General features: G+C 35.7%; 6 protein-coding genes across 9 annotated transcripts in view; 4 read left to right on the top strand and 2 right to left on the bottom strand.

Annotated features, from left to right (window-relative positions):
• cacna1c (calcium channel, voltage-dependent, L type, alpha 1C subunit) overlaps positions 1-41,941 on the top strand; it is a 166,475-nt gene extending 124,534 nt beyond the window's left edge. Inside the window, exons 9-48 of one of the 3 annotated variants that reach the window (XM_056455596.1) lie at positions 1,496-1,668; positions 5,221-5,311; positions 7,025-7,051; positions 7,465-7,625; positions 8,045-8,270; positions 8,348-8,549; positions 8,639-8,759; positions 8,847-8,961; positions 9,226-9,346; positions 10,065-10,134; positions 10,463-10,598; positions 10,722-10,851; positions 10,953-11,012; positions 11,153-11,259; positions 12,387-12,474; positions 12,609-12,716; positions 12,876-12,928; positions 13,040-13,186; positions 14,397-14,598; positions 14,710-14,868; positions 16,213-16,323; positions 17,226-17,309; positions 22,268-22,315; positions 25,755-25,892; positions 26,016-26,081; positions 26,203-26,294; positions 26,373-26,529; positions 26,724-26,851; positions 26,962-27,058; positions 27,157-27,259; positions 27,363-27,464; positions 28,649-28,776; positions 28,870-29,010; positions 30,409-30,749; positions 30,885-30,911; positions 32,848-32,964; positions 33,052-33,173; positions 33,265-33,362; positions 33,451-33,786; positions 36,022-41,941. In XM_056455596.1, coding sequence (XP_056311571.1) covers positions 1,496-1,668; positions 5,221-5,311; positions 7,025-7,051; positions 7,465-7,625; positions 8,045-8,270; positions 8,348-8,549; positions 8,639-8,759; positions 8,847-8,961; positions 9,226-9,346; positions 10,065-10,134; positions 10,463-10,598; positions 10,722-10,851; positions 10,953-11,012; positions 11,153-11,259; positions 12,387-12,474; positions 12,609-12,716; positions 12,876-12,928; positions 13,040-13,186; positions 14,397-14,598; positions 14,710-14,868; positions 16,213-16,323; positions 17,226-17,309; positions 22,268-22,315; positions 25,755-25,892; positions 26,016-26,081; positions 26,203-26,294; positions 26,373-26,529; positions 26,724-26,851; positions 26,962-27,058; positions 27,157-27,259; positions 27,363-27,464; positions 28,649-28,776; positions 28,870-29,010; positions 30,409-30,749; positions 30,885-30,911; positions 32,848-32,964; positions 33,052-33,173; positions 33,265-33,362; positions 33,451-33,786; positions 36,022-36,372 — 5,284 coding nt within the window. In that variant the 3' untranslated portion in view covers positions 36,373-41,941. The remainder of the gene's footprint in view (positions 1-1,495; positions 1,669-5,220; positions 5,312-7,024; positions 7,052-7,464; positions 7,626-8,044; positions 8,271-8,347; positions 8,550-8,638; positions 8,760-8,846; positions 8,962-9,225; positions 9,347-10,064; positions 10,135-10,462; positions 10,599-10,721; positions 10,852-10,952; positions 11,013-11,152; positions 11,260-12,386; positions 12,475-12,608; positions 12,717-12,875; positions 12,929-13,039; positions 13,187-14,396; positions 14,599-14,709; positions 14,869-16,212; positions 16,324-17,225; positions 17,310-22,267; positions 22,316-25,754; positions 25,893-26,015; positions 26,082-26,202; positions 26,295-26,372; positions 26,530-26,723; positions 26,852-26,961; positions 27,059-27,156; positions 27,260-27,362; positions 27,465-28,648; positions 28,777-28,869; positions 29,011-30,408; positions 30,750-30,884; positions 30,912-32,847; positions 32,965-33,051; positions 33,174-33,264; positions 33,363-33,450; positions 33,787-36,021) is intronic. The other 2 variants (XM_056455598.1, XM_056455597.1) reach the window with 2 other exon arrangements.
• An 85-nt stretch (positions 41,942-42,026) lies between these two features.
• napepld (N-acyl phosphatidylethanolamine phospholipase D) lies at positions 42,027-47,579 on the bottom strand. Of its 2 annotated transcripts, none has more exons than XM_056455600.1 (6): positions 47,382-47,579; positions 47,102-47,233; positions 45,702-45,939; positions 44,301-44,947; positions 44,111-44,225; positions 42,027-42,398 (listed from the first exon to the last, which is right to left on the bottom strand). In XM_056455600.1, exons 2-6 carry the CDS (start codon positions 47,218-47,220, stop codon positions 42,267-42,269), a joined length of 1,251 nt encoding a protein of 416 aa, XP_056311575.1. In that variant the 5' UTR covers positions 47,221-47,233; positions 47,382-47,579; the 3' UTR covers positions 42,027-42,266. The 2 variants fall into 2 exon arrangements, with proteins under 2 accessions (XP_056311575.1, XP_056311576.1); XM_056455601.1 differs by having other exon boundaries at positions 45,702-45,936.
• A 4,808-nt stretch (positions 47,580-52,387) lies between these two features.
• Positions 52,388-65,761, top strand: ints13 (integrator complex subunit 13). The gene is made up of 17 exons (XM_056455595.1): positions 52,388-52,650; positions 53,101-53,346; positions 53,955-54,029; positions 54,117-54,319; positions 55,013-55,093; positions 55,170-55,260; positions 56,353-56,481; positions 59,047-59,131; positions 60,214-60,306; positions 60,381-60,470; positions 60,600-60,778; positions 61,668-61,832; positions 63,116-63,270; positions 63,654-63,884; positions 64,036-64,175; positions 65,280-65,415; positions 65,488-65,761. The coding sequence occupies exons 2-17, from the start codon at positions 53,122-53,124 to the stop codon at positions 65,522-65,524; spliced, it is 2,115 nt and encodes a 704-aa protein (XP_056311570.1). The 5' UTR covers positions 52,388-52,650; positions 53,101-53,121; the 3' UTR covers positions 65,525-65,761.
• Positions 65,762-73,249: 7,488 nt separating this feature from the next.
• On the bottom strand, positions 73,250-89,912 carry rassf8b (Ras association domain family member 8b). The gene is made up of 5 exons (XM_056455593.1): positions 89,626-89,912; positions 79,840-80,022; positions 77,090-77,988; positions 75,849-75,978; positions 73,250-75,737 (listed from the first exon to the last, which is right to left on the bottom strand). Exons 2-5 carry the CDS (start codon positions 79,949-79,951, stop codon positions 75,616-75,618), a joined length of 1,263 nt encoding a protein of 420 aa, XP_056311568.1. The 5' UTR covers positions 79,952-80,022; positions 89,626-89,912; the 3' UTR covers positions 73,250-75,615.
• An 8,338-nt stretch (positions 89,913-98,250) lies between these two features.
• Positions 98,251-138,873, top strand: LOC130223520 (uncharacterized). The gene is given in 32 exon segments (XM_056456362.1): positions 98,251-98,296; positions 98,768-99,118; positions 99,211-99,531; positions 99,619-99,915; positions 100,068-100,149; positions 100,603-100,657; positions 106,051-106,105; positions 106,454-106,812; positions 106,963-107,242; positions 107,325-107,591; positions 109,451-109,744; positions 109,857-109,941; positions 110,915-110,966; positions 111,092-111,389; positions 116,084-116,452; positions 116,719-117,039; positions 117,124-117,347; positions 119,396-119,608; positions 121,677-121,749; positions 122,185-122,551; positions 122,584-122,885; positions 122,968-123,234; positions 127,121-127,411; positions 129,559-129,646; positions 130,125-130,129; positions 133,975-134,022; positions 134,738-135,103; positions 135,320-135,640; positions 135,728-136,018; positions 137,944-138,037; positions 138,410-138,482; positions 138,622-138,873. Coding segments are annotated over 32 exon segments (6,807 nt in total).
• LOC130222956 (sialic acid-binding Ig-like lectin 12) lies at positions 115,859-119,800 on the top strand. Its single transcript, XM_056455592.1, has 7 exons — positions 115,859-115,910; positions 116,084-116,452; positions 116,719-117,039; positions 117,124-117,414; positions 117,492-117,573; positions 118,304-118,367; positions 119,396-119,800. Exons 1-7 carry the CDS (start codon positions 115,859-115,861, stop codon positions 119,693-119,695), a joined length of 1,479 nt encoding a protein of 492 aa, XP_056311567.1. The 3' UTR covers positions 119,696-119,800.
• Positions 138,874-144,179: the final 5,306 nt, after the last annotated feature.

Genomic DNA, 144,179 nt, shown 5'->3' with positions numbered 1-144,179 from the left:
AGAAGTGTGTGAGAGAGCATTGTTATCCTCTTGAGTCTTTTCTGTTTATACTGTACATTTAAGAATACAAGGCAATAGGGATGCAACGATTAACCGATTTCACTGTTAACCACGCTTTGATTCATCACGGTTAATTCATCGTAAAGGCTTCTCAAGACCTTGTTTCAGCACGGAACAAAACTGCTGCAAATAAACAAAGTTATGCCAACTGTGTGCTAGTTTAAATTTCCCAGCTTGTACGTCGAGAATAATAACCACACACACTAGATCAAATATAGCTCAGGCTATTAACTGAGGACCAATCACATATTGCATCTTTTGTGCACCCAAGGTCGTTATTTCCAATGGAGGCGCGCAGCTTGCACGCATATTGAGATCGATGGCATGCATGGCACGACATACTCGCGTATTCCAGGCGCACCTAGTTTAAATAATGCTGCGAGCGCACAGCAAGTCCGTGACTAGAACTGGATTGGTCAGCTTTATACTTTGTATGGAACATACACATTTCTACTCCAAAGAAAAAAAATACAACATGAAAATACCAAAAATTTTTGCAATATGGTTGATCAAAAGTGCCTTTTGGGCAGAGGTTCAGCAGACTTTGACTATTCATTTGTTTACTTTAAAAGGGAAATACTTAGCTTAATACTTATTATTTTTTTATTCATTGTTCATTCATTATCATTTATTTTCAGTGTAAAATAATTGCTTATGTTTAAATGCCAAAAAAAAAATTTCACTTATTTTTAAGTCCAAAGAGAAATGGATTATTGTTTGCTTTTGATATTATTTTGTGCTTTATTTTTGTTACTGAGCAGCAACAAGGTGTTTTCATGTAATTTTTCTAAACTAGTAGTGTTTTAAAATTAATGAAGGCATAATAATCGTGATAACCTTGAAACCGTGATTATTCTTTGGACTATAATCGTACAACCAAAATCTATAATCGTTGCATCCCTACAAGGGAAAGAGTTTTTTTCCTTTTCTCTTTTAATTAAAACAAAACATGTTCCTGATGAGACTGATAAATCTAATTGCATGTATGCATTTTATATCCAAAATTGCTCAGAAGTCAACATGAAAACGGCAATAGCCCTATTCATTTAAATGCACATTCATGATCTCATTGAGAGCAATTTTCATGTTCTGTTTTATGCTGTATTATATGTGGTCACACAGAGGTTAAATAGTGTGTAAAAATGCCATTTTATGTTGAACCCAATGTTAAACACTATAAACAGTCAAGCTGGATATTATTCAAACACCTGGCAAGTTCTGACTTAAAGTTAGTTTTATTCAACTAGCCATTTTTTGACTGATGTACAAGAAGCATCATTGTGGAAAATATTTATTTTAGTTACCTTTAAACAAAATGCCAGGGATATAAATAATTTTTAGGCTATGCATATACTTTTGTAAAATTTTTCATTTTTTTAATCTAAGTTTTATGGGATGGATATTCAGAGCAGATCTCTCTCTTTCCATTTCGCAGAGAGTTCTCTAAAGAGCGAGAAAAGGCCAAAGCTCGTGGTGATTTTCAGAAGCTCCGTGAGAAGCAGCAGCTGGAGGAGGATCTAAAGGGCTACCTGGACTGGATCACGCAAGCAGAGGATATTGACCCTGAGAATGATGACGAGGGACTAGATGACGACAAGCCTAGAAATCGTAAGTACAAAAATAGGGAAGCACCAGAATCGAGAATTTATCACAGTTTTTTTTTACGTCAGAGATGGTCCATGAAAGAGGACAGTGAAATATTGCCTTTTTTATGTGTTGCAATGTTTAAATTATTGCTGTATTACCAGGTGAAATTCTTTTTAGTTTGAAAATACTTGGAGATCTATGAATATTAACATGGGCTTATATATCTCTAATGCACAGCCTGTTGTTTTCTCTTTCTATATATGATGTTAAGAAAGCAATAATATACAGCAGCTCAACCATCATCATGCTTTGTTTGATCTGAATTCAAGTGGACAAAACTTTTTGATCAAGATTAACCTGCCTGCGGATGATAAATATAAATGAATAACTTATATTAGTGTTTTATTGATTATTTCAGTTGGAGATGAGAGCTTTTTTTTCCAAAATCTCACCAAACACAAACCATTAATCAAAGGAATGTATGGATGTGCTTGTGTTTATATGCAGGCAGGTTTTGCTCTCCATATTAGGCATTACATTTATGAAAGATGCAGACAGAAATGGACCAATAGTTCTTGTGAGAACAGGGCATTTAGTAAGGATTTGCTCTAGATAGTAATCTAGATCATGCAAATGCCAGATTTAGGCTCAGGGTTGATAACTATAATTTATCTACATTAAGAAAAATATGTAAACGGGAAGCCCCTGCAGAGATATACTATATACCCTTGTATGTATATGTGTATGTTTGTGTCTTTGAGCTTAATTTTGGCATTTCATAGCCTGAGATTGTGTATTGTCATTCAGTCGCTAACTGAAATCAGATGGGAAAGATTTTTTCAAACATGTCCAGTATACGTATACAGATATACTCTAATCTACAAGCTGACACACATCTAGTGGCACAAAATAGAACTGCACCTCAGTACAGATTGCTTGTATTAAGAGTGATGTTTTATGTTCAGTGTCTTGTGTCAAGTGTCTTAATTTTGGTGTCCTTAATGTGAATGTTAGGATAGAGAGTGTTGGTGGCGTCTCTCTCTTTCTTTCTGTCTGTCAGTGTGTCTGTCTTTGACTGTTTGAGTCTCGCTCTGTTGTTTTCAGGGAAGACTCATCGTTTACAGTACATCCGTGGAGCGGTGAAGAAAAAAGCAGCTCTGCTTCGTAAGGCGTGTGCGTTTCCAAAGCAACCACGGTTTACTTTTTGCGTTTGCATGGCAAAAGTGCAACAAGCCCCCTAGACCTTTATATACTGATCCCCACCTCATCTTTCCCTGCTCAGACATGTCAATCTGGGTAGGGATGATGATGGACTCTCCGTGGTTTCGATTTCTGAATGATGACAGGCATGAAGAGTTTTAAATGAGAGTTTTAAAATATGGGCTCTTTTGAGGCGGTAAAGTTTTTCTGTTTGAAATATCTGGACTTTTAGCATGTTTCTTTTTTTCTCCAGGTATTTGAATCAGAATCAGGTGCTTTGTATTAGATTTCAGTCACACATCAGGCTCCTGTTGCGATGTGATCTGCATGTGTTATCTAGAGAAAAACAGTTGCACATCACGGTTCAGATCTCAGACTCTGAGATTGTGTTTTCTCTTTGACAACCATGGTGAGATATTGCAGAGTATTCTGAGTGAACTTTCAGTATTCATCCATTTGAACACTGAAATATTTATTTTTTTTGAGACTCATGTTGCTTCACCCCCATCAGTCTTCAGCAGATTGGTTTGCTTTAGTGTTTATATAACACAAAATGTTTCAAGTTTCTTTCATAAAATAAGAAGTTAAAAAATTGTAAGACTAACAGTCATTTTCATCTTAAATACATTAATTTTCTAAAGACATTATCAGCACACTGATGATGTAATATCACTATTCGACATGTGTAAACCTTGTCTCAGAATATCCGATCAAACGTAATCCCATAATCCCATTTCCAAGGGTGGTGTAGTCCGCTTGATAATGTGTTTTCATTATTGTGAGAAATAGAATTAGGGGGAAAAGATCAGAGCCAATGCGAAAAGAGCATGGAATTTAGAGACACTGCTTGACCCCGCCCTCTGTGCATGTTAATGAGATGAAATTGTAGGCCTGCATGCTGATTAGTAGATTAGCAAGGTTTTGGTTGACAGCAATATCTTTTACATATCACACAGTTGAATTTTTTTTTTCCTGAATTTATCCGAATCATTATAAAGGTGTATATATTATTTGTTTTTGATGAATACTGCAATATGAATACAGTTTCACAAGATTGAATAGCACTATTTGACGGTTTTCTGATGAGTCTAATAGTATTTAGTTACAGAAATGGAATGATTACAAATGCTAAAAAGGCTTTTGTTACTTTGTTTGTCTCATTTCTAGTCCAAATATCAAAAAAGGGCAAGTAAAAATAGTTTTGTTTCACCTTCAGAAGAAAAAAGTCCAAATTAAAAGTAATTCCTTAAAACAAGCAATTATTATATACCAGTGGGGTAAGTGAAATCTGGTTTTTACTTTAAAATGTATTGAAATTCTTTTTTTTGCATAGATCGTATAAATGCCATATAAATACAGTAATGAAATACTACTCTGTAGCTCATGGTTAGCTATAATTAAGACTCAACATTGCATTACGATGTGACTATTGCAGATGCGCACACTGCAATATCGATGCTGAAACCTGAAAATCTGTTGTGCAGTCCTAATATTAACAGTATATTTATGCGCGCACTGATGAGGTGTACCGTTTTATTCTTTGCAAGCATTTTCTGGGGCCCTCATAGTCCATCTTAAAAACTTAAAGTTCACATTTGAGCATTGATATGGACAAAAGTTTTGCCTGGCTGTCATCAGGACTGTTTATTAAGTTTAAAAAAAGTCTCAGTAATTCTTTATATTTATATTGAAATTATCCTCTATACTTAATCTTCCCTCTATCTACCTGTCTAATTGGTCTGTGTTTTTTGTGATAAGATCTTATTGTAGTTAGGTGAGTATGATTATAGTATTTTTATTTGCACATTAGTAAGAAACAGCTTTGTGTTCATGCAAAATGACCTAAGCTCGGCTTCTCACTGGAACTGCACCTGTTGCAAATAAAGTGAAGAAAACAAATTAGGATTGGGTTCATTGTGTATGTTTTGGTGGCTCACTGTATAAAATATTCAACTTAATGTATGATCTGGAGGAAAAAAAGGCTACAAATGATGTTAAGGATATGCAATAATTGTAGCAAATGGTTTCTTAAATCTTGAAATCTATTGCCTGACCTCAGTAAGGTTCAGATTATAATTTTCACCATTAGACTTGTGTTAGCATTGTATTAGCAAATGCAGAAAAACTACATTTAATATGTTTGCCAAGTCTTATTTTTATGTGAAATTGACATTTAGCAAGTGTTCATTGTGGACCCTGGTCTAATCTCTGTCAGTGTGTCAGGCAAAAAGTGTAAGTAGGGGTTCTTTACAGGTTGGAAGTGAGTTGCTTGTTCGTGTGAGTATGTTAAACCAGCATTTGATGAGCAATGAGTATCATCTCTACTGGTAATTCATCTCCCTCTCTCCCCCTCTCTCTCTCTGTCTCGTGCAGTGAGTATGCCGGCCAGTGAAAATGAGTCAGTGAACACTGATAATGCTCCAGCTGGAGACATGGAAGGAGAGACCTGCTGTACCCGCATGGCGTAAGTCTCCACAGCATCCCGTTCCTCTTCTTTTCTTCTCCTGTTCTTCTTCTTGATATGCTTTCTTCTAGCTCCATTTTATTTATTTTTTTCTTCCATGTATAATTCTTCAGACTTTTTAGTATTCAGATATTTTCAGAGAAAAGGTTGAGTGTTAGTTTAAAAATGGCCTTAGGAGTGAAAGTTAATGCCAGTAAACTGGTAGGTGAAGGTCAGCAGGACCCAGTGGGCGGCTCCTGGCGCTCCCGTGATCTTCAGTGTCCTTTTTTTCTCTGTGCATCTGTTGCTGTTGTCTGTTTTCCAGCTGATCTGCCCTGTTAGTGATCAGTGTTTTATGTCACAAACACAGATTGGAACACAATAGCCTGTCTGTTTATATGTAGTATACAGAAAACCCTCTGACAGATTAGTCACAGAGTCTGTAAACAAGTGCCCCTATTATGCCATTTTAAAAGGGTTTTATGAAGGTCAAAAAAACACCTTAATTTTCTTATAATAAATAGTTCAGTGTCTCTTTTCTTTTTCACAGTGTCTGAAATGGTTTAAACATCCACTCTCTCTAAACTTTTGTTCGAGTGCCTGCTCTGATTGGTCAGATGATTGGTCTACCATTTGCAGTTTGTGTTAAAAAAGTAAAAGCAAAAAACACCCATTCTCTTACCTGAAATTCACCTCCATAAAACAGTAACAGTATCAGTTCTTATCATTTTGAAGTGCATACAAAGTGGGATGTAAAAGTTTTGGATCTGGAATAGGTCATTACCATTATTTCTTTTTAATAGGGGATGAGTTTGTGATGGAAAGTTGCCAAAGTCAGGACACTGTGGGAAGTCAAATACACTAAATGCAGCACAGTGTCATAAAAGTACAATCTGAAATGTTCCAGGCCTCAGCAACAGTGTCTGCAGGTCAAAGTGGATATTGTTCACAGCCTATGTAAACTGTAGACTGGGATCATACATTTCATACAAACCTGTTTCTATGTTTTCAAAGACAAATACTCAATTTATAATGCACTTTAAAAACTTTTACTTTCACCAACAGCTGTATTACACACTACTGTATACGAAAGGTACTATTTGAACAAGCTTAACAGGGGCACTTTGAATGAAGACTGTTCATTTACTTACAAATATTACTATAAAGTTGAACATAAAAATTCTTTACTGAAAGCAATGAGTGTGCATCACATCAAACAGAAACAGATCTGTTTGATAAGTTGTTTGTTTTATATGGCTATCTATCTATCTATCTATCTATCTATCTATCTATCTATCTATCTATCTATCTATCTATCTATCTATCTATCTATCTATCTATCTATCTATCTATCTATCTATCTATCTATCTATCTATCTATCTATCTATCTATCTATCTATCTATCTATCTATCTATCTATCTATCTATCTATCTATCTATCTATCTATCTATCTATCTATCTATCTATCTATCTATCTATCTATCTATCTATCTATCTATCTATCTATCTATCTATCTATCTATCTATCTATCATCCCTTCATATGTGAGTGGCACTCAGTTGCTCCTGCTCATTGTCTTTTGTTCCACATGGAGGCACTCCAACAGAGTGCTGATATACAGTATGAGCAGGTCCACCTGATTTCCCCTCAGTTCTGCTGTCTCTGTGGAGCACTGTCCTTCATGATGTCGTGTCTGTTCTGTATGTATAATACATTTTGTTTTCCATTCCAGAAATAGGATCTCCAAATCCAAATTCAGGTTAGTACATTGTACACCGCCTGAAGGCCGAGGCTGCCTTCCTTAATGCTCTTCATATATATGTGTTGTGTGTGTTTGTGTGTTTGTTGTGTTTTGATGCCAGTGTTGTGTTTTGATCATCACGGTGGCCCTCAAATCAGTGGCTAGATATCCATTAACGAGTTCAGACTGCCAGCGTTATTCAGATTAGATTTGTTTGCTATATATGCCAAAAGAATCAAGAGCAGCAGCATTTACAGTCACTGCCAGCTGAAACACACATACAGTTGTTTTTATTGTGCAGAGAGTGCATTTAGAGAACATTTAGTAAGAATAGCATCAGGATACACAGATTTAAAACTCTGAACTTTTCAGACAAATTTCCTCCCTCCTTCTCTCTCTGTCTCTCTATCTCTGTCTCTTTGTATTTACAGTCGATATTCACGCCGGTGGAATCGGTTATGTCGACGTAAGTGCCGTGCAGCAGTGAAATCAAACGTCTTCTACTGGCTGGTGATTTTTCTGGTATTTTTGAACACACTTACTATTGCCTCAGAGCACCACCAGCAGCCGGACTGGCTCACCAATGTACAAGGTACTCAACACTACAATACAATACATATATCAGTATACTAATACTGACACTTCATGAAATAACTCCGCTCTCAGGCCTAAGCCATATGCCGTAGCATTTTTATTACCATTTAAAATAAGAGATTTAATATATTTTATTGTGTATATTCTTGTAAATTTGTACGTAAATGTGAGTTTTCAGCTGTTCATTGGGAATATCACATGGTCCTTCATAAATTTATAAATAAACATTGAAACATTACAAATGTCTGTCACTTAATGGTCACTTTTGATTGATACATTTGTGCTGAATAAAATCATTAATTTATATTTAAAAATAATGAGAACAAGACTGTATTTCATAATGATTGTTATTTTAGGTGTTGTTATTGTGGTTTATAAATCTCACACTGAATAAATGTGTTGTTTATGTACTTACAGATATAGCCAATAAGGTGCTGCTGGCTCTCTTTACCGGTGAGATGCTGTTAAAGATGTACAGTCTGGGCCTACAGGCCTATTTTGTCTCCCTTTTCAACCGCTTTGACAGCTTTGTGGTGTGCGGTGGGATTCTGGAAACCATCCTGGTGGAGACCAAAATTATGTCACCCCTGGGCATCTCTGTGCTGCGCTGCGTACGTCTGCTTCGCATCTTCAAGATCACCAGGTGTGTATTAAAGATGTGTACTGTATGTTTAGGTCATTTATTTTGTGTTGATGCTAATGCGTACTGTCCACTTTCAGATACTGGAACTCTCTGAGTAATCTGGTGGCGTCTCTGTTGAACTCTGTGCGTTCGATCGCATCCCTGTTACTGCTGCTCTTCCTCTTCATTATCATCTTCAGTCTGCTTGGAATGCAGCTCTTTGGTGGAAAGTTCAACTTTGATGAGACACGACGCAGCACATTTGATAATTTCCCCCAGTCTCTCCTCACCGTCTTTCAGGTTCTGCCACAGTCACACTCACAGCACACACTTGCAATATGGCTTTAAACAGAACTCCTGTTTGATTTGAATCATGTTTGTTGTTACAGATTTTGACCGGAGAGGACTGGAACTCTGTGATGTACGATGGCATTATGGCATACGGAGGGCCGTCCTTTCCTGGCATGCTTGTCTGCATTTACTTCATCATCCTCTTCATCTGCGGAAACTGTATCCTAAAAGCACCAGTTTGACGTGACACTAAAAAGAAACAATCTGATTATAAAACTGATAGTTCTGTTCCTGAACTCTAAACAGACATCCTCCTGAATGTCTTCTTGGCCATTGCTGTGGACAACCTCGCAGACGCAGAGAGTCTAACATCAGCGCAGAAAGAGGAAGAGGAGGAGAAAGAGAGAAAGAAGCTGGCCAGGTTTAGTGACTCCGAGTTCACTTGAGTGCAGTGTTTTGAGATGGTCTAAGGGCCTATAAAACCTTCCTATGAGGATTTTCTGTCTCCTGCCTAATGAGCTCATTAAGACTGGATCAGTTATGACTTCATTAGTTTAACATTGAGGAAATTAAGTATCATTTTACAGAAGTGTTTTTGCCCCTCTGAAGAGCTGTAAATACAGGTGCTTAGCGGGACCGTAAAGCTGCATATGCGCACATTTATGACACTGTTTCTATCTTACAGAACGGCCAGTCCAGAGAAGCGCCAGAACTCTGAGAAGCCACCCCTAGAGGATGAAAAGAAAGAGGAAAAAATTGAACTCAAATCCATCACTTCAGATGGAGAGACGCCAACTGCCACCAAGGTCATTAGCTGCACAGAAACTGATTAAAGCAATAATAGGAATTGAGTTGTGACATTGGAAACAGAATATAAAAAGAAAGTGATAAAAATAAAGAAGAAAAACCCTAATTTTCAAATGACATGTCCCGACAAAGCCAAACTCTATTGGAAAATCAGCCTAGTATACAGTGTGCACCTTTATCATATAATAATGGCTTACATATATAACTTTTGTCTCTAAACATAAAGCTGGTAAATGAGATTGATACATATCACATACAAATAAGACATTTGCATTCAGATGCACAGATGCATCATCAAATTTGTACTGTGTGTGTGGCCTAAACTAGACTAGAGTGACTAGAGTGATCTAAATGGTGGTAACAACTACTCAAATCATTGCATATAATTGACATGATTGACTATGTTGACTTGAATAAGAATGACATGGCCACATTTATAATATAGTACTTGGTAATTCTTCATTTGTTTAATGTTTTTTCTCACAATTTATTTTATTCATTTTGCAGTAATTAATGTCCTAATTAAAATATTAATTATAATAATGCTAATTGATTGAAATTGAATTCAATTTGAATGTTTCAATAATTTATTCATTTTATAATAACAATAATAATAATGATGATGATGATGATGATAATAATAATAATAATTATGATGATGATTATTATTATTCCTCATATAAAATATTAAAAAAGAATGTGTTTGTCTGATTTTAGATCAACATAGATGAGTACACAGGGGAGGACAATGAAGAGAAGAATCCATATCCTGTCAACGATTTCCCAGGTGTGTTTAGAGAAAGTATGTCTGTGTTTTTTGTTTGTTTGTTTTTTTTCTTGAGGAAAGTACCATAAGTAATTTCCACAGAAGAGCCCAGGCTGTTGTATTCAGCTATGGGAGCACTCTACGTGAGTTGTTTTGCGGTTGAGCAAAGATGTCCTTTTCTTTACACTTGTTGATTTCCCCAAGTTCACCACACTCCCCAGCTCATGCCAACTGTATACTAGATGACATAAGTCATCATCAGTGATGCAAAGACCTAGAGTATGAGAAACTGTTGAGGGATGAAGCGTCTCATATACTCTGTGAATTGGTTTGTCGGTTGTTCTTTTAGCAGGGGAGGATGACGAGGAGGAGCCAGAGATGCCAGTAGGTCCTCGTCCACGTCCACTCTCTGACATTCAGCTGAAGGAAAAAGCCGTCCCCATGCCACAAGCCAAAGCCTTCTTTATTTTCAGCCCCAGTAACAAGTAAGAAAAGCACACACAAATCAGTAGACTTTGATTTTTACATAAATGGGCTATGCTGCCTAGTATTCAACACCCAAAAATATCTTCTCTATCTCATTTCTTTCCCCCTTTTCTCCTCTGTAGGTTCAGGGTTTTGTGTCATAAGATTGTAAACCACAACATCTTCACCAATTTAATCCTGTTCTTCATACTGCTGAGCAGTATTTCACTGGCAGCGGAGGACCCAGTGAAGAATGACTCATTCAGGAATCAGGTACACACAAACATGCACACACTGACATATACATCATGTTTGTAGCGCTGCCTTTATGAGGCTTTGATATCTGCATTTCTTTCTTTTTTTTTCTCTGCTAGATTCTAGGCTATGCAGATTATGTGTTTACAGGAATCTTCACCATAGAGATCATATTAAAGGTAAATATTCTTTTTAAAGGTAAATGTGTCCCAATTCATTTCATGCTAATAATATCTTTCCTACTATAACCTTCTCACGGTGTTTCTTTCACACTCATCTAATTCCTCGCTGTCTTCCATTGGTCTGCTCTGCCTCTCAGATGACAGCGTATGGAGCATTTCTTCATAAGGGTTCATTTTGTCGGAATTATTTTAATATTTTGGATCTGGTGGTGGTCAGTGTGTCTCTGATCTCCTCTGGAATTCAGTAAGTACCTTTTTCCAAACTAACCAGTACTACTGCTTCTCATGGCACAAATAATCGATCCAGCGTAACCTTTATTAATATCATTGCCTGATCAAATGCTATTCAGTTTATGTCTGGCCAAAACAGTTTTGTTATTGTCAAATAAGGATGTTTTCATACTATTAGGTTTGGTTTTATTAAAACAAAGTACAGTGTGTTTGCTTGTTAGCGCTGTTCATTAGAATGAACACTGCCATTTACACCGTGGTGTTCATCGTGGTGGAGCAATAAGTCTTGGACTGCTTTCAAATAGATCACGCCTTTGACAGAATTTGAAAGTTATACAGACCAATGACATCTAAATGAACAAAAATACAAGATATGACCAAAAAAGGACAGACTGCTTAGACATATCTGGGGGGTTTTTTTCGTGACTGCATTCGTCTTTTTTGATGCAGTGGGGTTTTTTTTTTTTGTATAGGTTAAAAGACTTAATGTCAGTGTGAATACCAGGATTAAATATATAATTTCTTTCCTGATATGGACATAATAACTAAGTGATCTGAACTGCAAATCTAAGCAAACTCTAAACAAAAACTAATTTTTTCTTTAAATGTAATTTTTAAATGTAATTTTTGTTAATTGAAAAAAGCTTTAATAATATTTGAATGTTAGATGAAGATATGTAAAGTATTTTTTTCTTAAACTTAAAATATTAATATTAATATTGAAATAAATTAAATTAAATTAAGACTAAAATGTCAAAGATTATTAAAATGTCAAATCAAACTTAAATTACTAAAGCTCAGTCTAGTCTAAGATCGATTTTGTAGATTGTCACATCTTTGATTTCAAAGTTATATATTTTTGTAAGAAGTGCAAATAAAATTGCAATGTAAAATGAGTAAAAATTTTAAACAAGTTATTAAAATGTAAATGCCATGTAAATATTTTAATTGCACTAGTACTTTTAATCATTTGAAATGTGGAAATGACTGCCATCTAGATTAATATTAAGCTGAAACATTGAGCAGAAATTACTTGCAGTCTGTGGGCCTCTGCCTCTCTCTATAGCGTTATTAGTACAGTCACATGATCGGTAATTAGTCGCTCTGATTGGTGATGCCAAACTGTGCTGTGATTCACAGGTCAAGTGCCATTAATGTAGTGAAGATTCTCAGAGTGCTGAGGGTGTTGAGGCCCCTGAGAGCAATCAACAGAGCCAAGGGCCTCAAAGTGAGTCTTTCTGTCTCATTCATAAAAATTGCACAAATCTCTTTTTAGAGGCTGGCTCTAACCCACAGTTTTCATACAGTATAATGGATGTTCTGAGCATTTGTTTTAATTGAGAGCCTTGTTTGCATTCGCAGCATGTGGTTCAGTGTGTATTTGTTGCCATCCGCACCATCGGGAATATCGTCATCGTCACCTCTTTGCTGCAGTTCATGTTTGCCTGTATTGGTGTTCAACTCTTCAAGGTAAGTTCTGCTGTTTCACTGTTTATAAATAATAATAAAAATATATTTGTCTACAGAGAAAATGATGAGTTTTTTCCTGGAACCCAGCAGTGTGCTGTTTGCACTTATCACAGTATTATTTGGTGTTAAATGCATGTAAACTGCTGTTTTTTTTGCTAGGGCAAATTCTTCTACTGCACAGACACTTCTAAACAGACGCAGGCTGAGTGCAGGTGAAATCTCTTTGTCTTTGCATACAAAGTTCAACATTTACAGAAAAGAAAAAAGCTAATTAATACGTGTATGTGTGTGTGTGTGTGTGTGTGTGTGTGTGTTTTTAACAGAGGGGCCTACATACTGTACAAGGATGGGAATGTTGGGAAGCCAGAGAAAGCTCAACGCTCTTGGGAGAACAGTGACTTCAACTTTGATGATGTCCTGCAGGGCATGATGGCTCTGTTTGCTGTATCCACTTTTGAGGGTTGGCCAGGGTGCGAGACACAAACACCACAAACACATACACTACCACTACTTTTTAATATATATTTAAAAATGTCATTTATACTTTTTTTGGCAAAGCTGTTCTTGACCGTTAATTGTATATACCTTACCAATAACTTCTAACTGTGAGAATACAAGGTGTGCCGTGTGAGCAGGTTCAAATGTATGCCTCATGCTAAAATGTGTGAGACTTAAAAGCCCTCTTTAAAATATGCATAGTCTAAATTAAGCTAATCTAAAGTAGCACCATTTAAATAATTACTACAGCTCGTAAGGTGATTGCGTAATGTGATGCCCTCGAGTCATAACTGAACAGATGCAGCACGACTGTCTTGAAGCTAGCAAACTGTTGAAACAAAAGCACTTATACTATACCATTTTACATGATAAAGAGACACAGTTTATGTTTAACATGCTGATGTTCGGCCATCCCTAACTAGGCCTGTCACGATAAGGAATTTTTGTTGTACAATATATTGTCACAGAAGTTGTTGCGATATTATTGTCATTTTGAGAGCATTTATGCCACAGATTAAATAACAGCATAATAATACAAATAGTCATAAACACTTTAACATGCTCATCATTCTTAAGGCTATTTCTTCTAGATTCTATGATTTGATGTTTAAAAGGTAACTGTCCTATTAAATATACTATTATATGTCCTATTAGGTTAATGTCCAAGTATAAGCTTTGACACCGGTAAAGAAGAATATATATGTCTTATTAAAATGGCTTTAACGTTATTTGTGAATTTGTAAATATATATTGCAATGCCAAAATAATATTGAGGTCATCTGTAGGTATTGCACGATAAATCGATATATTGATTATTGACAGGCCTATCTGTATCACAAACATGTTTTTATAGGACATGGGGTGCAGCCTTTTTCCTGCAACCAGTGTCAGGACACCTGTTCTGTAGCCTCCATTGCGCTGTGCAAACAGCTGTGACATATCATGAGCAGCCCAACTAATCGCTAATGACATTATCAACAATTATTGATTTTATTGATTCATTGTTGCAGCCCTAGATGAATTGAAAGTTCAGTGTTAATTTTAAATAAATATCAAAAAATACCAAGGAATGTTTAAATTAGGTAGAAATAGCTTTAAGATTTTCATGTATTCTTTCAAGTTAATCTTCAGTAATAAAGGCAGTGATTGAAAACAAACAGGAAGCTTTGTGTTGTCCCACAGGCTCCTCTACAGAGCCATTGACTCCCACGCAGAGGATGTTGGGCCGATCTACAACTACCGTGTGGTCATCTCCATATTCTTCATCATCTACATTATCATCATCGCCTTCTTCATGATGAACATATTCGTAGGTTTCGTCATTGTGACGTTTCAGGAGCAGGGAGAACAGGAGTACAAAAACTGTGAGCTGGACAAGAACCAGGTAGCCTGATGACAATAAGTCAAGTTTATATTATGAATTGGATTGACTTAAGTTGGTTTCTGATAATGATTGATTCCTTTGTAACTCCTGTTCATCTGTTTCTGTGTGTAGCGTCAGTGTGTGGAGTATGCCCTAAAGGCTCGTCCCCTACGCAGGTACATTCCCAAAAACCCATATCAGTACAAAGTCTGGTACGTGGTGAACTCCACCTACTTCGAGTACCTGATGTTCACCCTCATCCTTCTCAACACCATCTGCCTGGCCATGCAGGTCAGTGCACACAGAAACTCAACTAATACAAACAGCTACGGCTCGCTTTCTTGAGATTTACTGGTTGTTATGCAAGTTCAAATAAAAATATTGGTTAATACTTTATTTTAATGTATCCTTGTCCGTGCAGTATAACTATTAATTTAGCTACTGTGTAATATTAATAAATGACATGTATTTACTAAGGGGCGACACGGTGGCCTCACAGAAGAAGAAAGTTGCTGGTTCAAGTCCCGGCTGGGCCAGTTGGCATTTCTGTGTGGAGTTTTCATGTTCTCCCCATTCTTGTGTGGGTTTCCTCTGGGTGCTCCGGTTTCCCCACAGTCCAAAAGACATGTGCTATAAGTGAATTGGGTGAACTAAATTGGTCGTAGTGTATGAGTGTGTGTGTGTGTGTTAATGTGAGAGTGTATGGGTGTTTCCCAGTACTAGGTTGCATCTGCAAGGGCATATGCTGTGTAAAACATATGCCAGAATATTTGGTGAGTCATTCTGCTGTGGCAACCCTGGATAAATAAGTACTAAGCAGAAAGAAAATGAATAAATGAATGAATGTACTTTCTATATGGTTAGGGTTAGAATTTGGGTTAGGTTTGGGGATAGTTGCATGTAATTTTATTTAACATAATTAACTGTATTTACTATTTTAAGCACATGGAGCATGCGTAATGCGTAACAAGGACACCTTAATATAAAGTGTTACCATGGTCATTTAAGAACATAAAGACCTTTTTCTTGATAAAGACAATAATAACAAATCGTTTATTGATTGTGATTGAAAATCAGGGTTATTCCATCAAATATAATGCACTGCATAATGCTAACACATAGAGTGCTCAGCATAATTGAGTACACCCCATTTTAAAAAATTTATATTTATATCCATTTCTCAGTGAATATAGGTAATATATTTTGGAGCATTTTAACAAAACAGATTAATTAAAGAGATATATTTATTAAAATAATCTTTTGTTCACTGAACATCTATAGAAATAAAAAGAATATACATTTAAATTCATGCAAAATATTGCAAAAAAAATTCTAACAGCAAAATTTCAACAAAATCTCTTTTTTTTGTTTGAATCGCTCCATTTTTGCTTTTTTTTTTAAATAGTATTTCATATTTTTCCTAAAATCTAATGTATATGCACCAATATAATATTTTAACGCATCCTATAGAAAATATGAATTTAAATGAAAGATTTGTGGGGGGTTTACACATATATGCTAAGCCTTGTAACTATTATTCGCAAATCCAGAAAATCTTTTTTCCAGATAATTGTTCTATAGCTGTATTGTCAAATCAAATAAATTTATAACATTGTTTAATTCATGTGTTTGCAGCACCATGGTCAATCTCAGTCTTTCAACAAAGCCATGAATATCCTCAATATGTTGTTCACCGGCCTCTTCACTGTGGAAATGATCCTCAAACTCATCGCCTTCAAACCCAGGGTACGACCTGCATGTTTTTATGTGTTATCTGATTTTTAATCATCTATATTTATTATTACAATTCTGTATCATGAACTAATTAGGATGGAAAGATTAACATTTTTAAGATTTAATATTATCAAGTAATGAGCTATTCTTAATACAGATGTCCCAAAATGCATTGTATAGTACTTTATTAACAGTGCTTTGTTTTGTTTAATTGCTGTATGTTTTTTGCAGCTGTCTTCCAGGCTAGATGTTTTCTGTTCATTTTTTAATTTTGTTTTATTTTATTAAAATGCTTGTTTTCAGTGAACACTCTCCTACAGAATTATGCCACGTCACACGTATTTAACCTACATGATTCAAGTGCTTTACAATGATCGCTAGTTTTGGCCCAGATGAGAACAGAAATGAATGTAACATGAAACAATAGTCTCCCGCTCTTCCTCTGAAATGAGTTGCATCGCCAGCCTTAAAACACAGACAGCCAGTAATTCCATCAGTTAGTGTTTAAAGACTTCTCGCATAACTTGGCAGCCATTTCCAGTCCATTAAAGGTTTTCCTGCGCTATTAAGCACAAATCAGATATTGTAAAGATGGTGTCAGTAGAGATGCCATCCGCTCTGAATTACTCAAAGCAGACATGCTCTCAGGCGTCCTCTAGAGCCCTGAAAACCGTCTTTTCCCAATAATCATGAGCATCAAAGCACATTTTCTTGTGGAAATGGACATGTACAGTCAGTAATTTCCTGATTTTTTTGTTGTTTTTGTATTGCTGAATGGTGATTGGCTAACGAGCGTTTGGGATGTTGACTGTGCTCATGCATCATGGGTACGGGCAGCGCTAGTGATGGTCAATTCTTCCTCTCTAACTGCCCTCTCTCACCCCTCACCCCCACCCTCCCCTCGTCCTGTGTAGGGTTACTTTAGTGACCCCTGGAATGTTTTTGACTTCCTCATCGTAATTGGCAGCATTATAGACGTCATTCTGAGTGAGATCAACGTAAGTACATCGCCACCTCTCTCTCTCTCTCTTCCTCTTCTTCTCTCTTTTGCTCTCCTGTCCATCTCTGCTGTCTTTTACCCCCCCCCCCGTGTGCTTCTTGCCATTCTCTGCTCCTGCTGTCCCCTACAAATCCTCATTCCCCTGTTCTGATGGCAAGATGGCTGCTGTGGCAGGTTGCCCTCTGGTGGTGAGAGGTATATTTAGGGCACACGCGCAAGGATAAAAAGGGAGCGTTTTTCGATAGGCCCGAGAAAGACAGCGAACGAGCGTTTGTTTTCATCCCCCAGGCCGTGATGTATGTTGTTTTGCTGTAACTAACAGTCACACCCGAACTAACCTTGGAGTCCTGGCCGTTCCTCTCAGGGCGGTTTTGATGGATTAGCATGACAGGTCCCAGGTCATCATGGGATTCTTGTTTTTTTGATTTCCTCACACCCGTCATTTGATTTTATGATTTTTTTTTTTTTTTCCTCATGTCTTCTGTGAGTTAAATGTTCATGTGTAACTGTTTTCTTCCTTATTTTCTCCTCTCTCCTTTTCTTTTTCATTTTTCTTTTTCCGTCCAGCATTATTTTGTTGATGCATGGAACACGTTTGATGCCCTTATTGTAGTGGGTAGTGTTGTTGATATAGCCATCACAGAGGTTAACGTAAGTAATCTCTCTCTCTCAATCTGCCTGCCTGCACTCCCCTCCCCCCCACCCCCAATACTAACAAAGATGGAGTTGCTTTAACCCTCCACCCGCACACATAGGCATGAATGACCTTGTATAGCACTCAGGGTGATATATTCTGGCTTCACAATCAATGTGGACTGATACATTGTTTTGGAAAGCAGCTATATTAGGATGGATGGGCGATTTGATCGATGTTGCCTGTAATTCAGTAAATGCTGAAAAATGTTGCTTCACTGTTGAATCAATTCATAAACCTTCAAATTCATTTTGACAGAAGAGCCCAGACTCTCTTCAGAAAAACAAACTTGTTTGTTTAGTGTACACTTTTAAGCCTTGTTTAGCTTTTACCTGATCGAAATTGGTTAACAATGCCAATGTTAACAACTTTCAGATGTAGTATTTGATGTATATCAGGTATAAATTGGATGATTTTAACCTGAAATGATCACTATATATTATATTTTATGTTTAGTACCACTCAGAAGTATGGGATCAGTAAGTATTTTTAATGTTTTTGAAAGCAATCTCTCTAATGCTTTAATGTACTTGGTTAAGTACAGTACAGTACAGTAAATCAGTAATATTAGGATAGTTAATAGTTAAAATAACTGTTTTCTATTTTAATATGTTTTACAATTACATTTATTTCTGTAATGGCATAGCTGAATTTTCAGTACACTTAATCCAGTTCTTGGTATCACATGACCCTTCAGAAATCATTCTGATATGCTGATCTAGACATTTATTTCTTAAAATCTCTTACAATTGTGATGCTTACTATTTTTGCATCAAGATTTAATCTATTTGGATTATTTAACGAATAGAGATTATTGGAAATTTCTATGTTTTTATGTGAAACAGAAATATTTTGTAACATTGTAAATGTCACTGTTACATTTGATCAAATATTTGCATAAGGAAAAAAAAAACGTTACTGACCTCAAACCTTATTTTTGTTCTAAAACATAATGTCGCCCATCTCGGGGAATATGACTCTACACAACTGCTTGAAGGTAGATGAATAAACACAAGGTTACAGTAAGTAACAACAAAATATGGACTGTCTGCTCAAAAAGTGTTAATGAAGGTCCTTTATGATTGACAGCAGTTATGCCGGAGATATACCCCCTGTTTTGCTATACACATCCATTTCAGCACTGACTGGGTTTGATTTGGTTGGAGTTTTCTCCTCATCCAGCATCTGATTTGACATGAAGGCATGACCTTTGACCCAGCATTGTGTTTGGATTGTTTGTTTATTTATTTATTGATTTATTTTTGACTTTGAGAAAGCACTTTTTTCTCATGCTTCATTAACCTGTTAATTAATCTGATTCGTGATCTGAAATGAAAGTGATGAATCCGTGCTGATAGCCAGTCCCTCCTCTCAGTGCTTCAAGGAGATTAGAGTGAAACCGGACGACTCTGTTCTCCCTTAGAAAAGCGTTTATGTGACCCCTCCTCCCCCTGAGGCCGCTCTGCTCCTCTCAGTGATTTGTCCTCCCTGCCTGTTGGAGGCACTGTCTGATTCGTGCCGTCTGATTGGACAGAAGCGGGGGGTGGAGAGATGGGAGTGTTTGCCAGCTCTGTTTTGCTGACGATGCCACATTGCATCCCTCTCTATGAATGCCTCTTCTTTTCTGTCTCTCTGTTCTGCATTTTCCTCCCTTTTTTCAGTGTTTTTCCTCTGTCTCTTCTCTCTTTCTTCTATGGTACACTTGAACACCCACACAGCATTCTGGGTAGGCCTGCCCCCTATGCCATTAGCTGCTGGCTGACTGCTACAACCAGTTAATGAACATAATTGGCTAAAATGCAGTTAAAAACATATTTTGACCAAAGGGGTATATCTCATGAAATGTTTGTATCTTTACATCAAAGATAAAAAGTCTTTTATATGAGAAAAGTTAAACCTATAGAAAATTTAAAATGATAGCATAAATAGTGTCCAACTCTATTATTAGTTTTACTATTTATTAAAATATTTTTATATAGAAAAACATCTACATTTACATTAATTAAAATACTATTCAGTTCATTTTTACTCCCTTAATAAAAATACAAAACATTATTTGGTAAATAGAACATTTAAAATTTGATTGATTGCTTGATAATATATCACTATGGAGTCAATCTAGGACTAAATATACTTGCAAAATAAAAGAAAGTTTTGCAAACAAACAATAAAGTATTGAGCGAAAAATAAATAAATACAAATCTCTAAAAATTGCAATGCGAAAATAGATTTTTGAGAAATAAAAATGTATTTTACTGACAAAAAAAAAAGAAGTGCAAAGGGAAAATTAAGTTTTGAGAATCGCAAATAAAAAAAAAGAACTACAACTAAAAATCAAGCAGTGCAAAAAAATAAAATAAAATATTTGCAATAAAAAAAGAAAAACTATACATATTTGCCAAACATTTTTTATAACATTGTCTTTACAAAACCCTTCCAGTCAATGGCCTGGACCTGCCTCCATTTAAAGTGACGTTATCACCTGGAGACACAGTATCATCGAGGTAGTCTTACAGCCCAGTAGGTCCTGGCCTGCTCTAAACGCCCAAGTTGCCTTGACTCCACCCCCTTGTCAAATCAGGGCCACAAAGTGAAACGCACAGAAACGTGAAGTGCAAAGTGAAAACAGCATCGCAAACTCATGGTTGACTAAAAAGCAGATTTAAATGAGCAATGCAATTGACTGGATGGGTTTTGTAAAGGCAATGCTATAAAAAATGTTTTGCAAATATATATAGTTTTTTTTTTTATTGCAAATATTTAAGTTTTTTTTTTTTAGGTTTTCAAAACTTAATTTTCCCTTTGTAGTTATTTATTTTTGTTAGGAAGTTTATTTTTATTTCACAAAAATTTGTTTTCAGGAGACGCAGTGGCGCAGTAGGTAGTGTCGCCTCACAGCAAGAAGGTTGAGCCTCGGCTTGGTCAGTTGACGTTTCTGTGTGGAGTTTGCATGTTCTCCCTGCGTTCACGTGGGTTTCCTCTGGGTGCTCCAGACATGCGCTATAGGTGAATTGGGTAATCTAAATTGTCCGTAGTGTATGTGTGTGTGAAAAAGTGTGTATGTGTTTCCCAGTGATGGGTTGCAGCTGGATGGGCATCCGCTGCATAAAACAAAATGCTGGATAAGTTGGTGGTTCATTCCGCTGTGCCGACCCCAGATTAATAAAGTGACTAAGCCGAAAAGAAAATGAATGAATGAAAAATGTATTTTTGCTTTGTGATTTTTGGAGATTTGCATTTATTTATTTTGCTCAATATTTAAATTTTTGTTTGCAAAACTTTCTATTTTGCAAGTATATATGGCCCTAGATTGACTCCATATACCACACAATATTACATCTGTTCTATAGTATTGTCTTACTGGTTCTAAAATAGAAATTGTCTTATGTAAAATATTATTTTACAATAATTTTATCATTATTCACTATTCATTTATTATTACTTGTACTTTTTTCTTCATTTGTTTTAGGGTAAAATATGACCCAAACACTTATTTTCATGAGATTAACCTAACATTTGAACTGTGTCAGCCAGCCTATGGTCATGATTGTACCCTCCAGGGGGCAGCGTTTACCAGTGTGTGCCAAATCTCTGTATTTGTGCAATGTGAGATAACATCTGTGATATGGGGCAGTCCTCTGAAAGTGGTTCTGTATGGAGATTTTATCATGGTAACTGTCTCACAGATGCACATTTGGAACAAGTTACACTGCTGACCCAGTTCTGTAATGTGTGTGCTACATGCATGGTTGGGGTTGCCAGATCCTCTGCAGTTCTACCTAAAAAAAACATGATTGAACAATTCAGTCTGGACCACTAAAATCATTAAAATGTATAGTTTTTGAGCTTATTGTGGCACTGCAGAGGATTTAGACACCAGTCTATCTGCATGTAGAAAATCAGCACACACCTACATACAGTCACCCACTGCAACACACATACACACCATGAAAGACCTGCTGAGAGATTCTGGACTCGTTAGAGATGTCGAATCTGTGCATGTGTCTGCGTGTGTCACCAACCCATCCTCCAGTCTGCGGCTGCAGAAACAGCGTATGGCTCCTCCTCACACGGACCATGTGCTGTAGCGCCCTCAGCTGGCAGAAAGACAGACCTGCTATGAGGCGTCCCTGTAAAAGACCCAACAAATGTACCTCCAAGCACACTGATGAACACATTTCCCACGCACACACACAGAAACACAGGTGTACATTGGGTGGTCGGCGCTGCTATAGCTTTCATCTGTCTGCCTTTCTTTAAAGCCAGCTGACCCCTCCTCCTCTCCCCCCTCCTCTGTGGTAAGACCAATGGTACGGACCAACGGTAACCAAAACCACACCTCTCATTCCACCCGTCACCTTGTCGACCTGTCCATCACCACCTGTCATTCACCACGTGACTTCGGCATGAATGCACGTGTTCTCTCTCATCACTGTGGCATTGGGCAGGCACATGTTTATGCTGGTTTTGTGTCCATCGCCTCAACCTCTCCCCTCCCCTAGGCTGTGATGCCTGTCATTGGTGCGCTGTAGTCACATGGTCATCGCTCTCTATGTGTGTGGTCCAGTGTCAGCCTCTGCTGGTCTGCTCTGGTGTGACAGTTCACCACCAGTTTGGCAGAGCTCTAAAATCAGCTGGGGGCTTGTGAAAAGACGATTTCCTGTCTGATGTCCACATGCATGAAGCTTATTCGCAGTTTTGCTTGGTTTGTGTGATGTATTGTTACAGGGAATGTGTGTGCAGATTTTGTAGCTTTTTGAGATTTAAAGGTGCACTGAGATGTTTTTTTTTTTTTAGGTTACACATGTAGTGACACTTAGTGGTGTGGATGCAACATAAAACTAAAGATAAACTTATATTTTTGGTTTTCCCGGTCAGATCACACGATTTTTATTGTTGGTTATGAAAGTCACTATGGCAGATTATGCAATTTTGTCTGGATAAAATCATGACTTGTTATGGGTAACAAATGTGCCAGACTACACGTTCCTTCGTGATCAGTTATCCTGTGACATCTACGAGGAGCGTTATTTCCCAAAGCAGTCACAAGTGTTGCTATAACAACATCTATTATCTTCATTTTAATGTTTTTTTATCTTATGTCAATCTCAATAAACACTTATGCTTGCTGACAACTAGGCTACATTAAGGGCATTCGTTACGACATTTATAGGATCAAACATATATTTCCTTTTTAATATTATGTTATTTCCTTTTAAATCTAAATGTATATTTTCCAGCCATGAGTTGCTTACTAAACCCTTCCTCAGCTGAATTTGCCGCAAGTGAGATAGACAAAATTAAAGCACATCAACACCAAGGAAAAATCAGATGCTCAAGACAAAATAATGACATATTAACAAATAGCTAATATATGACAGAGGTTTGTGATACAACAATTACTGCGAAGCATCAATTAAATCCTTATTTACCAAAGAGTGAAAAAATCATCCACTGGCACTGTTGAGTCGTGGATGGCACAAACAAAAAAAATTTATATATTTTTCTTGGAAAAAAATATCTTTTCGAAACGAATTTCATTTGGTATAATTTGTATTTTAATTTTAATATATTTTTTGTTGGTCCATTATCTACTAGATAAAGAAGAATAACGAATAACATTTCAAGTGAAGTACTTCAAAACCAGTCTTCTATATGCTTCAGCGCCAAAGCACAAAGTGATTTGTTAAAGTAAAACCTGGCCTAAATAAAATGAAAGTGAAATATTCAGTTTTAGAGAAACTTATATTAAACTGTTTTCATTTTTAATGACAAAATCATCCATTGCGCCAGTCAGTTTCAGTTTAATTGGTTTAATCAAGTAATTTGAATAAGCAAAACAGCCTTTTACAATGTATTAGCAGCACCGAAGCGTTTCCAGATTGCCTCGGAAGAACGAACTCGGTCGGAAGGCTGAGAGAACTCAGAAACCACTTGTGAGAATGCAGATGTCGGCATATTTGTACCAGTCTGTCAAATAAAATTGCTTAAAACAAAAATATTTTAGAAAAAGTAGTTTTGGATTTGGATTGGTTTATCGAAGTTTGGATAAACATTGATTGATCTTATCCACCCGATACCCACCCATAAGTAAATATGCAGCCTATTTTTGATTACCTGACCGGTGCATTAATGGCAGCACCCGCTGATATAAGAGATTGTCCAGTGTCACCCATGTGACGGAACTCATGGTGAAGATTGGGGAAAAAATTAAACATGTTAGACTTTCTGCGTTGGTGCCGTGAGGTGTCACAGACATGGTAATGGTTGTCATGAATTATGCCACATTACACGAGAAGAAACGATTGAATCTTGTGTCATGATGGCCATTTGTCGTTTACAACTCCCCACGACACCCTTCGTCAAGGAAATTGTGTGATCTGACCAGGGCTTAAGTCATTGGGTATCATTAACCAGCATTCTTCAAAATAACTTAATAAAACTTGATTTACTCAGAGTAAATGGTAAGGTAATTTTCATTTTTGGGTGAACTATCCTCTTAGCTATGCTGATACTGTCAGGCCTACTGTATTATGCATTTAGTCTACAAGCAATAGTATCTGACAACACAGGGTCTTGCCAAATATTAAAAAAACAATAGCGATCATGAGATTTCAAAACATCAGCTCCTGTTAGATGAGCTTCCCAATGTAGATAAAATAGTTTATTTAGGCAACTGATTTGGCTTCTGATTTTATTTTATACCAGTGTTTATATAATTTAAATAACTTTTTTAAATGACAGTTAATCTCTATGTAGGAACTAATGAGTGCACTTTTTACTAGGGAGAGCAGTCCTTGTGTATTTAAATTTGGAGTATATCAAAGAAGTAAAGTTTGAAAAAGTTAATAAATATGTATGCCAATTTCTACCACACAAGCAACATAAATAATGCTTTAATTAATCATAACATAGGCATATTTATAAAAAATAAAATTATGTTAAAATTTAGGTAAAGTCAGAAAAAAATAACAACTACTTAAAGTAAAAACTGATGTTACAATTATTATTATAAAATAAAAAATAGAAATTGATAGTAGATTTTGAGATAAAGGTCATAATTACGTAAACTTATTGACTTAGTTCCATAATAGGCTTTTTATGTACAATATTATCATAATTTATAATAATTGACTTATTTTTTTCATAATTGACTTACTAACTTTTCTTACATCTTTTTGCCTCATATTATGACTTACTGTCTCATAAGTTTGACTTTTTATGTCATGATTTTCATTTATGTCATGAAGTGGCAGAAATTTATTATAGATTTGATAAAATCAGATTTTGTTTGTCTGCAGATTAGTGTCTGTGTTTGTGACAGTTCTAATATCACCTTTAAAATACAGTATTAATGCTTCTATGTCAAGTTAGTACTATAGGGTGTTTATAAATTATATGTGATTAGCTGAAAAAAAAAATACATTAGAGGCGTTTTGTATTGTGGTTGATGTCTGTAAATGCTTTGCATCCATTTGGAATATTGTCATTTATTTCATAAAGCCACCAGACATTGTCTGTGTCTCTGTAGTTTGCTATTAGTGGACGTGTCTAACATGCTGTATACATATTAACCTAACTATGTGTGTATGTGTGTGTCACCTTGAATTTCTACACCACATGTGTGTGTGTGTGTGTGTGTGTGTGTGTGTGTGTGTGTGTGTGTGTGTGCGTGTGTGTGTGTGTGTGTGTGTTTGTTTTTGCCTCTCCATAAACATGCAACTGTATGTGTCTGTCATGCTGAAAAAGGGCCTCCAAAACACTGAGGATAACGCCAGGATCTCAATCACGTTCTTTCGGCTGTTCCGCGTGATGAGGCTGGTGAAGCTCCTGTCTCGGGGAGAGGGTATTCGGACATTGCTCTGGACCTTCATTAAATCCTTTCAGGTGAGGAGAGTTAAATTAGACAGCGCCTTCTTGTGCAAATGTGCTGTGTTCCAGATTTCATGCCTAGAGTTGAGTTTTGAGAGTAATTAAACACCTTCGTCTTATCCTTTTCTTTGTTCACAGGCTCTTCCCTATGTTGCATTGCTGATCGTAATGCTGTTCTTCATTTATGCCGTCATTGGGATGCAGGTCAGATGAAGCTTCATTTGCTTCTTCAAGTTTCCTCCTCCTCTTTCCCACAGAGGCACATTGATGTCTGTCACAACTCCTGTACTTGTGCACAATTCATGATGTATTTTTGACACCACAGATGTTTGGCAAAATCGCCCTGAGGGACAACAGCCAGATCAACCGAAACAACAACTTTCAGACATTTCCTCAGGCTGTTCTGCTGCTCTTCAGGTCAGTTTCCATCTCAGTCTTTCTCTCCTTCACTCATTCGATGTCTCTTTCTCACTCTGAGCTTGTGTATTTGTGTAGGTGTGCGACAGGAGAGGCGTGGCAGGAAATCATGCTGGCCTGTTCTCCAAACCGCCCTTGTGAGAAGGGGTCAGAGATCAACCATTCCACTGAAGACTGTGGCAGTCACTTTGCCATCTTCTACTTTGTTAGCTTTTATATGCTTTGCGCCTTCCTGGTGAGTTGACATCGATATTCCTTTCAGCTTTGTTATTGTATTTCAGCTGTGAATGTTGCTGTCAAATCTTCTCTCCCAGCATGACATCTTTTACCCCCTCCGTACAGTGTTTACCGTATCCCTAATAATAGAAGCAGCGGGTGTGATACGGGGGTTTGTGAGGCACAGTGATTCAGATTCTTCCTCTCCCGCAGATCATTAACCTTTTTGTGGCTGTCATCATGGACAACTTTGACTATTTAACACGTGATTGGTCGATACTGGGGCCGCATCATCTGGATGAGTTCAAAAGAATATGGGCAGAATATGATCCTGAGGCTAAGTCAGTCACCTCCTGTTTTGCCAACTTTCTCACTTGCACTCTTTCCAATCATCTAATTTTTTAGATTAGATAAACTTAGATTATTCAAATTAAGATTATTATGATTGCAGGGGTCGGATAAAGCATCTGGATGTAGTGACGTTACTGCGCAGAATTCAGCCACCTCTTGGATTTGGAAAGCTTTGTCCACATAGAGTAGCATGCAAGGTAAAAACATCATATACTGTAGTTCTTAGATACTATAGTGCTTATTAATGTTTTGCACTGCATTGTATACATAACTTAATTTTTGTGTGCATTTGCAGCGGCTTGTGTCTATGAACATGCCTCTCAATAGTGATGGAACGGTGATGTTTAATGCAACTCTCTTTGCCCTGGTACGAACGGCTCTACGCATCAAAACCGAAGGTGTGTAAATGTCACTGACAGCCATGGAGTTCATATACACATGCATAAATACACTCGTCAAAATCTTTTACAAAAAGTCACTGTTTGCATGTGCTTGTTTCAGGTAACCTGGAGCAGGCGAATGAGGAGCTCAGGGCCATTGTGAAGAAGATTTGGAAGAGGACAAGCATGAAGCTGCTGGATCAAGTTGTTCCCCCTGCTGGAGGTTGGTGGTGTCAAAAGGCCATTGTTGTTACATTGAGCATTCAAAAGGTTGGGGTCAGTAATATTTTGGAATGCTTTGAAAAGCTTCAGATCTTTTTTATTAACCTTTTGCTCAATAAAACAACAATTTAAAAAAATATGAAAAACAGGGACAAATTATCTTTGCTCCAACAGAGCCCCCGCTCCACTGCACCATTTCTGTACAATATATTATGCACATTTTTATCCGTTTTATATCATGACATGATATATGCATACATACATATGTGAATACAAATAAATAAAAGTTCCCTTATATTTTCACTCATCTTTGTATATTTATACACAATAAAATAAAATGGAGATGAAGAGAAAATGTGAGAAACAAATAAATAATGGTCAAACTGCAGATATTATGTTTAGATATTATGTTATACAGTATATGTCAGCACTGGCTGCCAAGTAAGATATATTTTTTTGACTGCAACCTTTGGTGGAGTACTGAATCTTCTCCATTGTAAGATGGTGCATAAGATCCCTAATCCAATGATTAAAAGTTGGAGGAAATTTGTCCTTTCATTTAAGCAGTATAAGATGTCTAGCAATTAATGCTGAATACGAAATCATGCTTTTGTTAGTATTGTCTAAACTGGGATCTGTAATTAAACCAAATATTACTACAAAAGGGCAAGGGTCAATTGATACATACAAAATATTTGAAAAGAAATTGAATAATAATTGCCAGAACTTAGTAAGTTTAGAACATGACCAACACATGTGTGGAAGTATACAGTAGGTAATTTGATGGCATGTACCCAATATGTGCCCTAGAAAGATTTATTCTGGTCAAGTACCAGTAGTGTGGCATGGAAGATGACAGCTGGCTGGACCTAGGATGCCTCACAACTTCCCAACGGAGAGACTGTTTTTGGCTATTCATGATGGGTTCCATCAAATCTGTAATGTAAACTAATTCATTCTCAATGACATTCCATGTTTCATTACAGAGAAGAAGTGTGTTGTAGTGCCTGACTTGATTCCTGTTTATGACAAGAATCGAGGATTCAGAATTCTAAAATATTATGTTGTCGGAACATGCCGTAGATTATTTAGCAAAAAGAAAAATGCAGGAAGAAATGTAAAGTCCAAACAGCACAACAAACAAAAGCCTGCCATATATCTTATTGTGTTTTATCTTGGTCACAGATGATGAAGTCACAGTGGGGAAGTTCTATGCTACATTCCTAATTCAGGAATACTTCAGGAAATTCAAGAAGCGCAAGGAACAGGGCCTGGTGGCCAAAATACCCCCAAAGACTGCTCTTTCACTGCAGGTTTGTACAGTAGACCACGTACACACATTCATAATTACACTGACAAGTGTGTTTGTTTGCATATGAACGTGCACATTTGTGTGTTGTGACCAGGCTGGCCTGCGAACACTACATGATATGGGTCCAGAGATCAGAAGAGCGATATCAGGAGATTTGACCGTGGAGGAGGAGCTGGAAAGGGCCATGAAGGAAACCGTGTGTGCTGCTTCTGAGGATGATATCTTCAGGGTAAAGGTCTGATAATGTCTCTTATTTCCTCTCCTCGGCTCTGCTCACATCATCGCTTCTGCTGCTGGAGCTTTTACCCACCTGCATGGGACAATCAGCCAGATCTTCAAACCAGAGACCTTTCCTGGCTGTAGCAGAGCTGCTTGTTTTGATTCATTGCTCAGCATTATAGAGCCTTGGATTGCTTTTTCATTTGTTAATAAGACAACAAAATCATTACGTTCAATCATTAGAATCATAAAAATGTTGGATATTATGAGCAGTTCATCTAAAGTTAGCAGACTTCATTAAGGAGCAGCGCTTTGCCATCATCACACATATCAGATGGTTATAAACACTTTCCAAAGGAAAATCTAAATAGCTCTATTAAGAATCATGATTTATTGAATAATTCAAGTAAATTTTTAGGCAATTTAGAAAACTAAAGCATCACTGCTGTCTGAAAGTGAGTGCAGAGTGAACGGAGGAAGTGAAATTGTTTGTATTCTCACTGTGTGTCTGTATCCTGTTTAGCTGTGTTTACATGGTAATAACATTTGTTGAATGATCCAGTCATAAGCCAATAACACTAAATACAGCTAAAAATGTAATGCAGTGGATCCTGTAAGTATATGGTGGTAAATATATAAAAAGATTACAAGATTAAATGTAGTGAGGTAAGTGTGGATTAGTATAGACAACCAAAAAATTACATTTTGTAACTTGACAGATGTTTCATGACCTGACAAATGCTGACAGAACATGAAAATAAGCAACAACTAATTGCAATAAATTAGGGATGCACCATACAATTTTGACCGATAACTGTTGGAGTTGGAGGATGAAAGCTGATATATTAGATAGATGATATATATGTGTTTGCTGCCCTACTGATTTTTTTTTTTTGCATGTTTGTCACACTTTCATTTTTTAAATAATCAAACAAATGTAAATATTAGTCAAAGATAGCACAAGTAATTGTGTAATAAATAAAGCAACCAAATCTCTAAACATTAACCAAAATCAGAAGACCAGTAAAATAATAAAACTGTGGCAGGCAGGCGCATGTGAAGCAGAACAAATAAATAATTTACCGGCTTAAAGATATTGATGTAATTTTAATATCAAACTGATAACCTTAACATAAAAGTACCATTTATTGGCAGATATTGATGTGGCCGCAGAAATATCCTGCATCCCTACAATCAGAAAAAAACAATGTCTGTCAGTGTTTAATGTTTATCCTTCATATAAAAACTGTAAATATAAACATATAAATGATATATGCAGTCACAAAATCTGTATTTGATGTAAATTATTGACAGAATTGCAGACAATGTTAATACCAGATGTAAACATGGTCTTTTGAGCAGGGGGAGGGGGGGGTAAAAGTTACATAAAAGTGATGTATGTTTGTCTTTACAGCGGTCTGGTGGCCTCTTCGGTAACCATGTAAACTACTACCACCAGAGTGATGGCCACGCTTCCTTCCCACAGTCCTTCACAACACAGCGGCCATTGCACATAAGTAAATCCGGCAGTCCCGGCGAGGCTGAATCTCCCTCTCATCAGAAGCTAGTGGACTCCACCTTCACTCCCAGCAGTTACTCTTCCTCAGGATCCAACGCCAACATCAACAACGCCAACAACACCGCCATCGGACACCGCTATCCCAAACCTACTGTCAGCACGGTGGACGGACAAACAGGGCCTCCCCTCACCACCATCCCACTACCACGACCCACATGGTGCTTTCCTAACAAGAGGTATGATGACACACACTTTCTGGGTTTGTTTGCTGATGCACGGGATATTGGAGAGATAACTTTCAGATTCAGGTTTGTTAGAGTCTAGTTCCTGATTATGGTTTGTCTCATTCCTGATTGTTTCTTGTGAACCAGGAGCTGTTTCTATGACACTTTCATGCGGTACGTTCCTCTCACAGAAACCAAGAGAGACCTCATGATTTTGTAGGGCTGTTTTTGTATGCGCTGTCCATACTTTGGTGGATCTGAATCTCAGTGTGTTGAGAGATCCATTCTATACTTAACGTTAACGATCAGGACCTGTGAGCAGCTTTACTGATTGGCTGATACCTGAATGAGCATGTCTTAGGCCAGCGGATTTCAACTGGTTTTCTTTCAGAACATAAACTTTGGTTCATGTTTCTTGAAGATAAATGGATGTGACACAATGTTTATGCTGGTATCCACTGAATCTGAAGGGTTTTTACAAAGAACAAAGACATGCAGTCATCTTGTTATAAACTAAATATTTTCATTAATTAAAATGAAGCTGAACAAAAAAAAAATAGAATAATTGTATTTTATTGTAAAAGAATAATCCTCTTTTATTGTAAATACTGAATGAAAAACTTAAACAACACTAAAATCCATTATAGCACTACAATAACCCAAAATGACACTCAGTATTTAATCTTATGTAATTAAGTCATGCTACTTTTATATATAAGCTGCATGGACTACAAAGGTCAATTTTTAAGACCTTTTATATCTCAATCGATGTTGATTCAGGTCTTATTTTTCTTAATGCATGAAGGCTATGCCTTAAAGTTACTTTGTTTTTACAACTTATGATTAACTTATGCTATGCCCTGCAGGCCAGAATGGCAGGAGTTACTTCTGTTTGTTTACAGATTTGATGAGACATGCACAGCGTATAGCAAAAGAACAGAGTTTCCCACAAAATCTGTTCATGTTATACTTATTGTAGGCTAATGGTAGTGTTTTAAGGTTTGTAAATCACTGTTTTGGAAGATGGAGTCACAATTTACTTACTCATTATTACATTTTGGATATTTTGAGCATATAATTACATAATAAAAGTCATTTAAGTTGACGTTTGAAGTATTAAAACCACTAAATCATAAATAAACTTAAATACACTAAAAAGATTAAAACAAGTTTAATGAAACAAAAATGAAAAGTGAAAATATAAAAAGAAAAATGCTATATAATATATATTAATATAAAATATATGATATATTATATAAATGCTAAAGTTACTCTGATCACAGATATAGGATATAAGATACTATAAGATTTGATTAAATGCAGATGCTTTGACTTCAATTAATGAAATGGGTTAAGTCCTCATGTATTTACTTAAAATTTTATTACTTTTATTTACTGTAAAATTATACACTACAGTAGTTATTATAAATAGGCATGTACTATATGGTTAGCTGCGTTAGAAACCATTTACATTTTCACCTATTTTTCCTTGCTATTAGACCCACCAGTTGAGAACCGCTCTGCTAGGCAATATGGCAATTTAGATGCTCGTATGTGTGTGTGTGTGTGTGTGCGTGTGCGTGTGTGTGTGTGAAGTTCATCCTCATGGTCATTTCCAAGTTATTTTTTAAGGGGCTCTTCATTTAGACCAAAATACAATAGAATCATTTTAACAAGTCATTTTTGCAAATCCTTAAACATAGCTGGTATTAAGTTGCTTTGTTATTGTGTTGTTTTTTTGTGCTGCCAACAGATGCAAAACAATCATACAAATTATTTGTTTTTAAGGAGGGTCTTTATGTAGTACCCCTTGAACTACTTTTAAAAATCATAAGGTTTCCATGCAAAAAATTAAATTCGCGCTTCTATAATGTGACACAATCATTCAAAACTTCGTCATAAGGTTTGTTAGACATCAGCGCTTCAGACAAAACAAACCTTAAGCTGCTAAAATTGATTGTTCACATTGTAAACAGCCTTATGAGAGCTTCAAGAAAATTGCTGTTAAATGTAGGTGAGGTGAAGTTTCTCACTTTCTGAAACTGTGATGTTAAACATGTGCAGTTTTGCTTCTAGCTCATCTTTATATGTTTATGTGTGTTGTGTTTAGCTCTGATTCCAGTGATAGTCGTCTCCCTATAATACGGCGAGAGGAAGCATCTACAGATGAGACATATGATGAAACATTTCTAGATGAGAGAGATCAAGCCATGCTCTCCATGGACATGTAATCCTTCACTTCTGTTTTATTAGAGTCAGCTTCTTTGTATGAGTATTTTTTTTTATATTATCTGAATGTGTTTGTGGGGTACAGGCTGGAATTTCAGGATGAAGAAAGCAAGCAACTGGCTCCTATGGTGGAGGCAGAAGTAGGGGAAGAGAGGAGGCCGTGGCAGTCTCCACGGCGACGGGCCTTTCTCTGCCCCACTGCGCTGGGTAAATGTGCACATTTATTACTGTTAGGATGAATCTATACAATCAGTAGCTCCGTGACCATGAAGTCACATGTACTTCCTTCCTAACACAGGTCGACGGTCTTCCTTTCACTTGGAGTGTCTGAGAAAGCATAACAGACCTGACGTTTCTCAGAAGACAGCACTACCATTGCACCTAGTGCATCATCAGGTAAGTTCATGCACACATGCATAAACACTCATGAACGACAGGGTTATCTTCTGTCCTTTTCACTTTTTTCATCTTCTGGTTCTTAAAGGCTCTGGCCGTGGCAGGGTTAAGTCCCTTGCTGAGACGGAGTCACTCTCCGACACTGTTCACACGTCTGTGTTCCACACCTCCTGCGAGTCCCAGTGGCCGCAGTGGTGGAGGGCCATGCTATCAGCCTGTTCCCTCTCTGCGGCTGGAGGGCAGCGGATCTTACGAGAAGCTCAACAGCAGCATGCCGTCTGTGAACTGCAGCTCGTGGTACAGCGACAGTAACGGCAACCACAGCGGGAGGACGCAGCGACCCGTGTCCCTTACAGTTCCTCCGGTCACGCGCAGAGACTCTATATCCCTGGCACACGGGAGTGCCGGCAGTCTTGTGGAGGCGGTAAGCTGCAATTTATAAGATACTCTACAAGATATTAAACACTTTATCATGCACATCTCACACTGTCGAACGTGTACACTTATGAAAACTCCTCACTTGCACAAGTGTACACTTATGCAAACTCCTCATTTGGTGAAAGCAAGATTCTCAATGAGAAAATGTTTTTTTGAGGGATTTTTTTATATCTTCTCTCAAATGAAAGAGCCCATTCATCAGTGTAACTATTTAATAGTAAATGTGAGGCTAGATTTTTTCTCTGTTATAAAATTATGCTCCATTAAGATCATTTGTAGTGTAGTAGGGGCCCTAACAGATACTTAAACTATAAGTGTCTTTCTTTTTTTAATTTCATGTATTTGTGCTATTGCTTGTAATTTGTTTACTGCATTTGTCTTTGTTTACTAATAATGTGAACATAATTGCACCAAAAACTCCTTAGAGTTAATTTCGTTATTAGGGGTGTGAACCTACACTGGTCTCACGGTTCGGATTGGTTACAATTATCATGCCATCGATTCAGTTCAATTCGATATCGCGATGCATCATGGTGCATTGACAGTGCTTACCATAAACAATTTAATATTTTGGTTTCAATATTTTTATTATTAGAAATTTTCGCAGACATTCACTTGCAAATATAGTTTTTTTAAACATTTTAAACACTTTTTTAAAACATAAAAGAAAATAAATAAAAATAATAATTAAACAAAAAAAATATATAATAAACATGCATTCCCCAACCAATCACCCACCAGTGCTATCCAACAATAAACGTAGGTACTAAAGGCATAGTAAACATATTAATCACAAATTTGTAAAAGGAAATAAAAGGGGACCAAATTTTTTCAAAGAACAAAACCTATTAGGGTATATCTGATTTTTTCAGATGTAGTGTACCTGTTTACTCTGTCAGCCAAAATTTAAGAGTTGGAACTTATTTTTTCTTCCAAAACAAAAAGATAATTTTTTGGCCCATATGAAACAAACTGTTGTTGTACCTGTGTAGGTCTCAAATATTCTTCGGAAACTCCAAATATAATCAACATAAGATCTGGTTCAATCGGAATGTAACTGAAAAAACTTGAAATATTTTGTTCAGGAATCTCTGTAATTTGGGACACATAACATAGAAATGAGACAGGTTGGAATCTAAAAACTGACATTTGTGCAATTTGATATTTTACTTAGCAGCACAATAATTATTGTGTTAAAATGTATCATTTATAAATATATTCATATATTATTCGTAATACAATTTTGTCCTTTAATACAAACACTCTGATATATGTACTGTGACTCAAGTTAATGCACAGAGCAACATGAGCATTTATAGCAATTAAACAAATATCAATATTATCCCGCTTGCTTTTTGAGCATTGTTGAGCAAGTTCTTAAATGCCTATGATTGATCACATGCTCAACAGAAAAGGCTGTGAATGGCTCTAATGACTAGTGCAGCTCTGTTGCTGTTTAGCAAACAGTGACACAGACAGTGCACTGATGTTAAATGGCCACGGTGATCAGCTGATCTACTATAGACAGCAAAGTGGTGGAGAAAACTCACTCTGCAGACACACTCGTGTCTGGATCTACAAGTAACATTGCTGTAACAGCCGAGAGAGGAGATAAAACGTTACCTCATGAGCATGCCAGCAGGTCAAAGGGGCCACAGAGAGTGAGAGAGAGAGTTTGCAGATTTCATTTTTTCCTAGATGGGTCTTGATGTACTTCCCTGTCAGTGAAAGACTGTCCAACAAACTCACAAGCAGTAATTTGTGCAGTTATCTGCTTTTTAAGTAGTTGAAGTGTTTTAATTACTCATGGTCTCCTCCCTCGCCATAGTAAGCTAGTGCCATATAACACATATGTGATAAATGACGTCAGTACATAATAACCGGTTATGATTATTACTGAACCGATACCGAATTGTTTGCCTCTACATCAGGGTGCATTGAAGAAACAATTAATTTTGACAACTATTTATTATATATATAGAGGGTCTCTAAACAATAAATGAATAATTCAGCTAACAGTAATTTTACTTAATTCAAAAAACTCAAAAACTGCAGTTTTGGACATAAAAGTTAATAAAAACTGAATAAAATGTATACAAAAAGATGCCTACAAATGTAACTACAAATGAGCATGTAAAACAAATATGTTGTCACTTTTTCCCGTCTTACTTTTTTGCATCCACGAGTGTAGAAAAGCAAGACTCTTTCTTTTTCCACACAGGTGTTGATATCTGAGGGTTTGGGTCGCTATGCACATGATCCCTCCTTCATCCAGGTAGCGAAGCAGGAAATAGCGGAGGCCTGCGACATGACCATGGAGGAGATGGAGAACGCGGCAGACAACATTCTCAACGCTAACGCACCACCCAACGCCAACGGAAACCTGCTACCCTTCATACAGTGCAGAGACACTGGCTCGCAGGAGTCCCGTTGCAGCCTCTCACTGGGCCTTTCTCCCGCCACAGGCTCTGACGGGGCACTGGAGGCGGAGCTAGAGGGCTCAGAGGGGGCGGAGCAGCGGAACAGCACTCTGATGGATGACGAGGACATGGAGTGCGTCACGAGTTTGTAGGGGGAACAGCAGCAGCACGGAGGACGTCCTGTGTCTTAGCCAAGCTCTCTCTGAGGACACTGCTGTCCTGCAGTCTGACCTGTCTGTTGCGTGTACCTATAGGGGTATAAGGCCATTCTGCTTAGCTGAGACCGAGTTGGTTTTTAGTTTGTCTGTGTGTTTGCGAGAGCACGAGCGAGTAGGCGTGTGTACATGTTTGTGTGCGTGTTTCTAAAAGTGCCTCACAGTTCTCACAACCTTGATTGCAGTAAGAAAACGAAACCCTGACCGTGCAGGGAATGAAGGGAAAAGATGTGCTGTTGTTGCCCAAGCAGTAAGGTCTGTCCACCGGTGGGAGGACAGAATGAGTTTGCGCTGACCTGTGTGTGGCGGTTGGACTCATCGGCGTGGATGTATGGTGCCGAGCAGGTGGATCTTGAAGGCCAGATCAGGAATCTGCTGTCCAGGAGCCATTGCTGGTTCAAGGGATGCTCAGAGGGACACATTGGAGCGGCTCTGTCTTTCCTTTTAAGGAGCTGTCCTTCCATCCATCCATAAATTTGTTCTTCAGGAGATGTGTTGTCCGCAAACACCCTCATGTCATCTTTCTCCCTCTGCTTTTTACGTTTGAGTTCTGCCCATTCTTCTCTAGATAAGCCTGCACATAGCTTTTCTTTTTACGAGCAGAAGACTGAATTCCCTGAATTACTCTTTCTCGTGTACCGTTACGGCTTTCTGGAAGCTGTGCAAGGTATGGGTCATTGCATCAGTGGCCTTTTATTCCAGATCTGCTTCAGGTTTTATTTTCTGTTTTATTTTCCAGCATTGTAATGTTGTTGATTGCACACAGATGCTGTTTTATTTTCATTTTTCTTAAATTATTACTATTATTATTGAAGCCGTTTAAGGTGTTTATGCCAGATGCAGTGTTGTGAATCGAATGCCTCTTCTCCACAGACACACAAAAATTATTTATTTATTTATTCCTGTCAGAGGTGGAGGGTTTTCTTGGGGGGTTTGTTCTCTTTTTTTTGGGGGGGGGGGTAGCTCTCAAGCTGTAAATGAACAGTGTCACTCGCCTGGACGCAGGAAGCACTGACGGGTCTCATGGTTCCCCTTGCTGCTGCTGAATCGGACATTTGTTTGCTCTGAAACTACTGACGTTTCTTCACTGCTGATCTCCAGAGAAACATTCAGCTGACAGCTGCGATTCTGTCATGATCCCACCTGCTCGACACAGGAAACAGCAGATTTTCTGAAGGTCAGTAAAGGTGCACTTTGAGGAGAGGAAGGGTGGAGTATTCAGGGATGTCTGGGTAGCGCATCATTAAAAAAACTCTAATGTAGTTCACACAGGGCTAAATATATGACCATCATTATGAAAGTACCAACATCAGCAGCGTCATCATCATCATATAATGTTATTGATTGCTACTATTATTACTATTATTGTTAAGGATATTTTTCTGCTGGGTTTAGCACTGTTTCCATGCAGTTCGGCAGACACACAGAGAACTATTTATCGATCTATTATGCAAATAAGGTGTTGAAGCGTTAGCATTGTGTTGGTTAAATGTGTGAACGGGGTGGAAGATGTCCCCTAAACACATGCGCTGATGAGAAACCTGACCAATCCACTTCCAGGCGTCTCTGTTCGTGCCACACTAGACCGGGTTAGAAGTTCTGTCACCATTTTGCACATTATTTCAGATGATATAAATCTCTCTTTCCATATATGAAAAGATAATTGACTATTTTTGTCTAGCTGACTCTTCACTTTCTACACAGAGCGTCCTGGCGTTTGGTCCCAGGCCTCGAACATGGCATTTTATTTCCGTCTCCAGTCAAATCCTGTGCTGTTTTACTTTTCTGGGTTTTTTTTTTTAGTTGTGAATGAGTTCCTGAATGTTTACAGGAGGTCTCTGTTCTGAGGATGATGCAAAGCTTGTGAAAAAAAACGAGACAAACAAACGTGACAAATGTAGCCAGAACCCACCTGCTCTGTTCCAAAGCCGCCACCACACCCTCATATCTCCTACACACACGTGCCATATGTCATTGTGAGGCTGCCCCAGGCATATTTCGAGGCCTTGGTTGTGTACGTGTGCAAGTTTCTCCGTGTTTAGCATATGCAGTGCAGAAACGAGTGCATTTTGAGTGGTGTTTGTGTTAGTTTATGCAGAATGAGTGCGTGAGTGCATGCGTATGTGCTTGCATACCACAAGATATGCAAAAACAATGCAATAACTTTGACTGTACAACAGTTTCCTTCAGAACTACAGCTGTACAAAAATCTAAGATACAGAGAGAAATATATTCACTGTTGTGTATTAAGTTACAGAACTTTAAATTGAAGAAACCTGTCATACTTGAAATCGGGTGCATTTGAGTATTGAGTATTTTGAAATAATCTTGTGCGGGTCAGTTTGGTTCGATGTTTTTCTTCCGTTGGTTTCAATTATCTCTGCATGAGGATTCTTTTGGTGTGCCAAGCGTTTTGAGTAACTTCTTTTCTTGTTTTCATTTGAAACATTGAGGAAACACTGATGACGAGGAGCGAAGGTGTAAATACAGACGGAGGAGAGAAGCGTCTTGTTGGTGTGAAAATGATTTTGCATATCTTGTGCTCAGCTGAAAGGTGCATGATACGCAAGAGCAGCTCTCTCTCTTTCACTCTCGCTTTTTCCCCCTTATCTTTTCATTCACTCACCCTTCTTGTCCTTTCTTCAGCAGACATCACAGTGAAGGCGTTTTATTGCTACCCTCACGCCTTTCAAATGTTGGTCATGCACATTAATTCTCGCTCTTGTTTGAGGCTTTAAGCAAAAACATTAGAAACCTCCCCATCATTTCTAAAGTCTCATGGACAATCTGTGTTCAGTGAGGAGGTTTAGGTTGGAAACAATGAATTTGGATGCTAAGCTTGAATTTTAGGTTCTCGTTTTTGTTTTATTTGCATGAAGTCTGAAGAATCAGCCTAGCAGACAAAATCCTCCTCTCCCTTCATTAGCCGATGATTGTATATTTTTATAGACTTATAGAAGATAATGAACTCATATAAAGAGAAAATATAAACTCATCTATATCTGCTGAATGTCAGGGTTAAAATGGCTACACGCAAAACGTGTTTGAGAATGTATGTAGTGACTACGTATAGATAGAACATTTAAATTTATGATAGAGAAATATAGAGTTAATCATTCGTATTCACCGCAGTAGCTCCTTTTGAAACTCCGGCCTGTTTTTAAGCAGGATGTTTGGGCGTTTTTTGCTGAGGGAGGAGTGCAATGAGATTAATCATGGGATTTTTGAATCCGAGGGCTTTTTCACAGCTGCTTAATTCAGATCAACACATCACGTTCCCCTCCGAGCACCTGCACATGATAGAACAGTGTGGAAAAGCCACAAGCTTTCATGACACAAAAGCAGCCCCTGTGTTGAATAAAACCGCCAATGAATGAACACAGAGAGCTGTCCGCTCAGGCCTTGGGGAAATGTACCAAATATTTGACTGAATATTTTATTAGTTGCTCAGTGAGGTGTTTGCCCAAATGGTTGTAATGTAGCTTTTCTTCTCTCAGAGAATCTGAAGTTCATTTATATATTTTAATATATGAGAAATATTTATCAGATGGAAGTTTAGATATTTCGCACCGCTGGAGGGAATGGCTGAAGGAGAATGACATTTCAGCAGAGGAAGCGTAAGTCGCTCTCCTGATTGATTGTGCTTTATATTTCGGTTCGCCATTTGTAGCAGTAGTGTGCACACGATTTTCGACAATTTAAATCAGTAATGTATGCATTTGGAAACCTAATCCCCTTGGAAAACAGAAAATAATAGCCCTTGGTTATCAAAGTATCCATAAAAATTGAGCAGCATTGTTAAATTGTTCAAGTTACCGCAGTTCGACAGGTTGTGTTTTATCTTTAGGTTGTCTTTTGTTGTTTTTTGGATAAACCCAGTGACGCACAAACACAAAACGTTAGTGGATTTATTAAGGACATCTGCTGTCCAAGTACTCGTTCGGGTGTTTCTGGGTTCATTCGTGCTCGTGTGCCAATCGTGCATGTGTCAGACTGAAGAAGCGTGCCATTGGGGTTGACCTCTGACCCAGAGAAAGCCTGGACAGGTGCAATGTCTGCCCTCTGGTTTAACCTTTGTGTAGCACGTATCTCTAATGTCCTCCTTTATATGACTGTTAATTTGATATTATAAGTTAATGTAGTGCGTTAATGAGTTTTAATGATAAACTAAAAGCTAAGGTGGTGATGCAATAATCACAATTTGCACATTTAAACCACATTTAGTTTGACACATCGTACACATAATCCAAGTAAAGGATGAATTTATGCATAGATTTTAGCTTTCGTGTAAATATTAATTTCGCCCTAAGTTCTAAAAAACGTTGATCTCGCCATAGTTTCATTTCAACAGGTTGGTGGGATGATAACGAAAGCAGATTTATTGAGAGACAGGTCTTCGGTGCTGTTTGGTGCACTGAACGCATTTGCAGCCCAGTATTGTGGGTAGGACAGGGCCTAATGAATGCAGATTTATATGAACCACTCTGAGGATTTCAAGTGGCATTCCCCCACATCTAGTTCCACCCAGCGAATGTAGCACTAGAGACAGAAAGAAATGGGAGGAACACTAAAGACGAAGATGAAGAGCTCAAATAGTTAATATTGCACAAATGCCATGTATGAGTGAATATATTTTAAATTGTATTCTTTACAACATCCTGCTTTCTTTCTGCAGAGATGCAAGTAATACTCGATTTGATTGCATTGAGGCTTGATTTGTTGGCTCACAGGACTGGTGGAGTTTCTGTTTTAGAGGCGCAATTTTCCTGCGGTCCAACAGACTCACAAAACTAGGAATCTTCGAGTGGATTGTCTCAGTTGCTTTATTTGGTTACCACACGAGCAGATTCTGTAGTTTCGATTGACGATGCGGACGGGAAGTGTAGTCTCAAGGTCCTGAACTGTTTGTTAGTTTTGCGAGCTGAATTAAAATTAGATGCGTATCGTGCTTTTGGTAGAATTCGAAGGCATCAGTGCTGACCATTCAGGTCTCTCACGAAAAACACCATCAGAGGTCATTCACATTTTGGACAATTGAATCGAGTTTAGACCCCAGGTGTTATTGAGAACTCTGTGAGACGTCTGCATGGTCTGTCATTCCCTCCTCTACTTTTGCTGAGACTCTTTTGTTTCATTTCATCATTCTTTCATTTGTTCATTTAGATTTTAAAAAGAATACACTACGTAAATCTGAAGATTCAATCACTTTTTCTACTCCTATTTTCAAAAAAAAAAGTGAAAAGGAAAAAAAAAACAACTAAAAATTGGATTTGTAAATAAGTGATTGTACAGTTTGTATCTGTATCTGTCAGTCTGTCTTTGGTGACAGAGTGTGTCTTGCTTATAACGCACGCTACCAGTAAATAAAAACTAAAAAATATCTTTAGATTGTATGGTTCTTGACAGGAAGTTTTAAATTAATCTCTGCTGTATATTCCTGTAATATTGCATTTTTATCTGAGGAATGATGTTATTAAACAATTGCAAATAAAGTGAATTTCCTAAGGTTTGGTTCTTCTGCATCTTCTGAGCATTACCAATTCCCACAGAGTCTGAGGTAAGATCTCACCTTACAAATGTGCATACAGCCAGCAGATCAAGTTAATTTAATGTTGCTTTTTTATGGTCACACCATATTTGAAGTTTAAATGTACAAATTATATTAAACAAAATATAAATCTGATTTCTTTTTAAACATTCATTTGGCATTAAATCCAGAGTCCAGCTTCTGGATGAGCACAATCTTCAAGACAATTTCTAGATATACAGGCTATGTAAAGCATTATCATATAATATGTGTGTGTCAGCATACTTCATGAAGTTTTTTTTGTTTAGCTGGATGAGTGCTTGTCCTTGAGGTTGATCATGCGTGACTCTCCATGATGAAGTGTGAAGAAGTCTTCTGGATTAAGTCCGTGATTCACCATTGCATCACGCAAACGTGCTGGAGGTTCAAGATAATGCTGAGAGAAATAGAGATAGAAAATGCTTCATTAGATACACTACTCTTTAACAGTTTGGTAAGTTTCAGTACAATTTGTTCTCTTTTTAAAAGTCTTATACACCAGGTATTGAAACATGTTTTTGTCATACTGATCACAAGTAAGGCACACTATAAAATAAAGATATAAGATCTAGGTAGACAAAAATGCAGATTGCTTTTAAAATGCATATACTGTGGTAATTGACTATCCTACTGACCAAACATCTGCTCATTAAGGAACATGTTGTGAATAAGAAATACAAAGAAAGATATTCATACTTTATTATAGTGTTCTATCTAAATTTTCTATTCATGTCTTTTTATACGTTTGGATACTTTTAATAACACTCATGAGTCACACAGAGCACCCCTGTGAAATTAATGTAGACCATCAGGAAATAAGAGGAAAGGGTGTTGAGGGAATCTAAACACATATCTAATCACAAGAGGCGCATTTGAACAGATGTACAGATGTTCATACCATGTTGAAACAGTAATGCGTCTCAGTTTACCACCTGTGATCAGATGACTAAAAACATGTTAATACCAGATGGAACCAGGGCCTTATGCTCACAAAAATACAGTATTACTGTAAAATATTAAGAACTGCTTTCTAGTTTATTATTGTAAAATGTAACTTATTTCTGATTTTGTGCTTAGAAAAAGTTGTTACACCATTTTGATTTAATGTGCATCTATCTATCTATCTATCTATCTATCTATCTATCTATCTATCTATCTATCTATCTATCTATCTATCTATCTATCTATCTATCCATCGATCGTTATATCTATTGTTATATATATATATATATCCATCCATCCATCCATCCACCGTTCCATCCATCAACCGTTCCATCCATCCATCCATCCATCCATCCATCCATCCATCCATCCATAATTATATCTATCTATCTATCTATCTATCTATCTATCTATCTATCTATCTATCTATCTATCTATCTATCTATCTATCTACCTGTCTATCTGTCTATCTATCTATCTGTCTATCTATCTATCTATCTATCTATCTATCTATCTATCTATCTATCTATCTATCTATCTATCTATCTATCTATCTATCTACCTGTCTATCTATCTATCTGTCTATCTATCTATCTATCTATCTATCTATCTATCTATCTATCTATCTATCTATCTATCTATCTATCTATCTATCTATCTATCTATCTATCTATCTATCCATCTATCAAAAAATAATATCAAACATATTGTAAATAATAAATTATCTACCTCAACTGCCATAATAAAGCAATTATATCCCTAATCCTTAATACTTAACAGTTATTTTACCAGATGGGGGGCTGAATGGCTAAATCAAAATAAAAAAAGTTTTTCCTCCCCTTGTTAATCCTCAAAATGATACAAATAAAATAACATTCACAACCTAAGCCTGGCACAATCAAATGCATGTCCTCTAAGCTGACTTAATCCATTAACTGTCCTCTGAAAAACCTTCTCAAAAATGTCTAAATGCCTCTCTGAGGAATTGTGGAGACTGAATGTGTAGGCGCAGCAGTGAAGCCTGACGCAATACAGCAACAAAGCCTGGACTCCCCAACCGCAGCTGGACAACAATTACACACAATCAGAGCAGTGACAGCTGGCCAGCTCAGTGGAGGCCATTCACGCTGAGAGAATGAACAGAGAGGCAGACAGACAGCCTCGTACCTCATAGGATAAAGGAAACGTCCCCCAGTGAATGGCCAGCGATGCTTTTGCTTGAACGTCGATGTGAATTTGAACAGCCTCTTCAGGGTCAACATGCTGAGACTTCATGATGCCTCTAAGTAATACAAGACACGCCATTATAACATGTTAAAAGCCCATTCAAAAAACACTGATGATTTTACAGTCGTACCTGGGCACATATGCTCCAATTGGGATTGCAGCCAAGTCAAATGGTCCAAAGTGTTTTCCTATTTCCTTAAATGATGCACAGTATCCTGTATCTCCAGCAAAAAAGAAGTGTGAATGGGGCCCTATGATGCTCCAGCTTCCCCATAATATTTTGTTGTCATCCACAGGTGTGCGTTTGCACCAGTGCTGTGCTGGCGTGCAAAAAAAGCTCACATTATCGTGCCCAGGAATACGGCTTCCAACCCACCAGTCCAGCTCTGTGACATTCTCACAGCCTGCCTTCTGCATCCATTCTGCAAGCCCGAGCGGCACAAACCAGTGCAGAGCAGACCCAAAGCGTGCATTCAGAGCACTCACAGAGTCTGCATCCAGGTGATCATAGTGTGTGTGACTGATCACCACTGCGTCCAGGCGAGGAAGCTGTTCCATGGTGCATGGCGGGTCACGGTAACGCTTAGGGCCCATAAACGCCACTGGTGAAGCTCTTTGGCTGAATATGGGATCAGTGAGAATCAGCAGTCCTTCCATCTCCACCAGTACAGTAGCGTGACCAAGCCACGTTGCTCGCACTGATGTGCCTGTTTGACCACATTGATCTGGATTCTGGATGAAGTATGGCTGCACAATTGGCAACTCACGGTCCAGAGCCTGATAATAAAAGACAAATAAATATGTAATTATTTTTTTTACTAATTTTTCCAAATAATATTGTGTAATATTGAAAAAGTATATATTAATTTTCTATTTAAAAAGTATATATATCTACAATTGCATTTATTATTTGTAATATATAAAGCTATATTCATTTTAAATATTAATGAATAATGAATATACAATTGCTTTTAATTTAGTACATTAGTACATCACATGTTGTTCATATACAAATTATAAATATAATTTTATTTAATATAAATATTAAATTCAATTATAAAAATATATAAATATAAGCATGGTTAAAAATAAATACATTAAACAGTTCTAAAATATAGATGTATTAATAAATATCCCATTTCATGTTTATTTATAGATTTCTAATTGTTATAACAGATGTAAATGTCTCTAACAACATCTCAATGTCCTGTTTACTCAAATTGTTTTCCCAATGAAAATATTTTAAGAGCTTGGCATATTTAGAAAGATGTATATTCATAAAAAAAAAACATTTGATTATTATTATTATGCTATTTTAAACTATTTAAGTCACAAAAAACATTAAGTCTTGAGGCCCCCTAGTGGGCTATAGCCCCTGGTTGAGAACCACTGCTCATCATCTCAGACTTCTAGAGATAGTCAGAATAATTAAATCTACACTTTAGAGAACCTATAATCTTTACAGTGTGCTGTAATATTACTTCTAAAACATTTGAAATTCAATGCTTGATTAATAATAATCTGCATTCACCTCTTTGGCACTGGGAACATTACTGTTGTTCTTCTCTGTGAGGAACAGGCGAGCAACAGTAGTGTACGAGGGAAAATGCCATGTTGACCAAGGGTTCACAAAGCGCCCGTGGGAGTCCCGTCTGGAACAGGTAACATCTGCCTCTTGTCTGTAATCCAGCGGGATGCTGCTACTTGCACTGACTAAAGGTTGTTCTGCCATGGACACCCCACCTGCAGCTGAACTGCACAAACACCTGCTAAAAAACATATTTGAGATAATTTAGAATAAAACAGCCCACGTAGTATGAGACAGTGTTTCCCAACCCTGTACACGGAGGCACACCAACCGTACATATTTTGGATGTCTCCCTTATTCTGTCCCATTAACTTAAGATTTCCGGGTCTCTTCTAATATTCTGATGAGTTAATTCAGGTGTGTTTGATTAGGAAGAGGTTGAAAATGTGTAATATTGGTGTGCCTTCAGGAACAGGGTTGGGAAACACTGCTATAAGAGACGTTGAAGGAAAAGTTTACAATAAATAAAAACATACTCAAGTGCTTCAAAACTTGTGCTCCCTGTACAGTCCATACAGTGCATGTACAGCCTGTTTAAGTCTCTTCTGTTGAACACTAAAGAAGATATTTTGAAGAAAGCTGGAAACCTGTAACCATTTACTTCCACATTAGGAAAAACAAATACTACAGAATGTTGCCAGCTTTCTTCAAAATATATTGTTTTGTGTTCAACAAAAGAAAGAAACTCAAACAGGTTTGGAAAAAAGTTCAGGGTAAATAAATGATGACAAAAATACAATTTTGGGGTGAACTATGCCTTTAAATAACATAATTGTCCAGCAAAAGATACACCTTTGCTCATGGGTGACCATCATGGATAATTTTCATTTATTCTAATTTATCACTGCGCACATTTGCATTGATGATAGTTAACTCGGCTCTCTGTACAGCCGATACAGAGCATGTGCTGCCTATTTAGCTTTTTACACAGCGTTTTATCTCCTGCGATTCAGGAAAGTCATCACTGGACAATGAAACTTCCGTATAACAGCAGTTTGGCAGTGCTTTTTTAAATCTGGCGACCCTTCATAATAATCAAGAGAATTTAAACAATGTACAGGTGCTCCGTTTATAAAAAGGTAAACTATATTTTCTAGCCAGATTGTCAATTAATATCACATGTGTTGAAGTGAGCATTGCACCTTCTTAAAATACATCATAAATCAAAATCACCCTGAGGCGAAAACATTAAATAACAACTAAAAAGAGACATTGGAATGGATTATTAAATACAAAACTGACGCTCGCGGTATTTATGAGCAGTCAGACATTAGCGTGTGTGTGTTTCCAAGCAGATAAAAGTAATGCAATTATTATAACTCGTTAATTACGCAGGTACGTACCGATGTGTCAACTCTGCAAGCCTCAAGCTCGCGCCCGTCTGTTTTGGGAGTGTCGCGAGCGCACGAGCGCGCCTCTGATGTAAGCGACCCAGCAGAAGACCCGAGGTATGAGCTGCCATATGGGACAAAAACCTACAAACGAAATGCGTTCAAGTATAGCGTGTTTAACACAACGAGCTGTAACTCTTTTAAATCACATAACACAAAAAACAAGATTTATGTCTCTCCTTTCTAATGTCATAAACGTTCAATTCTCGCTTTTAGGGCATCCTAAACTCACCGTAACGTGTTGCCGTAGTAGTTAAAAATACCATAACAAACAAGCGAAAACTGTTTAAAAACACGTCTTAAACTGTATTTGTTACGCTGTTTGAAGTGCCATCAAAGACCAGTTTTGCTTTTACAAAACTTCCCGTCCACAAAACCTCCTAGTAATAAACAGTGTACTGACTTTCACAGACGGTAGAGTTCCATAAGTATGGAACAAAATCAATGCCAAATGTATTGAATTAAAAAGCTTGTTGAATAGCACAAACTGAAAAAAATAATACACCGTATTAACAAGTTCTTGCATTTTAATGACTTGAATTGCAGGGTTTGTATTTTTAGGTCCTGAAATTTAACATAGCTGTTTATTTCAGCTGTGAATAGTTCAACTAAAAATATTTCAAACATGTTTTCGTACTTATAAATCCAATAATTCATTTTCAATTTCCAGGATTCACTTACAAAATATTCAATACCCTTTAAAAATACGATGTATAATATTCAAAAGGTAATTTTCAGTTCATTTTATTTCAGTTCAAATATTCGCTTCCATAAATTCAGTGGCTCAAATTCGACTGTCAAAATTCAACATTACATCCGGGAACTGCAGGAAAAGCAATAGATTGCAGATTAAAGATCGCCAGCTGCTCTTCCACCAGCAGGTGGAGATGGAATAATTTAAGATTTTTTACCCAGTAAATAGACGAGAAAAAAGCTAATAAAGGCACAAAAGTAGCATTTCATATTAATATCAGTGTCTTGGACATTATAAGTAATAAAATGAGTATGAATAAAATAAGTAAATGATCTTTTGGTCATTTATATTTGCCCTTATGTAACAGAAGCCAGTTGGTGATCGCGTAAACCTCACTCCTCGGATTCAGCGACAGACGTTGTTCTGCAGTGCCATTCACAGACTCTTAAATGGGCAGGTGCTCAGATATCATCTGAAACTTCAGAGGTGTTCCCATCAAATATTGGCAGCCATCTAGCATCTCTCAACCAGTATTTGACGTGCGGTGCTGGCTCTGACCGTGACCGGCCACCAGAGCTCGCGGCCACTCGTTTGCGTTTGCCGCGTACAAGCCGCACAGGTATAAAAAAAAACGCCAAATATTTTATTCATTCATCAATTCATTCATTCTCCTTCGGCTTAGTCTATATTTTAGAGGTCGCCAATCATTTTAAATAATAAAGTAAAAAAAAAATATATATATATATATATATAATATATATATATTTTTTTTCGTTCATATAAAAATAAAGGCGTGCCGTAAGCCTATAGCTAGTACATAACAATAAAAACAATTAATCTGGACAAACGCATGGCACCATGGCAGAACCCCAAAAATTAGAAAAATGAAAGGCAGGCAGAGTGTTAAAAAGTAATACTAATTTAGAACCACGGATGACTTATTCAAGCGCAGTAGCCTAAATAAATGTTATAAAATAATAATAATAACAACAATAATAATAAAATAATAACAACAACAATAATAATTTAAATAATGAAACTATAGCCTACCCCAATCCTGAAAAAAAGCTGCGTTTAAACAGCGCAAACACTTCTAGTAACCCCTTAATGCTTATGCCATATATTAGACGGCTCTGTATTAATAACTGAAGACGCTCTTTTAATGCATTAGCTCGCTATGTTAAATTATTTTAAATTACACGTCCCATCCATACCCAACCTTAAATCGTACCTGAACACTGTCTTTATCTAACACTATCTGTCCAACAGTTGCAAGTAAACTGTTTTGTGTGACATTCTCAAAAAATCTCTCTGGTTTTGAATTTTGTATGATTATTTTATTTCCTTTCTCTTACGTTTATATTCTTTAGCAGCCAGTCAATATTATACTTTACATCTATGGAAGAATGAGTTAATAAAGATAGAGAATGTAACATCATATTCATCAAAAGACGGTTTATGTGCATTAGAAATGCGCGGTTGGCAGTTTCAGCCGCGGACTCCGCGGATAAACCGCGGATCGGGCGGATGACGTGACGAAAAATAATATTTTAATTAAATTCGGGCGGGTGGCGGGCGGTTGTACCAATCAAATAAAAAAAATATATGTATAAATTGGTAAATATGATCTGACCATACCTACATCCAAAAAATCGAGCACACTTTGAAATAGTCAAATTTTCATCAGGTAGTATGTCTAGTCGAGTCTATGAGCAACAAGTGCTGTGAGCCAGCGCTCCTTCAGTGCAGCAGGGCGCGTTATAGAGGCCAGGCGCTCTCGTCTGAATCCGGACACAGTAGATGCTATTTTATTCCTGCATAGTGCCAAGAAAATTCAAACTAGACCTAAGGTCAGGCATATTAAACCAATTAGCCAATATCTAGACTACACATAGCCCATGTTTAATATAAACATTTAAGTTCGGTCAGCTGATAATTTTACGTTCATATTGGTTTAGCCTGTTCTATTCTAGACATGTTGTGTATTAGTTATTTGGCCTCGCTTTTACGTTCTGAGGCTTAAGGTTATTTTGCCAGAATTTCTTTGTCGCAAGCGTAGTATTTCATTATGCTTCAAGTTTGTGGGGATGATCGTAAGTTCATGGATTATTGGGGCATAGACTTGTCATACAGGCAATTTAGCCTGGTCAGACTTCATGTTCGCTCAAAGAGGGATAGTATATATATATATATATATATATATATATATATATATATATATATATATATATATATATATATATATATATTTGTTAATTGAATTTCTTGTGGGGGTGACTGAGCCTATAAGGCTTAACTACGATAGGACGTTTTTATTATTATTATTTTTTTTTTTCAAATGTTTGCCAAAGCATGCGACTATAGCCTATGCCTACATTAAGATGTTTATTTTAATATTTTTTTACTGCCTGTTGTTTCTTTTGGCATATAAAATAGACATTGTCTGATAGAGATATCAATAGAGGTTCATCTGTGTCGCAGAATTGGTGTTGTTTCCGATTTCTACAAGCTCAATAACTTCCACAGCAAAAAAAAAAAAAAAAAAAAAAAAAAAAATAGTCGAAAAACTGTGCCCATTAATTAGATGTGCAAGACAAGCAGATAAGTTTTTGGGGTTGCTATGGACAACTACAAATGTGAACATTATTAGGCTATAATGTAAATGACTTATTATTCTATCTATTTGCTAAAATATAAAGTGAAATAGGCATTTAGTAGTAGGCTAAATAGCAGCATGTTGAAATGATGTGTCAAAATGCGTTTTCTATTAGGCTACTATAAAAAAATGTACAGTACAGTGCGTTTAATTTAGATTATTTATTTTTGTCCCTGTGTGCCGATCGGAGACGGAGTTTACTGCTGATATTCGTGTTGGATATTTTGAGAGCTTTATAGGGTGCTTCTCATTTCTCATTTGTGCATCCTCGTTTCCTTTCCTTGCTTTCTTTCCTCGTGTCTTAGCTCCACCCCTCCGGGATGCGAGGGAAGGACGCAAGGAAAAGACCCGAGGACCAAAGACACGTCCTCGTATCGTTTAGCGTCACTTCAAAGCGTCGTCAATTAATGCTGGATTTGGCTTGCACGTTTGGATTAACTACATGTCTACATTAAAGTCATTTTCTATTCTCTAATAATCAATAAAGAAACATTCATTTAATAATATAAATGAATAAGCCATTCAAATAAAGAGCCCAATCAGCAGATGGCGGGCGGGTGCGGTTTTAAAAATTGGTCAGAAATATTGGTGCGGATGGATGGCGGACGGATGATGAGTTTTGTGATGCGGTTGCGGATGAAATAAAAGCCCATCCGCGCATCTCTAATGTGCATGTAACGCCACTGGTCCGAGCAGGGCGCGAGCTGGCGATACCGGTATGGGAGACAAATGCTGTGAGGAGATTAAAGATGGTAAAGTCTAGCTCAGATATGTTGCCAGCCGGAAGTGCGATATGCACATTAATAAAGCAGCATTTTTTAATGAAACTGTGTAACAATAATTAATATTTTTACAGTACTGTGATGGTTGGGTTTAGAGTTGGGGTGGGAGTAGTTAAAAATACAATTTATTGGGAAATTTAACAGTTAACATAAATAATACTCTGTACAACAACTGTTTTTACGGTACTGTGATGGTTGGGTTTAGGGTTGGGGTGGAGGTAGAGTTAATAAAATACAATAAATGGGAAATTTTATAAATAATAGAAATAATTGTCATTAACTTCCGGCTGCAAACGTATCCGATCTAGCAACAACCGGCTAAATATTGCAGAACAACATCTGTCGCTGAATCCGAGGAGTGTATAATATAAATGACCAAAAGATCATTTACTTATTTTACTCATACTCATTTTATTACTTATAATGTCCAAGACACTGATATTAATATGAAATGCTACTTTTGTGCCTTTATTAGCTTTTTTCTCGTCTATTTACTGGGTAAAAAATCTTAAATTATTCCATCTCCACCTGCTGGTGAAAGAGCAGCTGGCGATCTTCAATCTGCAATCTATTGCTTTTCCTGCAGTTCCCGGATGTAATGTTGAATTTTAACAGTCGAATTTGAGCCACTGAATTTATGGAAGCGAATATTTGAACTGAAATAAAATGAACTGAAAATTACCTTTTGAATATTATACATCGTATTTTTAAAGGGTATTGAATATTTTGTAAGTGAATCCTGGAAATTGAAAATGAATTATTGAATTTATAAGTACGAAAACATGTTTGAAATATTTTTAGTTGAACTATTCACAGCTTAAATAAACAGCTATGTTAAATTTCAGGACCTAAAAATACAAACCCTGCAATTCAAGTCATTAAAATGCAAGAACTTGTTAATACGGTGTATTATTTTTTTCAGTTTGTGCTATTCAACAAGCTTTTTAATTCAATACATTTGGCATTGATTTTGTTCCATACATAAGTGTGCAATGTTACATGTATTTAGTATTGTTTTCACTATTTGACAGAACTGAACATGTCAGTCCTGTGCTCGAAATGTCACTTTTCAGCACGGCCGTTTTATTTGAGCTCGCAGGGCGGAATTTCACTGACGGACGCGTTTGAGTAACAGTGTTTTATGTCCCTTGCGCTTTTGTTTGGCCTCGGTCAGTTTATCAATAAATCCGTCTTGTTTTGTTTTATCTTTAATTTTTTGACTTTGTCTTTGTATCCGTTTTCTCTTCAGTACAACTACGTGGCAACATTTTCTATGCGAGTGATTTTATTGAACGCGGATTCTACATCGATGGAAAATTAGCAGGCTATGCTAGCAAGCTAACGCTAGCTGCATTTCTGTGATACACAGGTGATAAAATACAACTAATTATTGTTCTCAACATTATTTTAATTAATTGTTTAATAAGCCTACGTCTATTATTACTTATTTTTTGTATCATGTCTGATGCATCTTAACTGGTTGTTTACGTTCCAGTCAGATATTAACAGTTAGTAAGTTAGTACTAGTAGTACTCTACATAACACTCATATAACACTCAACAAACCTCCTTTTTTTCATTTCCCAAATCTTTCCTTTTGTATTGTCTTTGTTTTCAGACATATGTTTAACTAAGTTAACTGTTTACGTTGTTGACACCTTTGTATATATTAGTATATTTCTAACAAACTGGATAGGAATAGAAAATTTAGTAATACTTCTGGTAATACAAATATGTAGCTTCTCTACTGCAGGTAATTCTTGTTGGCTGACCATGTCAATGTATCTACATGTGACAAATTGCTGTTTTATGTTTTAAAGTGCCTGTGCTGCAGGATCAGGATGAGGATGTTCTCAGTTTCACATAAGACGGCCTTTGTGGTCGATCACTGCCCATACATGGCAGAGTCCAGTCGGCAGCTGATTGAATGTGACATGCTGACCAAAAGCCGCTCACAGGGTGTGATTCCTCTGGCTCCAGTCGCCAAATCTCTCTGGACGTGTGCAGTTGAATGCTCCATGGAGTACTGCAGGATCCTGTATGACATTTACCCCACCAAGAAACTAGTAAGAGTTTGGAAACTGATGCTGAATATAGGTGTCTTCGCTGAAATGTTACACAGACTCTTGATTTGATTAGCTTCAGTATTTATACATTTGATTATAATGTTTAATGTGGGTTAATTTATAAATGCAGTAAACTTTACAGAGCACAATAGATTAAAAGCAGTAGAATATCAAAATAAATCACTGTTTCCATTGAATGTGTTCAAGAGCACAAACTGTCATTTTTGAGAAACTGTAGCAAATTAGCCGTAATAAAATGGGAAGTTGCTGCAACCAGAGAAACTAATAGAGCTTTTATCTTTTGTCACATAGAAAACATATATTTAGCAAAATACTTTTCTTGTTGTTGTTGTTAAAATGGTCTCCAGAGATAATATAATGTTACAGCATAATAATTTGTACTGTTTGTTTTAACATAACAATCATAAAACAGGATTCCATCCATGTTTATTCCACATCCATGCTTTAATAAAATAATTTTAAAATGGTTTCCTTTCATGATCCATCAAGGAAAGTAAAAGCAGCACATAGAATAAAGCTTATATACTGTTGAGTAAATGATAACAGAACAAAATTTCTTGGTAAACAATTAATTTAATGTTATTCAGGTGAACTACATTGTGAGCGATTCTGAGGTTCACATCCTGAACAGCTGGAAGCAGGAGGATCAAAATACACATGATGTAAGATGCACATTTGATCACAATAATTTACTTGTTTCAGAATAATCTGAGTGGCTAGAACTGAGTGTATGTCTGTGGTGTGTTTAGCTCATGTCTGCCTTGGCTGCGGTTGGGCCTCCAAACCCTCGTCAGGATCCTGAATGCTGCAGTGTTCTGCATGGGCTGGTGGCGGCTGTGGAGTCTCTGTGTAAGATCACAGAATATCAGCACGAGTCTCGTACTACTCTGATGGACGTGGCCGACAGAGTGGCCAATAGAGGGCGCATTATCTGTCTTACCAATGCCAAAAGGTGATAAATATAATATGTACTGTATTTTTTATATGTGTCAGTGACAAAAAACAGTCATACATTAGAATGCATTGTATTTAATGAATTGTTTTTTTTGTGCAAGCAAAATAATGATCATCATAAACGTTTTGCCCTGATTTATAAAAGAAGCTAAACTGTCATTCAGAGAAACCGTAGTTTATGTACCATGAAGAAATATTGTCAGCAATATTTAGAACAGAAATGATTTAATTCAATTTTAAAAGACCATATTTAAGGATCATAACAGAGGCCTATAATTCTCATTAATTGTTTTAGATCTTTATACTTTGCCACTATACTTTAGATCACAAGATTTTACCCAATAGTCATAATGAATTAAAAAAAAAAATATTGTGTGATCACTTATGTGTTAAAATAAGCATATTGCTCTTTTCACATAAAAATGTTTTTTTTTATACTTAATGAGGTTGGAACATTATTTCTATCGTATTTAGCTTTTTTTCTTCAGAAAAGTTACTTGAAACAAAGTATATACTTTCATATAATGTTTGTAATTTAACATTTTTCTTTAAAATAAATGTCGTTCTACTAAACTTTGTTTAATGCCACAAAAAGAACTTGGTAGCAAAACGGTTTTCAGTGTAAATAATAAGAAATGTAACATGATTTCAGATAACCATTTAAGTAACGCCTGCTCTGTGACTCTGTTAGTGACACTCATGTCAGGATGCTGGAGGACTGTGTGCTGGAAACCATTCAAGAACAGAACAAGCTGGCAGCAGGATCTGACAGGTAACTTCTGATATCTCTGTGCAGGAGTCACTTTCATTCTCACACATTCTTAATGTTATATGTTTCTGCTGTGCAGACTGATGCCCATTCAGCAGTGTGAGCTTGTGCTGGTCCACATCTACCCACAGGGGGATGACACTCTGGTCTCAGACCGGCAAAAGAAAGAGGTAGCAACTTTTTCTTAATTTTTGCTAAATGCAATTTAAATTCCATTGAGATATCTACAAGGATATTTTTTTTAAACCCAGTTTTAGAATGTAATCTAAAATGTTTATCGAAGCAAAGAACTGTTTGAAAAATATCAGACAAGACAAACAAGTACCAGATATTGATTTAAAACCCTTTTTTTAAATACATGAAAGCGGTAATAAACAGCTAATTACACATGCCTTCATTGTACATTGTTAAATATATATCAGTAACACTTTACAGTAGAGTTTCATTAGTTAATGTTAGCTAATGTATTTACTGAACACGAATAAACAATGGACAATGCACATCTCACAGTATTTATTCATCTTTGTTAATGTTAGTTAATAAAAATAATGTGATGATCACATTTTATATGGTCACACTTTACCACAAGGTTTGTTAGTTAGGATTAGGATTTAGGTTTTACTAACAAACATAAGAATGAACAACATTTGTTAATAATTAATCAAACTTTTACTAATGCATTATTAAAATCCAAATTCATTCATTAACTTAAACTACAATGAACAAGTAGGTTGTCATTATCTAATGTTAACAAAGATGGATACGTAGGGTATAAATGTGTTGTTCATTTATTATTAGTAAATACATTAACCAATACTTCATTATTATAAAGTGTTACATTTTATTTTAAGGTGCAAATCTTGCTATTAATAAATTATTAGCAAAGAGTTTTAGCTCAATAAAGTACTAATTTGCTGCTTATTAATTGTTAGTAAAGGAGTAGTTGAATAATAAAAAGCAAATATCTTTAAAATAAGCAGGTAATAAGCCTGTAGTTAATAAAGGGAATAAATGCTTTAAAGTCATTCATTGCCTTTTAACTTAAAGTGCATTAACTAATGTTAACAAGCACAACTTTAGATTTTAATAATGTGTTAGTAAATGTTGAACTATAATTAATAAATGCTGCACAAATACAATACTGTTCATGTCGCAAATGCAATAACTAATAGAACCTTATTGTAAAGTGTGACAAAAATATTTAGATACATTTGTCTCACTATTACTCTGTAATGTGTGTGTGTTTTTTCTGCTCTGTGTAGCTTTCTTCAGTGTTAAGCAGTGAGGTTCACAGTGTGCGAGCTGGACGGCATCTAGCCTGTAAACTGAATGTGCTGGTTCAGCAGCACTTTGATTTGGCCTCCACCACCATCACAAACATCCCCATGAAGGTCAGACTGACTGTCAAACATCTTCCTCACTGCCTGTCTCCCTCTCTTCTTCACTTGTTTGCACTGTATCAGTTGCTTACACAGCTGCTGTTTTCATGGTTTATTGTTTGTTTTGCTAGCCTACATTAAATGTCTGTGAGCAGGTCAGTACTTTACAAGAGCTACTATTACTTATCCAGATCAAAACCCCACCCCTCATCCAGCTCTTGCTAATCTCTAATCATTAACTGGAGCTTTAAAGAGCCTTCATTTAATTAGGCTCTACTGCTTATAAAAGCTTTTTCTTTTTCCTAATACTGGGGGACTGTATATTTTGTAGTGTGTGTCACCTTATAATTTAAGAAATTGAACAGAAATTTGAGGTATATTTAATATTTTTCTTGAAAGGGAAAACGAAAAAAAAAATGGTGACTCTATTTTGATTAATTCATAATTTTTTTTTTTTATATTCCCCAAAAAAGCTCTGACTCATTTGGATCACACTGATTGTTATACACTTTTAATGTTGAATAAAAACTCCTGTTTTATAGGGTACAGTGCCTTTCGCTAATAGTGTTGCTCTTGGTAAATATGAACAAAGAAGGTTATGAAAAAACTTTTAATTGTTTAACACTTTTGATCCTCTTTTGCTCAAAATATTAACAACAGCAAAGCTTGGCTCTCATTGAGAATTAGCAATTGAAAACAAAATGTATTCCCATATGTTTTTACCTTGTTAGTACAGCGGGGTTATGAGAAACAGGACATTGTTAAACCATGAACTCCTGTTTCTCAGGGCTGTACATACAGTCAAACTCGCTCCGTCATTCATCTCAGTGTGCTTCACAAAATGGATAATGGTTATAAGAAAAAAGCAAAACCACAGACAACGCCCATTTCCACCATCATGAGTGTCACAGCATACTGTCTGAATTGCCAAAAAATCTTCAAGAATGACAGCTGGAGAACTACAGAGGTTAGTTAGGTCTTGGGGTCAGAAAGACTGGTTTCAAGCAAAAGTCATCTACTCTCAGTCTCATCCAAAAACAATAAACAATTTATTTAAGCAGGTAAGTCAATTGAGAACCAGTTCCTAATTTAAATGATGACCTGGCCAAGAGGCAGGATGAAAAGAGGTATGAAAGCACACTGTGCTATTACAAATAACACAGATGCAAATAATAACAACATATAAAACAAGAGAAAAAAAAAAAAAAAGTGCAGTTATCGTGCACTATAAACTGAATTGAACTTTTTAAAGGATGAAAATTGAATAAAAAATAACTAAACTTTACAGACTACTGCTCAGTAGAAAATGATCAAAGTGGTGAGCAATAAAGTACAGGCTTTGGGTATACAGTGACGAGTAAATCTGCTAGAATTTCAGCATATTTTATGAAGAAGCGACTGTAAATATACTTTAAATATTCTCAATAAAAGCTTTATAAAATAACAGAAACCAGTGAATTAGTTGATGAGAATGAAGAGAAGGCCAGTTCAATAAAGAATACTTTTGATAATGATGAGTATTAAATGAAAGGCTAGTTGCAAATTGAATTGCTGCATGGTGAAAAAAAAAACATTTACCAAGAATTTTTGAAGCTGACCTGTAAACTAAATTACTGTAATCCAAAAAAAAAAAGTTACCACAAAAATTACAAAATGCTGTTTTGAAGTGTGTGTATAAAGAAAGATTTTTTGTTGTTAAATAAAAAAACAATATGGGCTTTAACTTTTGTAAGTTTCAAGTGACTAAATAGTAAATGACTATCTATCTAGTAAATAGTTTACTATCTATCTAGATTCCACGATATTTGTAGCAGTCATTGTAATCTCAGAGCAGTTCACTGAAAAATTTTAGGGGCAAACTTAATGTGATAAATCTCTATTAAAAACTATACGTTTTGAATTATTTGTTAAACGTCTTCAGTGTTCTTGTTAATATGTTGTGCAAAAGATCAAACATTGCAAGGACAATGAACAATAAAGACTTTTACTTTTTATATTTACCAAGAGTGCCAATATTAGTGGAGGACACGGTATATGTGTGATTAGCACTCAGCTGGATGCACAGTTGACCCTCTTAGAAACCCTTTCAGCTCTCAGATCTTTTCTCTGTCGGGGTGATTTCTCTTGTTCTTTTGCTCTCTTTCTTTTTCCTGGGTGATGTGGCCAGATGTGAAGTGTGTTTTCTTGTTCTTGTCACTTGTGTAAAAAACGCAGGTCCCTGCAGAAACACACAGTAGTTGTAGGATGTGTGTTTGAGGCCAGTGACCCCAGGGATGAAACATCCTGCTCCGTAGTATTATCCCCCATCTGTGTTTTCCTTGCCGTTCTCCTCTCTTTTCTTGTTCTTGATGTGTGTAAGCTCTGTTTGTAGCTTACAACCTCTGATCTCCTCTGATCTGAAGCAGCTGGGAGACTCAGAGGTCTTCACGGACATCAGATCTGTGAGGGCACAGTTATTTTATAACCCGTGCTCTTCAAACATGAAAGCAGCAGTAGATTGGGCTGTGTTTGTAGTGTAGAGGTCCAGCTGCTGATGTATGCGTGTGTTTGTGTATGTGTCTCTGTGTGTGTGAGAAGGAGGAGCAGCATGCTAACACTTCAGCAAATTACGACGTTGAGCTTCTGCACCATCGTGATGCACATATGGAGTTTATTAAGAGTGGTGAGTGATATCGATAATGCAATACAGCCTTCATTTTGCTGCATAATGCACTTGGACATTAGAGCTTAGCAAACTGTTCTCAACTCTTGTAAAAATTACAAACTGTTTTTGCATTGTCAGTTTTAGAGTCTGTTTTTTATTTTAATAACAAAAATATTGGTTGAATAGCTTATCAGTAATTAGTCAGTAATCAGTAAGCATATCAGTAAAATATAAGTAAAAAAGCATTTCAGATCTTCAAATATTTTGACAAGTTAAATAATAAATTATGAATATTATTTTATAAATATGAATAATTTGAATATAATTATAAATCTGTTAAAAAAAATGAAAAACTTCTCAAAAGTAAATATACAGGCGTTTTAAATCTAATAAGTATTTTAATAAAAACTTGTGATGAATAACTTCTCAGTAATAAATTGCAAACATTTAAATAGTTTTAAAATAGTCATAATTCATATTTTTGTAATAAAACATTGTATATGATGAATAACTATTTTGAAGATGATAGCTGTAGTGAAGTTAATATTTCAATTAAAAAAACTTGTCTAATAAATGAATATGAAAACATTTTAAAACTTCTAAAATAGTCATAAGTTATTCTAAATAGTGCTTGGCAAAATTAATTTATGTAAATGTAATATGAATATGATTCAAATTATACATACATTTAAATGTCTGTATTTCAAAATTGTATTATTGTTTCTATGTATGTGTGCGTATCACACATCACAAATGTATAGAATACATAAAAATGTATTATGTTAAAACAGACTTTTATTTTGGATGCTATTAATCTTTTGCCAGCACAATTTAAAAAAAAATTAAACACACATGATAAATTATGTCTCAGTAAATATGCAAAAATTTCAATTTCATGTTATGATGATATTACTACTTACTACTTTATTAATACATTTTTCAGAAACTTAAACTCTTTCATAGTTATATTAAAACATGAAGGTACAAAATGACAATTCCTTTACTCCATGCATTTGTAAATCTGACATTTTCTGTGGAATACACATGAAAAAGTTGAGTGAAATTTCACGGATGTTTCAGTATTTCTTTTTACTGTGTAGGCGATCTCCACATGGCCGGCAGTACAAGCAGAGACAGTGGGTTAAAGGAAACGATCACACTCAAATGGTGCACTCCACGCACCAACAGTGTAGGTGAGTGGAACTCTGATGTGAGTTTTTCTCTTTACAACCCATGTCAGAAGTATGATTTAATTTCTTGTTTGCAGAGCTGCATTACTGCACAGGCGCCTATCGCATTTCTCCAGTAGACGTTAACAGCCGCCCATCGTCTTGCCTCACCAACTTCCTGCTGAATGGTATGGATTATAATAAGTCCTGCATTTCTCATTATTACCTTCAGTAAAAAGAGAGAGGCTTTGATATGAATTTATTAATGTAAATATCATAGGTTTATGTACTTTTTCTTTTGTCTGTTGTCTTCCCAGGTCGCTCTGTGCTACTAGAACAGCCTCGCAAGTCTGGGTCAAAGGTCATAAGTCACATGTTAAGCAGCCATGGAGGAGAAATCTTTCTGCATGTTCTTAACAGCACGCGCTCTACATTGGAGGATCCTCCATCCATCAGTGAGGGTTGTGGGGGACGAGTGACTGACTACCGCATCACTGTGAGCTAACAAAATATTATCGCATTCCCATTATTCTGAGATTACATAATTGACAATACAATTCAATCTATGTACACATTTGAACTAATAACCAACATTTTAGGTGCATAAACATAGTTATAGAAGTTACCACACTGAGATTCTGCACCACCACAATGTGCATATGGTTTTTGTTAAGAGTGCTGAGTGATATCAATAATTCACTTCAGCTTTCATTGCAGTAGCTGCATAAAGGATTTAGACATTACATCAAAGCAACTTTTCTTAATGCTTTTAAAACCTGGTAAAATTTCTACATTCAGGGACAGTTTTGTTTTATGAAACATAATCTTCAAAAACAGTCTATTTTATTTTTATCAGTCGATAAACATTTAATAACATTAGTAATAATATGTAAAATATTTATTTGAAAAATCATTTCTTAGTAATTCTTCATAATTATTGACATTTTAAAACTCTTGTTACATGATATTACCACACTTGCTATTCAATTAATGAATATTTTAGAAATTATATTGTAAAATGTATTGCATTCTCATTATGGTTTCATAATTATCATAATTTCAATCTTTTAAAACCACATGTGTCTTTGCTAAACTCTAATTACAAACTTTTTTATAAACTAGCAAACAAAATGGCTAGAAAAGATAGAAGTACATTAATAGTGATACAAAAAGTTTGTCTACAGATGGGTTCAGTTTGAAACTGTGAGTGTTAACAACAAATGTAAAAAATATTAGAAAGTTAGTAGATATTAGAGAGTATTAGATCTAAATACAAGTTAATAAGTAAAATATTAGACAGTTAATTTCAGTAGAGAGTTGTCACATCATAATTGTTTTGGGATACAGTATATTTCCTGCGTGTAAATCTTGTTATCTGACTGCAGGACTTTGGTGAGTTTATGCGGGAGAATCGACTGACTCCATTCCCAGACTCCATGGTAGATGCAGCAGGCAGAGCTCCAATCGAGAGGGCCAAATCTCAACTAGAACGACACACACGGTACTGGCCAATGATCATCTCCCAGACCACCATCTTCAACATGCAGGCGGTAAGAGCCACTGTCTTAATCAGAGCTACTCAACCAGGTGGGCAGGGACTCTCACTGGTGAATATAATAACACATAAGTAGTATAATATAACCATGAGACAGTTATTTACATTATAATTAACAATGATTTTAAAGAGAACCACAGATCTAAACAATGGTTAATTAAAGCCTTTATCCTGTGTTCTGCAATAAGTTTCTATTTTGACAGCTTTTTTAGTCAGTGTTTGCTTGCTTGATTACATTTTTTTAATGCCATTTTTTGGGACGCTCCAGAAATAAAAATTCTGGCCTGAAACTTAAAATTCAGGATGCATTACGCCTTTCTTTTTATTTCATGAGGTTTAATAAAGAATGTAATGTAGCACAATTCATTATTTATCACAATTTATGAAGAACTATGTACATATGTTAATAATAATAAAAATATTATCCTCCTAATTATCCTCCTTTATTCAGTTCTTTTCATCAGAATATTTTAACTAATATCCAAATAATAATATGTATTATTATTATTATTATTATTATAGTTATTATATTCAATACAGGCACACTATGATCTCTTTCACGTGCAGATTGGATAAAAAACGAATAATGCATCGTAAGATTTATTGCTAATTTACTGTTTTTTTTTTCAGCCAAAGTTTATTTACATGCATTTCTTGCGTATGCATAATATACAGTTGAAGTCAGAATTATTAGCCCCCCTGAATTATTAGCCCTCCTGTTTATTTTTTCCCTCAATTTCTGTTTAACGAAGAGAAGATTTTTTTCAGTACATTTCTAAACATAATAGTTTTAATAACTCATTTCTGTTAACTGATTTATTTTATCTTTGCCATGATAACAGTACATAATATTATATTAGATATTTTTCAAGACACTTATATACTGCTTAAAGTGACATTTAAAGGCTTAACTAGGTTAATTAGATTAACTATGCAGGTTAGGGTAATTAGGCAAGTTATTGTATAACGATAGTTTGTTCTGTAGGCTATGGAAAAAATATATAGCTTAAAGGGGAAAATAATTTTGACCTTAAATTGATGTTTAAAAAATTAAAAACTGCTTTTATTCTAGTCGAAATAAAACAAATATAACTTTCTCCAGAAGAAAAAATATTATCAAACATACAGTGAAAATGTCCTTGCTCTGTTAAACATAATTTGTGAAAAATATAAAAAAGAAAAAAAAAATTCAAAGGGGGGCTAATAATTCTGACTTTAACTGTATGTGTATGTGTGTCCTGGGGTATTGTGGTCATCTTTTTGCATTTTTTATTTCAGGTGGTACCATTAGCTAACCTCATAGTGAAGGACACTCTAACAGATGAAGATGTGCTGACCTGTCAGAAAACTGTCTATAATCTTGTTGATATGGAAAGGAAGAGTGATCCTCTGCCAATCTCAACCGTCGGCTCCAGGGGAAAAGGACCCAAGCGGTGAGAATATCACATCAGCTTGTACATCTACAAGTTTCAGATTGGCTTGTTGGGCGACTTTGTTACAAATCCAAGTCACACAGCCTAGTGTACGAAAGCAGAAAGCAGTACTTTCATAGCACAAAGAATACAGTCTACACAGCATTGCAAGGTGTATGTACATGTGTTTCTTTTGTGTTTATTGTTGCACAGGCACAATTGTGTACTAGAAAATTGGAGATTTGGCATAGCAGATAATAGTACTTTTTCTCGTAACAAAGTATAGACTTAAAAATTCACATATAATTTGAATTTTGCTTATATTTAAGAAACAAATTTGAATTTAGGTTTTCAGCCATATTGACAGCCGTGGTTTGAAGATGCTAATGTTTTTCTGTATATAGTGATGAGCAGTATCGGATCATGTGGAATGAGCTAGAGACGTTGGTAAAGACTCATGTGGGCACCAGTGAGAGACACCAACGTGTGCTGGAGTGCATCAGCGCTTGCCGGAGCAAACCACCCGAGGAGGAGGAGAGGAAAAAAAGAGGAAGGAAAAGAGAGGACAAGGAGGACAAAACCGAGAAAAATGGCAAGGACACAGAGGAGAAAAGCTGGACTGCAGACACTGAGAGGTGAGCATTAGTGGAAGAGATGCTGACTTGTGCGTTTACATATGTCAGGTGGCAGCTGTTTGTAGATGGATGGCTGTGGATTTAGCTTTCTTCATTAATCTCTTGATCTGTGGGTGTTTCTGATGTTTATTATGTCCTTTTTCTCCTACAGGCTGAAAGGGGTAATGGACCGAGAGAAGGACGAACAAAGCGAGTGTGAGATCATCAAAGATTCGCCAGACTCACCGGAGCCGCTGAACAAGAAACCACGCTTGGCTACAGAGGAACAGCAGCCTCCAGAAAAATCCAAAGGTCCACATTTATGTTTTTGTTATTTTATTAATTATTTTTTGCGACACCAAGTCACTCAGTCTGTTGTGATGTGGTTTTATTAATAATAATAATAATAATAATAATAATAATAATAATAATAATAACAACAACAACAACAATTATATGTAGAACAAGTTAAGTAAATTCAATATAACATATTTTATATTTTTCAAGGCTTTGAGTCTGTTGTGATTAGTTTTAATGATAATAATAAAATAATAATAGTATTTATAAATGAAATGTAAAATATTTTATAATATTTAAATCAAGTCTCTGAAAGTGTTCTGATGTAGTAATATTTAATTTATTTTTGAAAAACTTATTTATTTTAAAACTAATGTCACTATCATAAAATATTTTACATTTTATTGTGGATTTGTTATTATTATTATCATTATTATTATTATTAACAATAATAATAATAATAATAATAATAATAATAATGATGATAATAATAACAAATCCACAATGAAATGTAAAATATTTTATGATAGTGACATTAGTTTTTTTGTGAAATCAAGCCTCTGAGTCTGTTGTGATGTAGTGTTTAGTATTAATATTAATAACTGCAAATAAATAATGAAAAACATTTATATAAGTGTAATATTTGATGGGTAATATTTTTTTAATCATTAGTTATTGTTAATATTAAAGTGTATGCAGTTATTAATATTATAGTGCATACAATTATTAATATTATAGTGCATACAATAATTCACATTGTACAGATTTTCCTTTTGAGAATTTTTGAGAATTAATCAGAGAATTAATGTTGGAAACCGAAGAATGCACAAAGCATTTCTAGATTCTCCTGCCAGTTTTTTGCTAATAAAATATGCAGCACATATACATCTTGAAGGAATTTGTGTAGACCTTCAGGAAACTTGTGAAAGACATGGCAGATGCATCAGCACATCCAACACTTGTGCAGAACGCCATCATTTTTTGCTCAAAATTAGCACCTGCAAGCCGAGTCAGAAAGATCATCATCTGAACTGAATGAAAAGGCAAGTCAGAAAGTTACGTGGTACCACAGCCAATCAGTTGTGTGATGAGTTGAAATAGCTGTCTCTTGTTTTGCAGGTCCTGTGTCTCTACTCGCCCTTTGGACCAACAGAATAACTCAAGCGAACTCCAGGAAGCATCAGGAATTTGCAGGAAGATTGAGTTCAGTGAACAACAAGGCCGAGCTTTATCAGCATCTGAAGGAGGAAAATGGGTGTGTTGACTGCATCGTGTTTCTTCCATCAGTCAGTCAAATTCTGTTTACTCACTGTGTTTTCTTTATTAGGATGGATGTTCATGAGAATGGAAAAGCAACAAGATGATGTGTGGAAAACGCCTCTTCTCATCACTGCAGGATCATTGATTTGTTGAGAGGATGTGATGTGACCTTTGGCATGATATCAAATGATGCTTTTGCCAGGATGCTGATTTTGTGCCAGACATAGAAGAGCAAGGCAATGTTTTATAAGGACACACTTTTTTATATGCTTTAGTTTGTACAAAGTGTCTGAAAGTTTGTGAGGCAGAATAAAGAAAATTGTAAATTGTGTTGTACTGTCCGTGTTTGTGTTTTCTTTGTGCACATCTGTTTGTTTAATGCTATTTTCTTTATTCAGATTCCTTTACATGGAGCAAGCATAATACTTGGATGTTAAGAAAGCATCAGTGTGCTTTTCTGGTAAGTGACATAAGAACGCAAGGAAAAGCGAATCACTGAATTCAGAACCATGTGTTTCATCAGGGCAATTCTTTTCCCAAATGGCACCATCTGTCCCTGCGGTCCTCATCCATGTAAACATTTTGATATTGTCAAGGGATAGTTCACCCAGAAATTGTACTATCGCTTACTCACTTTACTTGTTTCAAACAACTTTGAGGGTTTTATTTTCTGAAGATAATGAAGAACACTGAAACCATTAACTTTCATGGTAGGAAAAAATACAATGAAAGTCAATGCTTGCTAGTTTCCAGCCTTTTCCAAAATTTCATCTTTTGTGTTTAACAGATGAAAGAAAACTCAAACTTGTTTGACACAAGTCAAGAGTGAGTAAATGATGAAAGAGTAATTTTTGGAAGAACTATTCCCTTATGCCAAAAGTCTTCTGTGGCCACATGGAGGCACTCTTAAGCACATTTTGACAGCTAAAATGACAGTTGGCCACCTACTGATCTGTGAACTACTCTAAATGACACACTTAAGTGACCTTGCAGACTCAGTGTCTTCTGAGCATGTGTCTGTTATGTCAACAAGGCCCTTGGGCAGGCTTTTTTAATATTTGACCCTTAAGAGTCACTGGCCTGCGGAGTTTAACCTCCAATCAAACTCATTTACCTGTGATTTTCTAGTAACCCTGAAAATCGTTTGGTTTGTTTTTTTAATAGGTTTGGACCTCTTTTATATGCTTGGACCATGGACTTTTAAGCCTAGATCTGAGGAACACTACATATTTTCTAACTCTAATAAAGCACACTTGATTCAGCTCCTTCTCTAGCTTGTAGAAACACAAAAGCCAGAAACATACAGCTCCGAAAAGAGCGAGATCAAACATATGCACTGCTGGATTTGCCTTGAGGAATGCGAAACATCATCTTATGCTCAAATTATACTTCTATCTGCAGTCTACGATAGTCTGTGCCCTGTCCTTGTGATGCTATTTTCAGCATCTGGAGTGTCCACAGATATCTGTTCACGCCAAAATAAAAAAATGTAAACCTAATTTTCAGATTTAACAGCGCAGGCACATGGTAAATATTCTAAGAGAACAAGCTCACTAGTGAGTGCAGTGCATTTTTTTGAAGTCATCTGCTGCACACTGTGTTAGGACATCTGAGAGTATTATTGGTGTGCACCTGCCCAGCCTCCTTGACTTGTACATCTCCAGAATGAGGAAACGGGCAGGTAACCACATTCAAGAGTCCTCTCACCCAGGCCACAAACTGTTCACACTTTTACTCTCAGGCAGACCGTACAGATCTCTATGTACTAAAACATGTAGGCAACAAAAACATTTTTCCCTCCTCAGGCTATATCTGACTTACATCGGTTGCTACCTGTTATGGCCATAAACATTACAGTATCATTATTGTGTTTATGGTTTCATGCCTATGGCACGTCTTGCTGGTGCATCTGTGACCAAGGCAGCAAGTCTTTGTGATGTATCAAGAGCTACGGTATCCAGGGTAGTGTCAGCATACCACCAAGAAGGACAAATTACAATCAAGAGGAGGAACTCTGGACGCAAGAGGAAGCTGTATGAAAGAGATGTCCAGGTGCTAATCTGGATTGTATCCAAAAAACATAAAATCACAGCTGCTCAACTCACTGCACAATTATATGTGCACCTCAACTCCTCTGTTTCCACCGGGTCAATGTGGCCGGGCTGCTATAGCCAAACCTTTGCTTAATCGTTACAATGACAAACGTCAGTTACAACAGTGCCAGCAATGAAAATCTTGGCCTGTGGACAGTGTGAAACGTATTATTCTCTGATGAGTCCACGTTCAATGTCTTTCCCACATCCTGGAGAGTTGCGATGTGGTGAAAACCCAAAGAAGCTTACCACTCAGACTGTCACATGCCCAGAGTGAAGGGTGGATCAGAGATTTGGGCTACAATGTCATGGAATTCCCTAGGCCCAATACTTGTGCTGGATGGGTGCTTTACTACCGAGGACTACCAAACCATTCTGGAGAACCATGTGCACCCAATGGTTCAAACATTGTACCTTTTGTATGTCATGGTTCAAATATTGTAACCAGTGTTGGGAGTAATGCGTTACAAAAGTAATGTATTACAGTAATGTATTACATTTTCCAGTAACGCAGTAGTGTAAGGCATTACTTATACATTTTCAGTAATATTTTACTCGGTACATGTTCAGTAACGCGTGCGTTACAACAAACTTTACGCCCGCAAGACATTACCAAATAAAAAATACCGCAAGTAAGTTCTATTTTCTGTTCGTGGTTAGTGAATATATGCGCGTGTTGTCATCAATATCCCTCTGGCTATTGGAACTTTTTTACTTTGAACGCGGAATGATTTCAGCCTCTGAGCTCGAGGTCCGAGGCTATTGGCTCAGCCCGGTTCACAGTAAGGTCAAGCCCTGACGTGCAGCGGAAGAGCGGCAAAATAGATATAGAAGACAGTACATTCGCGAGATGGACGTATGTGCATATGGCGTTATTTCACTGACAACAGTCGTAAGCGCAGTTTTACAAGAGCGCATTCACGTAATTCTCTGTTCGTGGACAACTCGACCGCAATTTTTTTTTTTCGCAGTAGCATGCACTCAAAACACGGCTGCTCACGTGCGAATGATCTGCTCTGGCTCCGTCAGATGATGCAGACTCACATTTTGTGCCTCATGTTCCCTCTTCTTTTCGTGCTTTTGCTCTCCAGAGATCCTCCTGTTCAATTGGTTATCCCAAGAATGTTGATATGGTTTATATATTGCTACAGTATTTATTAGCAATACACGAAACACTAAAAGGTTATGATAAATTCTATAATAAATACTTGTGTTTTTTGAGTGTTAGATATACTGCCTATGTTTTAGGCTAGTATTATTTACAATTTGTTAATGAATGCTTCAGCATACTGTAGTATTAAGAATAGTCAACTGATAAAATGAAATACAAAGTGTAGTTTTACTACAGTAAAGTGTGGTGAATTGTAGTATAGTATACCCTATATTGTAAAAAAAAAACTACAGCACTGGGTAATTTGTTTATATTACGCTTGTGTTACCATAGCAACTAGTATTAGCACAACTGATTAATTGAAGTACTTTACTGTAGAACTGTTCAAAACACTGTACATGACAGGAAAAAATGTCCTCCACAATCTCATCAGCAATGTGGAAGACAACAGAGACGTGTTCAATTTATTTTAGTTGCCATGATAAAATGGGATTGATAGTGAGATTTATTTGAGGAGTGAATAGTTCAGTAGGCTATAATACCTCATCAAGTTTTCCCCTATTTTTATCGGTTACATTTCTGCTTGCATTCTTTATATTTTTGTTTAAATGTTGTTTTATTTGATTAGTATGGTGCACCTTTTGGATGTTTAATAAATGTTTTTTAAAAATGTATTCTTTGCATTCAACTTCTTTTCTCTGTGTCTTAAGTGTTTGAAATTGGAAATATTTCATCATATAACAAACAACAAAAAAGGTTATAGTGGATTAGATTAAAAAATTTATATGTAAGTCTATTTTAGTATTTTGGTTATTGTTAATAAATAGTGTACAAATATAAATTATATCAAAAAGCATGAAAGGAAGAGGGAACACAAGACACAAATTGTGAGTCTGCATATAATCTCACTGAGCGAGTAGTGTACTGTGAGCGCACAAGAAATTGTGTGCGTGAGCAGTGCATATTTGAGAGAGCATGAGAAAATTTGCACGCGAGCAGCGTATATTTGAGAGCTCACAAGCAGTTTTGTCCACAGAGGAAATCGGTGCATGAGCATTATATTGAGAAAGCAATGTTCATCATGCTCACTTTGTGCATGACAGTTTTGTGTTGTGAACCTGAATTTAAAGTGAATAGAATAATGGCAAGATTAAGAAAAAAATGCATCTGGTCATGGCATTGGAGTTTACATATAGGCCTGTTGTGTCTAATATGAAAATAGCCAAGCTATTCACAGATATTGCCAGATAATCACTTTACCTTTACCATACTTTCAACAGACTTTGATCATTTGTGATTCTGGCTCTTATCCTTTCTTGCATTGTCTTGAGCCTTCACGTTGCCAAATATATACTATATTGTTAGTAGCCTGGATAGGTCACCGTCATTCTGCTACATCATATCGCTTTCTACTGGATGTAAAATGCTCTGCAGTACATTTAGTCATTTTAGAATGTTAAGTTCTAATTCTGTAGTTATTTTGGTGAAAGTAACTAAAAAGTAATATAAGAGTAATGTAACATATTACAATTTTGAGACAGTAATATTGTAAGGTAAGGGATTACTTTTAAATCACAGTAATAAGTAATCTGTAATGTATTACAGTTTGGAAGTAACTTGCACAACACTGATTGTAACTTTGTATTGAATGCCGTGTATCAGGATGATAATGCACAAATACACACAGCAAGACTGGTGACAAGCTGCCATGACCAGCACAGTCATCAGATCCAAATATTATTGAGCCAGTTTGGGGTGTTTTGGAGGAGCGAGTCAGGAAACATTTTTATCCACCAGCATCATGACGTGACCTGGCTACTGTTCTGCAAGAAGAATTGTTCAAAATGCCTCTGATCAATGTGCAGGACTTGTATCTGTTATTCCTAAGACAAACTGATGCTGTCTTAGCCCCAAATGGAGGTCCTAAAACCAAGTGTTTTAGTTTCATTGTTTAACCTCTGTGTTGTATATTTATACCTCTGTATATTTAATAATAAATATCGTTTGCCTACTTTGTTTTCTTCCTTGTTACAAGTCATTTGTGTTCTCTTGTTGATATGTGTGTATGTGCCCAGAGCTCCTGTAAACCACAAAAAGATTCCATGTATGTCTGCACCCAATTGTCAAATAAAGCTTATTCTGATTCTGAAGTGGCCATTTGGGAAAGTGTCCTTTTCACACCTGTTTTGTTTGGTTCAGTTGAATCGAATCTTAAGTTAATTTCCATTTCATTTGGTGTGGATCACACTTCAATGCGTACTAAACAAATGGGCCGAGACCTGGCTGAAGAGGTGGTCTTGGTCTGCTTCCAAATGAATTCTGGTGTAGGGTTCAACACATTGCCCTGCAAATTCTATCAGTGGCCTGTTGATTGAGTTGAGAAAAAACCTACTGCACCACATAAAAAAAAAAGTCAACATTGTGAACGGACAGACTTCCCTGATATGAAAACTCCCTAAATGTAACTTTAAGCTTCAGCCCAGACCACTCAGGCAATTTCCTTTGGCTTATCAGGAGTCGCCACAGAGGAATGAACTGCCAATTACTTTGTTATTATGCGGCGGATGCCCATCCAGCAGCAACCCAGCACTTGAGAGTACACTAACTTGTGAACCCCCAATGCTGGGAAACACCCATACACTCTCTCATTCACACACAAACTCATATGGCCAGTATAGTTTATCCAGTTCAATATATAGTGTCTTTGTACCCAATAAAACTCACGCGATCACAGGGACAGCATGCAAATTCCACACAGAAATGCCACCTGGCCCAGCTGGACTCGAACCAGCAACCTTCTTGCTATGAGGCGACAGTGCTTACCACTAAGCCATCGGGACACGCCCCCACCACAACCAATTGGTCCATATTGTTCACACCAGTGGCTAGAAAGACTATAAATAGATTACATTTTTTTATTTTGTCAGAAATTAGTTTGGGTAAGAGGTAAGTTTGAGAATAACTTCGTTTGCCATTATGTCAAACACTGTTCTTTTGCATAAATGAACATTTTAGCTACGTTATGTGTTATAAATGTTAAGTATATAATCAACACATTAGTATTTCGCTATTAAGTTATTAATATATTAAAGTCTAGAGCTTATGTAAGACTTAGAACAGGCTGCTAAAGTGTGTTTACTGGATGATTCAGGCTGGATATGTTTTGTCTCCATAATGGACAGAAAGAGAGGAACCTAGCCAAGGACAGAGGAAGTTATTATTGAATTTTTGGACTCTGGTTAAGATGAGGGATTAACTGTTGATATATACGGTCCTAGAGCTTACTGTCAGGCTCTGTGCACATATTGAGCAGAGGTGAAAGTGATTGTTTGTGTTGGGTTTGATTCCTGATATGCAGTGCAAACCTCTCCACCTCTGCACTGAAGAAAAAGGCAATCATTGGTTTGAGTACATTACATACAACAGGGTAAAACAACTGTCCCAGGCTACTTTCTGCATTGTCAGTGCCTGCAGCTCAGAGCTCTGTTGGGAAGGAGCCATAAGGAAAATCAAGGTGTTTGGTCTTCAACCAGCTGGACACCCTCATTAAGCAGAGTCTGATACTTTTAGCAGCCACTTTGTGGACACTATTTGTGACTTTTGCTAGACCAAATAAATATACAGCCTTGATGTTTAGTGTTGCAGTGTCATTTAAATTTTTGTTGTTCTTGTTAAAACCTTTAGAGAAGGGGCTTTAATCCTCCTCCTGCACACTAGCCGATAATAATGTAACTCTGTCTGAGCACAGGTGTTTTTAATTAGAGCTGGAGCTGAAATCTGCTGGACTGTAGCTTTCCAGGAGCAGACTTGGAGATGCCTCATCAGATGTTCATCAAATACTAAAGGTAAGTCTACATGACATAAATGAGCTAAGAACTCTTTTTGTTGTTGTTGTTTCCAGGGTTCCCACACTTTTTGACAGTACTTGAATTACAGACATATGGATTCAAGGCCTGGAAAGTACTTTAAAACAAACATAGGTCCTTGAAGGTGCTTGAATTCGATTTGAAATTATATTTGTTTATGGTTTTATTTCAGCAATTGTACTTACTTAAAAAAAATCAGGATGAAAAAATTGAGAAATTCTTAAATTTAAAAATCTTACATTTAAATCTGGTACAATAACACTAATATTTGATCAATACTAAAGAAACTGCATTTGAATATCATCAGTATTGAATGATTACAAATTGAACGTAATATTATGGTGCTACATACGCTGGGGTATGAATTACAAAGGTGCTTTATTATTGATTATTGATGTCATGTTGAAAGAAACGACTTTGAAGAGATGTTTGTTGGTTGAAGATTGTCCTGTATATGCAGTTTATGGCATTTGTACTTTTTATTATGATATTTATATGTCATTTCCAATGATTTTGTCCACTTAAACCTCTTCTTAGCTTGCTTTCAGATCTGCTGCCACCCATTCATTCATTTCCAGATGTTTACTTTTCTGATAAACCTATTCATTCAGATCCACAATACGGAAGATATAAATAAGTTAGCATACAAAATCGTAATCGTATCATTCTGTGATTGACTAGTTGTAAAATAATTGTACAAAACACACACATTCTAGGTTGCTGACTGTAACGGCCAAAAATAAAGACAGTAAACAGCAGTGCTCTATTCTAAATTTATTTAGTATTTTACAATGTTACTGTACCTTTTCCACTGATGGCAGAAATAGTTTATGCTGCTCAATAAACAAGTCAGAATAAATCATTTCAATTTGTTTTCCAGGCATTTGACTTCTCAAGAAGAAAGTAGTATAATTAACATAATTTGTTAAAAAATAGAGCTAAATAGAAGTTTGTTGCCCAAAGGGATTTTGGTACTGCATTAAAGGTCAAAGCTTGAGAAATCAAATCATGATGCCATTTGATCTGAACAACTTTCAGTTTAAAGTTCTTTTAGTCACATCCATGTGCGTAGCAGCAGGTGATAGAATACACACTGTTCATTTTAATGCACACACATCAGTCCCAAACCTCAAGCCTGTTACAATTGCACAGATATTAACACAGGCATTCAGCGCAGTCCGTTTACATCTTAATACAGCCCTGTTGAGTTACACCTGCATTAAGTGCCATAGGTGGATCCTCAGGCCTCTCACACAAGCTTAAAACAGAAAGTCAGTGCATGCTGCCTAACAGTGCTAAGAAATAAAAAAAACATTTAGTTTATTTTAGCTGTGCATTTTTTTCATCTATGTTAAAAATAGTCCTCTTTGCTACTTACTGATATGTTGCTATATGCTATTTACACTTTATTTTTTATTTTAGTAAGGCATGCTTCTCATTCGTTCTCCTTGTCGTTACACAAAGTTGACTTAGTTCTTCAAGTCATGCGCTATTCAGACAGCCAAATGCTCTTTTGTAGATCATCCGAGCACCAGTTCTGTGAAATCAACACATGACTGCTCCAAAAAATACAAATATTGAAACAAAGAAGCCGACGGATTTTTTTTTAATGTATAGATAACGTAACATGATGTATTGCGGTTAAAACCAAGCTTGTCTTTTGTTTGTAAAAAAATTATTCAGTCATGCACGAGTCACCATAAAATGCTGTCTTTTGGCAAAATAGTAATACAAAATAATAATATATATGTGTAATTAGTCAGTGAGCTTAGTATTTAGTTTACAAAAATATGAATGCAAATCTAGAAGCTACTACAGCAAATCTAAATGAACACCTCCTTATACACGCTTGCAAAAGATCTTGATTTTGTCTATAATTAATGTAAAAATAAAGTCATTCGGCATCTGTGTAAATGGGACTTTGAGAGAAGCTGCTACATTTCATAAAAAAAAACATTCAAAAACATATCAACATAGTATTTTGGAGCTCCTTCCCTTTGCACACACAAATCTCGACATTCATGAAGAAATTGATGACTTCCAGAACACTTTGGTTTGATTGGAAATAAAATATAGTTCTGAAAACTAGTAAAACACTAATGTTTAGCTTAAAATATATTCAACTCATTTAATTTTGAATAAGATGTGACCTAAAAAAAAACCCCCCAAAAAACCCTAAATATTCAGTGTCAAATGCATTTATTGGCCAAAAACGTTCACTACAAGCCTCAGCAGAACACGCTGATCTTAACCAGTTGTGTATGACTACATTGTTCTGTATTTGCATATTTAAAAGGTTGCTTTAAAAAAGAAAAATCTGTTTCACACCAAATCATGTTCCTTAGCTTCATTTTAAAAGGTAACAAATTTCACTTGCCAGCGTTCATGCAAAAACACCTCTCTTTTTTACTCTTGCAGCATTTTAAAATATCACATGCACCTGTTTTCCTGATTAGCGCGATCAAACGCAGAAAATGATTCTTCAGCTTTTTAGATTTCAGTTCCACAGCAGATGTTTTGGCCAATAAAGTGCAAACTAAGGCGAACCCCACCACCTTCTATGAGCTTTCATCACAACTATGAGCCATAAAATATAAACTGCATAATTCATCATCCTCAACAGTCTCTTTGCACCTCCCTAAAATTCCTGCTGCTTGCATAATCGCATTGAGTGTGAGGTTTACCTGGAGTTTCAGAAACATTCTAGAAATGAAAGACATCATGATGCTGCAATTTCTTACTTGCACCAGAAGATTGATGGGTTAAATGTAGGCTGAGGCAGGATGTGTTCTGTCTCTTTTCTGGATGAGTTCAGTAGTTCAGTAGCCATGTTCATTTTCAAAGCCACCTTTGGGTCCAATGAAAGTGAGCATACATTCAGCTGAAGATGGTAGGATTTAGAGAAAGCACTGATTGGATTGGATTAGTCAGACATCCATAAAGAAGGTATTTTCACCAGGAACACACTCACTGCTTGTTGATGATTTTCTTTTTCTTTTTTTTTTGTAGAGCAAAACCAATAGCTCTACAGTTCCAGAGTGTGTGATCTCTCGAAAGAAAATATTCATGATTTGAGAGTGATAAAGGGTCTTGTAGGAAATCAGAAATCAATGCCCAGTGCAAACTCAGACGTAGATGCCTTCAGGGTTAAAGGTTGTGTTGAGGGGGCTCTGCAGAGCTCTGAGGTCAGCAGGAAGTTGTCTGGCTGATCCAAGCCGCTTCAGAGATCCAGACTCATTTTCTGCCTCTACAGAGATGAAACAAAATGACACTTGCATGCAGAGTACAGTAGACAGTTTGATTTATACACTGTAGATTGTCTACATTTCAAAAATGAAGAACAAATGCATGTCTGTACCTGTGTTGGATTCATCCTCACCAGGGTCTGCTGGTAGAACTGTTACTTTGGTGCCAGTTTGTTGGATAAACTGCTGAAGATTTACCTGTCTCAGCTCCTTAGTTAACTGTTCCAGCTCTAGCTCTTTCTCCTGAATCAAACAATTAAAAAGTAACCTCTATTATACTCACTTAACCTCCATCAACACAGGACGGCAAACAATATGCTCTGACAGAAACATTCAACTCATTTGTTACCAAGATAGTCCTGAGAGAATTTAGTGTTCTAAATGCATCTGCTCTAAAGTGTATCTGTCTTATGTAACATTCCTGGGGAATGCAAACTGTACTGGGACATAGCCGGCTCCTTCACTTCATCTGTAAGCTCTGGCAAAGATCTTTTACATAACATCTGTGAGTGACCACTACCCTCCACCCCCATTCTGCTCTCGAACATGCTGCAAAGCCGATTAGTCGCTTTGTTGAAACTTAAGCCCAAAGTGTCCAAAAAAAGGCAGCAGCAGTTCACAAAGTTTGAGCAAGGATTGTACTGTGTTAGTACTTTGCTTCAAGAGCTGCTTTCATACTTAAATGAGTACTTTAGATTTACAAACAAGACTTTACATACAGAGAATAGCAACGCAAAAGATGCAAAGATCCAAACTTTTAGCAGATAAAACACCAATGACTAATGTTTACCAATCCTGCTTCCTGATGGACACTTAAAGAAACTCTGCAATGCACTGCAGAGTTTAGTTCCAACCTGCCCCAGCACACTTGCCTGTACATTTCAGGTAATCCTGTAGATCTTGATTCACTAGTTAAAAGGTGTGTTTAATTAGGATTTGAGGATTATTATTCTGCATGATAGCTGTCTTCTGGAGAGAAGTGGACAGCCTTGAGCTATGAGAAATATGTCTTTGAGAAGTTAACAATAAGCGGCTTTCACCTCAGGAACTCAGTTATATGACTTAGCTGCCAGGTTTCTAGGAGTTGTGAAAAGGTTTCTTCTATGTGAATTTATTAATCCACTCTTTTTTTGGACTAGCTGCTTTCATAACAACTGCGAACCATGTCTGCATAATTGAATTTTTAGCTTGCAGTTATGTGCCTGAGTTTGGACAACAACTTTCACACCAATTAAATTAACCTCAATGTCAAATGGACTTAGTCCACACCAAAAAACTGAAAGCAATCTAAGTCAAGTCATCTGTTTGAACTGTTAGTGTAGGTAAATTGTGTTCTTTCTTCAGGTGAACTCACCTGTAGCCTAATGTTTGAATGCCCAAGCGACAGCTCCACAGCTCTGCAGGTGCTTTCTAGTCTCAGAGCCTGCTGCACCTGTATGTCCAGCTCAGTGCGTGCCTTGTCCAGTCGCAACCGAACCTCCATTTCATCTGCCAGTCGAGTCTCCATCAGCTCTTGTTGCAGGCGCTCTGCCTCCAGCCCTGCCTCCATGCACTGAATACGTGCTAGGTACTCTCCCAGCTGCTCCTCGCACTCTTGTACACGGCTGCGCAGTTCCTGCAGTTGCTCACGCAGTTGCCTTTCTTTGTCCTGCTCAATCTGCAGCTCATTCTCCCAGAATTCATGCTCCTTCATCTCTGCCTCATTCCTGCGGACCTGCTGCTCTAGTTCAACCAGTTCCTCTTCTTCTTCCTCAGTTAATTGCTGCTGCAGCTCAGTCTCACAGCGTTGCAGTTTCTGCTCTAGGATGTGCAGCTTTTCCTTCTGCAGCTGCACCAGGCGAGACAACTCCTGTGTAGGTGCTGGTGTGCTGCAACGATTTGTGTTGACTGCTCTCTGCTTTGTGTCACCTTCACGACTCTTTCCGAAGATGTCACGCAACCCTTTGGCACCACCAGTGAAAGTGAGGGACTTGCGTTTTGGTTCACGGCGTTTGAGGGAACGATCATTGGCTGTGGGGCGGAGCTTTGCCATGGGAGGGAGACTTTGGCGATATAGGGTACGCTCAGGGGCTCTTGCTGAGGTCTCTGAAGTGGGGCGCTCGCTCAAAGAAGGGCCAGTACGTTGAAGCACTAACTGCACATCACTAGCGTACTGACCCCATTTATTCAGAGAGACCACAGGATTCTCATGGGGTGCCAAATGCCTCTCTGTCTCACGCCATTTTTCAATCAATGTGTAGCGACCAGTCCGTCCTGCAACACAGCACATTTACATTATCATAAAAGTCTGGAATTTCCTTTGTAATGACAACAGGAACTTCTGGTTTCAGATCAATTTGGAGGGTGTAATATCTCAACCAGTAGCATTTTAATTGCAAAAATCATTACTGGTACAGCCAAATCACCTTGCTGCCCAAGACTGGTTACTCACTGAAGCTAAGCAGGGCTAAGCCTGGTTAGTACCTGGATGGAAGACCACATGGGAAAACCACATGGGAAAGCAAGGCCTGCATGGGGAACTCAACCTGTGGTCTGTGTGGTTCCTGATGCCTCAGTATAGTGAAGGGGACACTATACTATAAATGAGCACCGTCTTTCGGATGAGACAATAAACCAAGGTCCTGACTCTCTGTGGTCATTAAAAATCTTATGGCACTTATTATAAAGAGCAGGAGTATAACCCCGGTGTTCTGGCCAAATTCCCCCCATCAGCACTTACCGGTCATGCCCTCCCAATTATCCCCATCCACTGGATTAGTTCTTACCAATACCTTATCTCGCCACTCCCCCTATACCTGGTGTGTGTTGAGTGCACTGGCACTATTGTCCTGTGACTGCTGTGGCATCATCCAAATGGACGCTGCACACTGGTGGTGAGAAGAGACCCCGCTCATGATTGTAAAGTGCTTTGGGTGTATGGTCAAGCACGTGTAATGCGGTATATAAATGCACATTACTTGATTACTTATTCAAACAAGTTTCCTAAACACTAATTTGTCATTATTCAGCTGAACAGGTAGTCCAGTTCTAAAAAAAATCAGGCTACTGGTCAAGCCCATGTTGCAGTGTAAAGGCTGATTTATACTTGTTTGCTTGGATGCACACGGCAAATATGATGTTGGTTGTTTGCTTTAGATGCGCGTAACTTAATTTCATGAAGTTTTTCATTCTTTTGTAACTTCTGCTAAGCTCTGCACCCAAAGATGCACAATTGCATGAATGTCGATGTGCCTCATTATTAGTAGTCTAAAACGGCTTAGCTTGGAAAAATAAGTAGCTTAAATTACTAAAAATCATTTACATAATAAAATGTACCTATTCAGCAAGTTTTTGTGCAAACTTCGTCACCTTTGTTTTGTCATGACAGTTAGTTAGAGTTGTTACCTTGTTGTTACAAGTAAAAGTACAATGGCAAGAGCATCAAGTATAAACGGCTCCATGACTTTCGACTGTGTGCAAGCGCAGAATAAATCCAGCTTAAGACTTGGACAGGACGTTCAAACAAGCATAGCATTGTTTGTTAGCAGAGGCACAGCCTTTACTCTCTGGGGAAATCAACCTATGAATGGCTTGCATATAGTTATCGTCGCATATTAAGCCGGAGACAGTATTTTAACAAAACCAAACTGTGTATAGTCAAGAAGCTCTAAAAACATGCTGAAAAACAGTGCAAGGAAATTCATCTGACATTAACCAGAGACCAGGCGCCTCTGTGGAACAGAGATTGCACTTCTTCATGAATTAATAGAATAAGACACAGTCAGATTTTTTTCCAGTATGGGGTGATAGGGTCGAACTCTGTGACTAGAAGAGACAATACTGCATTTCACTGTTCCGATCTCTGATCTCAAAGAGAGCTTGTTGTCAAGGAGACAACCATAGTGAGAGTTATGTTGTGTAAGAAACAGAGAAAAGAAGGAACAAAGGAGAATGGGGCTTGGAAAGGAGCATACAAAAAATGAAAAAGGGGGTTCTGTAAAAATGCTCTTACAAGTTACTCCACAATCAATCTGTGTTCTGTGCACCTACGGGTGAATGCTTTTATGATATAAACTGGCCATTTTTTTGTAAACAAGGAGTTTGTCGTGAAATTTAGTGTCTTACCTATTGCTTGGGCCAATGCAATCACAACCTCTTGACACGTGGTGACCTCTGTGACCCCGCAGACGATGCGCTGCACTCCATCCACCCATACCTTCAGCTCCATGCCTCTCATCTGGATGATGTCATTCCTCACCTCTGCATGCCCCCCTTACAGGCTCTCTGGTCTGCATGCTGCTCTTATCACTGTGTGGAAGACCAAAGAACTGTTTGTTCAAGTTCTGTATTTAAGCACAGATATTTCCTTTCTGCAATTTATAGTTATCTTCAATAACATTGACATCACTAGCACTTAGCTGCGCATGACGCTCTGCAGTTTCAATTTAGTAGAAGGCTTAAGTTTTTAGATGGGGAGGGTTTGGTTGCTGCAGTGCTAAACTTAAATTAGCTTGCTTACACAAGCCCTGATCTGTTATTATCCTCAAATCCGGCTCGCAAATCAATTTTCACTTACTGCATTGTGGTTTGGCCTGTTGTCCTCTTTTTCTCTTTAAGATTGTTATGCTGGAGAGATCTACATTAGAAGAGTTAGTTAGAAGATGTTGGACATCCTGGTTATTTCATTCATTACAAAGCTACTACAACCACATTTTTTTGTCCATCCAACTTATGCAAATTTTTGGGGAAATTTATGACATCACAGTACTTACTAAAATCAGAAAATGTTGAGTTTTTTTAAAAGAATGATGACTACATTTGTTAAAAGATGCTTATGCAAATAGCAACACTAGCTTATACCATTGTCACTTTTTAATGCAATATAACATGCCAGCACAAATTAGGAAAGTGTGCTCACACTGCAATATCCCTGCACGCACATGATGTCATTGTTTACACAAAAACGCATTTTTATACAGTTAAACAGAAAAGTGTATCATTTTCAGAAACTTGCATTATGAAACCTACGTTCAAAGATTTGCATTTTCATTCTACTGTCAATGAATGACTAAAACGCATAAGAGTGAACTGATTAATACTGATTTCAATCCTTGCCCCTAATCGAGAACACGTGTAAATGCATCATTTGAGTAGTCCAACATAAACATTAATGGGTTAGTTCACTCAAAAATAAAAATTCTGACATTAATAACTCACTATCATATATGGCCACAGCCATATCTCCCTGCAGTCCATGACTGGTTCTCAATGAAGCTAAGCAGGGCTGAGCCTGGTCGGTTCCTGAATGGGAGACCACAAGGGAAAACAAGGTTGCTGTTGGAGTGGTGTTAGTGGGACCCGCAGGGGGCACTCAACCCGAGTCCTAATGCCCCAGTATATTTATAGGGACTGTATACTGCTCAGTGAGCACCGTCTTTCAGATGAGACGTTAAACCGAGGTCCTGACTCTCTGTGAGAGTGGGGATGTTACCCCGGTGTCCTGGCCAAAAAAACTGCAAAAACAACTTTGATTGCCAATGTCTTCGACATTAGATCAGGTTGTGTGTTTACTATCAGCTATATTTAAATACAATATGTAGAAATAGAGTGCTTGTTTGTTGTGCTGCTGACTCTAATGGAAGCATGTCTGCTGCCCATAGTAAACGCACACCCAAGGAATACTAAGAAAGAGCAAACAAAGTCATTTTTATTGGTTTTTAGTAGATAAAAGTGTCATTGAAGCTTCATATGATTACAGTTGAACCACTGAAGATGGAATGGAATGTTTTGATTGATTATTGATGAATTGATTAATGCTTTATTTTTGCTTCCTTTTCTAGAACTTTTTGACTCATCATCTAAAATATCTTAAATCGTGTTCTGAAGATGAACAAAGGTCTCAGGAGATTGGAATGACATGAGGGTGAGTAATTAACAACAGAATGTTCATTTTTGGGGGCAGCACAGTGGCGCACTGGGTAGCACAATCGCCTCACAGCAAGAAGGTTGCTGGTTTGAGCCCCGGCTGGGTCAGTTGGCATTTCTGTGTGGAGTTTGCGTGGTCTCCCCATGTTCGGGTGGGTTTCCTCCGGGTGCTTCGGTTTCCCCCACTAGCCCAAAGACATGCTCTATAGGTGGATTGGGTAGTCTAAATTGTCCGTGGTGTATGTGTGTGAATGAGTGTGTATGGATGTTTCCCAATGATGGGTTTCAGCTGGAAGTGGTTTCAGCTGAAACCCATCCCAATAATGGGTTTCAGCATCTGCTGCATAAAACGTATGCTGGATAAGTTGGCGTTTCATTCCGCTGTGGTGACCCCAGATTAATAAAGGGACTAAGCTGAATGAAATAGCCCATTAAAATATTATTCAGTGCATGTCAATACAAATTCCCTATAGAATGTCTAAAATTCTAATGCATTCCCTTTTTTCTTTATAAAAACTTGTTGTTGTTGTTTTGGCAAGTTTCGTTGTCTGCAAATCAATTGTAAGGAAAGCCCTGGTCTAGACCAATGCATGTCCTCTTCGGAGGCGGTGTAGTGATAGATGAGAGTGATTTATGTAGCTATGAAGCACTCAAGCTGAAGAACTGGTCCAAACAGGCCTTGTGAATGCTATAGATGGTGCCCACTCCCATGAGACGCACTCATAAAGGATGAGTGAGATGAGCTGTATATGCTCGACAGGTAATAAGTCTTCAGTGTGTGTGTTGTGAAGAGAGAAAGTCACTGTTGTCTCATGTTCTGTCTCTGAGTATTTGGCCTGCTCAGATCTACAGAGTGCAATATCTTTATATGCCAATTCACACCCAGCTGATATCCATGATGAATATCTTTGACTGCATAGTGGCACAATTTAATTCTGTCACGTAAATTGTTCCTATGTCTGTGCCATGGTCATCAAAATACCTCATATTATACAGGCTTTCAAGGAGAGATGAGCTATTATTATTTTTGTCAATAAATGTAAAGTAGTGACAGAGCTCTTCCATATAGTGCTGTGCATCAAAGTGGAAAAGATAGTTAAAAAAGAAAAATGTAGGGCTAGGACTTGTGGCATTGATTGTTGACTGAATGGAGACAAACCTGAACATGAGCTTGCAGCTTTTGTGAAAAATTGTGTTTCAGTGAACTAAATGATTGGAGCCTAGAAACAAACTGACAGAATTGGCATTGTTTTTCTGTTTGAGAATAATTAAACTGCAATTGCACAAAAGCTGAAGAGAATAGCAGTACTTGATTGAACCATGTGCTGCACAGACAATTCAGTTCATTTCAAAAACCAAACTTTTACTTCTCTTCACCATTTGTGATCTTACAAATGGGTAGTGCTGTTTTGTTCCACTTCTAGTACATTTGCCGTTTAATATTTCTCAATAACTAAATGGAGCAGTGAGATTAGGTGAGAAGTGTGCCATTTTAGCAACCACAAATGTCTCAACTAGAACTAATTTAAAGCCAAATACCGGTTTCCCCCACAGTCCAAAGACATGCGGTACAGGTGAATTGGGTAGGCTAAATTGTCCGTAGTGTATGAGTATGAATGAGTGTGTGTGGATGTTTCCCAGAGATGGGTCGCGGCTGGGAGGGCATCCCCTGCGTAAAACAAATGCTGGATAAATTGGCGGTTCATTCGCTGTGGCGACCCCAGATTAATAAAGGGACTAAGCCGACAAGAAAATGAAATAAAATGATAGCTGTCTTTCTCAGCAGCAGAAATTTAGAAAATAGCAGAAATATGTTTAACATGCCACAACAAATCCAGCTAGGAGGTTTATTTATACATTATGATTTATTTAACTCTACTGTTACCTTATTATTGTGTCAGAAATGTGGTATTTTCATACTGAATTTTAGTATAGGCTTCTGTTCATTTATTAGGTGTATTAAAGTAGTAATTGATCATAGTTATGGTATTGTTACATCATGTCAGATTTGTTCGTGTATTTATACTCACAGTTTCTATTTTTCATAACAAATATCAAGACCATATTGACCTTATTCTTCAATGCGGAAGTGCGCTCATTTTTGCAATTGTTTTAGAACTTCCGATTCAGCTGCCTATGGGAGAAATGACTAGGAATAATAAACGGCAGAAAACGGTCAAACTACTTACTCTACAAACAAGTGTTTGCTTGACTATACAGACCAAGTAGAATATTATAAGAAAATATCAGTTTGCAACACCAAGCAGCAAAACGAGCTGTTTTTAACGTCTAAAAATGAATGGAAGTGAATGAGACCGGAAGTCTCGCGCCAAAATGATTCAAATGGCTGCGCCCACTCATACACGGAGAATAAGGTGAATAGTTTGGATATTTTAGTGATGCTTTAGTTTGACTAATATCTGCCTAATACCTGCCAAATATTAGGATAATTGCTGTTTATTTGTATTCAAAAGCACATATTTTGCTTGATCTTATACTAAATATTAATAAGGAGCAAATTATGAGGGAAAAGTCATAGTTAATGGTTTTGCAGTAGTGAGAATTGTACCTTATAAGGAGCCACAGTTTAAAACATGGAGTCATTGGAGATTTTTACCATAATGGAGCAAATGTTTATCATTTGCATGTTTTTAAGGCTTGTGACTGTATGAGCATATCAAGAGAGTTTAAAGCATTCAGGCACAAGGAATTGTACCATTTGAAACTTCAATAAAAAATATTTTTATTTAATTATTTATACAATTAAGTTGCTATATAGTGATATTTTACATTTGATTATCCACTTTCTGTACCTGAATTCTTACCAAATAGAGCTATTTAAGTCATCTGGTAAAATTGTATTTATATTGCAGTATATATTGCAGAAAAAAAGACATTGCAATGTCAGATTTTTCCAATGTTGTGTAGCCCTATTACATGGGCTACCAAATCAGGTGCCAGTGCCACCAAATATAGAACTTGTTGGCAACTGCCTGCCCTGTGCTCTTAAATTTTATAAAGCAAAAACCTATAGCAACCACAAGGAACTATAGCAAACACTAGTCACACTCTAAATATGTTATTTTAATTCCTGTCTTGGTGTGTGTTTTGACACTCTGACATCATGTTTTAACCAGTCTCTCGTGGGCAGAGACATTGGGCCGGGAGAGTATGTAATCATTCACTTCTGCTCCACAAATCTCTCATGAGCATGTTAATGCACAGTTCATTCTCACCCGTTTAGCGAAGCAGCATACAGTTATGCCAAAACTAAACGCCTAAAAAGCCCCTACATGCAGCAGTATTACATGTCAGCAGCACAGAATTTGTGTTTAACTGTATATACAAGAATAATGCAGGCATCTGCTTCAGACCAGCTATGGCTCCACAACCTGGAGCTAAATTTAACAAACTCAAGGCTTTGGCAGCCCGTCACTGTAAGGTACAGCCAAGACAGCTGCTAAAGGAGACGTAATGCATCTGAACTCACATTCCAGTCGACTCGCATGTCTGACGTTCATAAACACAGATCAGCACAGCACATATGGCTGGACAGTAACTCTTATTGGGTGTAGAGGTTCCAGCAGGCTGCAGTGCTCTCACATGTTCTGTCAGGTCAATGTTAATCATCTGTTCTTGTTTTAATAACTCAGGAATGTGAATTTAATGGTCAAGTTGATATAAACGAAAGCTATGGGTGTGAGGCTTGCCAAAGCAGTTGCTTTATATAATCAAAATATTTTATCACTGAAATTCCTTATAAAATTCCTAATTTTAGTGATATTTTCCACACTAGAATGCACCTGATATCCTGGTTCAATATGTTTTCTACCAATATTATGACCCACAACAATTCCAGATGGCTCAGATGGTCTGCTATTTCACAGACAAATTTTGAGATGAAAGCGTGTTTCCTATGTCCCTTGAATTTTGGACTTTTATCTCTAGCACTTGAAAACCTCCTCAGGTCCCTAACGGTGTCTGTGGACTGTAGTGGGGGGCTTTTCTAACAAGGGTCCGGACAAACACAAAGGTCTGCTGGAGAGACGCCCACCCCTGCAGGCCTCACAGCATGACTGGACACAAACAATCCATCTCCATGGTAATGCTTTAGCAGCTTTGTAAATCTCTCACATGGCCGGCTGTGACCGGCCTGGGAACTAACAAACACCAGCAATTAAGGAACAATCTCTTTATTTGAACTTTTGTGTGTGTCCCACTGTATAACTTTGTCCTGTCAGGGATTCAGAGCTGAACACTGCACCAATGAGTCATGAAGTGACACTGAATTGAAACCATTTCAAATAAAAGTGTTTGTCAGTACAGCCTCTGACGGGCACAGGGAACTCTCGGAGCAATTCATTAACTCAAAGTAAGTTTAGTCTGAGGTGAATGTGTCACAGTGAGTGGCTTTGTCGCACGGGGGAAGGGAAACATTCTCCAGGAAACACTCTCCAGGTCAACACAGTTTAATTAGGGATGTATTAATAAAACAAACATTTTAGAGAACTGTTTTGTTTCTTTTATAATGGATTGTTGACAGTGTTGAACAATGTGAGAACTAGTCTAAATATGTTTTCTTTCTAGATTTTGAGAGACTCTGAAGTTTGCAGTTGCTACCAATAGCAACAATATAGACAGTTTTACTTTATGAATTGTTCACCATGATGTCAGGGTGTTACAGTTGTTGTCAGTACACAGTTAAAGGGTTGCTTAGGTGTTCAAGTTGTTTTAAAATGTTTTTCTCTGGTTGCTTGGATGTTTTGGTTTGTTGAAGTGTGGTTGCTTAATGGCCAAAGTCAACCGGGTCTACATCTACAGTAAATCTACAGTATTGTTTAAAACAATAGCCCCAGGACTTTGTGGTATCAAATTTTGCAAGCCCTGGTAAATGATACTCTGGCCCCCAAATACGACTTCCCTTCAGTTCAGGCCTGTCGTTATTTTTCACCCTTTTTGTGTTATATTTTTTAGATATGTAATAACACAGCTCTCAATTTGAGAAGTCACTTTGACATTTTGTAAGTGCTTTTAGGGATATTTCACTCAAAAAGTAAATAATCTCATCATTTATTATTGGTTTTGAATAAGTGAAGGGTGAGTAAACTATGTCAGCATTTTCACTTTTGTGTGAACTATCCCTTTAAGCATAAAAGCTGGTATAAATGTGGCTGAATTCAAATAGCTCATAAAGATCACATTCTCTCTCCCTAATAACCAAACACATCCAGTATTCTTTATGGGATTGTGTTGTGAGAAAGTACAACAAAAACAAGTACTGTACCAAAACACATGGATTGCCATTCACATTCTTTTCTTTCACTTGGTTTCCTAAAGAACGTGTGTTAGTTTATTCAATAGTACTTGTGCACCAAGCACTCCCACAAGTGTTTTGAACCCATGCTAATGCAGTTGGGCTGAACACTTGTGATAGGATCATCCCTTTTATCGTTTTTCTCCTGCACAACAGACAAATCCCTTCATTTCCTTGAACTGGCCCAAATGGGTTCAAAAGTGGGAAGTGAACTGTCTGTGAACTAAGACTTTCGCTTTTATTATAAACCAGTTGAAATGGTGATTTTAATTATCTGAAGCTCCTGCTGTGAAATCAGATAGGGTGCAGTGTTGTTAACTACATACTGTATGAACAGACCAAACATTTCCGTAATATAAATGTGAAGCTACTGAAGGTGGAAAACTTGCAATCTGCGGGTGTAGATATCTTCTGCCTACAAGTAGTGTCCCATTAAAAGACTAGAATAGCTTTCTGCAGCTTGCTCAGATCCTGATCTGCATTGCAATCATGCATTTATGCATGATATTACATGTACATCTCTCAGCATGGTTCTATCTCACTACCTCAGTACAGTTGTCTACCCCGCCTTCACTCTGCTCTTCTGCTCTCCTCAGCTTTCCTAGCTTTCTTCTCTCTTCCTTCTCTCTCAGGTTTTGCACTGGAGTTATTTAGCACACTCACTGATCAGCAGATCTGATCAGTGGGTGTTTGATGAGCCAGCTGTTGTCATACAAACTCGTGTGTAATGAGAGACTGAGGCATGTGTAATTGGTTGTGAGTCAGTTCTATGAATGAGACATGTGTAAACAGATCTACAAGAAGTAGAGTAAGGTGGTGTCTGAAAGCTGAAAAATTGCATGCAAATCCAGTGTTTGCACAGTATCCTGTCTACTAAAATGACTCCAATTTGGCCTATTTTTAATGGATCTCGTGTCCCCTCTGCATATAAAGGAGTGGTTCAAAGTCGATATGGGCAACATAATCGCATGTATTTTTGGGCTAAATTGAAATAAACTATTTGTCTTGGGTTTTGTCCATGTTTGGATGAAAAAAAGTATATTTGTTATACATTTTTACATCCTGCTCAGTGTCGTCCATTGAAACAGTGGTAATATTAAAGCCAAAATATGTAATGCTGGGTACACCCCTTAAAATCGTAATTAAGAATTTTCCCCAGGTGGAGTGAATAACATGGAAAGTGTTGTACATTTGCCCTAAGTGTCTACCAGTTGTGTCAAAAAATTAGCTTGAGATGAAAAAAATCCCACAAGTAGACTTAAGTAAAATGTTGATATCCGGATTGTGGTAGAGGGTTGGTTTCCCTATATAACAAACTCGAGTTTTTTATAAAGGAATCATTTTTTGCACACAGAAAATAAAAGAATTTATCTGTATTCCATTAACCCTTGTGTACTGTTCAAATTGACTACCCATTCATTATGTTCATGGTTGTTTTTGTCCCATTGACTTCCATTATAACCACATTTTTTGATTCCAAAGTCATAACTACCCATTCATTATGTTCATGGTTATTTTTGTCCCATTAACTTCCATTATAACAAAAATTTTTGGATTCCAAAGCCTTGACACCAAAAAATCATGCATTCTTGATTGTTGGTGGTTTTCCCTGTTGGAAAGGGGTAAGATTTTTACTGTTGATCATTAGTTGGCACCATAAAAAAACGTTTCTGGCTTTTATATGGAGTTCTATGGAGTAAAACAGCAAATTATTGTGTGTGTGTGTGTGTGTGTGTGTGTGTGTGTGTGTGTGTGTGTGTGTGTGTGTGTGTGTGTGTGTGTGCTTAAATACACCTATGTTTACTACGTTCTGAGAGCTGAGCTGCTTATTTTGATTTTCTCAGATGTATCAAGGTAAGCGCACAAAGGTCACACACACACTATACTCCATATACAACTACAAAGCCAGAAATGAATCTTTTTTGCACTGCAACTGATGATCAACAGAACAAATTACAAATTTGACTTCTTATTAACAGGGACAACCATCCCACAATAAATAATACATAATAAAAATAAGGTGGCGTGGCTTTGCAATCAAAAATTGTGTTTTTAATGCTAAAAAAGCCAATAACATTACAAAGTCTGAAAGCTTTTTTCATTTCATTTTTTTACATTATTACTACATATTTCAAAGTACAGTAATTACTGCTGTGATAAATTAATACACATTACATCTTATGGTAGTTATCACACTAACATGAGATAAGTGATGACAAACTCTGCCATTAAAACAGTTTAACACATCTGACTAAAAAGATGCTCAACATCAACAAGCTCCAGTCTCCATTATAACGTCTAATAATGACTCATTGATGGAAGTTAATGTAAAGCCTCTGCTGTTTATGAGACGCACTGCTGTGTGTTTTTAATTTTAGGAGGGGCCGCAGGCCTGCTGCTGTTCTAACGGAAAACACTGACCATCATACTATCATTTAACCAGATAAAACGCTTATCAGTAGAAACAAACTGATGATAAAAGCCCTGACATTGCTCTCATGTCATGCGTCTGTTCTCCTGCGCGTTCATGTAGCGCGTCCCGTCACAACTATTTAAAGGTGCCCCATGAAAAAACAAGCAATACATGTCGCCCTTCTCTCGCGATTCCCCGACGGTCCAAAACACGGTGCGGAGACATTTAACGCCAACGTGATCTAAAATCAATTCCGTACCTGCGTGTGTCTGCAGTCCCGGACCGCCACAATCCTCAGTCCGGGTCCACTTCTCTCCGTCAGAACAGAACCAAGAGATGCTGTGTTTTTCCCTTTAGCGCCTTGTAAACACTCTCTTCGTGTGATGTCCGTGAATTCGGTCCGGTTGAGGTCCGTTATGTTGCTCCGCTCGCTGAAGTTGAGTGTGGCCCGTTACATCAGCGGCGGCTCTGCTCTCACGCGAGTAAATACAGGGAGCGCGCGAGAGAGCGGGACAGCGCAAGGCATCATGGAGCGAGAGAGCGAGCGCTTTAAAGCTGCACAGCCTGACCGAACAAGTGGACTCACACACACAACCACACTCACACACTGCGTCGATCTGCTGGTGTTTCGTATCTTTTATCAAGTCTGTAAGCTGTTGATTTAATGTTAATTTATTAGTGCTTTATTACATTAGATTGTGTGTTTTCTATTTATATAATGTTTTAACAAATTAATACATTAAAGTTTTCTGAGACATAAAACTAGTAAAGCTTTATTAGATAATAATAATAATAATAATAATAATAATAATAATAATAATAATGATAATAATAGTAAAGTGTATTTATTTTATCTCATTTTTATTTTTATAATTCACTATATATAGAGAGTCAATCTAGGGCCATAAATACTTGCAAAATAAAAGAAATTTGGCAAAAGTTTCGCAAACAAAAGTATTGAGCAAAAATAAATAAATAAATGCGAATCTCTAAAAATCGCAAAGCAAAAATAATTTTGTGAAATTAAAAGTTGATTTTGCTAACAAAAAAAGAACTGCAAATAAAAATCAAGCAGTGGCAAAAATGAAAAAAAACTAAAATATTTGCAATAAAATAAAAAAACTATAAAAATTTGCAAAACATTTTTCATAGCATTGCCTTTACAAAACATTGCTCATTTAGTTTTGCTTGTTAGTCAACCGTGAGTTTGCGATGCTGTTTTCACTTCACGTTTCTGTCCGTTTCACTTTGTGGCCCTGATTTTACAAGGGGGTGGAGTCACGGGAACTTGGCCGTTTACGGCAGGCTCGGACCTACTGGGCTGTAATGGCCCGTTTCCACAGAGGTATAGTACGGTACAAGTCGGTACAGGTCACCTTATTCAGGCTTGCATTTCCACTGCCAAAAGGGTACCCTTTTAGTTGGCGTGGTGTACGACAGAAAGTTTCAGACAATGTCTTTTTTACTCGAGAAAATGTCTACAGTAAAGCTGTACGGGTCTTTTACACAGTATCATAAGAGAAGCACTTCTCAGAAAACAGATGCTTTATAGACATAAAAACTTCTGTATAAATGTTCATTACTAACCTTTCTATAAACAGGATTTGATCATAACTGCAGAACAATGATAATGTGAAATAGCCTACTGTAACGTCTGCGATTATATAAAATACATTAATAACTGCAACATATATGAACACATACAGACCTTTACAGTCTTCGATATGTTACCAATTACAGAAAAACTACACACAGTATACATTTAGTCCTTATTTGCGCTCAAAAACAACACGAAATATAGCCCACAGTCAAAGCAAACCTCTCATCTATGTCTGTAATCTTCAGCAGCAAGTGTAGCCTCTGTTAGAATGTAATTCCATCATTCTGAGTTCATAATAGTCCAAAAGCTGATGATAATAGTTAAACATGGCAGTTTGTTCATGTTTTAGGTTGCAGAAAGCATCATTTGCTGCTGTTTTTTCCAGCTTTTTCTTTGTTTTTTCGCACTTCACTTTCGCATTTGTCCCTTTCTGAATGGATCAGATATTAGAAATGCTTCAATGATCACGCACACCTTATTAATTTGAGCTCAAGAAGTTATTTCAAATATAGACACTAGGCGAGCTTTCTGGAGAAAGTGAAACCACTCGCACTTTTAGACGGGGTCGTAAAACAACAACAGGACATCGCAGATTTTGTTCTTCTTGGCTTCGTGGCTGTTCATTCAAGAGGACAACAAGGTTTTTTTGAGCTCAGGTCGACCATGGCTTCTTATCCTATGTATATATTACTATGGTGTAATGTCTCGGCTGTGTTTTTAAAAATGGCGGTTCCTTTTATTTTTATTCTCCTGCTTCTGCAAGTGACGTACCTCTGTAAAGCAATAGCGTTCAGCTAGTTACTCTTTGCAAGTACCCTTCGCTTTTAGGTACCTTTTGATAGTGGTAATGGCCATAAAAGTGTACAGAACCGAACTGTACCGTACTGTACCATACCACTCTATGCAAATGGCCATATGACTCAGTGATACTGTGTCTCCAGGTGATGATGTCGCTTAGATGGAGGCAGGTCCGGGCCATTGACTGAATGGGTTTTGTAAATGCTATAAAAAATGTTTTGCAAATATGAACAGTGTTTTTTTTTCATTGCAAATTTTTATTTTATTTATTTATTTTTTGCGCTGCTTGATTTTTATTTGGGCGACGCGGTGGCGCAATATGGAGTGCTGTCACCTCACTGCAAGAAGGTCACTGGTTCGAGCCTCGCCTGGGTCAGTTGGCGTTTCTGTGTGGAGTTTGCATGGTCTCCCCATGTTCGCGTGGGTTTCCTCTGGGTGCTCCGGTTTCCCCCACAGTCCAAAGACATGCGCTATAGGTGAATTGGGTCAGCTAAACTGTCTGTAGCGTATGTGTGTGAATGAGTGTGTATGGGTGTTTCCCAGAGATGGGTTGCAGCTGGAAGGGCATCTGCTGCATAAAACAAGTGCTGGAGAAGTTGGCGGTTCATTCCGCTGTGGCAACCCCAGATTAATAAAAGAAAATGAATAAATGAATGAATGAATAAAAATAGATATGATTGTGGAAAAAGATATTTCTCAGCTTTTGCATTTGAACCAAAAAAGTGACATGTACAAAAATCATTCATACCCTTTGCAAACTGTCACAGTCTGTGGGAAAATCCTATTGTTTAAGAAATCAATTTTTGGGGAAACATTTGAAACTACTTTTGAATTTGATCATATAAATAACTTTTTTGAATTATATTTTTATTTTATATTTTTAGTTTGAGTCTTTAAAGTATCTTTCTTATGCACTTGTTTGAGTTCTTTTAGTTAAGCTAATTGAAAGTGGCAAATGTTTTTTTTAGTATTAATAAAATGTTTGCTTGTAATGTTTATCAAATGCATTATTATTATTATTTTAAGTGACCTAAATAATCTTAGATTTATGGTTTTTGTTTATTTATTGTAGCTATTTATCATAGCCCTGTATAATGTAATACACAGCACACATTGGTAATGTTAAATTTCAGAAAGAGAGACAAACATTTTGACCTCCCTGAGTACAAACGTGTCCACACAGAGAGATTGTCATAAAGCTCAAAACAGTGGATTAGTGTGAGCACTAAATGCCTGGCTGAGGTCTATTTATCTGCTGTACGGCATGTGAAATCTGTCCAGCCTATGATGGGATTATCCACCTAGAAATCTGTTATCTATTACACCGTGTTATGTGGGATAACAAGGCCTGCAATCTGTTTCTCATATAGACCTGCTGACCTGTTCTCCTCCTTTTACACACCCTAACTTTGAAACTTCTTTTCAACTCATTTTAACAGCAAATATCCAAGGACTCACAACACTACAGATGTGAGCAATTCAACCATATTGCCCTTGGTTTGTGACTGCAACTATAAAAATAATTTATTTGGTCTACCGTTAATGCTTTTCTTAATTTAAGATCTTCTGTAATCTTTAAAATAATTCCAAGGATCTTCATTTGTAAGAGATATGTAATCATTTAGGATTGCAGTTTCACCATCTGTCCCACTAGGGGCATGAGTGGCCTTAATTTTCACCAAGACACCTATGGTCCTTCAGTGTCTCAACATCTTTTATGAGATTTTACAACTCAAAACGAAGTAACATTTCATATAAGTCTCTTTCTGCATAAGCATGTATCTCAAGAATGCATTCAACAAGCTATTGACCAGCAGTTTGTTAAAAGAGTAGTTTTTAAGGAAGCTCTGATGTTTGCTCTTTCCCTTGCAAGCTATGTTGTCATTTAATCCATACACTGTATTTTTTCATACAACTAATATCAGTTCAGAGACCCAGGCAGTCACATTTAAATCACATTAAGGGTCACAAATTAAAATTCACACAATAAGACTTTTAAGATAATCCTAGCAGTTTTACTGATCCACTCATACGATTACCAAAACACACTTTGATCAATATGTTTACAAAATTAGACTGTTTATTTTACTGATTAAAGAACTTAGTTCTGTGAGCTTGTTTACAAAAGATTGTCTTTCTATTACCTGTCTAATCTTCTTATATATTTTTGACTCATTAATATGCAATATACTGTAAGCATAATGTGCAGAAATGCAAGTTTGAAAATTATTAGTATCTACTAAGATCTGGTTATCTCTAATCTAAAACTGTAACTTAAAGAATGTCTACTAGTTCAAAAATGTTCTTACAATTAAATATGATAAATTACCTGCCAGTACTGCTATATATAATATATAAGAACTTGTATCTAATGAATAAGTACTAGTAACTAAACAATAAGCTTGGTTACCTGAAGAATAAGCACTAGTAGCAAAGTCCCAGTGAAATCAATATTAAAGTGTTTTTTACTAATATTAAAATGAATCTATAAGATAGTGGGCTGTAAAACTGTGACAACATTCCTGTTTAGAAGATATAAACATTCAAATCTTCAGGTTTGTCCCGTCCATCTAATTGAATCAATGTTTTTTTAAATCACTCCATACTTTTTTTTAATCAAATCTTCTGACCAATCAAATGCTTTCTAGTACTTGATACGTCCCGCTCCCTACAAGGTGCTATTGCTCCATGCTGAAATTGATAGTTTATTCATGTGAAAGAGTATTTAGACTGAGTGTTTGCCCAAACACCTGCACATATAAGAAACTAATAGCCAAGCTATGTTGATCTGAACTCCATATTCAATTTAAAGTGTGCTGTGCACAGCACCTATGTGTATACAGGGAATGAGGAGTTTCAAAATTAAATCAGTAACACACAATGTCCAGTTTTACTTGCAAATTTTTTTTTTAGATTCATGGTGATCATGGTTTATAGATTAAATCTTAAATTGGCTTGCAGCAACTGCTTCTTCCAGATTTTTATACTTCTAGTTAAATAGTGTAAGATGTTTGATCATAGATGTATTCATGTAATTTTGAGCTGTAAAACGATGTAATAGAGGACATATGCCTTACTAAATTCCATATGCTGACTAAACTAAACTCTGTCACAGACTTTGCTTGTCGCATGTTTTCTGCTGGGCACTTGTTTTCATCCTAGGATGTTTTTGAATCTTCTCTAACTTCGCAGTGTTTTTAATCAATGCCCTCCACACTTTAAAAACGTTTTATTTTTAGACAAACGGATAGAAAGATACTGTGGCAGTGCCCATTTTGGACTCTAGAGGGTAGTGCACACCTTACCTTTTGTTTTGTGTGTGAACTACATTTCCTGTAGTCTATTTGTTATCTTGTGTATGCTGTTTATTTCAGCTAGGGGTCCTCATTTAAGTTTCTCGTGTGTTCTGTCTTGTACCGGTTTGTTTTCTCATGTTCTGGTTTCCTGTTTGTTGCCTTGTGTTTATTTTATTGTATGCTTTAAGTGCATTTGTTAATTATTTTTAGTTTTTCACCCTTGTAGAGTTCTTTTATGTTACCTTTTATATTATAGTTAATAAATTACACTTGTGTCTTTATGTGACAGATACATATTGTTCTACAATGTAATTCATTTGACAAAATTTATCCATTTCATTTGAACATTTGAACAACTTTGAACAAATATGTAAATGGAAATCTATAGTTCTGTTGCAAAATTAGACATACAGTAATATGCAGTATGAAGTAATTCTATATTAAATGAAGTAAAATTCTATGAAAACACTATTCTTAATTTTTTTTTTTGGTGGGGCAGCATGATTGTTTTATGTTCAAGCCACTTGCATTTAGTAAAAACTGCTAAGCTAACTTAATTTCTGCTTGTTCTCCCAACACAAATCGATTGCGTGGAACCTGGCATTTTTTACAGTTAATTTATTACAATTAATATTTGAAAAGTATTTTGCATTAAAAAAAATTATAAATAAAAATAGATCCCCTAAGCATTGTATTTCATTCATTCATTTATTATTCAAATCAGTCAGCTATGGTTAGCTAAATATTTACTTATATACCAGCAGACCTGGTCACAGTTATTATGTCTTTTAATGATTTAACAAGGTTCAGGATTTACTCTTTCCCCTAAATCATTGCTGGGGCAGTTTCGATGACACCAGTGAGTAACCATCTGCATACAGTTGTGATTTGAGAATTATAAGAGTTTCAGTTATTTATAATGTACTTGCCTTAATACTGTACATTAATTCAGCAGTTCTGTATAAATAAATTGAGAAGCAAGGATGCATTTTTGTAATCCTATTTTTCAACTAAGGAAAGTTACGTTTGTTAGACAATTGCACATGTTTAATAAACAGTTACTTTTGTAAAATATTAGTAAATGTTGTTGAATTTTTAATGTTTAATCATATTTATGAAATATGGTTTCAATTAGGCGACGCAGTGGCGCAGTAGGTAGTGCTGTCGCCTCACAGCAAGAAGGTCGCTGGTTCGAGCCTCGGCTGGGTCTCTGTGTGGAGTTTGCATGTTTTCCCTGCGTTCGCATGGGTTTCCTCCGGGTGTTCTGGTTTCCCCCACAGTCTAAAAGACATGTGGTTCAGGTGAATTGGGTAGGCTAATCCGTAGTGTCCGTAGTGTATGTGTGTGAATGAGTGTGTGTGGATGTTTCCCAGAGATGGGTTGTGGCTAGAAGGGCATCCGCTGGGTAAAACAAATGCTGGATAAGTTGACGGTTCATTCCGCTGTGGTGACCCCAGACTAAGCTGACAAGAAAATGAATGAATGAATGGTTTCATTTAATTAATTTAAATTGTCTATGCTTTGATGCTTATAGGGATTTATAGTATTAAATAATAAATATTTCAATTCAATGTTGAGTAATTAAATTAACATAATATAATAAAGACTTTAACATAATATAGAAAAGTAATTTAAAAACAGTTGGAATAATCAGTAATTAATTACTTGTTTACAGTAACTTACCCAACAACGCTTATGTTCAACTACAACATCATTTCGTTTCTGTTGTTGCACAGGATGCACAAATTTCAGTTTTGAAATGTAGATTATAATTTTTAGCATTTGCACATAACTTACCAGCCATTTTCAAGTTATTGTCATAGACAACATGCTATAACTGCAAATTATTTTCCATGTAGCCCATTGTAAAACCACTTATCACACATTTATCACAATCACTCCCCTTTCTAACGAAATCTGTTTTGCATTATGGTTATATTGTTACAGCACTCACGTTGTTCTCAAAGATACATTCATTTTTATTCATCTTTGCAAATTTAATTGGGTCATAAAGTAACCACCAGGTTACCAAAAGAGCAAAGAGCATAACTTTTTTAGAAAGTCACAGCAAAAAGTTGAGTAAGTCTTTTTTAAAATATATATTCAAGTGTTTATATAAAAATGTATTAATATGATTTCATATATTCAAATGACCTTAAGAAATGAAGGCATATTAGGCATATTAAAGGCATATAAAATATACTCTAATTAAATAATTGTGTTTAGACAAGGTAATTAGAGATTACCATGACACCAAATGTTGAATTTTATTTTCCTTTTTTTATGTAATTTCCTGTACAAGGTAAACTGTGAACTCGTGCACTATTACTAAGCTGGGTTGTCATCGGATGTTTGATTGCCTTTTCAATATGTTTGCATACATGTTTGCTCTGTTTGTGATTAGTTATTTTTATCGGTGTAATAAGTGAAATATTAATCATTGAAAATTCACACAGCATGGCTGCTTCCTGTCTACTTCATGTCATGACGGTGATCTACTGCTCTTTAAAGATTGAACTTTTAGCTGTCTTCACAGGTGAGTAACTTTAATTTACAGTTTAATATTTTGATAGTGTTTTATAATGACATTTTTAATGATATGAATATTTTGCAGTGATGATTTCCAATGTTTTGTTTATCTCACGAATAATGTTTGTAATTTTACTACTATAAGCAGAATTTGGGGTTGTCAAGTACAGTATAGGTTTTTTCAAGATTCTGAAAGTCTGTGAATCAGTTTTTCACTTCAGTTATACTCTTTCTGTTTACAATCTCAATAATTGACATATATTTTGTGTTATTTACAGGCCTTTAAATCTGGATCAGCTGAGGATTACAGACCTTACAACCTCGTTGAATTACAAGGTTTGAATTAAAACATGTTTGGCTGAAGTTTAAGTTGAAAAAGGTTTACTACAAATTTAATCATGTAAACTTGAAATAAAATTTGATTAAATGATTAAATAGAGGAAATTATATGTAGTTTTAACGTTTATCAAGGTAAATTTAATGTTGACATTTTATTTTCTGTATAAAGATACTTACATCTACAAGTATCATATAATAATGAGAACTTGACAAGTAAGCTAGTTTCAATTTACAAATTTTTACAAATTTTTAATTTTTTGTTTGTTAATTTTTGTTGATAGCCTTGTCCTCCATTTTGGTCTGATCTTCTTTTAATGTTAAAATGGCTTTAGCTGAGAAAATCTGCATTTTTGTCATTCTTCTACAAGGTGAGTGTATTTCTTTCCTTAGTTTCACTAATATAAGGCGTTAAAAAGATATTTGTAAAATGAAGTGAATAGTAAAACATCTCTTGAATATGTTTTTATAGGATTGGTGTGATTTATGGCTATAGTTCTTTCTTTCTTTCTTTCTTTCTTTCTTTCTTTCTTTCTTTCTTTCTTTCTTTCTTTCTTTCTTTCTTTCTTTCTTTCTTTCTTTCTTTCTTTCTTTCTTTCTTTCTTTCTTTCTTTCTTTCTTTCTTTCTTTCTTATTGTCTGGACATAGTATCTGTATTTTTACATATTGAGAACAGTTAACCAGAGGCTATTAGTAGAGTTACATGCAAATCTGATTATCATTGTTTAAAATATTATATTAGAATATGAATATGAAATACCAGGCACTAAAGAGTGAGCACGTTCATGTCTGTAAAAAAGTGCTTGTGCATTTGTTTAAAATGTTTGTATTTGTGGTATTAGGTGTTTGCTGTAGAGATTTCAACATCAGTTTGCCAGAGAAGATTCAAGCTCTCAGTGGATCCTGTGTGATTATAAAGTGCAGATTTGACATTAATGAAACATATGATAAAGACCTCACTGAGAGTAATGCTACAGGATTTTGGTTCAAAAATAGCCATGCAGTTTTTAACTCCAGAGATCCAAAACCTAATCATTTTCAAGGGAAGATGTCTGGAAAACTACAGGAGAAGAACTGCACCACCATCTTTTATAATGTTAGTTCACAACATAGCGGGACATATCTTTTTAGTATTGAGAGTGTTAAACTAAAATACACCTATAAAGATAAATCCTCCTCCCTAAATGTTACTGGTGAGTGATTTGAACTTTTATTTGTAAATTATTTTAAAGATGATTTGCCATGTCATCATTATCCTTTAGCTTTGTTTCTGTGTGTGTTTCAGAGTCTCCAGTGAATCCGCGAGTTGTGCTGTATGAGGATGAGCAGGAGCTGCAGGATCAGCAGGAGGTGTTGGAGGGCAGATCTGTGAGTCTGCGCTGCTCTGCTGAGACTCTCTGCTCTTCTCCTCCAGCAACTCTCACATGGAGCTCCACTGCCAGAATCCCCCTCAGTGAGAGCAGCAAACTACAGGAGCTCATCATCTCTGACCTGAACTTCACTGCTGCTCAGCGGCACCACAGAGTCACTTTCACCTGCTCTATAAGCTACCAGCTGCAGGACAACAACAGAACAGCTCACAGCAGCATCACATTACATGTGCAGTGTAGGACTTTTACTGCCATCTGTTCTCTTCTCCTCCATAAGACACTCATAAATCTAGAGATTTAATATCGTTCTCTCTCTTTTTCAGATGCTCCTCAAATATCCATCTCCTCTAGTTGTACCAGTACTGATGTAACTTTGTGTTTCTGTGAGGTTGATGGGAATCCCTCTCCTGAAGTGGAGTGGCATCTATCTGGGCGTCTCGTCTCGAACTCTTCAAATACATCCATCAGTGAAGAGCGATTGAGCAACACAAGCTTGATGAGCTTCATCTCTCTACATCAGTCTCTCACACACACAAACACTCTGCTGTGTGTCAGTAAAAACACACATGGGTCTGCAAGTCAGCAGCTTCACATGAATTTCATCTCCACAGTGGCTTCGTGTAAATTTCTTTCAGTTGTTTATATAGCAATAAGTCAGCTAGGCATTTCATTGAATTGTCTTGAATTACTCCATCTATTTAGTTAGTTATTTGTCTTCATATTATCACAATAGGTCACAGTATTAATGAAGTATGTTTTATTGATTTAACAGGGTTCAGCACTTACTCCTTCCTAATCGGAGCTGTTGTTGGGGCAGTTTTGGTGATTTTATGTGTCTCAGCACTGCTTTACAAGTGAGTAACTCTTTGATTATTAGGTGTAGGGATGTAAGAGTAACTGGTGGGTGCCTTGATTTCAAAACGACATTAAAAACACTGATTTGATGTCAGTTGACTACTTTGGTGTCAAACTGGACTGGTTGTCCTGTTATCTTCATTTTGCAGTCAACATAGTTTACATGCTTTGTAGGGATGCAAAGTTTAATTTGGAATTAAAGCTTTCAGATGAGTAAAACTTGAATTACATTGTAATACTTTTTATGTTGTTGATCACAAGGGCATCAATGTGAGGATTTCAAATAGACGTCAAAATTTTGACATCAAATCATTAGCATTTTTCACGTGTCTTTTTACATCATACTTAATGTCAATTTGATGTTGTTTTGACATTAAGGTGCCTTCTGAGTAATAGTCAAAATCCAGTGAATGAGGTACAAGCATGTTTTTAATCTTGGATTATATCTGTAGGCGAATCTGCAAGACCAAAATGGGCAGTAAATCTGGATTTATTCAGACTGAAGAGGTATATCAAACACTCAGATTATTATTTCTCAAACATGTCAGCCTTAAAAAACACCAAAACACTTACGAATATTCTGATACATACAGAAACTCACTCTACTGATCATACTGTTCATCTATTAGGCTGTTTCACAGGACAATGACGGAGAGCCGATTTATGTCAATGAAGTCATGATGTCATCAGCCCGAGCTGCCACACTGGGATCTTCTTATAAAACATCTTAAAATGTCTACAGTGAACCAGATTTTTTTGGACACTTAAAAATAGTATATATTTTTATTGTGTTTTCTCTATACTTTCTTTGCTACAGTAGCGTTCAAGATGATTTTTATTTTGAATAAATGACAGTGCCCTTGAAGTTCACACTGTTGACCTTTCAGAGTAACTGCATAAACTATAGACACATTGCTTTAATATTACACACAAAGTTTTACTATATGGGCCAGATTTACTAACAGCTAGCATTAACGCATACCTTGTTTGTCATTAAAATTCTATTGTCTGCATTTTCTGAAGATGGAGGGCAAACTTTGCAGTTAAAAGCCATGCAATTAGTTTTTTTTTTTTAATCTTTTTTACTTATGCATTTCTAGTTTTTAAATAGGAGAGTAATTAAGTCAATCATGCAATACAGCTTGTTATGGTTTGTGGTCGTCGGTTTAATGGTATTTAAAGAAAATTACAGTTCATCCCAAACTGAAAATTCTCTCATAATTTATTCAACCTTCAATTGTCTCAAATCTGTTAGAGCTTCTGTTTACCACAAAAGAAGATATTGTAAAAAAAAAAAAAAATCTGTAACCATCAGCTTCTATAGTATTTGTTTTTCCTGCTATTGATGTCAATGGTTACAGGTTTCAAGCATTTTTTACAATATCTTCTTATGTCCTGAGCAAAAAAAGGACCATTTGAGGAAGAGTAAATGGTGAGTAAATTCTCAGTTTTGGATGTACTATCCCTTTAAATTGCGTAATTGTTACACCCCAAAAATGGCTTTAATCATTTTCCAATTAGACGCAATGTGATAAATGCTGCATAAGGAACAATGCAGAGAAAAGCAGAGGTTGAAAGGAGGACAGAACACATTATATAAACATTAATTCCCTAAAAATAACTTTGTGCTGTTCTTGTTATACTGTATTGGTCAATAAGACTGTAGCCTGAGTCATGCAGCAGTCATCATTAGCTGGAACCATGCAATCTAAAGCTCTTGGTGTCATTTTGATGCTTGGCCAGTCTTTAATTTGCTACGTCTTTGTCTTTTAAACTCTACGTTTTTAGTATTTTCACCTGCAAACATTCCACAGCACTTTTTATTCTAATCGTTTTTTTTTTTAGTCTGGCCCCTAGAATTCTTATCTTTTTCATTATGCTCTTATGCCGTTTATAGCAACGTGCTATCTGTCTTTACAATTAACATCACTCATTATTTTTTATTTACTTTAATAAACTTAAATATTTAAAATCACTGTACTATACTGTATATTTAATTTACTTAAATATTTAAAAACTCTTTTAAAGAGCATGCAGTGTTTCTTTTCTAAATATATTATTTGGCTTTTTTATATTATATATAAGTATATTATTAAATATATTATTTGATCTTTTTTATGTAATCTTTTGGTTGTTTGATGTACACTTGAATCCTTTCACAATTATTCTAATATTTTATTGATTAATGGTTTTGTGGGCATCCGTTGTGTGTTAAGATTCTGCAACAATCAACTTTAAAAAATTTTTACAGTAGATCATGGAAATGAAAAGTTTATTCTAACTGATGGTGACATGTTGAAGCACAAAAAAAATGAACGCATCATGTAGAACAAAGGTCACCAAACTTGTTCCTGGAGGGCCGGTGTCCTGCAGATTTTAGCTCCAACCCTATTCAAACACACCTGAACAAGCTAATCAAGGTCTTAATACGTAGGTATTCTTGAAACACCCAGGCAGGTGTATTAAGGGAAGTTGGAGCTAAAACCTGCAGGGACACCGGCCTTCCAGGACTGAGATTGGTGACCCCTGATGTAGACAGTCTCATATTCAGAATTTTTTTCAGAGCATTTATATGTGCAGAGTAGAAACCAAATAACAAAAAATTTATCTTTGTAAATCAATATTTTTTTATAAATTAAAAAAATATGTTTTACATTCCTGCATTAGCCTATATTGTGCACTATTATTTCCACTGTATAATAAAAAAAATAATAAAAGATTCAGAAAAATGGATATTGTGAAACTTTTTAGGAACCACCAACCAGCATCTATATCATTGAAGTATGATTATGTCATTACATTGAACTGAATGTGTTGAATTTGTGCTAAATGTTGCTTGCAGCCATGTTTAATTTATCATCATCACCATGCTACAGTTTAGTTCCATTACGTCTTTCCAGCTCATTGTAAAAAGGCTTATCACACAAGCAACACATTAAAATGTGCCATTATGTTGACATCATTTGCTTTATGGTTATAACACCGGCTCTTGCTCTCAAAGATACATTCAGTATTTTTCACTTTGCATTTTAATTGATTGTATACACTGTTAAAAAAAATCTGTAATTTTATGGTTTGTTTCTGGCAGCTGGGGTGCCGAAAAAAAAAAACGTAAAATAATAATACAGAAAAAAGAATACAGAAATGTACTGTAAAATAACGGGTTAACTTACAGAAATTCTTAAGGAAATTTCTGTAATTTAATGTCCGTTATTTTACGTTTTTTTTCCGGCACCCCAGCTGCCACAAAAAGGCAATGGACACAGAATAACATAGGTTGCTCAGGTCAAAAAGACAGAGAATCAGGGATAACAGCAACAAACATTTTAAAAGAAAGAGGGATAGACTCTGTTGAACTCATAAAATGCACAGACATACGTTCAACATGTCTACCTCAAGGACCGGTCTTGCAGTTATTTTGTTTGTTTTTTTTTTGCATCCAACCAAACATATGGGAGTTGAATTAAAATAGCTAGATTGACATTTTAATAAATAAAATAAAAAAAGTATAGAAATAAAACGTTAAAGTGTAGAGCTTGTTTGTTTGCATAAATGCATAATTTGAATGGTTTAGAGTAATGGTTGATTTTTATAATTGCCTACAATCTATTCGTATACTTTTATTTATGTATTTATTTATTTTTTTGTTTGGTTGTTGTATTGTTTATTTGTTAGAACTCATATTAAATTGCTACCAACAGCAATTGACAGAATTTCTTTCTTTCATTCCAATTACAACAAATAACTCCTGCAAGTTCTGCAGGAATTATAAAATCCTGCAGGATTTGTCACTTGCATGGATTCACTGTAAAACCTGTAGGAAACTCCTGCACATATCGTCAATGTGTCTTACAGGATTTTATAATTCCTGCAGGACAGCAGCTATCCTGCAGGGGAAAAAATTAAATCCTTTAGGATTCCTGTAAAAAGTACTGCATGATTCTAAAACCTGTAGGAATTTCCTGCACATATTGTCATTTTGTCCTGCAGGATTTCATAATTCCTACAGGATACCAGCAGGTTCCTGCAGAAAAAATGAAAATCCTGCAGGATTCCTGTAGGCTATTTTTGTAAGGGCTGGCACTTTTACACTATAAACATGGTCAAAGTACAGTATCATACATAAATATGTAAACGCATGTTGGCTACAGGAATAGTTTCTAAGAGCTAATTCTATATCATCAGACTGTGGCATTTAGTTACACAAATTTTGTCATGATGGAAATACGTTTGCATATATTGCTCTGTGGTACTTATTGTGTACAGTAAAAGGGGTAGGTGCAATATGTTATATTGACACTGATAGTGTGGTGTCTGTCTTCTTTACACAGCTCTGCTGCTTCCTGTCTACTTCATGACATTACGGTGAACTTCTGCTATTTGTCACTATTCAGAGGATTTATCAAACATTTCTCAACCGTCTTCACTGGTGAGTAGTATTATTTCTGTACTACTAATACAGATGTATTCTGTGCTTACATTATAGTTTTATTATTTTCAGATGTGTCGATTCTATAGTTATTGATTATTTTATTCTGTTCATTCGTCTCTCCATGAAATATGTTTGTAATTGTATTACTTTAATGTATTTATAAGTAGAATTTGTATTTAGCTTGTGCAATGTTTTTTATTTTCTTTGAGAGTGTAAATTACTCATGTTGTATTCAACAGTAAAAACAGTGCTGTCCATTTTTGCTGCACATTTTCTGTAGTTTCTAGGAAATGCTTTGCACGCCTCTGGTGTGATACAGTTATACCTTGTGATTGCATTCCCTGTTATGGACAGGGATGTCAGACTGGGGGTATAGGCAAATATATTAATGTTAATATTATATTAACATCTTGCGGTGTGAATAGATTATTTTTCACCCTCTGAAAATAGGCTATGAGTGAATGAATATATAAAATAGTGAAAATGTATCAGTGTTTAATGAGGTCTTGTGAGGGGACTTGATTGTGTGACAAGGGGGCCCAACATTTGAAGCGTCACTTCTGTCACTGATTTAAAAGGGTGCTTCATAAAGCTTTAGATCTGTTTGTATTTTTTACATTTTTTAAGGAATAAGAACACTTTTTTGGCTTAAGATTATCAAGTTACCAGGCTAATAGCTTATAATAAGTGTAAACATAACGTTTTATTTATGTTAAGGGTGTGTTCATTAAATAAAATGATGGTGGATAGTTTTTACACCAGTAAACATTTATCAAAGTGAGTTTTATATCTAAAGTTATTTTCTATATTAAGTCGCATACAACAAAACTCTGAGTAGTTTAAATTAAGATTGTGAGAGATCGGAAAATAAGACCTGACCCAGTAAAAATATCATATAAAATATCAAGTTCTTTTTAATAAAATTACAACAAGGCAGGATAATGAAATTGGTGATATTTCAATTGCATTTTATTGTCATTCCTTTAATCGTGTTTGCACTGCCTTTACAAAGCTCTGGAGATCAGAAGATATTCTGTACAAAAAGCCCTTAATGTTAAAGGACAAAAATCCCATTGAAAGGTGTATTATAAAAGGTTGTGAATAATCTGCTGGAAACCAGCTTACAAAACCACTGCTTTAGGAAACACTCATTTTTGACTTTAACCTTATCTAATAAACATCCTGTGACTGGCTTTCTCTGTCACAACTAGCCACTGTCTCACATATGAAGCAATATCTTTTTCCTGTGTAAGAAAATGAGATAAAACAGTGTTGTTTTCTCATTCAAGGATGTGCATTAAGGTTGACCTGCACATACTTTCTCTTCTGTAAAGGGAGTTGTAATATTTAAGATATATATTGATCATTTGTTTCTATCCAGAACAACAATTCTATATGTAATTAATGTTTGCATCATTTTTGTGATAAACCTGTTTGTTTGACCTCCATTTAGGTCTGAACTTCTTTTAATTGGAAAATGGGCTTAGCAGAGAAAATCAGCATTATTGTCTTTCTCTTACAAGGTGGGTGTTTTAGCATTAGTGTAATATTTGGCACGGTACTGTACTAGATGAGAAATCTTTGATATCAAATCTGAACTTTAACTTAAGTGCATGCCTTTTTGCAGTGTTTAATGCAAATCTGATTACTATTAGACATTTATTAGAATATTTTATTCAAATTATATACATGTTTATCAATATTCTCTTTTCACTTATACTTTTTAATGTAATGTTTATAATTATGTTTTGAAATAAAATAGAAATTAAGTCTATTTTATATTGAAATGCTAGTTGGCATTTAGTGTTGTTGTTTGTGCGTGTTCTTGTTCATTTCTGTAAAAGGTTTGCGCTTGTGTTGTGTGTTATTAGGTGTTTACTGTAGAGATTATGGCATCTTCTTGACAGACAAGATTGAAGCTCTCAGTGGATCATGTGTGATTATAGAGTGCAGATTTGAGATTGTTCCAGAAATGGATAAACACCTCACTAAAGACAATGCTGTAGGATTTTGGTTCACTGAAAAAAAAAAAGAAGTGTTTCATTCTAAAAATCACAAACCTGATCATTTCGAAGGTACAATGTCTGAAAAACTACATGAGAAGAACTGTACCACTATCTTTTATAATGTTGGTTCAGATCACAATGATAAATTTTACTTCAGAATTGAGAGTACTGTAAATGGTAATGGGCTGAAATACAACTACCTTAAAAATCTATCCACCATAAATGTCGTTGGTGAGTGATTTGAACCTTTAATTTATCTATTATTTTAAATATTTAAAAGTGCATTTGCCATGTCATCATTATCATTTGACTTTATCACTGTGTGTGTTTCAGAGTCTCCGGTGAATCCTCGAGTTGTGCTGTATGTGGATGAGCAGGAGCTGCAGGATCAGCAGGAGGTGTTGGAGGGCAGATCTGTGAGTCTGCGCTGCTCTGCTGAGACTCTCTGCTCTTCTCCTCCAGCAACTCTCACATGGAGTTCCACTGCCAGAATCCCCTTCAGTGAGAGCAGCAAACTACAGGAGCTCATCATCTCTGATCTGAACTTCACTGCTGCTCAGCGGCACCACAGAGCCACTTTCTCCTGCTCTATAAACTACCAGCTGCAGCACAACAACAGAACAGCTCACAGTAGCATCACATTGCATGTGCAGTGTAAGTTATACATATCAATTTGTTCTTGTTATTTATATAATTATGAAATATATTTTTATGTTGTGCATTTGTTTTCCCTCAGATTCCCCTAAAAACACCTTAGTTTCTGTCTCTCCCTCTACATCTGTGTTGGAGGGCCGTTCAGTGACTCTGACCTGCAGCAGTGAAGCAAATCCTGCAGTGCTGAGCTACAGCTGGTCTAGAGAGACTGAAGGACAGTTGGAGATGCTGCAGACTGGAGAAACTCTTACCTTTAATGAGACAACATCATCTCACAGCGGCTTCTACTTCTGTACAGCTCAGAACAGACATGGCAACCAGACGAAAGCAGTGACGCTCGACATCCAGTGTGAGTAATAGCGCAAAATCTCAATCAAAAATCTCTTCTGTATCTGTGGAATACAAAAGTTTATTAATACATTGTTCAACAGCAGTGAATGGGGCTGTCGAACTCCAAAAAAAAGGACTAAAATCTTTAACCTGTTGATAGGTTAATAGTACGTTTCCTTAGTAAATGTGCTATAAATAACTATAATAGATCTAATTGTGTGATTTAATGTTATATTTAGGGTTCTTGGAAGGGATTTCAAGAAATTGTATAGTATACAGCAGTGTTTCCCAACCCTGTTCCTGGAGGCACACCAACAGTACATATTTTGGATGTTGCTTATGTGACCCAGTCATTTCAGGTTTTGGAGTTGATTCTGGTGTGTTTGATTAGGAGGAGGTTGAAAATGTATACTGTTGGTGTGCCTTCAGGAACAGGTTTGGGAAACACTGGTTTTCAGTGTAAAACTGACAATCTCAGAATTCCATCAAACATTTGATGGTTTTACTGAAGTAGCTTATCAGTTTCTCATCAGTTTTTTTATCAGTATACAGGGGTTTTGTATTACTTCTGATGTTTTTAAATTAATCTTTACTGCCTTAATTTAGTGTTTTGTGTTATACAAAAAAATATAACCATAATATAGTTAATTAAATTAATAGATCCAAGCATTCATTTTGCATTCACAACCGTAAAATTAATCAAAAGGATATTTAAACAAGCTCTGTAGGGATTAGCAAAATCCACTGAAAATACTGTGGTAAAACAATATGTAAATATTTAAAGACATAGCATGGAACAATTAAATTTATTGTAGAGATACTTGTCTGGCATGAGACCTACTTTATATTGTCTCAATCAGGCAGTGAATATCATTGATTTTGAACACAAAAAAATGAATTTAAAAGCCGTGAATTTATAATGGCATGATAGTTCAATGTAAGCACCTGGGTGGAGTTATTCAAAAAGAAAACCTCTCTGCAAAAGGTCTATTTCTGATGAGAGACAAGTGTGATGCAGCACAAAAGCAGTGAAACTTTTATTATGTCACAGTATTCTGCTTCCGGTCGTGATAATGCTGTTTGCTGTTTTATTATACTCTATATATTTTAGGGTATTAAAACACACAACATACAACTAATGCGTAAGACATCATTAGCATGGAGACAGGGACAAGGTCTGTGTCACTAGTTTAAATTACTTGTTTCTTTGGAATTAAATTTTTTTTAAAACATTTGGGATAATTTATGTACATAGGTGAGCGAAATATATACAGTAGCTGTTTTAGTTGTGATTTTAGGATTTTTAATACAAAATAGTACATTGTGTTCCTGTAATGCCAGTTATTAAAATGTTCACTTTTTTATTTACAAAGGTAAAATTGTTTGACTGCTGCTTGGATATCACTTAATTTCTTGTCTTTTAGATAAAGCAAGAGTTTCAAATGAACTGTTTTATACTGTTCAAATTTTTACATTTTTATTTATTTATTTATTTATTTATTTATTTATTTACCTTTGCTACGGTCTGATTTTGGGGCATAATATTTTGTTCAGCATTGAACATCATTCCTTCCTCAAAAAAAAGGATAGTAATCTTTACCCCTAAACCTAACCCTTACATTAAGTCATTTCTAAAAATCAGAGGGAATAGATAGTTGAATAATGAATTATTTTAAATGAAGCCTGGTTGTACTGTAAGCCTAAACCTGAAATAAACTCTAAAATCTGATTAGTTAGATTTTGTAAAATTAAGTTTTGTGTGGCTAAAGCATAATCTACTCATCTATTCTATACTCTTCAATACTCCAATAGAAATGTTTCTAAGACAAGTTTCCAGATGTTTTACACTGACCATACTTGAATCTTTCTGCTTTTCAGATGTTCCGCAAATCTCCAGTTCCTCCAGCTGTACTAGTACTGGAGTTACTGAGTGTTTCTGTGAGGTTCATGGGAATCCCTATCCTGAGGTGGAGTGGCATCTTTCTGGACATCTCGTCTCGAACTCCCCAAACACGTTCATCAGTGTGAAGCAATTGACCAGCACAAGCTTGAGGAGCATCATCTCTTTACATCAGTCTCTCACTCACACAAACCCTCTGCTGTGTGTGAGTAAAAATACTCATGGCAATGCAAGTCAACTGTTTTATTTGGTTTTCATCTCTGAAAAAGAATGTAAGTACCAGCTCTACATTATTCTGTTTTAGTTGTACATAATTTAGTTAAGAAACATAATGACATATTTGCTTGGAACAGAGGAAGATTGTATGAACTGTCACTTTTATAGGGTTTAACATTTACTCCCTCATGATTGGAGTTCTTGCTGGAACTTTATTTGTGGTGATCTTGTGGGCCTCAACACTGCTCTGCAAGTAAGTACACATTCTCATCTGCTAAAGTAAAGCTATAGTACAACTTTTCGTTCTTCAGTGTCTTTTAGACAGCATAGGATAATTTGCCGTAATTTGACAGCACTTTAACATGTTCTCTACATTGTAAACTAGACACATCATATTGACAACTTTTTTAAGTTGGATTTTATAAGATACAAATTTATACTAATTAACTAGGACTGTTTGAAATGTGAGTTTGTTTATTTTATGTTGTACAGCAGAACATTATTTATTTTATAATAAAGGGAAAACCAGAAATAGCAGAAAAACAACATTAAGCTACCCATAATACTGTACTGACAATTCCATCAATCAGAGAGCCATAGAAAGTAATGCAGCTTAAAATATCTTAAGCTCCACCCACTTCCAACAAGAGCCAAAACTGAGTCAAAATATTTAAACAGTACGTTAATAATACTAAAATATTTATGTACATATTTTTTTTAATTGTTCAATAAGGTCATAAAGATAAAATACACTTTAAAAGACTAGTTTTATATTTTTCTTTGTTTTTATTTATTTTGTTATTCATGGTGCTTCATGTGTTTGTAGTTTTCCTCTTATTGTTAAGTTCTCGAGCTTGTTGAGTACACAGTCTTTGTCTGTTTTTCATTTTCATCATTCACTAATCATTTGCATTCATTTATAATTACTGTTTGTAATGTTGGGTTTCTTCTTGATGCTGGCTGGGTTCATGGTTTATAACAATTTTACCAATACTTTTTCAAATCTAATGCAGCACATGGGAAAAATACTTTTAAAACCATCACTGCTTGAAAATATTGATGCATATACTCTGATTTTTTAATTATTAAAAGCTAAAACCTATAATATAGTTATATTTCAGTATTAAATAGCAATAAAATTCAAATGTAATAAAATAAAAGTCAGCAATAAAATAAAAGATGAAATATGTAAGGTTATACGTTTGTAATTATGGTTCGTTTTGCAGACGAAACAGGACTCAAAGGGCAGATAAAACTATACTTATTCGGACTGACGCGGTATGTTATATCAAACTCTATTAATTCTCAAACACAAAAAAAACAAACACTTTTTTAAAATACAATACCTCTCCACTTAATGACTTTTCTTGTGCATAAAAGATTATTCTTTGTTCATCCACTAGGCTGATTCAGTCAACAACGGGGAAGAGTCTTTTTATGCCAATAAAGTGATGATGTCATCAGTCGAAGCCCCAACACTAAATCATCGAGAACACCTACAATATTCCACTATTAACTTCATAAACAACAGACCAGAGTCAAACCTTGTCAGAGGAATCTCTTCGCTTACCACAGAGTATGCTGCGATCCAATATTGTAGCCAAAATGTAACAGAAAGTGAAGCAACGAGCAGAGAAGCACCATCGGTGCTGCCAAATAAAGATCCCATTTACCAGGTTCCAAACAAAGCAGCAGATGGAACTAAAAGAAAATAGATTTGAGAGTGCACACAGTACAATATTTCTAAAAACACCTTAATTCATTCAAACAGGGCCTTTAGAGTTTACTTAAATCTATCATTTTTGATCAGCAAACTACAGATGACTGTTTCTTAGTTAGCATTGTTTTTAAATGGTGTCAAGGTGACATTTAAAGTTATTAAGTTCACCCTACTATTCTACAGAGTAATATTCCCTTTAGGAATTTAAATTCTGCTAACCATTTTTCATGAATATCACTTTGTTTAGTAGTTTGCTATCTGAATCCAATTATGTTCAACTTCACATAGAAATGTGTGCTTAGTGATGCTCTTTAAATGTTCAGATATACAGTTGAAGTCAGAATTATTAGCCCTTTCTTTCCCATTTCTTTCCCAAGTGCTATTTATGGTAGAGATTTTTTAATGACTTTTAAACATAATAGTTTTAATAACTAATCTATAATGACCACTTTCTTTTGTTATCACAATTTTGACAGTAGCTTATTTTTGGTTATTTAGCAAGATTATAATTTTATATATTAACTAGTGTTATAATAGTGTTATTATTATACACACGTTATAACTTGTCTAATAAACCTAACTTGCCTTGTTATCTAATCAACCTAGTTAAGCCTTTAATATAATAAACTCGAATCTTGCTAAATAACAACAACAACAACAATAAAAAAATAGCTATTGTCATACTGTAATTGTGCTAATAAAAGAAATTAGTCATTATAGATTAGTTATTAAAACTATTATGTTTAAAAGTCATAAAAAAATCTCTACCATAAATAGCACTTGGGAAAGAAAATATTTCACAGGAGGGCTAATAATAATAACTAAATCTGTATAAGTTGTCGTACTCTTAAGTCCTAAGTTGGTCATATATCTGTTTTGTCTCGATAAGCACTTGTATATTTTATCGATTTCTGCAACATTTGTAATATAAAAAAATTGGAACCCAAAATAAATTAAACGTGTATAAGGTTAATTGTTTTTGAACAAATCTCATCAACATAGAAACATTTGCTGTAGGTTTCAGCATTCAGATTTTATGAAGTGGCTTTCCAGTTATTATATGTTTATGGTTTCTCTAACATAACTGCCAAGCCTTATTTAGTTAAAACTGTCTATTTCCTTTTTTATGACCACTATACTATAATTACAGCTATGGCATTGGCATTGTAATCACATGAGTGTTACTTTTAGTTTATCGATTAATTTTTAGCTAATCTGCTGTATATAGCTCATAGGTTCTATTTCATGTTGTTCATCTATAAATGGTAGATCTGTTTATATACGGTATGTATTAAAAGAAGTCCAGCCTCAAGCTCTTTCAATTTCCTAATTTTAGAAAAACAGTGCTATATACTCATCCTGCAGTTCCATTACATATTTCCATTACTGCTGTAAAACCTCCTATCTCATGTCTCATACTGCACATAACACAGTAAAACTTCCTCTTTGTCTTGACTTCTATTTTGCATTGTGGTTATACTATGACACATTCACATTGTTCTGAAAGACTTTATGTTTATTCTTGCAAATGTACATGGAATATAATGTATTTAAAATCTAACCAAATTCTGGTAAATATTTAAACAGTGCAGCCAAACTCCTCCGAAGGAAGTCACAAAGTATGTAGACCTTGCTTAACGTGCACTCTATATTATAACTATGCCAAATTCAGATGTCTGAAAAAATAAAAATAAAATGCTGAAACTTTTATCACCAAATACATTTTCATCATGATGACAAAGTAAGTTGCAAAGGTTGGATTTCTCCTGTGTGAAATGTTGGGGGCTCCGTTTTTATTTCAATTGCATGTAAATTAATTTTCTTGTTTTCTGATAACACTCTGACTTTAGTGTTAATTGTTCATGATAATTATACAACATTTTGACAGACTGAGCTTAAATAAAACAGGGCTTTAAAGTAACTTACTCATGAATTCCAGCATGACAATTGTTTCTGTTACATCGGAGTGTGAGGTAAGATGTAGACTCAATTACAGTATAACATTTTTAAAACACACATACATAGTCACAATTATTTTAATAATTCAAATTTAAACATACTTCAAATTGATTGTAAAAAATATTTTACAGTTCTTCCTTTTACCAAAATCCATTAAATGGTGCTTTATTCTTTGAATAATGTAATATTATATCACTATATAGTTTGCTTAAGAATTTATTTATAATTGTTCTTTCATTGCTACAGACTGTTGTAAGAATTTTAACTTTAAATGTATATAAAGTTATTAATATGAAATGCTCTCAACATAAGATCAACAAACTCCTTTTAGAAAGTCATATTTCATCCTGATATTATAGTTTTAAGTTCTGTACATGAACATTTATTATTGTAATGTTTCAGCATAAAATGCAATCTCTCTCACATACACACATCTTTTTTTCTAAGAGGAGGTTAGATGATCTTATTGATCAAACAGCTGATTTGGACATATATTTTTATACACTATTTTTAACAGGTATTCTTTTTTCAGTCAAAAATACCTAATATTAGATCTTGTGAAATGACTTTACTGGTGACGTAACTTCTCCTATTAGTTTAGCTCTTTTGCGTCAATTTACGATTACTTAGATGTCTGTCAAAATAGTTATAGAAATCAGTTAATTCCAGATTTTTTTATTTATTTAATCCTATCACTGAGATACTTTTAGTCTTTTTCCTTTTTTTTAATTTTATAAATTATTAGTGCAGTTTAATACAGTTTTAAAACATGGTGCAGTAGTATTTAAACATTTTTAATACCTGCAACTTCCCGTTTTATTCTGGCAATCTTTTTTGTATTTGAAAATATTTAAATTTTTTACACCCTAGCAACATTATGTTCTGGCTTTTTTCTATTACTGATAATGAGTGTGCACGTATTAACTCACAGAAATGTCTCAAGAAAGAAAGAAATGATCTCAAGTAAGAAAGAAATACCGTGGTGCTAGACATTTCTGTATGTGACGCAACAGTTTTTTTTAACCATGTTTATAATTAGCCAAATACTAAAATTGTCATCATTTACTCACCAATTCCAAACTGGTGCTTCCTGTGAGTTAATCATTTTTTTCCATTTTCCTTAATTATTCAGAAATACATAATGTAGTTACAGCTTAATTACAGTCTGATGTTTATTGTGTCATGGTTGGTTGTGTGGCTTTGTGTTAAAAATGTATGTTCGTGCTTTTCGAAATATTTAAACAATACGTTAATAATACTAAAATATTTATGTACATATTTTTTTTAATCATTCAATAAGGTCATAAAGATTATATCACTATATAGTTTGCTTAAGAATTTATTTATAATTGTTCTTTCATTGCTACAGACTGTTGTAAGAATTTTAACATTAAATGTATATAAAGTTATTAATATGAAATGATCTCAACATAAGATCAACAAACTCCTTTTAGAAAGTCATATTTCATCCTGATATTACAATTTTAAGTTCTGTACATGAACATTTATTATTGTAATGTTTCAGCATAAAATGCAATCTCTCTCACATACACACATCTTTTTTTCTAAGAGGAGGTTAGATGATCTTATTGATCAAACAGCTGATTTGGACATATATTTTTGTACACTATTTTTAACAGGTATTCTTTTTTCAGTCAAAAATATCTAATATTAGATCTTGTGAAATGACTACTCTGGTGACTTATGCTGGACTTCTCTTAGTTTAGCTCTAGTGCGTCAATGTGCAATTGCTCAGCTGTCTGTAAAAATAGTCATAGAAATATTATTTAAATTCCAGATAGCTTTTTTTCTATAATTGTTGGGGATTTTCTTTTATTTAATATCATCACTGAGATCATTTAAAAGTCCTTTGCCTATTTTTTAATTATCAGTGCAGTTTAATACTGTTTTAAAACATGCTGCAGTAGTATGTTCTGTCTTTTTTCTTGTTAATGATAATAAGTGTACATGTATTAACTTGCAGAAATGTCTGAAGTTAGAAAGAAATGGTCTCAAGTAAGAAAGAAATAAGGTGTATGTGACGCACCACAGTTTTTTTAACCATGTTCATAATGAGCCAAATACTAAAATTCTGTCATTATTTGTCAACTTGTGTTTGCAGTAAGTTATTCAATTTTTCTATTTTTCTAAATTATTCAGAAATGCATAATGTTATTACAGTTTAATCACAGTCTAATTTCAATGGAAAATGTTTGTGGCTTTGTGTTAAAAATGTATGCTCATACTTTTTCAGGAACTAGACTGATGTGATAAAAAAGGAAGCTGTAATGGGTATGATCACCATGAGTGTATTGTGTTCTAGTCATACACCTCGGTTTCAGCAGCAAATGTTAAACCTGACAACTATCTATAAGATTTTACTTTAAAAAAAGGTGAGGACAGTTTTTAAATAATTTTTAAAGTCATAATTTTCGATATGTTTTCAGAAGCATAAATGTTTTTTTCCCTCCCTTTTTAATTTCACAGAAGGATGCATATCTGGATTGCAGAGAAAATTCTTCTTCTCACTTTTTTGTTGGAAGGTTTGTCTTTTGTTCTTTCCCTTGATAAATGAAGTTCATTTTTTATTTTGACAATGGGAAGCTACAGTACATTTCTAAAAACTAGTTTAAGTTATAATTTGCTGTCTTTAAAGATGGCTCATAGTGTTTGTGAATGTTGTGACTGAAATACTGTATTATCATGTGTGTTGTAGGTGTTTGCTGTAGAGATTTCAGCATCAGTTTGCCAGAGAAGATTCAAGCTCTCAGTGGATCCTGTGTGATTATAAAGTGCAGATTTGACATTAGTGAAGAATATGATAAAGACCTCACTGAGAGAGCTGCTGGAGTCTGGTATAAAGACAAACATGATAAGGGCAGCAGCCCAGTGTTTAAATCTAATGCATCAACCCCCAACTCTTTTATTAAAGGGAATGTAACTGGACAATTAAAAGACAAGGACTGTACCACTGTCTTTTATAATGTCACATCAAATCACATTGGTCAGTATTTCTTCAGGATTGAGGGTGAAGGTGGACTGAAATGGACCTACAAAGAAGACAGTGTTTCAGTAGAAGTGATCGGTGAGTGACTTCATGACTGGTGAACATAATCTGTTACTATGATCTTGAACAGTAAAACCAAATTTGTCTTATTACCCAAAAATGTACAGCATGAAAAACATATTAATTAGGCATTTTTGTGATAAAAATATTTATCCATATTATTTTTTATTCATATTACAAAAAAAAAGTTTTTTATGGGGGGTTATTTCATTCAGTTACACCATAGGTCTTTAAATAAATAATATATGTCATATCTAGAAAAGACCAATCTGTGTGTATTTCAGAGTCTCCAGTGAATCCTCGTGTTGTGCTGTATGTGGATGAGCAGGAGCTGCAGGATCAGCAGGAGGTGTTGGAGGGCAGATCTGTGAGTCTGCGCTGCTCTGCTGAGACTCTCTGCTCTTCTCCTCCAGCAACTCTCACATGGAGCTCCACTGCCAGAATCCCCTTCAGTGAGAGCAGCAAACTACAGGAGCTCATCATCTCTGATCTGAACTTCACTGCTGCTCAGCGGCACCACAGAGTCACTTTCACCTGCTCTATAAACTACCAGCTGCAGGACAACAACAGAACAGCTCACAGCAGCATCACATTACATGTGCAGTGTAGGACTTTTACTGCCATCTGTTCTCTTCTCCATAAGACACTCATAAATCTAGAGGTTTAATATCATTCTCTTTCTTTTTCAGATGCTCCTCAGATCTCAAACTCCAGCTGTACCAAAACTAATGTTACTGTGTGTTTCTGTGAAGCTGATGGGAATCCCTCTCCTGAAGTGGAGTGGCATCTGTCTGAACGTCTCGTCTCGAACTCTTCAAACACATTCATCAGTGAAGAGCGATTGAGCAACACAAGCTTGAGGAGCTTCATCTCTCTACATCAGTCTCTCACACACACAAACAATCTGCTGTGTGTGAGTAAAAACACTTGTGGCAATGCAACTCAACGTCTTCAACTGACTCCCTCTTCTCAGGATATAGGTAAACCTAAATACAACTTAAACTTCTGATGTATTGTATCCAAAAATATTTGAACAAATACTTTTTTTGCTTGCTAGGTGTACACAGTTTCTCTGTCCTGATTGGAGTTGCTGTTGGGCTTTCCCTGATAATGATGTGCATCATTATATATTGTGTACGGTGCGTACAGTACATAAATTTAAGGTCTTTTGGGTTTTTTGTGACTTTTCATTTCTTTGTGTATCTTTGTCATTATACAAGTCTCAATAATGAGGTTTTCAAAGTTCTTAAAGGAATAGTTCACCCAAAAATGAAAATTCTGCTCATTTACTCAACCTTGACCCTTCAAAAGCTATTTGAGATTTTTTCTTCAGCATTCTTCACGATTTCTTATTTTGTGTTTAACAGTAAAAAGAAACTCATAAAAGTTAAAACCACATGAAGGAAAATAAATTATGAAGTAAAATCTTAAAGGGATAGTTCACCCAAAACAGAACATTCTGTTATCATTTACTACACCCTTCACTTGTCACAAACCAGTTTGAGTTCTTCTTTTCTGTTGAAAACAAATTAGGTTATTTTGAACAAAGGAGCGAACCTCTAACCATTATCTTCCATAATATTTGTTTCTCATGCCATGGAAGTCAATGGTTACAGACTTCTAACATATTTCAAAACAAAATATATTGTTTTGTGTTCAACAGAAAAGGGAAACTCATAAAGTACAGTATGGAGCAGGGTGAATACATTTTTATTTTTGGATGAACTAACCCTTTAAGTTTTCAACCTTTAGAAGTCCTGTAGCATATGCTTCGATAACACAAGCTCTGTACAGACTACTGCTCAGCTGCTAGGGGGTTATTATTGTCATAGTCACAGTCCTTGATTTGCTTTTTTCAATCCTTTTTAGAAAAAACTGCAGATGCTTACAGAAAAAACAAGAAGATACTACTGGAGTCATTACGACTGATGGGGTGAGTGTCAACAACACACAATGTTCATTCATTCATTCAATCATTATGGCAACCTCACACACACAATTACTGACAAATATTACATCATTTTAGAGGTACAGTTCACTTTAAAACTTTCAAGCACGTGCTTTTCTTTATTCTATGTCCATTGTTGGGGAAAGCTATTTTTAAATGCAGTGCATTACAATATTGTGTTACTTCCTAAAAATATAATTTGCTTTTCTTAGCTTCCGTTTATGTAAAGTAATGTGTTAAATTACTTTGGTGTTCTCATCTGGATTGGGCTTCTTAACATAAAACATTAATTTGTCTAATTTAATAGCCCTTTCACATCACAACTGAAATTTACAAGCAAGTGTAAATTTACATCTGTACAGTAGAGGGCGCATTTCAAACAAAACATTCTCTTGTGATTATTAGCAAATGCATTAAAGGTATACAGCAGTTCACCCAAATGTCATCAAATATCATTTACTCATCCTCTACCTTTTTTGTAAAATTTAAAACCTGTTGGAGTTTGTTGTGTTAAAAAGAGAAATGAAGATATTTCGAAAAATGTTTGAGACCAGTAACCATTCACTTCCATAGTAGGAAAAACATATTATGGACGTCAATGGTTACAGGTTTCCAACATTCTTTAAAATATCTGCTTTTGTGTTCAGCAGAACATGTAAACTGAAACTGATGTGGAACATTTCACGAGTGAATAAATGATGACAGAATTTTTAATTTTGGGTGAACTATCCTTGAATAATTGGGCACAGAAGATGAAAATGTAGCATAATTCAGCAAAATAGATAAAATAAAATAAAGTAAATGATTTGATTTGATTACTTTATAACTTACTGAAAAAAGTAATTTGATTTGGTAACCTGTATAATTTAAGGACAGTACCCCAACAATGTCTGTGTTCACTCTTTTTGTATAAGCGAACACAGTCTGGGACTCTCAAGCTACAGAATAACAAAAAGTTTGATATTCCAGCTCCTGTTTAATTCACACTACATTATACCTCACTCATTGTCTAGGCTGTTCAACTGGAGGACAAGACTGAATATGCCAATTATATTATTCCACCTCCTGAATTCACCACAATAAAATCTCAAGAATCTCTCCATTATGCTTCAGTTGAGTTCAAAAACATCAAACAAGAGTCAAAGGAAATGAAGGATATATCATCGCTGACCACCGACTATGCTGTTATCAATTACTCTGGTGGAGTGACAAAGACGGAAAGTTCTGTGGGAGGTGATCAGCCTAGCATTGCCCCCTCAACTGTTATGACTTGTCACAAAGATTCAAATATACCAGACAGATGCAAATATTAGAGAAGGGTTCACATGTAAATACATCTTGTGTTGGTCAGGTGAAACTTTTTTGCTTAATATCTGCATTTAAAAACAAACTGCACAATGAAGGACAATTATCAGAGCTCGTACTTACTTATGTTTTAAATTTTTTTTAATTACAAAATAAATGTTAAAGTTATTATATTACAAAAGGCTTATTTTGACTTTTTTCAGTTGTCATACAGTCAAGCATCAATATTTTATCTGTGATAAAGTCCCATATGCCAGACTCATGCACATTTTAGAACAGTTCACATGAAAACATTACCCAGACAATTGTTTAATTCTTTCCCTCAGACGATGTACTGTACATTTAGCTGTTTTTATTCCTTTTTTTATTATTATTTCACTTGATTGAGGTAGTTAGGATGGTACTAATACTAATGAACAAAACTGAATTGTTGCTTCAACTTTTAACCAGCAGAGGGTAGCATTTTGGGCATGTTATCCACACACATTGTAGTAAGATATTGCTTAAGCTTCTCATGTAGCATTGTAGAATTGTATATGATTTTTTTATAGTATTTCTTTTTATAAATTGAGTATATTATTTTTGTTGGCTTACACTGTACTTTCCATGATTTTCTTTTCAAATTCCCACTGTCAGCCTTTTATGGTGTTTAACAATGTTTATATAACGGACTCACCAAATATAAACATATTTAAATGTTTTGTATGCATATATGTTTGATACTGACACTAGAAGTCTACTGAAAAATTAAAGTGATTATAATTGTTCACATTTTTGGACAGTAGCTGATTAACTGTAATTAAGATGAATGCTAATATTAATTTCCCATTTTTCAAATGCTTCCTCTGCACTTGTATTCATGATTTTTTTTAAAACAGCTTGGTAGTGCTTGGCAATGCAAAGACACAGCACAGCACCTTGTAATCCTCTAAGGCATCTCTGGTTGTTTGCTAAATGAATCTTGTGTTTCTGTCGCTCTAGTATTTACTCAGCTCCTAATATATGCAAAGGGGCAATAATGCAAAAGGCTGCAGACATTGATCTTTTACACAGTTTTATTGCACTATTGCTTCATACTGAGTCAAAATGACACGGACCATTTTGGCTGCATAGATAGTTTATGCCATTTGCTTCTGAACTGAGCATGCCTTGGAAGTTAATTAGATTTCAGGTTTTGTGACCAGTTTGTCAAATACTAATAAGTCGAAGGTTCTTTGACTCAGTATTATTTGATGAACTGTGAAATTTGGAAAGTTGCAATATTTTGTTGAGCATTTTAAGTGAACTGAAAACCAATTTCGAGCTATACTGCTGGGGTATATAGCAGGAAAAAAAAGCAAAAACACCTTAACTCCCCACCCATTAATGCCATAAATTATTGTAGTCCCTTTTACTTAAAAATGCATAAGCTATGACCATGAAATGCTTTTCAAGGAAGTTTTTAGGGAATTAGTTAATTTATATTGAATTGGAATAGCAGAACAAATGTAAATACATATTTTATATATGCATTTTCATTTCTTTTTCCTGCATAATAGACTATATTACTATTTTGGTATGTAAATATTACAATACAGCTTGCTTAATTAAATATTTCTGATCATTTGAAGACTAAATAGTTTGTTGACAAATAGAGGAAGTTGTACACTAGCTGTTAGTATAATGCTCACACAAGAGTGTCACGCAGGCTTAAATTGATCATCAGCTAAAGCACAGAACATGGTGTCCTGCATTTAGGAAACTTTTTAGATTGCCAGCTTCATTAAAGATTTGTCTTCTGGTAAGTGTTGAAATTTTCTCCTTATTTATGCTTCTACTGAATTATGTTGAATTAAGTTTCCGAGCTGTAAGATGACTGTACTGGATTCATCAATAGCAGATATCATCAATATATGTTTGTTTGTTGTAATTACAAGAACAATCAGTCAATATACATTCATTAGTGAGGATTAACTTATTTTAATGAGTTTATTCTTGTCATTTGTGCAGGTTTACTGGGTGTCTGTTGATAAAGAGATGAACACTGCAGAGAAAGTAACTCTCTTCTGTTATCTTCTGAAAGGTGCGAGTTCCGTTTCCTTCTTCTCGTTTAGTTCTAACATCAAAGCGTATATAACGTGAATTCAAATTCCCAAATGTTTATTTTGTAATCTGCTGACAAACTGTTTACAACATTCTTATACAATAATAAAATGTTCCAGTAGTTAATGGTATTAGAAATATCAAGATGAACAAGAATGGAACAATACACTGAATTCCATTAATATTTGTCAATGTTACTTAAATATGAAAATATAGTCATCCATTGTTAGTCCTTGTTAATCCATTAACTAATGTTAAAAGAACGACTTTATATTAGTAAATGTTGAAATTAACATCGTCAACTTAATAAATGCTGAATAAGTATTTTGAATACCTTTTAGCAAACATAATGTGTTGGTGTGTCTGAAAGCTTTTATTTTATATATTATAAATCTTTTCATCATGTGTGTTGTAGGTGTTTGCTGTAGAGATTTTAACATCAGATTGCCAGAGAAGATTCAAGCTCTCAGAGGATCCTGTGTGATTATAAAGTGCAGATTTGAAGTTGACAAAACATATGATAAAAATCTCAGTATGAGAGCGGCCGGAGTCTGGGTCCAAGACGGGACTGATGTGGACAAATATCTAGTGTTTATTTCCAGTGCATCAATGCAGAACTCTATAACTGTAAAATTAAAAGACAAGGACTGTACCACTGTCTTTTATGATGTTAGATCAATTCACAGTGGTCAGTATTTCTTCAGGATTGAGGGTGAAGGTGGACTGAAATCCACCTTTGCGAAAACCAGTGTGTCAGTAGATGTGATTGGTGAGTGAAATATGTCTCATCATTTTCTAAAATGTACATTACAAGGCATCTGTAAGTTGTGCTGTATGTGGATGAGCAGGAGCTGCAGGATCAGCAGGTGTTGGAGGGCAGATCTGTGAGTCTCCGCTGCTCTGCTGAGACTCTCTGCTCTTCTCCTCCAGCAACTCTCACATGGAGCTCCACTCCTAGAATCCCCCTCAGCAGCAAACTACAGGAGCTCATCATCTCTAATCTGAACTTCACTGCTGCTCAGCGGCACCACAGAGTCACTTTCACCTGCTCTATAAGCTACCAGCTGCAGGACAACAACAGAACAGCTCACAGTAGCATCACATTACATGTGCAGTGTACATATTTCATATCAATTTGCTCTTGTTATTCATATAATTATGAAATATATTTTTATGTTGTGCATTTGTTTTCCCTCAGACTTTCCTAAAAACACCTCAGTTTCTGTCTCTCCCTCTACATCTGTGTTGGAGGGCCGTTTAGTGACTCTGACCTGCAGCAGTGAAGCAAATCCTGCAGTGCTGAGCTACAGCTGGTCTAGAGACAGTGAAGGACAGTTGGAGATGCTGCAGACTGGAGAAACTCTTACCTTTAATGAGACAACATTATCTCACAGCGGCTTGTACTTCTGTACAGCTCAGAACAAACATGGCAACCAGACGAAAGAAGTGACGCTCGACATCCAGTGTGAGTAATAGCGCAAAATCTCCATCAAATATATCTTTATGAAAAATATTAATAACTATTAGATCTAACCTTACATTTAATTACAATTTACAGTCAAATAGTTTTATTTATCGTTTTTGGAAGTGATCGTAAGTAATTGTATCATATACTGTTGTAAATCAAAACTGACAGTCCTATAATTCTCTGTGTGACATTTCATGGTCGTTCACTAAAATAAATCTTATCAGCAAAGTAAACGAGGGTTTTATATTAGGAGTCTTTTGCAGTTTGACAGCCCATTTCCAGTTCCTTTTGTTATATAAAAGAACATTGGACAGCTGCTTGGACATCACATAATTTATTGTCTTTTAAATAGGGGGAAATCAATCTGTAATTACATTTTCATTTTTATTTTATTGACTTTACTTACTTTTATCACATTCCTTACTGATTTCTCAGAGTTAGACATATACTTGGGCCAACATATTTTGTTGATCATTGAACATTATCCCTGTATGCAGATGTTAACTGTGAGTAATTCTGATAAAATCAATGGGAAATATTAAGCGAATAACAATGATGTATATGCATCTAACCCTGATTGTACTGTAGGCCTAAACCTGAAATAAATTGTAAGTTTGTCCCACAAATCTAATTGATGTTTTGGAATGTTGTTAGACTTGGTAAAATCAGTTTTTATGTGGATAAAGCATGATCCACATAAAAATTATGTGGAATTGGAGATTTGGAGATCCAATTCATCTATTCTATTCTCTTTAGCTTGGTTCTTTCAGACTTTCAGATGCTCCTCAAATCTTCAATTCCTCCAGCTGTTCCAATACTGATGTTACAGCTGCATGGGGCATATTCAATTCCACTTTTGCTATTTCAAGGATGAGAAAAACAAATCCCATTCCCTTTAAAAGCAAGTTGGTTGTGTCATGTCGCATTCACTATTTACAAAGCAGACTTTGTAAAGGGAAAACTGACCACTTTGCTATGAAGTAATTGGATGAACCTCCTCCACGAACAAACCGTCTACAGAACTTACAGCACAGGAATCAGGAAACAGTGGTTGTTTTGGACACAGTCAACTCAAGCAATATATTTTACTTATTAAACACCAAGATTTGTTTCAAAACAATTTCTGCATTTAGTTTTAATTTAATTTTAGTTTAAACATTGCATCTTATTATATTGTTAAATTATTATATTGTTGTTGTTGTTTTATCAAGTTTTATGTCGTATTTTGACACTGTGATCCTGTTATTTGGCAATGTTTAAACTTTACAGTAATTTTATTTTTTAGAAAAGATTGCAAAGATTATTGTTCATTTGATTCTGAGCTTTTAATTGTCATTCAATCCAAAATTCCAAAAACGTCATGATATCATCTGCTGGAGCCACTACTACAAATCAAGAGTCTATCATTTATTCCTCCATTGACTTCTCAAACTCTAAATCAAGGTCCCAGGAGGTGGAGAGAATCTCTTGTCTTCATGTTGACTATGCAGTGGTCCAGGTTCTAGAGCAGCAGAAGCAGAGAGTTCAGTGAGAGAGTCTTCTAGATCAACAGAAGCACAGGTGATTGTGAGAGCAGATGACATGACTAAACAAACAGAGTCAAAGCAATCAGAGGAAGAGCTGTTTGAAGAAGACTCAGCTTTTATGCAAAGGTCCATAAAGAACAAAACAACAAAAACAATTGTAGTGCATTGGAGTGTTGCTCTTGAATATGGTCCTAAAACAACATTTAGTATTATAGCATAACATCGACATTCCCACCAATCTTATTTTTAGTGTCTTTGATTGTAATAATGTAATCTCTGGACCTTTTTTCAAGGGGCTGTGTAATAGTTTTTTTATACATTAATTTCTTTTTTACTGCCTTTATATGAACAGACAGTTGGATAAGGTGAGCAGATGTACAGTATTCTCTGGGATAGTCCTTTGTTTCAGCTGTATTTTTAGTATAAAAAAGCTTTTTGTCCTATATCCCTGTTCCTAAAATCCTTCACTGCTGAGCGCTGAGCAATGTGAAAATAGCCTGATCAATGGTGGCCATTCATGTCATAGCAGAAATTTTTGAAAAACAAAATTACCTGCCCATCACATTTACATATTGATCAAATTACAGTTAGTGAAAGTGATCAATTTAAAAACATAGTCAGATCAAGCACTGTATTGCTGAGAATATATTAACGTCACTATGATCAAACACTTTTTCTAACCTCTGTGTTCTCAGTGTTATTATTTTCATTATGATCATTGTGTTATTTAGAGGAAAGGGAGCAGCATATATTTTTTTACATATTCATATAAATTTCATCGTCATCAGCGGAAATGCCATTTAAAAATATGTGCAAATTCAAGAGTTCACACTTAGCTGATGATTGATTATAAAAGCTTGTTTGGCATGCTGTCCCGGGGGAGAGCCCTGAGCTTATGAGATCCTCGAGCTCTGGGCTTCCTCATATTTGCAGGGTGAAAGTGGAGTTTGAGCTCAGGTGGATCTCGATGAACTCCCCCGGCTTATTTATGGCTAGTGACGGATATGGATGACTGAGGAGAGGTGTACTCGCTGAGAGCTTGACTATGGTATCAATTTTGTGTGTTCAATTAACTTAGGATGCGTGTTATTTGGACTGTGGGAGGAAACCGGAGAACCCGGGGAAAACACACGCGAGCACGGGGAGAACAAGCGAAACCTCGCACAGAAATGCCGTCTGGTTTAGTAGGGACTTAAAACAGAGGCATTCTTGCTGTGAGGCAACAGTGCTAATCACTGAGCCTCCGTGTCGCCCATCTGAAAAGGAGGGAAAGTAGGAGGGGTTCTTCAAGACGAAGATATTGAGATAAGAAAACTGGTTATTTATAGTGAGTTAGGAATCATCTGATTGGATAATTGATCATGAGCTGATGCTGGAACGGCTGAGAACAATCATAAGCATGTGATCCTCTCGAAATTTGTGTATAAATAAACTTCACGATATTTGCAACTTCTTTACTAATCAATAAACAGAAATTAGCCTTGGTTTATGCAGGCCACTGAATAATATTCAGTCTCCTGTATTCTGTCTTTCTGTTGTTACAATCAGGCAATGTAAAGACTCAGATTTGTAAGTTTTGACAAATTTACAGAAGAACAGCGTTCTAGTTGAGTGTGCAATAGGTGCAAATTTGTGCTGTTTTTTAAATTTTTTTTAAACAATAGCCGTGTTGATAAAGACTTGTTTGATTTATTGTGAAAATCATATCTGTCGGTGAGTGACATCATGACTGGTTAATATTACTGAAAATTGTGATGTTGATAATATTTGTCATCATTATCTGAAATATATAGAATTTAAACATCGAGACGGTATAACTTGGCATTTCTCTGATTTAATAAAAACATGTTGACATTTTTTCCATATACACATATAATTTTCTATTTATAAAAAGATTTTTGTTTGTTTTATTGTGTTACGTACTATAGTGCATTGATTTACAAACAGTATATCATATAATTCTTAGTGTGTGTTTCAGAGTCTCCGGTGAAGCAGGAGCTGCAGGATCAGCAGGAGGTGTTGGAGGGCAGATCTGTGAGTCTGCGCTGCTCTGCTGAGACTCTGCTCTTCTCCTCCAGCAACGCTCACATGGAGCTCCACTGCCAGAATCCCAGTCAGTGAGAGCAGCAAACTACAGGAGCTCATCATCTCTGATCTGAACTTCACTGCTGCTCAGCGGCACCACAGAGTCACTTTCACCTGCTCTATAAGCTACCAGCTGCAGGACAACAACAGAACAGCTCACAGCAGCATCACATTACATGTGCAGTGTAGGACTTTTACTGCCATCTGTTCTCTTCTCCTCCATAAGACACTCATAAATCTAGAGGTTTAATATCGTTCTCTTTCTTTTTCAGATGCTCCTCAGATCTCAAACTTCAGCTGTACCAATACTAATGTAACTGTGTGTTTCTGTGAGGTTGATGGGAATCCCTCTCCTGAAATGGAGTGGCATCTGTCTGAACGTCTCGTCTCAAACCCTTCAAACCTGTTCATCAGTGAAGAGCGATTGAGCAACACAAGCTTGAGGAACTTCATCTCTCTACAACAGTCTCTCACACACACAAACACTCTGCTGTGTGTCAGTAAAAACACTCATGGCAATGCAAGTCAACTGTTTCATCTGGACTTCCTTACTCAACAAAAATGTAAGTTCAGTTTTCAGTTTTCTTCATTTACCTGTTTAGAAAAAAACAGTTTTAGTTGATATATGTGGTCATTATATGACACGTCAGCAGAGTTCCTGTTCTGAGATTCATTCAATAGAAAACAAAGAAGCATCTGCCAATAATCTGTAAATGTCATAAATCATGCATCTTTGGCTAAAGCTGCAATGCTAAAGCTAATATTAATATTTTTCCACAGTTTTTCTGTGCCATTACAGTCATGATTATTTAGTTGTTTAAAGGTTAGATCACACAAAATTGGTAATTGTCATCACTTACCCTCCAAACCTTCTTGAGTTTCTTTATTCTTTCAAACACACTAAAATGAGGACTGTTAGCAATCAGACTGTAGCCACTGAATTATCATTCATTCATTCATTCATTCATTCATTCATTCATTCATTCATTCATTTTCTTTTTCTTTTCAGTCACTTTATTAATCAGGGGTCGCCCAGCGGAATGAACCACCAACTTATCCAGCATATGTTCTACGCAGCGAATGCCCTTCCAGCTGAAACCCATCACTGGGAAACACCCATACACTCTCATTCACACACATACACTATGGCCAATTTAGCTTACTCAATTCACCTATAGCGCATGTCTTTGCACTTGTGGGGGAAACTAGAGCACCTGGAGGAAACCCACGCCACTGAATTACATAAATTTATTTTCTTTTTCTTTGAAAGTAATTTTATGACAACCATTGTTGGAATATTTAACCAATTCCATGTGTGTTCAATAAAAAAAGGTCCTCTTTTTCTCTTTGTCTGTCCACACAGGCTGACATTATTATCAGATAAGGCATGCTCTGCCACATTCTGTCTTCACACCTTTAAGCACATCTCATTGTACAGGAAAGTTAAAGTTATTTTCAGATATCGGTGTCACTCTATTTTTCCAGTAGTTGCATCTACCTCTGCAAAATGCTAATTAGTACTCAGGCATGTCACAGAGAAGAAATTTGCATAATACTGTATATCACTTTAAGCAATCCAAATGTTTAATGAAAAGAAAATGTATTTCTTTTTCACAACACCATCCACTGTCTGTTTAAGAACATTTGTCAAAACGGTAATGGTTGTTTTGTTTAACAGAAAAAAAGAATCCTGTACAAGCTAACATTGACATAAGGCTGCACTGCAAAAAAAAATAATAAATAAATCTAAATACAAAAATTAATGAATGATTTTAAAAGATAGACACTAGATACAAGTCAAGTGCAGTGAGATAATTATATTTGGTAATATTTCTTGAAATAAGACAACTTATCTTGCCTTTAGCAAAGAACAAACGGTCTTAAAATGAGTATTATAATAGTATGATTATCCTAATTTGTGTGAAAAGGTCTTAAAACTAGAGTTGCTAATTTTTTTAATTGTAATTACTGTATATATTCTGTCTTAAACTGAGCCAATGTATTTAAAATTAAACAATATTATTATTTAAATTAAATCCAAATCACACATATTATCCACAATATTTGTATTCTGATTAATACAATTATTAATTGTTGCTTCTCAAAATATACTGAAGATTACCTCAACAAAACATAAAGTGTATTTTGTCACTAAAGAACAAGTATAAGAGTGATTGAGCAATTTTCTAATTGGCACACTTAAAATAAGTTACTGCAGCTAAAAATAAGAATAAGTCTAATTATTGAGTCTTTTTAATAGACAGACGTTATTAAGGAATCTATCTTTGTAATAGACACAAGTTATTACAACTAAATATAACAGGCTGGTCTTATATTATGTCTCCTATTGTAGTTAAGGAAAATTTGCACCTAAATTTAAGCTTTACTTACCAAGTAGGAAAAGAGACAAATAACCTTAAAACAATCTCACTAATCTTACACAATCTGATGTTGCATTGTATTCCTAAATCAAGATCAGTGTAAGATTTTTTAGCTTGACATAAGATTGTAATTCTTGAATACATAAGGAGTTTTTTCACTGTGAGTAATTGATGATAGAATATTCATATTTTGTATTTATATTAGTATTAATATTTAAATTTTTTTTGTATTAATATATTGGATTTGTATTTAAGACTGTCCAGTCATACTTGTGTAATTAAATCAGTCAATTATCAGCAGTTTTACAAACACTTTTTTTCTTTGTCAGGTAGAAATCTACACTTTATTCTGATTGGAGCTGCTGCTGGGGCTTTGGTGATTGTGATGTTGTGTGCAGTTACATATACATGTGTCCGGTAAGTCAAACCTTCTCTGTCATGTCCTTTAAATGGCACCAGCCCGTATGCTTATAATCTGATCGTTTTTTTTCCATTTTAATTCTGAACATCTGTCTTAGTGCTATTATTATTATTTTGGTGCATAATCATTCAGTGTTGTATAAGTGATGTATAGTTGTTAATGACTTTTAAAGTATGTCTAGAAGGATGCACTATAGATATAGCAAAAATAAGGAACTATTGAACAAGGAAAACACAAGGGACATATGGGAATTTGGTAAAATGTGTTTGGGAAAGAATATTGGAATAATAATTTGCATAAATTAGTTATGCACACACTGTATAGACCATCATGACTCACAGTTCTAGGTGTCAGAAGTCTCACAACACAGACAGTTCATGCAGAGATATTGTAAGTTTAAACATTACTAACCAAGTTTGCCCTTCAGATTGTCCACTAAGCTAAAAGTGAGTGTTTTTTCTCTATGTGGTCTAGATCTAGTAAAGACTGATGTTGAATGATGATGAGAGACTGAGAGTGTTTTTGTTTTCAGCCTCAGACAGAGACAGTAGACACGTATGCTTCTCTTCAGCCCTCTGCTCAAAACTCTGAATATGAAACTCTGAACATTAAGAAAAGAGGAGATACAAAATAAAAACATGTATAAAAATGTAAAAACAATGTTCACTTTGATTTCTTCACTCAGTTGTTTTTTCTGGATTAAAAAATCCAGGAGCAAACAATTACTTCACATAATTCATTTCACATGATTTAATATCTGACACGTAAAACAAAAACATGAAATGTGCTTTTTGTACACAATTAGGCTTAATTTAGTTGTTTTAATAAAGACTTATTTTCACATTCAGGCTCGTTTACTGCTGAGTTGTGCTAAAAAATTTAATTAAACAAACATGTTATGTGCATGCAGTCTATTAATTGTTTAATTAAATATTTTTTTGTCTTCTAAAATCATTATGACTAGCAAATAATATATTTTAAATGCATATTTTTACTTATACTGCTTGTTTTTCTCCAGTCTGTATCCATCTGCTTTCTGAACTGAAAGACGATCAACATAAATACAATAAATGTCTTTAAAAAGTGTTGTTGTTATTTAAAAAAAAAATTACAGTGTGTATATACACTTTGTATTATATATACATATAGTTAAAGTCAGCTTTATTAGCCCCCCTGAATTAATAGCCCCCTGTTTATTGTTTCCCAAATTTCTGTTAAATGAAAAGATTTTTTTTTCAAGTTTTAATAACTTGTTTTAATAACTAATTTCTAATAACTTACTTATTTTATATTTGCCATGATGACTGTTAAGTTTTACTAGATATATATATATAATGATGATATATGATATTGAAGGATGATATATAAAGGACCACAGAGACACCTGCATCATGAAATGCAGAGGGTTTTTTTTTCATTTGAAGTGCGATATCAAATTCAAAACAACACTCTTCCACCAGTTCTTAATTCATATGCGCATTCCGTACCTCAGTTTGTCATGGGGGCCATGCAAGAAATGTTTTTGAATGAAAGTGCCAAACTGCAGTTAAAGTCAACAAACTAAAAATGAAACACCCAAAATTACATAAAACAGAGGAAATGAGGATAGTGTGGTGACACAATGACATTAATCAATCTATGTGCTATAACATGTAAAACAGCATTGTGAAAGGATCATTCAAAAAGCAACTCATGTAAACACCTTTTTCATATTATTGTCTTATTCAGGTTATTCAGATGTCCATGTAAACGTAGTCAATGATGGGGAAGACGACTAATTTGACAGTTGTCCAAAGGACGAACAGCGTGTCCTTGTGACACCTTGCACAAGGAGGGCAAGACACAAAAGTTTGTTGCAAAAGAGGCTGGCTGTTCATAGAGCTCTGTGTACAAACACATTAACACATTAATAGAGAGGCGAATGGAAGGAAAAGATGTGGTTGAAAAAAGTGTACAAGCAATAGGGATAACCGCACCCTGGAGAGAACTGTTAAACAAAACCCATTTCAAAAATGTGGAGGAGATTCACAAAGAGTGGACTGCAGCTGGAGTCAGTGCTTAAAAAACCACTACACACAGATGTATGTAAGTCATGGGTTTCAGCTGTCATATTCCTTGTGTCTAGCTACACTTGAACAATAGACAGCATCAGAAGCATCTCGCCTGGGCTAAAGACTGGACTGCTACTTAGTGCTCCAAAGATATATTCTCTGAAGAAGGGCCAATTTAGCATTTGCTTTGGAAATCAGGGTCCCAGAGTCTGGAGGAAGAGAGAAAAGGCACACAATCTCTGTTGCTTGAGGTCCAGTGTGAAGTTTTCACAGTCGGTGATGGTTTGGGTGCCATGTCATCTTCTGGTTTTGCTCCACTGTGTTTTTTGAGGTCCAAGGTCAACACAGCTCTCTAGAGCAAGCAATGCAGAAGAGCTGAAGGCCACTATCAGACCAACCTAGGGTCTCATAACACCTGAGCAGTGCCATAGACTGATCGATTCCACGCCATGCCGTATTGCTGCAGTAATTCAGGCACAAGGAGCAAAAATATTGAGTGCTTATATTCCTTTTTTGTGTTGGTCTTAAGTAATATTCAAATTTGCTGAGATACTGAATTTGGGTTTTTTCGGGAAAAATTGTATTTATGTGGGAGAATATATTTACATATACTAATAATTCAACTTTTTGAAAATATTCTACTTATATGACTAGCACCTGTGTATATATTTATGTAGGTATGTACACACACGCACACACAGACACTTTTTTTTTTGCTTTTTTAAATATTTCCCAAATGATGTTTAACAGAGCAAGGGAATTTTCAGAGCATGTCTGATAATGTTTTTTTCCTCTGGAGAAAGTCTTATTTGTCTTATTTCAGCCAGAATAAAAGCAGTTTAAATTTTTTAAACACAATTTTAAGGTCAAAATTATTAGCCCCTTTAAGCTAATTTTTTTCGATAGTCTACAGAACAAACCATCGTTAAACAATAACTTGCCTAATTACCCTAACCTGCCTAGTTGACCTAATTAACCTAGTTGAGCCTTTAAATGTCACTTTAAGCTGTATAGAAGTGTCTTGAAAAATATGTAGTAAAATATTATATATCTAAACTACTATGTTTAGAAATGTGTTGAAAAAAATCTTCTCTCCATTAAACAGAAATTGGGGGAAAAAAATAAACGGGGTATAATAATTTAGGAGGGCTAATAATTCTGACTTCAACTGTATATATATATATATATATATATATATATATATATATATATATATATATATATATATTTAGTGTGTGCGTGTGTGTGTGTGTGTGTGTGTGTGTGTGTGTGTGTGTGTGTGTGTGTGTGTGTGTGTGTGTCTGTCTGTGTGTCTGTCTGTGTGTCTGTGTGTGTGAGAGTGATTCTTAGGACCCTTGTCACACAGGTGTCACAGCAAACCCCATGCTGTAATGTATGAATTTGGTATTTAGCCTCTTTGCTCAGGAAAACTTTAATCCATAACCTGTGATTAAATTTGAATTAGGACCTGTTCAGTGTTCTAAATATGATTAATTGAACTTTAAGGCAAGTATGACAGAAGTGTTGAAGAGTATTAAAATAATTTGAGTACATTTGTCCTGTCTGATCTTAAAGTTTTTCCTTCTCTTATTCATGCAAAGCTATGTGCAGAGTCATAGATGTATTGCTCTGAACAGAAACATACATTACCACCAATCCAGACTATATGCTGTTCGGTAGTGTTTAATGGCAGTGTATCTGAAAGGAATGTGAAAATTGAGACTTTATACCTACCAACACTTACAAAAACTGCTGAAAAGTTAAACAAAAACCGACGTTTTCTTGCACAGACATAAAACTGTCAGTCTTTTATACCATTTAAGAAATTAAAGAAATCATCTATAAGCTACAAAACAGCTCAAAGCGTAAAGCTCATGAATAAGTAAGTGACTGGAACCTCTCTTGCTTTTTAAGGTAAAACAGGTTGCAAGGTGTTGTCGACACAGGAAGTTCAGTCTTTGTGTGTGTGACTCTGTCCCTGTATGATGTGTAGCTTCACATCAGCAGCAGTGCAGTTCTTAACATTCGCATATCTGACACTGTAACAATCCATTTTTCCTTTTCTTTTTAATCTGTATTATTTTAATTTTTAAGAAAACACCTTGGCAGCTGCACTGGTTTCTGACTTGTTTTCTCATTTCTGGTAAATGCTGACAACAGTAGTTTTGTATTTTAAAGAAATCTGTTTGCATTAATTTGTGAGGCTTAATATATAATTTTCATGAGTTATTTTTTTACATTTTCTCCACAGGACTGAGTGTCTGTTAATGAAGAGATGAACACTGCTGAGAAAATCGTTTCTGTTTGTTTTCTCCTGCAAGGTTTGACTTTCTTTTTCTTCCCATCTAAGTGTGTTGAGTGTAAATCAGCTAGTTTAGGTGCTCATTTAGGGTTTCTGTGGGCCTAAAAAATTCCTAATTCTTTCTTCCACACTTTAAGTCAAGAAGGATGAACTTAAATGCAATTGAAAGACTTACAGATTGTTTTATATAAAAAAGAAGAGAGGATTAAGTGATCTGAAGCTCTGTCAGCTCTGTTTGAAAATGCTTTTTATATTTGAATAATTTTTTCTTAGATCATTGGCAGATAATTGTAATCTTCAACTTGCTTAATTTTGACAAAATATTCAACATTTATTATTTACACTGTGATTAGAAAGTAAAAAGCTATTCATTTCTTTTCTGTTTAGGTAAAATAAAATAAAATAAAATAAAAAGTCATACTGTGTATTTACCTTCAGAAATTCTGTGAAATAACTAGTAAATTAACTAGTTTAAATGGTAAACTGTTTAGTCTGTGCAAATTTAGAGACTTTTAACTCATTTCTCGTAAAGTGATTTATACACAAAATGTGTTAAAGTTGTACTTGGGGAACATTTCACTGTTGCTGATTTTCTGCTCCGATGTTAAAATGTCCATCAGGTTAGGTAATTGCTTTATTACCTTTGTAAAAAAAAAAACTCAGAAATGTGGATCTTAAAGCTTCAGTGCTTGTTTCTGCTTGTATTTAAAAGCTTTTCATCATGTGTGTTGTAGGTGTTTGCTGTAGAGATTTTAACATCAGTTTGCCGGAGAAGATTCAAGCTCTCAGTGGATCCTGTGTGATAATAAAGTGCAGATTTGAGATTAATGAAGAATATGATAAAGACCTCACTGAGAGAGCTGCTGGAGTCTGGTATAAAGACAACCGTGACAAGAGCAGCCCAGTGTTTAACTCCAGTGCATCAATGCAGAACTCTTTTATTAAAGGGAATCTAACTGGAAAATTATTAGACAAGGACTGTACCACTGTCTTTTATAATGTCACATCAAATCACAGTGGTCAGTATTTCTTCAGGATTGAGGATGAAGGTGGACTGAAATGGACCTACAAAGAAGACAGTGTTTCAGTAGATGTGATCGGTAAGTGACTTCATGACTGGTTAATATTAGTGTAAATTGTCTCATCTAAAGTGTATAGAATGAAAACTAGTGACTTTATAAGTAGTGGTTTCTCTGATAAATATTGCATTTTATTGCTGAAAAAAATTGAGATATTGTTTTGTTTCATGTTTGACACTGTAGACCTTTAAACATACGATATTTAATTTCTATTGAAGACCAATCTGTGTGTTTCAGAGTCTCCGGTGAATCCGCGAGTTGTGCTGTATGTGGATGAGCAGGAGCTGCAGGATCAGCAGGAGGTGTTGGAGGGCAGATCTGTGAGTCTGCGCTGCTCTGCTGAGACTCTCTGCTCTTCTCCTCCAGCAACTCTCACATGGAGCTCCACTGCCAGAATCCCCCTCAGTGAGAGCAGCAAACTTCAGGAGCGCATCATCTCTGATCTGAACTTCACTGCTGCTCAGCGGCACCACAGAGTCACTTTCACCTGCTCTATAAACTACCAGCTGCAGGACAACAACAGAACAGCTCACAGCAGCATCAAATTACATGTGCAGTGTAGGACTTTTACTTCCATCTGTTCTCTTCTCCTCCATAAGACACTCATAAATCTAGAGGTTTATTATCATTCTCTCTCTTTTTCAGATGCTCCTAAGATCTCAAACTCAAGCTGTTCCAGTACTGATATAACTGTGTGTTTCTGTGAGGTTGATGGGAATCCCTCTCCTGTAGTGGAATGGCATCTGTCTGGACGGCCCGTCTCGAACTCTTCAAACACGTTTATCAGTGAAGAGCGACTGAGCAACACAAGCTTGAGGAGCTTCATCTTTCTACATCAGCCTCTCACACACACAAACAATCTGCTGTGTGTCAGTAAAAACACTCGTGGCCCATCAACTCAACTGTTTCATCTGGTCTTCGTCCCTCAAAAAGAAAGTAAGTCTCAGTTATCAATTTTCTTAATTTGTCTGCTAAGATAAAATAGATTAGTTTGATAAATATGGTCATTATATATTTATAGTTTCTTTCTTTAGTTACACACATGGCATAGAGGTTTTTTTTGTCTTTTTGTTTGAGTTAGTGGCTGCTATCTCTGTCTGTTTTCCAACATTTGTCAAAATGTTTTTTTTTTTATTATTTAACAGAAGAAGTAAACCTTTTCAAACATTTTGCACTGCAAAATAATGACTACATCTAAATAAGAGAAATAAATGAATGATTTAAAATGATACAGACTTAAATGAAATCAAATTATCTGCCAGTGCAGTGAAATTGTTATACTTTGTAGGCTTTCTTGAAATAAGAAAATGTATAGGCTTTAATAAAAACAATGTCTTAAAATATTTATTATAATAACTTTTTAGACTGGATGATTTTCTTATTTTGTGCGAAAAGGTCTTAAATCTAGAGTTAAACAGGAGAATTCATCTTAATTTAAGGATTGTCATTTTATATTCTGTCGTAAAATGAGCTAAATCATTTAAACTTAAAACAAGATCAATGGTTTGCCGTGCTTTGCACGATGTGGAGGCGAAGGACCACATAACGAGCCAGCGGAGCGTGGTCGCCTCTGCAAAGTGCATTCAAATTATTTTAAAGCACAGCAAGCAGTTGATTATCCTGCTTATTTCATGGTCATTTGCTAAGGTAGGCCCATGTACAAGTTCAAACTAGTTTTGCTCTTTGCAGCACAGCATTTGTCTAAATTATTGTCAGTTTTGACATGTTCGATTTTTTAGTACCTCCACTGAATAAGCGGGAGACCTTCGCCTTCACATCATGTATTAAAATACTTTAATGCACAGCAAACCATTGATTATTCGTTGCAGCACACATACAAACCCATTGTCCACAATTATTTTATTCAAATTAGGACATAACAGTAGTTACAATGCAAAATTAATACTTGCTGCTTCTCAAATTATACTGAAGATTACTGCAGCAAAACATAACAGGATGTATTTTGTCACTAAAGAACAAGTATACAGTTGAAGTCAGAATTATTGGCCACTGTTTATTTTTTCCCCAATTTCTGTTTAACGGAGAGAATATTTTTTCAACACATTTCTAAACATAATAGTTTTAATAATTCATTTCTAATGACTGATTTATTTTATATTTGCCATGATGACAGTAAATAATATTTTACTAGATATTTTAAAAACACTTCTATACAGCTTGAAGTGACATTTAAAAGCTTAACTAGGTTAATTAGGTTAACTAGACAGGACAGGGTAATTAGACAAGTTATGGTTTGTTCTGTGTCGAAACAAAAATTAGCTTAAAGGAGCTAATAATTTTAACCTTAAAGTGGCTTTTAAAAAAATTTAAACTGTTTTAAAATAATTTAAACAATTAAGACCTTCTCCAGAAGAAAAAAATATTATCAGACATACTGTAAAAATTTCCTTGCTCTGTTAAACATCATTTGGGAAATATTTAAAAAAGAAAAAAATTCAAAGAGGGGCTAATAATTCTGACTTCAACTGTAAGTGTGATTTTGTAAGTGAGTAAGTGAGCATTTTTCATGACCAAACATTAAACAATTTACTACAGCTAAAATAAGGATAAGTGTAAAAGAACTAAAATAAAAATACAAGACTGCTCTCAAATTATGTTTCTAATTTTAATTAAGAAAAAAAATGTAAAATACATAACTTTAAGCTTTACTGTAAGTAGTTTTTTTGGCTTGACATAAGATTGTAACTCTTGAATAGATAAGAATTTTTTTCACTGTGTAAATGATGATAGAATATTAATATTTTGGTAAACTATATTTGTCTTTATGACTGTCCATCACTTGAGTAATTAAATCAGTGAATTATCAGCAGTTTTGCTAACACTCTTTTTTTTTTTTCTAGTCTTGAATCTAGTCTTTATTCTGATTGGAGTTGCTGCTGGGGCTTTGGTGATTATGATGTTGTGTGCCTTTAAATATACATATACATGTGTCCGGTAAGTGCATTAATGTGAATAAGAATATTATACACAATGTCTTTGCTTATGCGAACAAACTCGCATAATTAGTGTATTCATAACTTAATGTAGAACAAGCGAGAGTGAAAGGTAAACTGCAGCTGTTTTTTATATTCTTTTTACAGTTATTAAAGGAAAACCTGCTGCATCTTATTACATTATTGTGATTTGTGAATATTTTGTACGTCTCAGAAAACCTTGAACATGAAGAGCAGTTGCCAGTTGTTTTGTAATATCCATCACATACAAAGACATCAATTGGTCGTGTATTTTTATGAGTGACTTTTTGCCTCATTGCTTTTACTCAAATAAAATGTGAACTATTTTAACATGTATGTATTTTGTCATCAGAAAAAACAATGGGAAACTTCAGCCAACTATCCAAGAAGAAGGTGCTAAGGAAAGTGGTGAAATTACAGATGAAGTGAGTTACAACAGACACATAAATTCACACAGACGCTCATAAACACAGCATATTTAAAAAATCGTGAAGTTGCAAATTAACCTAAATACACATTTTACCAACCAGACTAGTTATTAAACACTACATGATTGCTGAACAGTTTTTAATAGACACAATCAATCAGGTGGAGAGTGTCTCTTGTCTCCATGCTGACTATGCAGTGATCCAGTATGGTTCTGGAGGAGCCGCAGAAGCAGAGAATTCAGTGAGAGAGTCTTCAAGATCAACAGAAGCACAGGTGATTGTGAGAGCAAATGAGCTTAATAAACAAACAGAGTCACAGCAATCAGAGGAAGAGCTGTTTAAAGAAGACTCTCAGCTTTATGCAAAGGTTAAATGCCATAGTCCATAGGGAACATCAGCATGGCTGTGGGTTTGAGCAGAAAAACAATTATTTTTTTTTAAGTGCATTAGAGTGTCTGCCTTGAATATTCCAAATTTTTCAAGCCTTTTTTCTTGTCTCATTGATCTCTATACATCACAATGAATTTGTTTTTAGTAGATTTTCATAAGTATATAATCTATAGATTTTATGCAATATTTGCTGTTTTTATTGCAAATGTGTGCACACCCTGCAATGAAACTTTACAAAAGTGTTCATTTAAGCTGTTGTTTTTGTAAAGCATGTAAACTGATTTATATGTGAAGATCTAATAAATGTTTAACAAATGAAAAGGATGTAGCGTTTATGAAAGAATATTCTGCACTGTAAAGTCAACATGCAAAAAAAGGAATTAATTTAATCTTTAGTCTCACATGTTCATATTGTATTCAACACACTGTAAAAAGAAATTCTTGCTGCCTTAAATATTTAGTTGAATCAAATGAACTTTTCTTGTCATCTCTACTTACATCAATCAAGCTGACTAAAATATTGAGTTAAACTTTGAATAGCTTAAAGATTTAGTTGAAACCTGATTCACTTATTAAAATAAGTTAAAGTAAAATAAAAACATTTGTTGTCATGACTTTTTGCTATATCCATTTTTACAGTGCATTGTGCCAGTGACTTGTGTAGCTTTTGCAAAAGTTTAATTTCACTAAGATCAAATTGTAGCGAAATTAGCTCAGTTTATGAATACAACGAGTTATTATTAGTTATTAATATTCTGAATTAACTTATAGTTAATTTAACTAAATAAATATAACAATGACTTCACCTGCTCGTCCGAGCGGACTCTGTAATTATTTATTTATTTAGAAAGGGAATTATAACTACTTGTGAAGTAGATGAATAGTTTAGAAGTTTGGTAAACTTGTTTTAGTAAAGCTTGTAGCAAATTAAGGCTCTATCGTTAAATTGACCTTTTCTGTGAGGCAAAGCAAAGACAATCCAACGTGGTTATAGCGTGATTTATTGACTAGTCTAACATATAACAAACTAACGTACAAAACATAGAAAAGAAAGGAAGCGAGGAAATAAAGAGTTAAGATAAAAGTTCCACACAACTATTAAGGACCACCAAGATTATAAAAACACCTTTTTGGTAAGGGGCACAGCTTTAACGCATAACTAAATACCTGGATTTAGTGGGTCTTTCTCTCTTTGTGCGAGTTTCTCTGATGCGTTGGAAGATTGAGTGCTTTAAGAAGTCCTTTCTTAAAGAGCCCATATTATACATGAAATAGAGTCATATTTTGGTTGTAAGGGTCTCCAACAAAAGTCTAATATGCATGAAAGGTCAAAAAACACTTTCATGCGACTCCCATATGAATCGTTCAGCGATTCATTTGTTCCCAAACCCCTCCTCAGCGCGAAGCTAATCTGCGCTGATTGGACCGATGACAGCCTGCTGCGATTGGTCGACACGGACAAGGCTTCAGCGCGAGACAGAGTGAAATGCCCAGCTGCTAATCAACAATATAAAAGTAGTCACAGTGCATACACGCTTCATAGTGGATTTTAGCTGCCAGTGGGTGAATGTAAATACAGACGATGGACTAGAAAATACTGACGACTAACTATTTTATAAAGCAAAAAGTCCAAGAACTGGCGAGGAGATCTCCTAGCCCGTCACAGTCTACCTGCTCTTTTCACACACACACACACACACATGCGCGCACACACACACACACACACACACACACACACAGGGCCGGCGCCACCTCCCTTATCACCCGCGTCCTCAGTTATACCCCCCCCCCCCCCCCATCTTCAATTTCAACCCACCCCCCCTGAGGGACACTTCTGGAGACCTTCTTTTCGGGTTCTTACTGCCCTGGTTCTGGGGAGAAACTGAGTTTTAACTATGGGTCAATTCACAACCATTTTCTACTGACTGACCAATGGTTTTGAGCGGGAGATTTTCTTTGTTTCTGGACCACTAATATGCATGATGAGGGTCCTCCCGAAAAATACGAAGAGACATTAACTCTGAGCATTAAAGAATACAATCCGTATAAATTATTATCATGCACTCAGCATCATGTGTTGTAAAATAGCAGGAGAAACGTATTGATACTAAACACGACTCTCTAAACACACATTAGATAGCATCTAGGCATTTCTATACTACATAAGTATATGTATTCTTATGTTCTATACTACATAAGAATGACTTCATTAGTGCATTCATATACTAGTTTAACTACTTTTGCTATAGGGCAGAGCATATAGATTACAAACACACGTTACATATCATTTGAAGTGAGTTTTTGAGTTCTAATAGTGCTTTTTAATAGTGTGTGTCTTTGGGTGTGTGTGTGTGTGTGGGGGTGGGGGGTGTCAAAAAAGGTGGGGGTTTTCTTTTGGAATGTCTTGGGTTGCAGAGATGTAAACAAGGGGGCTTTCTCCCTTATCAAGCAAGTTTGTTTGTTGAAGTTTATGACAGTCAGCAGTACCTATTCAGTCAGTATATAATTTTAGTAACTATTCATGCAGCACACATTAACTCAATCTCATGTAGCAGAAAACCTGAACTTGTGATTCAGAAAAACGAAACATGAGCAATCTTCAATCATGACCAGTGAATCAGGAAGTTTGTTAGCCACCTTTTTTACACTTTTCACTTCTGGTAAGTCTTACACTCTTTTTATTTTCCTGTAGACATCTCTTTAGATGTACTGTTCAGATGATAAACTTAAAGTTTGTTAAATACTGTAGCAATTTATGGATGTAAATACATGTGGGTAACACTTTAGGTCACAATTCAAGCTAGTAACTGGCTTATTACCTGCCTATTATTAAGATATTAACTGTTTATTATTAGTTATGAAGTATGATCTAATTCTGCATCCATTATTCTATTCAAAACCTAAACCCGACTTCTACCTTACTAACTATTAATTATCAGCTAATTAGTAGTTTATTAAGCTAGTAGTGTAAGTTATTGTTTGTTAATACTGTGAAATTTGACCTAAACTAAAGTGTTGTGTTTTCACACAGGACTGAGCTGATGTTAATGAAGAAATATACAGTGAATAGAAAATCATCATGTATTCTCTTAAAAGGTGAGGTTTCCTTTCTCTTCTTCACATCAAATTTTAACAATAAAACACACATGTTTATATGACATCTATCACTGATGAGTAATTCCCACACATGCAAATACTGCAAAATAACTAAGTTGTCACATTGTTTAATAACCATAATTCCATAAATGTTTTTGGAAGCTCTCCAGCAAGCACTTGCACTCGCATTCCTCTTTTTTTCAAGCAATAATAGAAAAAACAACAACAAATACTATTCACTATACTACTATACCATTCAAAATAAACTATATTGACAAGAACTATATTGTCACCATGGCCTTTAAGTGCTAAAAAGGCATGTTGTTCTTAATGCTGTGTTTTCTTTGAAAATTAGGGAGGAAGTGAAGTACACATTTATAACCACTTTTACCTACAGTACACTGTCTTAGCAAGAAAACAAATTCAGAGAATAGAGAAGTCAGTCCTGAGATAAACTCTTGTATCTTTTGTTTGCAGGTTTGTCATTTTGTATCTAATAATGTTTTAAATGTAGTTTAGCATCAGTTCTGGCAGGCCATGTTAGTCAAGCTCAACTAATCCACTTCAAGACAACAATACCAGTCACAGACTTCCCATAATCCCACAGTTTCATCCTCTAGTTCACAGTCAGCATTTATATTAATGTCACTGTAATGAAGAACACTGATGTATTTCAGATATCATTAATGTTGATTTGATTCTGTTCGTGTGAGGTTATACTGCAACTTCCTTTCCCTTACTTCCCATAATTAGTCCCTTAAAAGCGTTCTTGCTCAGAACAGAAGCATACGGTACCATCAGTCTACACTGTGTGCTTTTTGTCAGTCTTTGATAGCAGCAGTGCTGACAGAAACACAATTACAATTTCTTTTCTATCCAAATTCTAGGACCACTTCAAGTAAATTCTTAAACAATGTCCTTTTTTTGGTTAATTCAATAAGGAAAATAAGGAGGAGATAAGAAATTAACCTTATTTTTTTTTCTTAAATACGTTTTCTGAATGTAATGTATAAGTTATTGGACAAATATTTTGCATTTTGAGACTGATGTCGATACAGGAAGTTCAGTCAGTATTTAAAGTTTGTGTCTCATCACACTCCAGCTCAGCCTCACATCAGCAGCAGGGCAGTTCTTATCGTTGCATTAATACATGACAATTTTTCTTTTAATTTCTAAAAAAGACCTGGTTTGACTGTTTTATCATTTCTGGTAAGTAAGAATATTCAGTTTACATTGGTAAAGCTTTACAGTAAGTGTGTATTATTGAACATGAATTAACGATGAACACTATCTATTATGCATTACTTAATCTTTGTTTATGTTAATTTACACATATTTATTCTAATGCTTCTCTTTACATGAACAGTTTAATTTGTTAATTTTTACTTATACACTAATGTACAGTATATGGTAATGGATTAGATAACATGACTGATTGAATAAACAACACATTTATTCAGGAATAGTACATTTTTGTTTATTTAAACTTACAAATGCAGTAATGTGGTAGTTAATGTGTTACTTAACATGATCAAACAATGAACGAGGTTCATAAACAATATTCAACATGCATGTTATTATTGTTAGTGGACTCTTTCAACATTATCTAATCCTAATGTGTTAGTAAGCTTTCTTAACTCTGCTAACATGATTTGTCACTAGTAGTGCTTGTTATTAATTCTTAATTTTTTATAAATATTTTTTATCATATATCTTTTTATGTTTTAACATGATAAAGACTAGCAAATTTATCACTGTTGTATAATGTTATAAAGGTTCTAAAAGTTTAAATGTTGTGTATTTTTGTAATCACTGTATAGATGTTAGTAACACATGAGTTGATATTGGGATTGGTTTAAGTCATGTAATGAATAACATGCAATTTGAATCTGAAATTTCCACATTAACACACAAAACAGCGTTCATTTAGAACTCCTGTGTCCCGACTTTGATCAGGAACCCAGATTCTATCCTAAGCTTTACCTGTTAGTATGCATTAGTATATAGTAAATTAAAATGAGCAAAGATTGCGTAGTGATGAATCTGAGTCGTTGTTTATTATGTTCATGTTAACTAATGCATTAACTAACACATTACAATAATTGCAAGTTTACATTAACAAAGGTTTAGTTTGAATAGATGCAATGTTTGTTGTTGTTTGATCATTTTATTTAATCCTTTATTAACAGATTATGCACAATGAAGTCA

Source organism: Danio aesculapii, chromosome 4 (genome assembly GCF_903798145.1).
Source record: "Danio aesculapii chromosome 4, fDanAes4.1, whole genome shotgun sequence".
NCBI classification, from domain to species: domain Eukaryota; kingdom Metazoa; phylum Chordata; class Actinopteri; order Cypriniformes; family Danionidae; genus Danio; species Danio aesculapii.
Note: the sequence above shows the minus strand (reverse complement) of the source record. Positions and strands in the feature narration are given on the sequence as shown.

Excerpts from the sequence above, each read along its gene's own strand:
- LOC130222956 (XM_056455592.1), top strand. The coding sequence starts at position 115,859 with ATGCATATCTGGATTGCAGAGAAAATTCTTCTTCTCACTTTTTTGTTG. Across the intron at positions 115,911-116,083 it reads TCTCACTTTTTTGTTGGAAG|GTGTTTGCTGTAGAGATTTC; the intron begins GTTTGTCTTTTG and ends TGTGTGTTGTAG. Across the intron at positions 116,453-116,718 it reads TGTTTCAGTAGAAGTGATCG|AGTCTCCAGTGAATCCTCGT; the intron begins GTGAGTGACTTC and ends TGTGTATTTCAG.
- ints13 (XM_056455595.1), top strand. The coding sequence starts at position 53,122 with ATGAGGATGTTCTCAGTTTCACATAAGACGGCCTTTGTGGTCGATCAC. Across the intron at positions 55,261-56,352 it reads CAGACCGGCAAAAGAAAGAG|CTTTCTTCAGTGTTAAGCAG; the intron begins GTAGCAACTTTT and ends TGCTCTGTGTAG. Across the intron at positions 60,779-61,667 it reads TGACTGACTACCGCATCACT|GACTTTGGTGAGTTTATGCG; the intron begins GTGAGCTAACAA and ends ATCTGACTGCAG.
- napepld (XM_056455600.1), bottom strand. The coding sequence starts at position 47,220 with ATGGCAGCTCATACCTCGGGTCTTCTGCTGGGTCGCTTACATCAGAGG. Across the intron at positions 44,226-44,300 it reads ATTGGAGCATATGTGCCCAG|AGGCATCATGAAGTCTCAGC; the intron begins GTACGACTGTAA and ends TGTATTACTTAG. Across the intron at positions 42,399-44,110 it reads CGTTTCCTTTATCCTATGAG|CATTATCTTGAACCTCCAGC; the intron begins GTACGAGGCTGT and ends TATTTCTCTCAG.
- rassf8b (XM_056455593.1), bottom strand. The coding sequence starts at position 79,951 with ATGAGAGGCATGGAGCTGAAGGTATGGGTGGATGGAGTGCAGCGCATC. Across the intron at positions 77,989-79,839 it reads TGCATTGGCCCAAGCAATAG|GACGGACTGGTCGCTACACA; the intron begins GTAAGACACTAA and ends GCTGTGTTGCAG. Across the intron at positions 75,738-75,848 it reads TGAGGATGAATCCAACACAG|AGGCAGAAAATGAGTCTGGA; the intron begins GTACAGACATGC and ends TCATCTCTGTAG.